General features: G+C 44.9%; 3 protein-coding genes across 5 annotated transcripts; all 3 read left to right on the plus strand.

Moving 5' to 3' along the window:
- Positions 1 to 12,131: 12,131 nt before the first annotated feature.
- Positions 12,132 to 54,363, plus strand: LOC130272844 (uncharacterized). Its single transcript, XM_056518800.1, has 5 exons — positions 12,132 to 12,635; positions 42,840 to 42,960; positions 46,063 to 46,188; positions 48,012 to 48,479; positions 51,718 to 54,363. Exons 1-5 carry the CDS (start codon positions 12,600 to 12,602, stop codon positions 54,327 to 54,329), a joined length of 3,363 nt encoding a protein of 1,120 aa, XP_056374775.1. The 5' UTR covers positions 12,132 to 12,599; the 3' UTR covers positions 54,330 to 54,363.
- A 21,031-nt stretch (positions 54,364 to 75,394) lies between these two features.
- Positions 75,395 to 100,257, plus strand: LOC130272846 (zinc finger protein 391-like). 2 transcript variants are annotated; one of them, XM_056518804.1, is made up of 5 exons: positions 75,395 to 75,569; positions 96,856 to 96,985; positions 97,273 to 97,353; positions 98,734 to 99,386; positions 99,417 to 100,257. In XM_056518804.1, exons 1-5 carry the CDS (start codon positions 75,546 to 75,548, stop codon positions 100,191 to 100,193), a joined length of 1,665 nt encoding a protein of 554 aa, XP_056374779.1. In that variant the 5' UTR covers positions 75,395 to 75,545; the 3' UTR covers positions 100,194 to 100,257. The 2 variants fall into 2 exon arrangements, with proteins under 2 accessions (XP_056374779.1, XP_056374778.1); XM_056518803.1 differs by having other exon boundaries at positions 98,734 to 100,257.
- Positions 100,258 to 121,937: 21,680 nt separating this feature from the next.
- Positions 121,938 to 131,398, plus strand: LOC130272848 (zinc finger protein 271-like). Of its 2 annotated transcripts, none has more exons than XM_056518806.1 (3): positions 121,938 to 122,083; positions 125,908 to 125,967; positions 129,288 to 131,398. In XM_056518806.1, exon 3 carries the CDS (start codon positions 129,335 to 129,337, stop codon positions 130,520 to 130,522), a length of 1,188 nt encoding a protein of 395 aa, XP_056374781.1. In that variant the 5' UTR covers positions 121,938 to 122,083; positions 125,908 to 125,967; positions 129,288 to 129,334; the 3' UTR covers positions 130,523 to 131,398. The 2 variants fall into 2 exon arrangements, with proteins under 2 accessions (XP_056374781.1, XP_056374782.1); XM_056518807.1 differs by lacking the exon at positions 121,938 to 122,083 and adding an exon at positions 124,608 to 124,999.
- Positions 131,399 to 144,179: the final 12,781 nt, after the last annotated feature.

Consider the following 144,179-nt stretch of genomic DNA (forward strand, 5'->3'; position numbering starts at 1 on the left):
TGGTGAGATCAGACACCAGGTCACAATGTCTGCGGAGCCACACCACAATGTCCTGGGGAGGAACAGCTTCATTCCAGAAGATGATGTTGATGATGACGGTATTTGGCTTGGATATGGGGATAAAACTGAATTTATTCCAACCCTCTGTGTCTCTGAACCTGGGGAAGTTGGACCAGAACCTATCCAGATTAGACATGAGCTTAAAGCTGACATCATAGCCCTGTCTATCTGGAAAGTTATTACCGCCAAGATGTCCGCTGGCACAAACCCCATCTGGTGGCACAGGAGCTCCCTCACCACAAACCTCCTATCCGGAAGGTCCTCCTTGGCACCTCTGTGCCGGAATCTCACCACATTCCTCCTTTTAAATGCCTGGCCAGTGTAATTGGCGCTGGAGGTGAAAGATGGAGCACCACGGCTCCAGGCATTTCTAGGAGGAACCTGGCGGGTACCTGCGTCCTGTCTTACAGGGTTGGGGTCTACTCTAGGGGGCCCTGCCACAGCTGCTGTGCTTGTCGGTAAAGGGGGGTAATCCTGCACATTATTATGTACAACAACACCTGCCCCATCCACCTCTATATCATCATGAGATATTACACCCCACACAGATTGTGCACCCCCTCCAGCCACCGACCCCTCAGGAACATCACAGTCCGCACCCCCAGTCCGTGCCCCAACATTATCACAGTCCGCACACCCAGTCCGTGCCCCAACATTAGAGCTCTGCTCCATCACCCCATCACCTTCATACACCGGCAAATGTCCACTGTCCTCCTGATGTACTTGGCTCTCTGGGACTTGCGGTGCCTCTGCAGGTACTGGAATTGCAGGCTCTTGTTTAGGAACAGCTGCAGGTCTCTGAGATTGCTGTTCTCCATACTTATGCTGATCCGTGAAGCTTGGTGGTTTTATTAGGTGTCTTTTCACCTCCTGGGGCTCCTCTGCGGTGATGTCAGGTATTACATCGGATCTGGGCTCTGCGTCAAAATTTAGCTGGTACTGGGAAAAGCACTCCTGGTTCCTATAGGACTCCGCCACTGGTCCCATCCTCTCCAGTAAACAGTCCATCTCGCTCACTATGGTGGCCAGCTCTGTACTCAGTGTATACAGTTTGTCGTCATGCATTGACTTGTACTGTGGGTTAGCAGTCTTTAGTTTGTATATACAGTCAATCTGCATTTGTAGCATCTGTTTTTGGTGTTTCAGCTCCTCCATCCTCCTCACCAGTGCTGGGATCTCCTCCGCCAGCTGTAGCTCTGGTGCCGGGTGGTCTCTTTGCCCTGCTGGAGGGGTCTGGATAGACTCTCAGGCTGGTTGTACACAGTGGAGCCATCGCTGGTTGTATCTGCTGAAGCCAGGTCAGAGTCCGGGGCAGGAACAGTTTTGCAGACACTTTGAGATTTCTCCACAAATTTCCCAGGTGTCACCCCCATAGACCCCTCTGCAGTATTTTGGCTCTTACCTCCAGCCTGGGATCTTGTGCGGCCTGAGCGGGTCATGCTGGAGACCACCACTTGCTGCTGTAGGTTTTCCTGCAGTGTTTGCCTCTCCAGAGATGTCCTCCTCTGCCTCTGTGCTGGAGAGTGGAGCTGCACACCTGCTGCCTGTGATCCCCTCACCTCCTGTGCACCAACATGGCCTTGAATAGCAGACTTTTCTCTTACTGGACTTACTTTCTGGGAGACTTTTGGTTGTTCCCCACACTGAGAGCCGACTGTATAATCACACGTGTCTCACAAACACTTTCTGCTGCTTCTTTCTTTACTTTACAAACATCCATTTCTTTATCTTCCATCCTTGCACTTGTAGTGCTTCCATGCTGAGGACTTTGGTGTACAACATCCACTTTAGGATTTTCATCCCCATCAAAAAGAGTCTGGGAGTTTTCATCCAGTGTAGGCCGAGAAGCCGGGGCCTTGCTTGGGGAGCTTCTCCGCCCAGGGTGGCCCCGCCCTGGGCTTGCTCCAGACATCAGGAGAACTACAGACACACAACCTCACCGCTAGGAGGCAGTATTATAGTAGTTATATTCTTGTATATAGGAGGCAGTATTATAGGGAAAATGTGTACTTACCGTAATTTTGCTTTCCATGAGTCTGAAGGCAGCACAGAAGGGTTAATAGCTCCTTTCAGTTCATCCCAGGACCGCCCACCTAGCAAACAATTAAGCGAATTAACAAGCCTGGCTATAACCATCCATCAGAACCTCATCCACTTGTGTTATTGAATAGACTCAGTTCTGATGCAAAAAGATGACCTATAGTAGGGAGGGTTTGTATGTGCTGCCTTCAGACTCATGGAAAGCAAAATTACGGTAAGTACAAATTTTCCCTTTCCATTTCGTCTTCAGGCAGCACAGAAGGGAGCTGTATAGCAACATAAGGGAGGGATACTTAATTGAACACGGCATAGAGCACCGACACGCCAGAGGCTGGACCCCAGCTTTGGTTGTCTAGAGTGTAGATTGAGCTATGATGGAATCTGGTGGCTCAACTCCTGTGATCCCACTGGCATTCAGAATCGTAGACTTAAGCCATTCCACCAAGGTAGCTTTAGACACCTTTCTTCCCTTTACCACACCGGCAACTGTATGAACAGATACTCTTCCACCCTGAATGTCTTGGTTCTATTGTGGTAGAAGATCAGTGCTGTAGACCCATTCAGATGGTGAAGAACTCTTCCTCCTCAACAGTGGATCCAGTGAGAACTTCAGCAAGCGAATTCCCTGATGATGTCATCTCAGATGACACCTTCAGCAGGACTCCCTCTGGTACAAATCTTATAAAGGGATCTCATGAGGAGAGCGCTTGTATTTTATCCCAACCTGTGTGAGAATGTTATCGCAATCAGGAAAGAACTTGTAGGACAATCACTTCAGGTCGACTTACTCGGGAGAGGCTTAGACACCACCCCCGGGGGAAGACCTACGACTGGTCTGAGGAAGACCTACGACAGGTCTGAGGAAGACCTACGACAGGTCTGAGGAAGACCTACGACTGGTCTGAGGAAGAACTACGACTGGTCTGAGGAAGACCTACGACTGGTCTGAGGAAGACCTACGACTGGTCTGAGGAAGACCTATGACTGGTCTGACCTGCCTTAGTGCTGTGAAGAATCAAGTGATGACTGGATGACCGCCAATCTGCTATCTGTGAAGGAATTTATTGAGACATGGAGCCTCAATGTATTCGCTCACAGGTTTTTTTCAAATCCATTTTGGAGGAAATGCAAAATGACTGCAAAGGGAACCTCTTTTCGATCCTCCTCCAGAACGTGAACTTTCTCTAGAGTGTCGAGTAGAGCGCCTTTAAGGATTCTCTTTCGGCTGAAAAGACTAGTAGATATCACCTCCTCCAATGAGCCCATCATATGGAATCTATCCTTCTCAAACTCCACACAGTCAAAGGCAACAGCTTCGGCTGTGGATGAAGGACCCATTCTGTGTCAGCAGGTCCCTGTGGGGAGGAAATTTCCTTCAACTGTAACAGGAGGGAACACAAACCCTGTCTTGGCCAGTATGGGGCTATTAGGATCATGTCTGGCTTGTCCATCAGGATCTTCCTTATGACTGGAGGCTGAAATAGATAGATGTAGAGGCCTCTCTATGATACTGTCAGTGCATCCAAGATGTCTGGTTGGTTTCTGCAAATTTCAGCAAATTTAGCAACCTTCCAGTTTCCTATGGTAGCCCTCATGTCGTAATCAGGTAGACCTCTCCTGCTGACTATTTGGCAGAGGTATACTTCAGTGAGGGACCTCTGCTTGAACATAGAATAGTTCTGCTCGGATGATCCGCCTGGATATTCAGAGTGCCTGCTGGGACCGCTGGGATACTGGGCACTGGGTTAAAGAGTAGCCAAAATACCCAAGTTCACTGGCCCCATCTTCCTCAGGTTGACATCTGATATTCTTCATGTGTCCAGCTCCTCTGGACTCAAAGATCCAACATGTAAGCTCCTTAATCTGATTCAGAGGCATCTGTTGTGAGCAGGACCACATCCGTAGGTCAAAAGCTACAACCTATTGGGAGATTTTCTTTTGGAAAGCCCCAATCTGAGACTCCTGCATGTGCGACTGACAGCCCAAGCGGGGGGGGGGGGGGGGGGGGGGGAAATATTGGAGATTCCTGTCCAGACAGACTGAACTTTCTCCTGGAAATCTCTCAGACTGTTTGTAGAATGTGACTTCTTCAGTGAAAAAGACAGATATTAGTTGGTGGGCTTGGAAGGTATATACACCTTACACCTGTCCAGTAATAGCAGGTATATACACCTTACACCTGTCCAGAACTGAAGGACAGAAAAAAACACAAGTGGATGAGGTTCTGATGGATATTTATAGCCGGGCTTGGCCTGAGGCTTGTTAATTCTCTTAATTGTTTTCTAGGTGGGTGGTCCTGGGATAAACTGAAAGGAGCTATTAACCCTTCTGTGCTGCCTGAAGACGAAATGGAAAGTAGTAATATTCTTGTATATAGGAGCAGTATTATAGTAGTAATATTCTTGTATATAGGTGCAGTATTATAGTAGTTATATTCTTGTATATAGGAGCAGTATTATAGTAGTTATATTCTTGTATATAGGAGAAGTATTATAGTAGTTATATTCTTGTATATAGGAGCAGTATTATAGAAGTTATATTCTTGTATATAGGAGCAGTATTATAGTAGATATATTCTTGTATGTAGGAGCAGTATTATAGTAGTTATAGTCTTGTATATAGGAGCAGTATTACAGTAGTTATATTCTTGTATATAGGAGCAGTATTATAGTAGTTATATTCTTGTATATAGGAGCAGTATTATAGTAGTTATATTCTTGTATATAGGAGAAGTATTATAGTAGTTATATTCTTGTATATAGGGGACAGTATTATAGTAGTTATATTCTTGTATATAGGAGCAGTATTATAGTAGTTATATTCTTGTATATAGGAGAAGTATTATAGTAGTTATATTCTTGTATATAGGGGACAGTATTATAGTAGTTATATTCTTGTATATAGGAGCAGTATTATTCTTGTATATAGCTAGGAGGCAGTATTAAAGTAGTTATATTATTGTATATAGGAGGCAGTATTATAGTAGTTATATTCTTGTATATAGGAGGCAGTATTATAGTAGTTATATTCTTGTATATAGCTAGGAGGCAGTATTATAGTAGTTATATTCTTGTATATAGGAGAGAAGTATTATAGTAGTTATATTCTTGTATATAGGAGCAGTATTATAGTAGTTATATTCTTGCATATAGGGGGCAGTATTATAGTAGTTATATTCTTGTATATAGGAGCAGTATTATAGTAGTTATATTCTTGTATATAGGAGCAGTATTATAGTAGTTATATTCTTGTATATAGGAGCAGTATTATAGTAGTTATATTCTTGTATATAGGAGCAGTATTATAGTAGTTATATTCTTGTATATAGGAGCAGTATTATAGTAGTTATATTCTTGTATATAGGAGGCAGTATTATAGTAGTTATATTCTTGTATATAGGAGCAGTATTATAGTAGTTATATTCTTGTATATAGGGAGCAGTATTATAGTAGTTATATTCTTGTATATAGGAGGCAGTATTATAGTAGGTATATTCTTGTATATAGGAGCAGTATTATAGTAGTTATATTCTTGTATATAGGAGCAGTATTATAGTAGTTATATTCTTGTATATAGGAGCAGTATTATAGTAGTTATATTCTTGTATATAGGGAGCAGTATTATAGTAGTTATATTCTTGTATATAGGAGGCAGTATTATAGTAGGTATATTCTTGTATATAGGAGCAGTATTATAGTAGTTATATTCTTGTATATAGGAGCAGTATTATAGTAGTTATATTCTTGTATATAGGAGCAGTATTATAGTAGTTATATTCTTGTATATAGGAGCAGTATTATAGTAGTTATATTCTTGTATATAGGAGGCAGTATTATAGTAGTTATATTCTTGTATATAGGAGGCAGTATTATAGTAGGTATATTCTTGTATATAGGAGCAGTATTATAGTAGTTATATTCTTGTATATAGGAGAGAAGTATTATAGTAGTTATATTCTTGTATATAGGAGCAGTATTATAGTAGTTATATTCTTGCATATAGGGGGCAGTATTATAGTAGTTATATTCTTGTATATAGGAGCAGTATTATAGTAGTTATATTCTTGTATATAGGAGCAGTATTATAGTAGTTATATTCTTGTATATAGGAGCAGTATTATAGTAGTTATATTCTTGTATATAGGAGCAGTATTATAGTAGTTATATTCTTGTATATAGGAGCAGTATTATAGTAGTTATATTCTTGTATATAGGAGGCAGTATTATAGTAGTTATATTCTTGTATATAGGAGCAGTATTATAGTAGTTATATTCTTGTATATAGGGAGCAGTATTATAGTAGTTATATTCTTGTATATAGGAGGCAGTATTATAGTAGGTATATTCTTGTATATAGGAGCAGTATTATAGTAGTTATATTCTTGTATATAGGAGCAGTATTATAGTAGTTATATTCTTGTATATAGGAGCAGTATTATAGTAGTTATATTCTTGTATATAGGGAGCAGTATTATAGTAGTTATATTCTTGTATATAGGAGGCAGTATTATAGTAGGTATATTCTTGTATATAGGAGCAGTATTATAGTAGTTATATTCTTGTATATAGGAGCAGTATTATAGTAGTTATATTCTTGTATATAGGAGCAGTATTATAGTAGTTATATTCTTGTATATAGGAGCAGTATTATAGTAGTTATATTCTTGTATATAGGAGGCAGTATTATAGTAGTTATATTCTTGTATATAGGAGGCAGTATTATAGTAGGTATATTCTTGTATATAGGAGCAGTATTATAGTAGTTATATTATTGTATATAGGAGCAGTACTATAGTAGTTATATTCTTGTATATAGGAGCAGTATTATAGTAGTTATATTTTTGTATATAGGAGCTGTATTATAGTAGTTATATTCTTGTATATAGGAGCAGTATTATAGTAGTTATATTCTTGTATATAGGAGCAGTATTATAGTAGTTATATTCTTGTATATAGCTAGGAGGCAGTATTATAGTAGTTATATTCTTGTATATAGGAGCAGTATTATAGTAGTTATATTCTTGTATATAGGAGCAGTATTATAGTAGTTATATTCTTGTATATAGGGAGCAGTATTATAGTAGTTATATTCTTGTATATAGGAGGCAGTATTATAGTAGGTATATTCTTGTATATAGGAGCAGTATTATAGTAGTTATATTCTTGTATATAGGAGCAGTATTATAGTAGTTATATTCTGGTATATAGGAGCAGTATTATAGTAGTTATATTCTTGTATATAGGAGCAGTATTATAGTAGTTATATTCTTGTATATAGGAGCAGTATTATAGTAGTTATATTCTTGTATATAGGAGCAGTATTATAGTAGTTATATTCTTGTATATAGGAGGCAGTATTATAGTAGTTATATTCTTGTATATAGGAGCAGTATTATAGTAGTTATATTCTTGTATATAGGGAGCAGTATTATAGTAGTTATATTCTTGTATATAGGAGGCAGTATTATAGTAGGTATATTCTTGTATATAGGAGCAGTATTATAGTAGTTATATTCTTGTATATAGGAGCAGTATTATAGTAGTTATATTCTTGTATATAGGAGCAGTATTATAGTAGTTATATTCTTGTATATAGGGAGCAGTATTATAGTAGTTATATTCTTGTATATAGGAGGCAGTATTATAGTAGGTATATTCTTGTATATAGGAGCAGTATTATAGTAGTTATATTCTTGTATATAGGAGCAGTATTATAGTAGTTATATTCTTGTATATAGGAGCAGTATTATAGTAGTTATATTCTTGTATATAGGAGCAGTATTATAGTAGTTATATTCTTGTATATAGGAGGCAGTATTATAGTAGTTATATTCTTGTATATAGGAGGCAGTATTATAGTAGGTATATTCTTGTATATAGGAGCAGTATTATAGTAGTTATATTCTTGTATATAGGAGAGAAGTATTATAGTAGTTATATTCTTGTATATAGGAGCAGTATTATAGTAGTTATATTCTTGCATATAGGGGGCAGTATTATAGTAGTTATATTCTTGTATATAGGAGCAGTATTATAGTAGTTATATTCTTGTATATAGGAGCAGTATTATAGTAGTTATATTCTTGTATATAGGAGCAGTATTATAGTAGTTATATTCTTGTATATAGGAGCAGTATTATAGTAGTTATATTCTTGTATATAGGAGCAGTATTATAGTAGTTATATTCTTGTATATAGGAGAAGTATTATAGTAGTTATATTATTGTATATAGGGGCGGTATTATAGTAGTTATATTCTTGTATATAGCTAGGAGGCAGTATTATAGTAGTTATATTCCTGTATATAGGAGGCAGTATTATAGTAGTTATATTCTTGTCTATAGGAGCAGTATTATAGCAGTTATATTCTTGTATATAGGAGCAGTATTATAGTAGTTATATTCTTGTATATAGCTAGGAGGCAGTATTATAGTAGTTATATTCTTGTATATAGGAGCAGTATTATAGTAGTTATATTCTTGTATATAGCTAGTAGGCAGTATTATAGTAGTTATATTCTTGTATATAGCAGCAGTATTATAGTAGTTATATTCTTGTATATAGGAGCAGTATTATAGTAGTTATATTCTTGTATATAGGGAGCAGTATTATAGTAGTTATATTCTTGTATATAGGAGGCAGTATTATAGTAGGTATATTCTTGTATATAGGAGCAGTATTATAGTAGTTATATTCTTGTATATAGGAGCAGTATTATAGTAGTTATATTCTGGTATATAGGAGCAGTATTATAGTAGTTATATTTTTGTATATAGGAGCTGTATTATAGTAGTTATATTCTTGTATATAGGAGCAGTATTATAGTAGTTATATTCTTGTATATAGTGGGCAGTATTATAGTAGTTATATTCTTGTATATAGGAGCAGTATTATAGTAGTTATATTCTTGTATATAGGAGCAGTATTATAGTAGTTATATTCTTGTATATAGGAGCAGTATTATAGTAGTTATATTCTTGTATATAGGAGCAGTATTATAGTAGTTATATTCTTGTATATAGGAGACAGTATTATAGTAGATATATTCTTATACATAGGGAGCAGTATTATAGTAGTTATATTATTGTATATAGGAGGCAGTATTATAGTAGTTATATTCTTGTATATAGGAGCAGTATTATAGTAGTTATATTCTTGTATATAGGAGGCAGTATTATAGTAGTTATATTCTTGTATATAGGAGGCAGTATTATAGTAGTTATATTCTTGTATATAGGAGCAGTATTATAGTAGTTATATTCTTGTATATAGGAGGCAGTATTATAGTAGTTATATTCTTGTATATAGGAGAAGTATTATAGTAGTTATATTATTGTATATAGGGGCGGTATTATAGTAGTTATATTCTTGTATATAGCTAGGAGGCAGTATTATAGTAGTTATATTCCTGTATATAGGAGGCAGTATTATAGTAGTTATATTCTTGTCTATAGGAGCAGTATTATAGCAGTTATATTCTTGTATATAGGAGCAGTATTATAGTAGTTATATTCTTGTATATAGCTAGGAGGCAGTATTATAGTAGTTATATTCTTGTATATAGGAGCAGTATTATAGTAGTTATATTCTTGTATATAGCTAGGAGGCAGTATTATAGTAGTTATATTCTTGTATATAGGAGCAGTATTATAGTAGTTATATTCTTGTATATAGGAGCAGTATTATAGTAGTTATATTCTTGTATATAGGGAGCAGTATTATAGTAGTTATATTCTTGTATATAGGAGGCAGTATTATAGTAGGTATATTCTTGTATATAGGAGCAGTATTATAGTAGTTATATTCTTGTATATAGGAGCAGTATTATAGTAGTTATATTCTGGTATATAGGAGCAGTATTATAGTAGTTATATTTTTGTATATAGGAGCTGTATTATAGTAGTTATATTCTTGTATATAGGAGCAGTATTATAGTAGTTATATTCTTGTATATAGTGGGCAGTATTATAGTAGTTATATTCTTGTATATAGGAGCAGTATTATAGTAGTTATATTCTTGTATATAGGAGCAGTATTATAGTAGTTATGTTCTTGTATATAGGGGCAGTATTATAGTAGTTATATTCTTGTATATAGGAGGCAGTATTATAGTAGGTATATTCTTGTATATAGGAGCAGTATTATAGTAGTTATATTCTTGTATATAGGAGCAGTATTATAGTAGTTATATTCTTGTATATAGGAGCAGTATTATAGTAGTTATATTCTTGTATATAGGAGCAGTATTATAGTAGTTATATTCTTGTATATAGGAGGCAGTATTATAGTAGTTATATTCTTGTATATAGGAGCAGTATTATAGTAGTTATGTTCTTGTATATAGGGGCAGTATTATAGTAGTTATATTCTTGTATATAGGAGGCAGTATTATAGTAGGTATATTCTTGTATATAGGAGCAGTATTATAGTAGTTATATTCTTGTATATAGGAGCAGTATTATAGTAGTTATATTCTTGTATATAGGAGCAGTATTATAGTAGTTATATTCTTGTATATAGGAGCAGTATTATAGTAGTTATATTCTTGTATATAGGAGGCAGTATTATAGTAGTTATATTCTTGTATATAGGAGAAGTATTATAGTAGTTATATTATTGTATATAGGGGCGGTATTATAGTAGTTATATTCTTGTATATAGCTAGGAGGCAGTATTATAGTAGTTATATTCCTGTATATAGGAGGCAGTATTATAGTAGTTATATTCTTGTCTATAGGAGCAGTATTATAGCAGTTATATTCTTGTATATAGGAGCAGTATTATAGTAGTTATATTCTTGTATATAGCTAGGAGGCAGTATTATAGTAGTTATATTCTTGTATATAGGAGCAGTATTATAGTAGTTATATTCTTGTATATAGCTAGGAGGCAGTATTATAGTAGTTATATTCTTGTATATAGCTAGGAGGCAGTATTATAGTAGTTATATTCTTGTATATAGTGGGCAGTATTATAGTAGTTATATTCTTGTATATAGGAGCAGTATTATAGTAGTTATATTCTTGTATATAGGAGCAGTATTATAGTAGTTATATTCTTGTATATAGGAGCAGTATTATAGTAGTTATATTCTTGTATATAGGAGCAGTATTATAGTAGTTATATTCTTGTATATAGGAGACAGTATTATAGTAGATATATTCTTATACATAGGGAGCAGTATTATAGTAGTTATATTATTGTATATAGGAGGCAGTATTATAGTAGTTATATTCTTGTATATAGGAGCAGTATTATAGTAGTTATATTCTTGTATATAGGAGGCAGTATTATAGTAGTTATATTCTTGTATATAGGAGGCAGTATTATAGTAGTTATATTCTTGTATATAGGAGCAGTATTATAGTAGTTATATTCTTGTATATAGGAGGCAGTATTATAGTAGTTATATTCTTGTATATAGGAGAAGTATTATAGTAGTTATATTATTGTATATAGGGGCGGTATTATAGTAGTTATATTCTTGTATATAGCTAGGAGGCAGTATTATAGTAGTTATATTCCTGTATATAGGAGGCAGTATTATAGTAGTTATATTCTTGTATATAGGAGCAGTATTATAGCAGTTATATTCTTGTATATAGGAGCAGTATTATAGTAGTTATATTCTTGTATATAGCTAGGAGGCAGTATTATAGTAGTTATATTCTTGTATATAGGAGCAGTATTATAGTAGTTATATTCTTGTATATAGCTAGGAGGCAGTATTATAGTAGTTATATTCTTGTATATAGCTAGGAGGCAGTATTATAGTAGTTATATTCTTGTATATAGCTAGGAGGCAGTATTATAGTAGTTATATTCTTGTATATAGCTAGGAGGCAGTATTATAGTAGATGGCAGCATTTCAAAGGATTTAGTATAATGTATTTATTATATATTTATCATAATTCGTGTTACTAATATTTGTTATTTATATCACAGTATCATTGTAGTAATATTTAGCACAGTTGTGAAGTAATTTACCCCTCTCATAGCCTCATTATGTTTGTACCTACATTATACATCTCTTTTTTACATCACAGCGTTAAATCACGTGACTGGACTCGTTTACTGATCTCATTCGGGTACTTCCGGCCATTTTACTCGGCTCCGCCCACTGTTTATTGTTTTATTAGACTCCGCCTCTTATCTCATCCAATACGGAGCGCGCTGCCCTTCCCCCTCACTTCACACAATCCGCCTTTTCCTGTGAAAACCATGTGACTCCGCCTCTTAGCTACAACCAATCGCTGGGGACTTCACGCTTATCGGATTAGTCCACGCCTCCGGACTCCGCCTATCACGGTGACCCTATCCCCTGACAGACTTCTTCCTCCCGCCTTAATTAAGCCCCGCCTCTCTCCTGAAGCCAATCGTTTGTGTCCTAATGTCTCCGCCTCCTTCCTGTCTCCTCCTTCACCGTGGCTCCTCCCCTTGCTCCTCCTCCGGTTCTCGCCCAGTTTTCGGGCTGTAGTCGGTGACCGGGAGCGGCGAAACATGGAGCGGCCGTTACTGTCGGAGAGCCTGGCCAAGGTAGGAGGCTCCCGGGCTCCGGTGTAGGCGGAGCGGCGCCGCTTTGTTGTGTGAGGTGGAGCGGGGGCAGTGTTATCTATGGAGAGTGATACATCCCTGTGTATAGCGATACATCCCTGTCTATAGTGATACATCCCTGTCTATAGTGATACCTCCCTGTGTATAGTGATACATCCCTGTGTATAGTGATACATCCCTGTGTATAGCGATACCTCCCTGTGTATAGTGATACATCCCTGTGTATAGCGATACCTCCCTGTCTATAGCGATACCTCCCTGTGTATAGTGATACATCCCTGTCTATAGTGATACATCCCTGTCTATAGTGATACCTCCCTGTGTATAGTGATACATCCCTGTGTATAGTGATACATCCCTGTGTATAGCGATACCTCCCTGTGTATAGTGATACATCCCTGTGTATAGCGATACATCCCTGTGTATAGTGATACCTCCCTGTCTATAGTGATACCTCCCTGTGTATAGTGATACAGCCCTGTCTATAGCGATACATCCCTGTCTATAGTGATACATCCCTGTCTATAGTGATACCTCCCTGTGTATAGTGATACATCCCTGTGTATAGTGATACATCCCTGTGTATAGTGATACATCCCTGTCTATAGCGATACATCCCTGTCTATAGCGATACCTCCCTGTGTATAGCGATACCTCCCTGTCTATAGTGATACATCCCTGTCTATAGTGATACATCCCTGTCTATAGTGATACATCCCTGTCTATAGCGATACCTCCCTGTCTATAGTGATACATCCCTGTCTATAGTGATACATCCCTGTCTATAGTGATACCTCCCTGTGTATAGTGATACATCCCTGTGTATAGTGATACCTCCCTGTGTATAGTGATACCTCCCTGTGTATAGTGATACCTCCCTGTGTATAGTGATACCTCCCTGTGTATAGTGATACCTCCCTGTGTATAGTGATACCTCCCTGTGTATAGTGATACCTCCCTGTGTATAGTGATACCTCCCTGTGTATAGTGATACCTCCCTGTGTATAGCGATACATCCCTGTGTATAGTGATACCTCCCTGTCTATAGTGATACAGCCCTGTCTATAGCGATACATCCCTGTCTATAGTGATACATCCCTGTGTATAGCGATACATCCCTGTGTATAGCGATACCTCCCTGTCTATAGTGATACAGCCCTGTCTATAGTGATACAGCCCTGTCTATAGCGATACATCCCTGTCTATAGTGATACATCCCTGTGTATAGCGATACATCCCTGTGTATAGTGATACCTCCCTGTCTATAGTGATACCTCCCTGTCTATAGTGATACAGCCCTGTCTATAGCGATACCTCCCTGTCTATAGTGATACATCCCTGTCTATAGCGATACCTCCCTGTGTATAGTGATACCTCCCTGTCTATAGTGATACATCCCTGTGTATAGCGATACATCCCTGTGTACATCCCTGTCTATAGTGATACATCCCTGTCTATAGTGATACATCCCTGTCTATAGTGATACATCCCTGTCTATAGCGATACATCCCTGTCTATAGCGATACATCCCTGTGTATAGTGATACATCCCTGTGTATAGTGATACATCCCTGTGTATAGTGATACATCCCTGTGTATAGTGATACATCCCTGTGTATAGTGATACATCCCTGTCTATAGTGATACCTCCCTGTCTATAGTGATACCTCCCTGTCTATAGTGATACCTCCCTGTCTATAGTGATACCTCCCTGTCTATAGTGATACCTCCCTGTCTATAGTGATACATCCCTGTCTATAGTGATACATCCCTTTCTATAGTGATACATCCCTGTCTATAGTGATACATCCCTGTCTATAGCGATACCTCCCTGTGTATAGCGATACATCCCTGTGTACATCCCTGTCTATAGCGATACATCCCTGTCTATAGTGATACATCCCTGTCTATAGCGATACATCCGTGTCTATAGTGATACATCCCTGTCTATAGTGATACATCCCTGTCTATAGCGATACCTCCCTGTGTATAGCGATACATCCCTGTGTACATCCCTGTCTATAGCGATACATCCCTGTCTATAGCGATACATCCCTGTCTATAGCGATACATCCCTGTCTATAGCGATACATCCCTGTCTATAGCGATACATCCGTGTCTATAGTGATACATCCCTGTCTATAGTGATACATCCCTGTCTATAGTGATACATCCCTGTCTATAGTGATACATCCCTGTCTATAGTGATACATCCCTGTCTATAGTGATACATCCCTGTCTATAGCGATACATCCCTGTCTATAGCGATACATCCCTGTGTATAGCGATACATCCCTGTGTATAGCGATACATCCCTGTCTATAGTGATACATCCCTGTCTATAGCGATACAGCCCTGTCTATAGCGATACCTCCCTGTCTATGGCGATACATCCCTGTCTATAGCGACACATCCCTGTCTATAGCGATACATCCCTGTCTATAGCGATACATCCCTGTCTATAGCGATACATCCCTGTCTATAGCGATACATCCCTGTCTATAGCGATACATCCCTGTCTATAGCGATACATCCCTGTCTATAGCGATACATCCCTGTCTATAGCGATACATCCCTGTCTATAGCGATACATCCCTGTCTATAGCGATACATCCCTGTCTATAGCGATACCTCCCTGTCTATAGCGATACCTCCCTGTCTATAGCGATACCTCCCTGTCTATAGCGATACCTCCCTGTCTATAGCGATACCTCCCTGTCTATAGCGATACCTCCCTGTCTATAGCGATACCTCCCTGTCTATAGCGATACCTCCCTGTGTATAGCGATACCTCCCTGTGTATAGCGATACCTCCCTGTCTATAGCGATACCTCCCTGTCTATAGCGATACCTCCCTGTGTATAGCGATACCTCCCTGTGTATAGCGATACCTCCCTGTGTATAGCGATACATCCCTGTGTATAGCGATACATCCCTGTGTATAGCGATACATCCCTGTGTATAGCGATACATCCCTGTGTATAGCGATACATCCCTGTGTATAGCGATACATCCCTGTGTATAGCGATACATCCCTGTGTATAGCGATACATCCCTGTGTATAGCGATACATCCCTGTGTATAGCGATACATCCCTGTGTATAGCGATACATCCCTGTGTATAGCGATACATCCCTGTGTATAGCGATACATCCCTGTGTATAGCGATACATCCCTGTCTATAGCGATACATCCCTGTGTATAGCGATACCTCCCTGTCTATAGCGATACAGCCCTGTCTATAGCGATACATCCCTGTCTATAGCGATACATCCCTGTGTATAGCGATACATCCCTGTGTATAGCGATACATCCCTGTGTATAGCGATACATCCCTGTGTATAGCGATACCTCCCTGTGTATAGCGATACCTCCCTGTCTATAGCGATACCTCCCTGTGTATAGCGATACCTCCCTGTGTATAGCGATACATCCCTGTGTATAGCGATACATCCCTGTGTATAGCGATACATCCCTGTGTATAGCGATACCTCCCTGTCTATAGCGATACAGCCCTGTCTATAGCGATACAGCCCTGTCTATAGCGATACAGCCCTGTGTATAGCGATACATCCCTGTCTATAGCGATACCTCCCTGTCTATAGCGATACCTCCCTGTCTATAGCGATACATCCCTGTGTATAGCGATACATCCCTGTGTATAGCGATACATCCCTGTGTATAGCGATACATCCCTGTGTATAGCGATACATCCCTGTGTATAGCGATACATCCCTGTGTATAGCGATACATCCCTGTGTATAGCGATACATCCCTGTGTATAGCGATACATCCCTGTGTATAGCGATACATCCCTGTCTATAGCGATACATCCCTGTCTATAGCGATACATCCCTGTCTATAGCGATACATCCCTGTCTATAGCGATACATCCCTGTCTATAGCGATACATCCCTGTCTATAGCGATACATCCCTGTCTATAGCGATACATCCCTGTCTATAGCGATACATCCCTGTGTATAGCGATACCTCCCTGTGTATAGCGATACCTCCCTGTGTATAGCGATACCTCCCTGTGTATAGCGATACCTCCCTGTGTATAGCGATACCTCCCTGTGTATAGCGATACCTCCCTGTGTATAGCGATACCTCCCTGTGTATAGCGATACCTCCCTGTGTATAGCGATACCTCCCTGTGTATAGCGATACCTCCCTGTGTATAGCGATACCTCCCTGTGTATAGCGATACCTCCCTGTGTATAGCGATACCTCCCTGTGTATAGCGATACCTCCCTGTGTATAGCGATACCTCCCTGTGTATAGCGATACCTCCCTGTGTATAGCGATACCTCCCTGTGTATAGCGATACCTCCCTGTGTATGGCGATACCTCCCTGTGTATGGCGATACCTCCCTGTGTATGGCGATACCTCCCTGTGTATAGCGATACATCCCTGTGTATAGCGATACCTCCCTGTGTATGGCGATACCTCCCTGTGTATGGCGATACCTCCCTGTGTCTGGCGATACCTCCCGGTGTATCTAGAGTCGGTGTATGGAGTGTGTGATACATTCATGCATATCTATAGTCGGTGTATAGAGTGTGATACATTCGTGCGTATCTAGAGTCGGTGTGTGATACATTCGTGTGTATCTAGAGTCGGTGTATGGAGTGTGATACATTCGTGTGTATCTAGAGTCGGCGTGTGATACATTCGTGTGTATCTAGAGTCGGCGTGTGATACATTCGTGTGTATCTAGAGTCGGCGTGTGATACATTCGTGTGTATCTAGAGTCGGCGTGTGATACATTCGTGTGTATCTAGAGTCGGCGTGTGATACATTCGTGTGTATCTAGAGTCGGCGTGTGATACATTCGTGTGTATCTAGAGTCGGCGTGTGATACATTCGTGTGTATCTAGAGTCGGCGTGTGATACATTCGTGTGTATCTAGAGTCGGCGTGTGATACATTCGTGTGTATCTAGAGTCGGCGTGTGATACATTCGTGTGTATCTAGAGTCGGCGTGTGATACATTCGTGTGTATCTAGAGTCGGCGTGTGATACATTTGTGTGTATCTAGAGTCGGTGGGTGATACATTCGTGTGTATCTAGAGTCGGTGGGTGATACATTCGTGTGTATCTAGAGTCGGTGGGTGATACATTCGTGTGTATCTAGAGTCGGCGTGTGATACATTTGTGTGTATCTAGAGTCGGTGGGTGATACATTCGTGTGTATCTAGAGTCGGTGGGTGATACATTCGTGTGTATCTAGAGTCGGTGGGTGATACATTCGTGTGTATCTAGAGTCGGTGTATGGAGCCTATATAGTGTGATTCGCCCCTGTAGTCGGTGTCTGGAGCCCCTGTATATAGCTTTATACATCCCTGGCAGCTGTATACATTATAGGGTCACCTATGGGATCTATAGATATAGCGTCTGTACACTGTTACATTGTTAATGCATATATATTGTATATATTACAACATTAGGAAAATGGGAAGGGGGAGTGATTAGCATTTATATTAGAGGTGTGTGTATATACTGGGGATCGACCGATATCGCTTTTTTAGGGCCGATAGCCGATAACTTATACTGATATTCCGGTATAAGTTATCGGCTATTTATCCCCCCGCGACACCGCTGCAGAGCATTGATTTCCAGCGGGCGCTTTAAATCAATGCACTGCAGTGGCTTTTGCGGTGCCATAGGCCGCCGCCGCCACCACCCGCTTCTCTCCCCCTGCCGGTCCGGGGGTCCTGAGTCCTATCACCGCCACCGCGCCCCCTACCGCCGCACCCCCCACCGCACCACCCCCATTGCCTCCCCCATCCCCGGTTGTATAATTACCTATTCCCAGGGTCCACTCTACATCTGGCTCCGGTGGCGTCCTCCTGAGCTGTCACACTGATGGTCACGTCACGTCACTCGTCATTGCGCACAGCATAACGCAGGACGCAGCCGGAGCCAGAAGTAGTGTGGGCCCCGGGAACAGGTAATTATAAAACCCGGTGATGGGGGAGGTGAGACGCGGGGGGCGGGGCATTATCGGCTTTTCGGCAAGGTAATTGCCGATACCGATAATGCCCAGAATCGTGATTATCGGCCGATAATATCGGCCAAACCGATAATCGGTCGATCTCTAATATATATATATATAATTAAAAAACTTTCTAATTGGTTAATTGCTTATACAGATCAATATAAGACTTATGCAGCCTATTAAGGCCTTGGGCTACTGCATCACCCGGCATGATTTTTGTTAATATGCAAATGAGGCTTTAGAGTCCAGGGGGCGTTCCCCAGCACAGCAGGAGTCCAGATAAGTCAAACACATGTCGTCTTTATTACTGCCCGCCTGCATTCACTGTGCTGATATTTGTTACTGTGTACAAGGACGGTGACCTCCCTGAGATGTAACCAGGTAGAGGATTAAAGGGGTACTCCGGTGCTCCTGTGTTCTGAACGCTCAGAGCCGGAGGCCGTGATTGTGATGTCACACCCCCTCCATTCATGTCTATGGGCCGACACGCCCCCTCCCTTAGACACGAATGTAGGGGGTGTGACATCACGAGGGGCGTGGCCATGACATCACAATCACTGACTCTGATTGTTCTGTGGCTGTGACGTCATGACCACTGCCGCAGGAATCCGGCGTTTGTTTAGAGCTGCTGCTGGGGCCCCCTGCGATCAGACCCTGCATGTCTAGCAGCGGAGTACCCCATTAAACAGTGCTGTGGAGTTGGAGGAAATTTTGGGTACCTGGAGTCGGAATCGGCAAACAATGCACCTTCTCCGACTCCTACTAAATAGTTAATACAATGCCGCCCACCCAAATCAGTGTCGAAAGGTTTTCAGCCCTAAAAATAATAACGTCTGAGTTAAGAGCCTCTATGACAGTGGATCTGGCAGAGGCCATTCTCTTCCTTAGAACTCTACATTGAATTGATTTGCCTATAACTACATTTCATGGTGAATATAAACCATTTCTAGGTTTTACAGATTTTGTTTTTGGTTCATATAGATCAGCTTTGTTTTTGTTCTAAAACAACCAAAAGTCTCTATGACAAGGCGCCATTGCTCTCAGACACGGCCGCCACGACCTTACCGACGCTTCCTTAGAGACAACTACTTCCGCCCACGGTCCGGATGCACCTCGGAGGTCCCCGGCTACCAATAACCTGTCCAACACTTTTCTACTACATGTCATTCCTGCATGTCACCACCTCCATTGTATTCTCGTCTGGATTCTACTTGTCTTTATTCAGTCTAATGTCAATTATGTTTTTTCTGCAAGTGATGCTTCATTCACTGCATTGTAGTTTCGCCCCTCCCCCTTTTATTTTGGCGACAAATGTAACAGTTTTTAAACCCTGTATGTACTGTATAGCACTATCACTGATCTGAGGAAGGGGGCGTTGTCTCCCGAAACGCGTTATCCTGTTTACTTTGCTTTATTCTCAATAAAGCGGTCCAGCTTTGTTCCACATCACTTCTCTTGTCCGTTCCTTCTTTTCCACACTGGAAACCACAGGATTTTTTTTGCATCATTCCATGGTGCTTCCTCCAGGTTTGGCAAGCCCCTTCCTGAACCCTTGGCTCGGCAGCGGTCTCCAGCATTGTTACCCCGGTTGGTGGGTTGATGCATGAGTTTTCCACTCCCTCCAGGTGAGCACCCATTACCTACAAGCAACCTGTGCCCACCTGCCTCTACTTCATCATTCCTTCTTTATTTGCGGTAACACACTAGGCGCCCCCTGCTGGTCTTTACTTTTCTCTTCAAATACATATTCTACAGACATGATGGGAGTTTTAGCTTTACAATAGCTGGAGAACCAAGACCTCCACCCAAAAAATTGGCTGCTTATTCTAGAATGCCCGGGCCTATTTTTGATTCCAGTCCGGCCCTGCCTGTAAGTCTCTTATATCATTGTGTATTCTCTTGACTGTCCCATCAGTGCTGTAGTCACTGATATCTTTGTGACATGTATGTTGCCTTTCTTTCCTTCAAGGAATGTATAAAATACATTTGCATATTAATACAGAGGAGTCGGAAGTACAAAAAACGGAGGAGTCGGAACATTTATCTACCGACCCCCAGAACCCTGCCATTAAATGACGGATACACTGTAGCAGCCTCAGAGATAGCAGCAGGTTACAACGTTTCCATGTGACTTCACCCATTCCGATGTTACATCACGTCATCTACCCTAGTCACACCCAGAGCTGCAATCGCAATTCTGCAGATGGTCTGCTATCACTTAAAGGGTACCTTTCATCAAAAAAACTTTTGATATATTATAGATTAATGTATGCAGAATAACTTTCCAATTGCATGTTATTAAAAAATATGCTTATTTTTATTTAATTTTCCACTTTGAAAAAAATTACCACTAGGGGTCTCCCTACCAGTCTTGGCCGCAAGCCCCTTTTTTTTTTTTTTTCTTTCCTATTTATAGATTTCAGACTCATGCTGGAGTCCTAAATCTCAGACTGCAGCCGGGACACAGACAAACTCAGCACTGCTCCCTGGTCTGTTGCAAATGGGGCGTGAACTAGCCAAAAAGGGGCGTGGTTTCACAACCCGACTTATTTACTATTGAATTCACAGAAAATTCTGTAAATAAATGGCTGGAAATTTCCACCTAGAAAAAGCTGCTCAGAAAATTTCCCCGACTTGTAAATCTGTGAATCCCCAAAGGGGAATCCTAAAAGTCAGAACCAACATTTCACACTTGTAAAAACCCGACACTCTTAGTAAATGAGGCCCAATATCTCCCAGTTTTATAGTTTGTATTCTTGTCTGGTTGGTTTCTTTTGCATAGATTTCACGGTTACGAGGGAGGGGGCAGTAAAAGTTGGAGACCCCCATACCCTGTCATAAAGCTGTTCTGCCCACTATAGAAGAAGCTATCCTTCCCATGATGCACAGCTGCAGTCCCTGCTGATTCGGCGTCTGTACCCAGTATGTTCTTCAGTTGTAACAGCTGCGATAACAGGTCTGGTGATCCAGCATTTCATTCTATGGCGTGCGCACGGGTGCGACACATTTAACTCTAGGGTGGACACCTGAACGTGTGAACGATCATTTACATCGTGGAAAGACTATTCAAGTATTGCGTCGATTCATGCAAAGCCTGAAAAGAAATCATAAGGAATAGAAGGATCAATATGACGTCGCATCCTCCACAAACTCCACAGCTACGCAAGTCTACGGATCGGCATGTCCGATAATTTCCAGCATTTATTGGTCTCTTGTCCATCAGAAGATCCGGTCCACTTTGTCCGGCCCTTTCTCCCTCTTTTATGATTCTTCTTGTTCACAGCTCGGACTTAGTATAAGCTTTGACCAGGAATGCTAAGAATGCGCCCGTCGTTGGCTCAGGCTGATGGATAAATTTGGGGCATCTGTAGACTGTCTAGTCTAGGTTTAGACCAAATATTAGTTGGCTTAGGCTGGAAAGAAACGCATACAAAAAAAATAAAAAAAATAATAAAGGGGAACATTTTTTAATTGATTTTTCAAGCCAAAAAAAACTCCCTGGCACTCGGCGACCCCCGTCCTCTTTTATGGACCGGCCCCATATACTTTGGATTAGGACGAACAGTGAACTCTGAGCACCAGAGAGTGAATGTCGATAATGTACACTCAGGGATGTGGAAATCCTATCGTCCGGGACAAGTAGTTTTGGGTGCCGGGCAGGTGAATTGTTTATAGATTTAGCCCTGTATCGGGCGAGCAGGGACAGATCGACTTCCCCCGCATTTTTCTTTAATGCCGGTGTGAGGCGCAGGAGCGGATGCAAGTCTGCACCTCACCCCGGCGCTCAGGGTGTATGTAGGGGGCGGTGGCCCCCAGCTGACCGCAGAGCCCGATGTTTGCATGACATAATTTAGCCACGCCCCCTTATCTCCCCTCCCGGAGGATGGAGGACGCAGCTACACATTACACAAGAAGCACAGCTCCACCCCCGCACACAGCTCCTCCCCTCCCCCTGCTCTGTCTCCACAGGACCTAATCCACCATGGGGAGGTTAAAAGTTTGCACGGGGAAAACACGAGGGACGGGGGGGGGGGGAGAGAGGACGTCCGGTGTGAGGTGAGATTTTCAAACCCATGCAACCTCACACCGGCGGTGACTACAGCTCTGATGTCCACTCATGGCGGCTCAGGTGAGGAGGCCGAGAATGCAGGCGGCGGCAGGAAGGGTGGTTGTATATGTATTGGTGTGAGTGTATGTGTGATGTGTGTGTGTGGTGTATGTAATTTATGATGTGGGGGGGGCAGCGGCGGGTGTATGTATGATGTCTGAGTGTATCTGTGTGTATGTAATGTATGATGTGGGGGAGCAGTGGCGGGTGTGTGTGTGTATGTATGATATGGGGGCAGTGGCCAGTGTATGTATATGTGCATGCATGAATGTTTTGTACAGGGGAGGACTGACACGTCGGGCATTAGGGCAGTGCCCAAGGACCCGTGTCTTTATTTTCAGTGGTTTCTGGTCACTCGCACTAAATTGCACCCCCAGAATCCCACCCCCTTCGTACTCACCCGCCAACCAAGAGCCCCACGGATATATGCAAACACGCCCGAACCAAAACTACAACTTCCAGCATGTTACACCATAACCTAAACTGTAGAACTATAAAGTGTAACATGCTGGGAGTTGTAGTTTTGGTTTGTGTCAGCTGCAGAGCCATAGGATGTGTCAGGGAATACAGGGAATTACAGTTAGTAACTACAACACCCAGCATGCCCTGATGCAGCCTATGGCTCTGCAGCTGACCCAAACCAAAACTACAACTCCCAGCATGTTACACCATAACCTAAACTATAGAACTATAAAGTGTAACATGCTGGGAGTTGTAGTTTTGGTTTGGGTCAGCTGCAGAGCCATAGGCTGCATCAGGGCATGCTGGGTGTTGTAGTTACTAACTGTAATTCCCTGTATTCCCTGACACATCCTATGGCTCTGTAGCTGACACAAACCAAAACTACAACTCCCAGCATGTTACACAACAACCTTAACTGTACTACTATACAGTGCAACATGCTGCAACACCCACACAACCATTGACTGTATCAGGGCATGCTGGGAGTTGTAGTTATCTAGTAACTAAATGCAACTTCCAGCAATTTTCTGACACATAAATTAGAGTAAATAAAATGCAGCACATAAACTGCAGTAACACAGCGGCGTTCAGTGTTTTCCAACCAAAAGACTCCATATATAAGTCCCTATGAAGACTGAAACAATAGTGATTAAAATATTTTAAAAAGTGCGTATACATGTGAATAAGCCCCTTTACTAATAAGTGTCCAATTTTCTTTAAAGGAGTACTCTGGTGCAGAGTATTCCTGCTCCGTCCTGCAAAAAAAAAAATAAACCATCTCTCACCTTCCTGGGTTCCCACGGAGCGCCAGTACAGCTGATCGGTCCTCCGGTCCATCCTCTTCATACTTCCGGGTGTAATGAAGCGTCACATGGCGCTCAGCCTATTGCCGGCCGCCGCGATGTTCTGCCTCGGCCCATAATAGGCTGAGCGCCATGTGACGCTTCGTTCACACGGAAGTATGAAGAGGATGGACCGGAGGACTGATCAGCTGTACTGGCGCTCCGCTGTGTGATGTGGAGGTGGTGCGCTGTATAGGACAGGGGGGCAGCTAGGTGTTAGTGTGAACATTAACTTATCTAAGACATTATTTACAGGAGACAACATCCTGTGTATTTGAGCCCTCCGCTCCCAATGTGACCTTTCCTGCCCGTTCCCGCAATGTCTACCCATTCCCAAAACGCGTGTCCAGTCCCGCCCCTTAAGGCAACAATTGCCTAATCCTGCCTGTTCCCGCAACGTGTTCCCAATTCTGCCTGTTCACGCAAAAATTCTGAAAGGTGCCTTCTACCTAGTTATAAAATATTATAGGTGCAGGCAGCTTAACACTATCCCCCAGCTTTTCCAGACTCCTAAATGGCACATCTGCTTAGTACTGCAACAAACATGGCTTCTAGCATTTTACAGGGACTATTGAGTTAAAGGAAAACTGTCAGCTTGCTCCCCCTGCACTAACCAGCAGTACTGGCTGATAGTGCGGGGGACGCTGATCAGTTTGATGCCTACTGTGCCCGGATCTGCCCCGCCGTTCATCCGAAATCTTTGCTTTACTGTATATGCTAATTGAGTGCTAACTGGCACAGGTGGAATTACTGGCACGTCGGCAACGCTCGTCCGCAGCACCGCTCAGCTCATCGATATTCCTCCCGCCGCCTCTCCCTCTTCATTACAGAGCGAGAAGAGGGAGGAATATTAATGAGCTGGGCGGTGCTGCGTACGAGCGGCGCTGACGTCAGAGTGCCAGTAACCCCGTCTGTGCCAGTTAGCACCTAATTAGCATATACAGAAAGACAAAGATTTCGGCCGAACGGGGTGGATCCGGGCACAGTAGGCATCAAACTGATCAGCGTCCCCTGCACTACCAGCCAGTACCACTGGTTAGTGTGGGGGGGAGCAAGCTGACAGGTGATTTTAGTATGTACCTGGCAGACAGTAATGGACATGCTTAGGAAGGATCTGCGCTTGTCTTGGGATAAATGGCTATGTTGTGAGATTACCATAACACTGTGGCTAGCTTTTTGTGAACTGGTATTTCCTGTTTGACTTTTCTTTTTTTGGCTACAAATCCCACAATTCCATTCTCCTCTCTTCCACACATCAGCCACCCCACCCATTGAAACATAAATGAGCTGCATCCATTCAAAAGACCTGTGGTTTTCCCTCAGGGTGCCTGCAGCTGTTGCATTAGTTGTGGATTGATCTCTCTCCCACCAAGCGATCGCTCCACCCATTGAAGCAGGCAGGCTCCCTGTCATCAGCTGACTAGTGATGTCAGGTCTCGGCTGCATTGCAACCTGGGAAAAATCTGAGACAAGTCATTTTGTATGCTGGTAAAAATAAATATTGGGGGGAAAATCACAGAAGAATTGTGAGAAAATCGTCACACACAGGTACAGACACTATATTATGGACTACACTAACTTTACAGCCCCTGTAGCATAGTCAAATAAAACAAAAAATCCTGGAATACCCCTTTAAGTGTTTCTTTGCATAAACGGATACAGCTATAAGCAGAAATGGCATTCATGAGCATAAAAAAAATAAAAGCTAGGTGAGAATATCCAACCTAGCTTTTTCATGCTCCTGAATGGCATTTCTGCTTATAGCTGTATCAAATTATGCACAGGCACACTTCACAGCTCATATAATAGTCCTTGTAATGGTGCTGGGGCTAGTAATGTAGTAATGGTGGCCAGCTGTCCATGTGGTTGTTGTACTAAGCAGATATGTCATTCAGGAGCCTGGGAAAGCTGTGTGTGACTTTCAGACCCTGTAATGACTCATGAGCACTAATGAATCCTCAGGAGAAGACCATTAATTATGGTTAGAAGATCAATGGAGACAACCACTGAGGTCATGAAGACCAAACCAGAAGACGGGCGTTCTGGAGAATATAAATCCTAGGGGAACCAGAAGGGAAAAACTGGGGGGCCATCTAGAACCTGATATTATGACTGGAGTAGATGACATTTGGTGTCTCGGTTTCGAGAAGAGCAATGAGGAACCGGAGAATGTTAATATACATATAAAGATTGGTCGTAAACGGGTACTCCTATGGAAAACTTAATTTATTTAAATTTTTTTTTTTAAATCAACTGGTGCCAGAAAGTTAAACAGATTGGTAAATTACTTCTATTAAAAAAATCTTAATCTTGCTGGCGTTGTGGTAATGGTGAGGGTTCGATGTCGCACATCTGGTGGAGTTGCCCCAAACTCCTACCCTTCTGGCAGACGAGCTTAGGCTGGGTTCACACCACGTTTTGTTAAATACGGTTCCCGTATATGGCTGGGGGGGAGGGGGCGGGGCTTAATCGCGGCGCCCGCACTCAGCCGTATTCGGGAACCGTATTTAATGCATGTCTATGAGCCGACCGGAGTGAACCGCAGCCTCTGGTCGGCTTTGTTTTCGGCCGTATGCTGTTTCCCAACCGTAGGCAAAAACGCGGTTGACCACATTTTTGCCTGCGGTCGGGAAACCGCGATTAAGCCCCGCCCCCCTCCTCCCAGCCGTATACTGGAACCGTATTTAACAAAACGTGGTGTGAACCCAGCCTTACAGGTCATCAGTGAGGTGTGTGGGATACAGGTCCCTTTTAGCCCAGATGCCGATTTACTCTACATGTTTCCCATGGCGCAGGCGAAATCGAAGAAATCCCTCACGAGACATCTACTTCAGGTCGCAAAAACGAATCCCCAGGAAAGATCCTGCCCCCCCCCCTCCCCCCCTCTAGAGGAATGGTTCGCTGAAGTGGCCCATATTAAACACATGGAGGAGCTTCTGGTGGTCCAACCCTGTGGATGCTTCTAGATGGGCCGCAACTTGGCTCCCATGGTCTTCCTTTTGCTCTTCCCGCAGATACCGGCTTCTCAGCTAATCCTTGTATAATCGCTTCCCCTCTGTCTTCCCCTCTGTCTTCCCCTCTGTCTTCCCCTCTGTCTTCCCCTCTGTCTTCCCCTCTGTCTTCCCCTCTGTCTTCCCCTCTGTCTTCCCCTCTGTCTTCCCCTCTGTCTTCCCCTCTGTCTTCCCCTCTGTCTTCCCCTCTGTCTTCCCCTCTGTCTTCCCCTCTGTCTTCCCCTCTGTCTTCCCCTCTGTCTTCCCCTCTGTCTTCCCCTCTGTCTTCCCCTCTGTCTTCCCCTCTGTCTTCCCCTCTGTCTTCCCCTCTGTCTTCCCCCTCTGTCTTCCCCCTCTGTCTTCCCCCTCTGTCTTCCCCCTCTGTCTTCCCCCTCTGTCTTCCCCCTCTGTCTTCCCCCTCTGTCTTCCCCCTCTGTCTTCCCCCTCTGTCTTCCCCCTCTGTCTTCCCCCTCTGTCTTCCCCCTCTGTCTTCCCCCTCTGTCTTCCCCCTCTGTCTTCCCCCTCTGTCTTCCCCCTCTGTCTTCCCCCTCTGTCTTCCCCCTCTGTCTTCCCCCTCTGTCTTCCCCCTCTGTCTTCCCCCTCTGTCTTCCCCCTCTGTCTTCCCCCTCTGTCTTCCCCCTCTGTCTTCCCCCTCTGTCTTCCCCCTCTGTCTTCCCCCTCTGTCTTCCCCCTCTGTCTTCCCCCTCTGTCTTCCCCCTCTGTCTTCCCCCTCTGTCTTCCCCCTCTGTCTTCCCCCTCTGTCTCCCCCTCTGTCTCCCCCCTCTGTCTTCCCCCTCTGTCTTCCCCCTCTGTCTTCCCCCTCTGTCTTCCCCCTCTGTCTTCCCCCTCTGTCTTCCCCCTCTGTCTTCCCCCTCTGTCTTCCCCCTCTGTCTTCCCCCTCTGTCTCCCCCTCTGTCTCCCCCTCTGTCTCCCCCTCTGTCTCCCCCTCTGTCTCCCCCTCTGTCTCCCCCTCTGTCTCCCCCTCTGTCTCCCCCTCTGTCTCCCCCTCTGTCTTCCCCTCTGTCTTCCCCTCTGTCTTCCCCCTCTGTCTTCCCCCTCTGTCTTCCCCCTCTGTCTTCCCCCTCTGTCTTCCCCCTCTGTCTTCCCCCTCTGTCTTCCCCCTCTGTCTTCCCCCTCTGTCTTCCCCCTCTGTCTTCCCCCTCTGTCTTCCCCCTCTGTCTTCCCCCTCTGTCTTCCCCCTCTGTCTTCCCCCTCTGTCTTCCCCCTCTGTCTTCCCCCTCTGTCTTCCCCCTCTGTCTTCCCCCTCTGTCTTCCCCCTCTGTCTTCCCCCTCTGTCTTCCCCCTCTGTCTTCCCCCTCTGTCTTCCCCCTCTGTCTTCCCCCTCTGTCTTCCCCCTCTGTCTTCCCCCTCTGTCTTCCCCCTCTGTCTTCCCCCTCTGTCTTCCCCCTCTGTCTTCCCCCTCTGTCTTCCCCCTCTGTCTTCCCCCTCTGTCTTCCCCCTCTGTCTTCCCCCTCTGTCTTCCCCGCTGCCTATGGGGTCTGTTGCTGGTCGGTCGCCGCCCCGGACGGATTCTTTTGATCTGTGTTTTCTTGTCTAATCTCTCTATTATTTCTTTTTTTCTTTGTTGTCTATGTTTTTCCCGCTCTCTCAACGTTTTCTCTATACCGTATTTTTCACCGTATAAGACGCAAGTCGGTGCGTCTTATACGGCGAATACACCCCTATTGCGGCGGTCCCTGCGGCCATCAACGGCCGGGACCCGCGGCTAATACAGGACATCACCGATCGTGGTGATGCCCTGTATTAACCCTTCAGACGCTGCGATCAAAGCTGACCGCCGCGTCTGAAGGGAAAGTGACACTAACCCGGCTGTTCAGCGATTTCACCGCGGCGTCCCGAACAGCCTGACTGACTAGCCGGGTTAGTGCTTACAGGACACCGGGGGGGACCTTACCTGCCTCCTCGGTGTCTTCTCCGTTCAGGGATCCCCTGTATGGCCGGCGCTCTCCTTCCTCGTCATCACGTCTTCGCGTACGTGCGTCGGCGTGCGTAACGACGTGATGGCGGCGACGGAGAGCGAGGATACCCGGCCGGCAGCAGAGACGTTCCGGAGCGACGGGGACGCGGCGACAGCGATGGAGCGACATCCAGGGCAGCGTTGACTGGTCCGGAGCGGCGGGGACACGTGAATATTACCTCCTATGCAGTGGTCTTCAATCTGCGGACCTCCAGATGTTGCAAAACTACAACTCCCAGCATGCCCGGACAGCCAACGGCTGTCCGGGCATGCTGGGAGTTGTAGTTTTGCAACATCTGGAGGTCCGCAGGTTGAAGACCACTATTGGGTTCAAAATCTTTATTTTTTTAGATTTTGCACCTATAAATTGGGTGCGTCTTATACGCCGGTGCGTCCTATAGGGCGAAAAATACGGTATGCCTTTTCATTCGCACTTCTACGTCTGTTATACCGTCTTGGTCTTGTATTTCTTGTTCTTTTTTTTCTGTCCCTGTCGGCCCACTATCCCAGGCCACCTCTTCTTACTGATTCTATACCCCTGCCCTGGTGTTTGGACGGTTTTCTTAATTTCTTTTACCTTAATATCTCTTGGTGCTTTCGCGTATTTGTTCCAATATTTTATTTCTTTACCTCTATGTTTTGATCTGTTCTATTTCGGCCCGTCAGGCCGTTGTTACTGTACATTACTTGCTTTATTGAGTTTTTGTCATTACTGATTTGTTCAATATTTTCTGAATTTGAAAAAAAAAAAAAAAAAAAAAAAAAAAAAATCGTAATCTTTCCAGCACTTTTTAGGGTCTGAATACTACAGAGGAAATGGGTTTTCTTTTTGGAACACAGAGCTCTCTGCTGACATCACGAGCACAGTGCTCTCTGCTGACATCTCTGTCCATTTTAGGAACTGTCCAGAGAAGCATATGTTTGCTATGGGGATTTTCTCCTACTCTGGACAGTTCTTAAAATGGACAGAGATGTCAGCAGAGAGCACTGTGCTCGTGATGTCAGCAGAGAGCTCTGTGTTCCAACAAGAAAACCATTTCCTCGGTAGTATTCAGCAGCTAATAAGTACTGGAGGGATTATGATTTTTTTTAATAGATTTTTTAATAGAAGTAATTTACAAATTTGGTTTACTTTCTGTCACCAGTTGATTTAAAAAAATAAATAAATAAAAATAAAAAAGTTTTCCATGGGAGTACCCCTTTAAGGTGGAATCACACACTAGACTTAATACAGTTGATGGTGTGCCGGGCCCGATTGACCATCTGGTGTGTTGGATGATAGAAGGATTCGGTGGGTTGAACTTTAGGGTCCGTTCCCACCTGGCGTATTTTGCTGCGTATTTTCTGCGTATTTTATTTCCCATTTGAAGTCAATGGTTGGGAAAATACGCAGCAAAATACGCCAGGTGGGAACGCACCCTAAGGGTACGTTCCCACACGGCGTATTTTGCTGCGTATTTGCTGTGTATTTGGTGCTGCATATTTTCCTACCCATTGACTTCAACAGAGAAAATAAAATACGCAGCAGCAAATACGCAGCAAATACGCCGTGTGGGAATGTACCCTAAATGTTCCTGACCCTTTCTTCCTCACGGAGAGGTGTCTGGCAGCTTACTCCCCCCTATCCTCATTGACAACTATTAGAGACTCTGCTGTCTTGAGCGTTTTGGGTACGTGTCGTCTCTGTATATTTATATGGCTGGCTTTATATAGGTAATGATAGTGTAGACTGTAGAGACTATTTATGTGTAGATATAGACATGCAGAGAATTCGACTGAACGTCTGCCTCCATTATAAGACACCTGTCGCCATAAGTCACCAGGACGGTCCCTGACTTAGAAATCTCTCTCCCTGTTTGGGTTTAGGGCATGATCTGTCAATCAAGTCCAGCAGAAGCCTCACAGCCATGCCCCCTTGTGATGTCAGGCACCCCCCCCCCCCCCCATGCTAGTCTATGATATCATGAGGGGGCGGGGCTGTGATGTCACAAGCCTTCAGCCCCTGCATCGCCAGTCATAAGGCTTAAGGCTCCGTGCACCAGATGGCACGGGGGGGGGATGGGGGTGTTCCCAGTGGCAGGACCCCTGCGATCAGACATCTGATCCCCTATAGGGGGATAATATATCTAGGGGCAGAGTACCCCTTTAAGGGGTCTTCCTGCTAGATTTTTTCTACTTCTCCGTGCAAAAACCATGGCACACGAGTAATTTTAAGCAGAATTTCCATGTGATCGAAGCCTCATTGATGTCAATAGAAGGTCCTGACCTGTCCAAACAATCCTCATTAGGACCTTCTATTGACATCAATGAGGCTTCGATCACATGGAAATTCTGCTTCAAATTACTCGTGTGCCATGGTTTTTGCACGGAGCAGTAGAGTAAATCCAGCAGTGTGGATGACCCCTTAAAGGGGTACCCCGCCCCGTAGATATCTTATCCCCTAACCAAAGGAGAGGTAAAGTGGAGAAAATATAAGAAAAGTAGTGAAAATCCAGCAGTGTGAACGAGCCCTAAAGGGATCCAAAGTTACCACCAATCCATAGGATAGATAAATGACTGATCGCTTGGGTGCCAGTGGTTGAACCCCGCCAAGCATGGAGGGTCACAGTCCTATGGTTTAATGTAGCGGTAGTGTCCATACATGACCTCCTCTCTATATACTGCTGCGCTGTATGGTGTATCCTCTAGTTATCTGTACTGTGCCGCGTCTACACCAAGGAAACATGAGATCATCTGCGTGGAAACAATTCTATACCATGGGAGGAGACGTGATGGTTGGGGACTGTCTGGGCGTTGGGTGTGACCGCACACCATGATGTCACAACATTAATAAAATAATTAAAGCTTTGGTTATTGCTCCGCCCTTCGGGAGGTGACCGCCCATTCCCACGTGCAAAGTGTAAGGTCCCATATTAAGGTGACGGCCTCGTCTATAGAAGGTTCTGTTTAATCCCCGTATAGGAAAGTTCTTATAATTCTTCTTATCAGGATCTGTTCACTAATAGGATTATGTTTGGCTCGGAGTCTCCGCTTTTACCTCCCCCTTTGAACTGTTCATCATTACGACTGACAAAGGTTTATGATGAGGGTTGTAGTTGAAGAGACACAGGTTGTGGAGCGCTGATTCAATGTGTAAACTTAAAGAAGCACTCCAGGAATTATTTCCTTATATAGTGCAGCGTAGGCTATGATTACATTATAATGTAGAGGTTCTTGTGTATGCCTTGTGATTACCTGTTTTAGCTTATGTGGCATGTAGAGATGAGCGAACTTACAGTAAATTCGATTCGTCACGAACTTCTCGGCTCGGCAGTTGATGACTTATCCTGCGTAAATTAGTTCAGCTTTCAGGTGCTCCGGTGGGCTGGAAAAGGTGGATACATTCCTAGGAAAGAGTCTCCTAGGACTGCATCCAACTTTTCCAGCCCACCGGAGCACCTGAAAGCTGAACTAATTTATGCAGGAAAAGTCATCAACTGCCGAGCCGAGAAGTCCATGACGAATCGAATTTACTGTAAGTTCGCTCATCTCTGGTGGCATGCATGGAGTTTTCAGCCATACTGATTGCAGTTCCATCACTGAAATGATTTCTCTAGTGCTGCCCACATTTCCCATGAATAATCTGGCTTTGCAGAGAGAGTAGGTAGAGTCTCATCACTGCGCCTGGTCATCTAATTAGGCTGCTGGGGCTTTAGGTCACCCAGGAGAAATGAGACTCCTAATTGGATTGAGGTCAGTTCACACTATGTGCAGTTTTGATGTTTTCTTATTTAAAGTACAATTCAGTTGTGCTGTTTTATTTTTATTTTATTTATTTTTTTAACTTGAAATGCTTTTTGGCTGTTCTTGCTGCGATTTTCCAAAATTATTGGGATAACTACTTTTTTTATTTTTTACTGTGACTTCAGTAAAATGGCACAATTTCAGAGGAAGTCAACTGACCCGGGACTGACCACTTCCTCTGACACATTAAACGCTGATTTTCTGAGGGTCAGACTGGTGATCACATGACCCAGTTACAGTAATAAACCACACAGGTGTAGCTGGGCTGGAATGAAACAGATGGTGCTGTAGGATAAGTGATGGTGAGTGTGCAGGATATGGGCAAAAAATATACATACCTGGAGTGACGCTTTAACTCCCATTTATTTTGCCTACCATAAAGCGTGCACACCTCCCCCCCCCCCCCCCACGGTTCGGTTTGTCGCCCCCTGCTGATGATATCAGAATACGGACACATGACGGTGATGGCAATATTCAGGATTCCATACACACCTGTGATGCAGGACCTAAATATAATATATATATACAGCTGATATTTGTAGGCGGCTAGGGGGGGGGGGGGGGGTCTGCTACTCATTACCACTTTAGGGTTCGGATATGGGGGGATGGATTTTGTGTTGCACAGCTTGGAGATCAGTGAACACAATAGGCAGACTCCAATAGGTTCCTTGTCTATAGCCCCAGTTACACAGATAGTGGAGGATGGGCTCTATTTTTGGCTGGGTCTGTGTCCATTGTTCCCCAACATGTGGCTCGGCAGCTATTGTAAAACTACAATTCCCAGCATGCCCTGACAGCCTTCGGCTGTCAGGGCATGCTGGGAGTTGTAGTTTTACAACAGCTAGAAAGCTGCTCATTGACTGCTCTAATGCAGTGCCCTAGCTGATTTGTAAGATTTCCCAGATAGAACACTATTGCAGCAAACCCTCAGCTGTGACGAGTATTAGATCTGTGCAAGTTTTCAGCATTTCGGTTTCTTGTTCTCCACTGTTAAGAATGCTGGGAGTTGTAGTGCCTGTATCCCTGTCATGTTGTGTCTGTGCATCTGCTACACGGTGCCTCTGTGCTTTGGGATGCTGGGAGTTGTAGTGCCTGTATCCCTGTCGTGTTGTGACTGGAGGATGCTGGGAGTTGTAGTGCCTGTATCCCTGTCGTGTTCTGACTGGAGGATGCTGGGAGTTGTAGTGCCTGTATCCCTGTCATGTTGTGTCTGTGCATCTGCTACACGGCGCCTCTGTGCTTGGGGATGCTGGTAGTTGTAGTGCCCGTATCCCTATCATGTTGTGATTGTTCTCCTGGTACAAGGTGCCTCTGTGCCTGAGGATGCTGGGAGTTGTAGTGCCTGTATCCCTGTAATGTTGTGACTGGAGGATGCTGGGAGTTGTAGTGCCTGTATCCCGGTCGTGTTGTGACCTGAGGATGCTGAGAGTTGTAGTGCCTGTATCCCTGTCGTGTTGTGTCTGTGCATCTGCTACACGGTGCCTCTGTGCTTGGGGATGCTGGGAGTTGTAGTGCCCGTATCCATGTCATGTTGTGATTGTTCTCCTGGTACAAGGTGCCTCTGTGCTTGAGGATGCTGGGAGTTGTAGTGCCTGTATCGCTGTCGTGTTGTGACTGGAGGATGCTGGGAGTTGTAGTGTCTGTATCCCTGTCATGTTGTGTCTGTGCATCTGCTACACGGTGCCTCTGTGCTTGGGGATGCTGGGAGTTGTAGTGCCTGTATCCCTGTCATGTTGTGACTGGAGGATGCTGGGAGTTGTAGTGCCTGTATCCCTGTCGTGTTGTGACTGTGCATCTGCTACACGGTGCCTCTGCCTGGGGATGCTGGGAGTTGTAGTGCCTGTATCCCTGTCGTATTGTGACTGGAGGATTCTGGGATTTGTAGTGCCTGTATCCCTGTCCGTGCATCTGCTACACGGTGCCTCTGTGCCTGGGGATGCTGGGAGTTGCAGTGCTCTGCGTATCCCACCTCTTACCTGCGGAGTCCCGGCACGGTGTATTAGTCGTGCGGTGCGAATCATTTACACTCAATATTTCTCTTTATTTGTTCATTATCTGCTCTAATTGGCGCTCTGCGAGGTTATTAGCCGCTGTGTGAAGATCGCTAATTGCTGTGTGATTATTCTCTGTGAGCGGCGGCTCTGCGCGCGACGGGACTGGGGAAAAAATACAAGACTCAGTCTATAGACTGCCGGGAGAATCGCTGGGAACTACAAGTCTCAGCAAGGGCAGATTGGAAAGAGCGTAAGTGGTGCGACCAAGTGCAGCTCAGTCTGAACTACGGCGCTTATTCCCATTGAAAACAATGGGACACAGATCGCATATTGGCAAATATGACCCATATACTGATGATCCTTAGCTGTGCTCAGACAGGACGACACCTCCCTATATATTAAGTTAAAGGGGTACTCCACCCCTAGACATCTTATCCCCTATCCAAAGCATAAGGGACAAGATGTCTGATCATGGGGGTCCTACCTCTGGGACCCCCGCGATTTTCATGCAGCACCTGGCATTCTAAACAGTATGTTCAGATAATTGGTTTCCCGCAGCGGGGGTCATGAGGGCACGCCGCGCCCCCCTCGTGACTTCGCCCCCTTTTCTCATTTCTATAATAAAATACTGTAAACAAAAATCTATATTTAGTATTGCTGTGTGTGTGGAAGTCTCTCAACTATTAAAGGGGTAGTCCAGTGGTGAAAACTCTCTCTGTACTCTCTCTGTACGGGGCCCCGGCTCTCTGCCGAGATAGCGGGTGTCGACCCCCGCACGAGGCGGCGGCCGACACGCCCCCTCAATACATCTCAATGGCAGAGCCGGAGATTGCCGAAGGCAGCGCTTCGGCTCTGCCATAGAGTTGTATGGAGGGGGCGTGTCGGCCGCCGCTTCGTGCGGAGGTCGACACGCCCCCTTCCCGCAGGCTGTCGGGGCTCCGTACAGGAGATCGCGGGGGGGCCCCAGGGGTTGGACCCCCCGCGATCTGCAACTTATCCCCTATCCTTAAGATAGGGGATAAGTTGTAAACCACTGAGTCACCACTGGACTACTCCTTTAAAATAAAAACCTCAATGAAACTGCACGGTGAATGGCGTAAATGTAAAAATTAAGTCTAGAATTTCATATAGTCACTTCATATACTGGAAAAAAATACAGTGATCCCTCAACTTATAATGGCCTCAACATACAATAGTTTCAACATACAATGGTCTTTTCTGGACCATTGTAACTTGAAACCAGACTCAACATACAATGCTATGGAATCTGCAAAACGTGTCAATGGCCAGAAGAACCGATATTTCAGAATGGACATTTCACTGGTAAAACCCCTGTATTCCTTAAGTGCATGCACTGACTGGTGTCTGGTAGCGCCCCCTACAGTACAGGGAGGTATTACATGTTCTGTACTCTTTACCTGTATTACTGAAGTGTATGCACTGACTGGTGTCTGGTAGCGCCCCCTACAGTACAGGGAGGTATTACATGTTCTGTACTCTTTACCTGTATTACTGAAGTGTATGCACTGACTGGTGTCTGGTAGCGCCCCCTACAGTACAGGGAGGTATTACATGTTCTGTACTCTTTACCTGTATTACTGAAGTGTATGCACTGACTGGTGTCTGGTAGCGCCCCCTACAGTACAGGGAGGTATTACATGTTCTGTACTCTTTACCTGTATTACTGAAGTGTATGCACTGACTGGTGTCTGGTAGCGCCCCCTACAGTACAGGGAGGTATTACATGTTCTGTACTCTTTACCTGTATTACTGAAGTGTATGCACTGACTGGTGTCTGGTAGTGCCCCCTACAGTACAGAGAGGTATTACATGTTCTGTACTCTTTACCTGTATTACTGAAGTGTATGCACTGACTGGTGTCTGGTAGCGCCCCCTACAGTACAGGGAGGTATTACATGTTCTGTACTCTTTACCTGTATTACTGAAGTGTATGCACTGACTGGTGTCTGGTAGTGCCCCCTACAGTACAGAGAGGTATTACATGTTCTGTACTCTTTACCTGGGTCAGAGTTAGCTGCTCCTTTGGACACCAGGTTTGGGAGCCTCCATGTTAATTTTTTTAGGACGTTGTGTGTTCTGTACAGGATCCTGAAGAAGCTTCTGTCCTCTACATAGGCCAGTGTTTCCCAAAGAGGGTGCCTCCAGCTGTTGCAAAACTACAACTCCCAGCATGCCCGGACAGCCGAAGGCTGTCCGGGCATGCTGGGAGTTGTAGTTTTGCAACAGCTGGAGGCACCCTCTTAGGGAAACACTGAAATAGACAGTGATTACAGCTCCCAGCAGATCTTTCTTACTTTTATATGTAAGGACTTGTTATATCTCTTAGTTATCTACTTATTTTTCTTTAATCCTCATGTTTTTCCTATTTTTGGATGACATTTTGGGGCTTCAGAACCAATTACCAGGTTTTCCATAGAGTTATGGTCTCAACATACGATGGTTTCAACATACAATGGCCGTCCTGGAACCAATTAATATTGTAACTTGAGGGATCCCTGTACTAAAAGATGATCAGAAAGTCACATCGAAACCAAAATTGTAACAATGAAAACTGTAAATCGTGGCACAAAAAAAATGACCCTCCTAGATTCTCATTAACTGAAAAGGGGTTAAAGGGGTCAGAAGAGGACAATTTTATGCACACTCATTTTCTTAGTTATACAATTATAGATAAGGGTCACATAAGAGTGGGGATCCGCAGTGTATTTGATGCTGCGGATGCACCTGACGGCAGTCACAAGGGACTGCACAGCGAGCTCTCTACTGCAGCCCGGTAGCTCTGTGTCCACTCTTATGGGCAGATTTCTTTAGCGTGAAACCAGTCGCTACAAGCGGACAGACAGCGCTACCTGGCTTGCTGTGCAGTCCCGCGCCTCTGACTGCCGTCAGGCGCATCCGCAGCATCAAATACGATTGCAGATCTGCCTCCAGTGCGACCCTGCCCTTAAAGGGGTACTCTGGTGGAAAACAAATATATATTTTTTTTTTAAATCAACTTGTGCCAAAAAGTTATACAGATTTGTAAATTACATCATCATAATAATCTTAACCCTTCCAGTACTTATCAGCTGCTGTATGTTGCACAGGAAACTGTGTAGTTCTTAGCTGTCTGACCACTGTGCTCTTTGCTGACACCTCTGTCCATGTCAGGAACTGTCCAGAGCAGGAACAAATCCCCATAGAAAAACTCTCCTGCTTCGGACAGTTCCTGACACGGACAGAGGTGGCAGCAGAGAGCACTGTGGTCAGACTGGAAAGAACTACACAACTTCCTGTGGAGCGTACAGCAGCTAGTTACTGGAAGGGTTAAGATTTTTATATAGAAATAATTTACATATCTGTATAACTTTCTGGCACCAGTTGATTAGAAAAAAAATTGTTTTCCACCAGAGGACCCCTTTACGGTCATTTTGACTGTAACGTGGACTGCGTAGAAATGAAACACAAACCCTTATTAATATGCAAAAGAAGCAATATTTTTTTCAGTTTCGCCCCATCAATATATATTTTTTTTGAGCTTTACTGTAGATTCTGTGGTGTCATTTATAAAGTACAATTGGTCCCACAAAAAACAAGCCTCATATGGTGGGAGAATTCAGACTTTATGGCTAGTAAAAGGCGAGAGGAAGAAAATATGAAAACCCCAAAATCGCTGCGTCCTCAAGGGGTTAAGTCCAATATCAGCAATGTTATTAAGAGTCTAATATATACTAATGGGACCCAAACTATAAATTAAAGTAATAAAAATGAAAATTTCCCTATATCAATGTGACTGGGTGTTAAAGGGGTACTCTCCCTTTTTTTTTTTTTTTTATAATTTGTTTTTTAGCAACTGGTGCCAGAAAGTTAAACAGATTTGTAAATCACTTCTATTAAAAAAATCTTAATCCTTCCAGTACTTCTTAGCTGTTGAATACTACAGAGGAAATTCTTTTCTTTTTGGAACACAGAGCTCTCTGCTGACATCATGACCACAGTGCTCTCTGCTGACACCTCTGTCCATTTTAGGAACTGTCCAGAGTAGGAGAAAATCCCCATAGAAAACATATGCTGCTCTGGACAGTTCCTAAAATGGACAGAGATGTCAGCAGAGAGCACTGTGCTCGTGATGTCAGCAGAGAGCACTGTGTTCCAAAAAGAAAATAATTTAATCTGTAGTATTCAGCAGCTAATAAGTACTGGAAGGATTAAGAATCTTTAATAGAAGTGATTTACAAATCTGTTTACATTTCTGGCACCAGTTGATTAAAAATGAAAAATAAAAGTTTTTTCCACCGGAGTACCCCTTTAAGCATGAGTAATTTTGGTCCTGTCCCTATGATATCCAGCAGCTCGTCCTCCGGGGTCAGGTTTCAAGGGGGGGGAGGGTCATCTTATTACTTAGGCTTCACCAGACGTGACTGCGGATTTGCTGCTGGGGGAGGGTAAAGGGCGCAGAACCTGTATTGTTTTTGTTAGTCTTTTGTTCTTAGTGAAGCTTATTTTAGGCCGGGTTCACACAGGGCTTTTTTGTCCATATTTTACTTTTTGTATAGAAAAACGGAGTCGGCTAAGGCCGCATTCACATCACGATTTTATCCTTGAAAACCATTGACTTCTATTGATCGTATCCATCGCGTGCAACCGTTCTCCGAATTTTTTTTGTCTGATACAAAGTTGTTTGACTACAATTTTTCATTCTGATTCAAAAACTGATTTTATTCGCATCGATTTTTTTTTTTTAACATTACCATCTTTGTAAATCGTACTGAATCGTATTGCTGTAAATCTTAATCCGCATAATACACATTTTTGTGCGACAGCTTCAGAATGGACTCGATTGAGAAACATAAAAACAGATATAAAATATATGTATCCAAAAATGTTTAAAAACTGACTACAATATGTCTGCCGTGCGACTTTTAGACTCCTCCAATTAGATTTTTATTTTATAATAACATTTTAGGACATCAATACATCTCCCTTCATCATCACCGCCTGTCATCATCCCACAACCCCCCTTCATCATCACCGCCTGTCATCATCCCACAACCCCCCTTCATCATCACCGCCTGTCATCATCCCACAACCCCCCTTCATCATCACCGCCTGTCATCATCCCACAACCCCCCTTCATCATCACCGCCTGTCATCATCCCACAACCCCCCTTCATCATCACCGCCTGTCATCATACCACAACCCCCTCCCCCTTCATCATCACCGCCTGTCATCATCCCACAACCCCCTCCTCCTTCATCATCACCGCCTGTCATCATCCCACAACCCCCCTTCATCATCACCGCCTGTCATCATCCCACAACCCCCCTTCATCATCACCGCCTGTCATCATCCCACAACCCCCTCCTCCTTCATCATCACCGCCTGTCATCATCCCACAACCCTCCCTTCATCATCACCGCCTGTCATCATCCCACAACCCTCCCTTCATCATCATCACCGCCTGTCAATGTCGCAGTGGTCTTCAACCTGCGGACCTCCAGATGTTTCAAAACTACAACTCCCAGCATGCCGATAACTGTCCGGCATGCTGGGAGTTGTAGTTTTGAAACATCTGGAGGTCCGCAGGTTGAAGACCACTGCCGGGCCTTCGTCATCATCCAGACCCCCCCCCCCCCCTTTTAGTTTTGTACTCCACTCTCCTCGGTGGGAAGGAAGGGTGAGCTGGTCGCCCGGATCTGTGTTGCAGGGACCGTCCGGTGGGGAGGGGTAGTCGTTCCGGGCTGTCCATCTTCACCAGGGGGGGGGCCTCTTCTCTGCGCTTCGGGCCCAGAATAATGACGTTGCCTTGACGATGACGCACAGGGACGTTGCGCATGAACGTCCCTGTGCGTCGTCGTCAAGGCAACGTAACTATTCCGAGGCTGTGCCTGAAGCGCGGAGAAGAGGGCCCCCCGGTGAAGATTGACAGCCCGGAACGACTATCCCTCCCCACCGGACGGTCCCTGCAGCACAGATGGCCTGGACCAGCTCACCCTAACGTCCCGCCTAGGGAAGGGGAGTGCAAAACAAAAGAGGGGGGGGGGGGGGCTGGATGATGACTAAGGCCCGGCAGTGGTCTTCAACCTGCGGACCTCCAGATGCTTCAAAACTACAACTCCCAGTATGCCCGGACAGCCGATGGCTGTCCGGGCATGCTGGGAGTTGTAGTTTTGAAACATCTGGAGGTCCGCAGGTTGAAGACCACTGAGGGCGGAGAGTTCACTCGAGTATAAGCCGAGGGGGGTATGGCATACAGCAGCATCCATATTTAGCATCTAAATGTTTACTGCCCCCATTTGCAACTGTATAAAATGTATATGTTAAAGGAATGGCGAAAGGCTCTAGAATTAAAGGGGTACTCCACTGCTTAGCGTTTGGAGAAGAATGTTCTGAGCATATATAAAGCCGACGCCGGGGGCTCGTGACATCACGGCCCTGCCCCCTCGTGATGTCACGCCCCACCCTCCCAATTGACTTGCATTTTGGGGGGGTGGAGGGTGATGTCACGAGCTCCCGACTCGAAGTGTTCGCAACATTTTGTTCCAATCACTGACTCGGAGTACCCCTTTAAGTTCTGCCCAACAAAAGGATAAACTTTTCTAGATCAGTATTTCTCCTCCAACCTTTTTTTTTTTTTTTTTTAGCTCTTCAGTTGTTTCAAAACTACACCTCCCGTCATTCCCTGACTGCCCTCCTCTGTTGGGGATGATGAGAGTTGTAGTTGGGCATCTGCCGTATAGAGCCACAGAGTAAGGCCCCCCCGTTCACACTGAGGAATTGGCTATGAATTCTCGTTTAAAAATTCCACTGTGGAATTTGCGCAGAATTGACACGGAAATATAGAAATATAGAAAACTTTTTTAATTTTTTATCTGGCCGAAAAATCACCAATTAGAATTTCCCTTTTCGAAAATTCTGGGCGGAAAACATTTTTACAATTGAGTTTTAAGGGATTCTGCTTAAAGAATGAACATGCTCTTTCTTCAAGCGGAGAGGAATTCTGCCTCGGCGCGAGCGCAATTTCCGCAGTGTGAACGAGAGAGAAAAATACATTAAGGTCTATGGGAAGAAGAGATGTTTTTTTATTTTTTCAAGCGGAGAATTCACGAGGAATTATTAGAGTAAATTCCTTGTGAATTCCTCAGTGTGAATGGTCCCTTAAAGGGGTATTCCAGGAATTTTTGTTATTTGACTATTTTACAGGGGCTGTAAAGTTAGTGTAGTCCATAATATAGTGTCTGTACCTGAGTGTGATGGTTTTCTCACAATTCTTCTGTGATTTTCACCCCAATATTTATTTTTACCAGCATACAAAATTACTGTTGTCTCAGATTTTTCCCAGGTTGCAATGCGGCCGAGACCTGACATCACTAGTCAGCTGATGACAGGGAGCCTGTCTGCTCCAATGGGTGGAGCGATCACTTGGTGGGAGAGAGATCAATCTGCAACTAATGCAACAGCTGTAGGCACCCTGATTGAAAACCCCAGGTCTTTTGAATGGATGCAGCTCATTTATGTTTCAATGGGTGGGGTGGCTGATGTGTGGTAGGGAGAAAATGGAATTATGGTATTTGTAGTCAAAAAAAGAAAACTCATACCAGTTTACAAAAATCTAGCCACAGTGTTATGGTGGACTCACAACATAGTCATTTAGCCCCAAGACAAGCGCAGATCCTTCCTAAGCATGTCCGTTACTGTCTGCCAGGTACGTACTAAAATCACCTTATGGTGGAGAACCCCTTTAAGGTTATCCAGGCTTAGCAGAGTTTAGCTTTTTTATTTTTTTTATTTTATATTTTCTCATTTTTAAGAAATTGCGCCACTCGTGCCCTTAGTTTTGTGTGCCCCATTGCAGCTCTTTTAATTTGAAATGCAATACCACACACAACCTGAGGACAAGGGGTGGCACTATTTATGAGAGAAATCAGCATTTTTTTGTTTGTTTTTTGGACAATCTCCTCTCTCCATATCCTAAAGCCATATATTTTTGTGAGCTAACCTTCCACCATCTTGTCTCTTCCTCCCAGGTGACATTTGATGATGCTGCAGTTTACTTCTCAGAGGAACAATGGCAGAACCTAGAGGAGTTTCAGAAGAAAATCTACAAAGAGCTCATTAAAGAAATCTATGAGACGATGCTGGCCCTGGGTAGGTATGATGGGCACCGGCTGCTGACAGGGAGATATATCCAGTACTACCTACTATATATCCTGATACCATAGAGAGAGCTGGAGGGGAGGAGTAAAACTACCATATATCATGATCCCATAGAGAGAGCAGTATACAGATAGAGCTGGAGGGGAGGTGTATAACTACTATATATCATGATCCCATAGAGATAGCAGCAGTATACAGGTAGAGCTGGAGGGGAGGTGTATAACTACTATATATCATGATCCCATAGAGAGAGCAGCAGTATACAGGTAGAGCTGGAGGGGAGGAGTATAACTACTATATATCCTGATCCCATAGAGATAGCAGCAGTATACAGATAGAGCTGGAGGGGAGGTGTATAACTACTATATATCATGATCCCATAGAGATAGCAGCAGTATACAGGTAGAGCTGGAGGGGAGGTGTATAACTACTATATATCATGATCCCATAGAGAGAGCAGCAGTATACAGGTAGAGCTGGAGGGGAGGAGTATAACTACTATATATCCTGATCCCATAGAGATAGCAGCAGTATACAGATAGAGCTGGAGGGGAGGTGTATAACTACTATATATCATGATCCCATAGAGATAGCAGCAGTATACAGATAGAGCTGGAGGGGAGGTGTATAACTACTATATATCATGATCCCATAGAGATAGCAGCAGTATACAGATAGAGCTGGAGGGGAGGTGTATAACTACTATATATCATGATCCCATAGAGAAAGCAGCAGTATACAGATAGAGCTGGAGGGGAGAGGTATAACTACCATATATCCTGATCCCATAGAGATAGCAGCAGTATACAGATAGAGCTGGAGAGGTGTATAACTACTATATACCCTGATCCCATAGAGCGCCAGACGGGAGGTGTATAACTACTAGGGATCGACCGATTATCGGTTTGGCCAATATTATCGTCCGATATTCACGATTTGGGGGACCTTGGGGGGGGGGGGGGGGGTGTTAGGACTCAGGAGGACCCCAGGACAGGCAGGGGAGAGAAGCGGGTGGCGGCGGCGGTCTCTGGCACCGCAAAAGCCGCTACAGTTCATTGATTTAAAGCGCCCGCTTTTAAATTAATGATCTGCAGCTGTGGGGGGGGGTTAAATAGCCGATAACTTATACCAATATTCCGGTATAAGTTATCGGCTATCAGCCCTAAAAAACGATATCGGTCGATCCCAATAACTACTATATATCCTGATCCCGTAGAAATAGCAGCAGCAGTATACAGACAGAGCTGAAGGGGAAATGTATAACTACTATATATCCTGAGCCCATATAGATAGCAGCAGTATACAGATAGAGCCTGAGGGGGGATCTTATAGGTAATGATTTTATCCTGTAGTTCACAGGAAGTCAGCTGACTCAGGACTGACCACTTGCTTTGATACATTAAGCACTGTGATTTTCTGTGGTTCAGACTGGTGATCACATGTCCCAGTTACAGTAACGAAACACATGGATTCAGCTGTGCTGGAATAAAACGGAAAGCTCTATAGGACTAGTAAGGGTGAGCGTGCGTCATATGGGGCAAAAAACAAACCTGGAGGCTTCTTTAACCGTGTTTTTGTTGGCATACTATAAAGAAACCCACAATGGAGCTAAAATTTGTGCTGACATCACGTGGTCTCCACCCTTATACTATTACAGGGAGATGGCGGCAGAACCCCGCCGCCCATTCTGCTGTATAATATCTCTTCTGTGGGTTTTAGTATTACAATCAGACAATGGCTTTTACTACCTCTCGATTTCTTGTCCTCTGATTTGCGTTGACGTCGAGGATCGGTAATTCATGTTTCACGCTAGGTAAATGAATGCAACCAAATCCGGGAATCTTGGCACCAGGGTCACAAAATACAAACCTCATCTTTATTTTCATATAAACAAAGCGGCGCCCCGTTTGCCAACAGGCAGCTTCTGCTGGTGCCAAGAAAACTCAAATAAAAAAATAAAAAAACTTTTATTTTTAGGTTATTAGGTTACACTGGCAAGGGTACGGCAGAGCTAGCCAGAGTCATATGGCGTATATACAGTATTGGGGTGTGCAAAACTACAACTCCCAGCATGCAAAACTACAACTCCCAGCATGCCCGGACAGCCTTCGGCTGTCCGGGCATGCTGAAAGTTGTAGTTTTGCAACAGCTGGAGGCACACAGTTTTTAGAAAATGCTGGCCTAGTCTGATGAGGTGCCAAGACACCCAGAAACCCATCAAGCATCTGTTCAAGCCACTCTGACATAGTCTGATGAGGTGCCAACACACCCAGAAACCCGTCAAGCAGCTGTTGGGCAATGGACAAGGTCGGAAGCAGATGACTCTGTGTGTAGTGGTGGTGCCTTGTTACAGCAGCACAATTGCCATTAAAAGGGGTACTCCAGTGGAAAAAAAAATTTTTATTTAATTTTTTTTAAATCAACTGGTGCCAGAAAGTTAAACAGATTTTTAAATGTATTCTATTAAAAAAAATCTTAATCCTTCCTCTGCTGTATGCTCCACAGGAAGTTCATTTCTTTTTGAATTTCCTTTCTGTCTGACCACAGTTCTCTCTGCTGACACCTCTGTCCATTTCAGGAACAGTCCATAGCAGGAGAGGTTTGCTATGGGGGATGGTTCCTGCTCTGGACAGTTCCTGACATGGACAGAGGTGTCAGCAGAGAGCAACGTGGACAGACAGAAAAAAAAAATAACTAACTTCATCTGTGTTATACAGCAGCTGATAAGTACTGGAAGGATTAAGATTTTTAAATAGAAGTAATTTGCAAATCTGTTTAACTTTCTGGCACCAGTTGATTACCTGGTGTCAACGCTGCACAATAAACGGGGAACCCTCTGCTTCCGGCTTGGTTGAATGTGCAGAGTTGCGTTTCTGCCAGTGCTAGATGTCAACACCTAACCCATCAGACATTGGTTTTCTAGCTGAAGGATACAAAGTCCTGGAAAACCACTTTATAATGGATATCGTGTTCTATACTTGAGACTGGTGCCCAAAAATTGCAAATTTTGCAGATAATCACTTTAAACAAACAGATTGGTGCCATTGGGGTATGTGATTAAGGTTTGCTTATTTGTTCTACTTTGTTACACAGGATACCGCATCCCAAAACCAGAAATTGTGTCCCGAATCGAGCGCGGGGAAGAGCCATGTGTTGACCCATGCAAGAAGCCAAAACAGCAAGAAACTCAGCCACAAGGCGCTCCAGATGGCAGTAAAGGTACATGGTGTCTTATATTGTTTCCTGTATACAAGAATATTACTCCTTTAATACTGCCATTATGGTCAAGAATATCACTACTATAATACCGCTCCTATATACAAGAATATATCTACTATAATACTGCTCCTGTATACAAGAATATAACTACTATAATACTGCTCCTATATACAAGAATATAACTACTATAATACTGCTCCTATATACAAGAATATAACTACTATAATACTGTTCCTATATACAAGAATATAACTACTATAATACTGCTCCTATATACAAGAATATAACTACTATAATACTGCTCCTATATACAAGACTATAACTACTATAATACTGCTCCTATATATACAAGAATATAACTACTATAATACTGCTCCTATATACAAGAATATAACTACTATAATACTGCTCCTATATATACAAGAATATAACTACTATAATACTGCTCCTATATATACAAGAATATAACTACTATAATACTGCTCCTATATACAAGAATATAACTACTATAATACTGTTCCTATATACAAGAATATAACTACTATAATACTGCCCCCTATATACAAGAATATAACTACTATAATACTGCCCCCTATATACAAGAATATATCTACTATAATACTGCTCCTATATACAAGAATATAACTACTATAATACTGCTCCTATATACAAGAATATAACTACTATAATACTGCTCCTATATACAAGAATATAACTACTATAATACTGCTCCTATATACAAGAATATATCTACTATAATACTGCCTCCTATATACAAGAATATAACTACTATAATACTGCCTTCTATATACAAGAATATAACTACTATAATACTGCTCCTATATACAAGAATATAACTACTATAATACTGCTCCTATATACAAGAATATAACTACTATAATACTGCTCCTATATACAAGAATATAACTACTATAATACTGCTCCTATATACAAGAATATAACTACTATAATACTGCTCTTATATACAAGAATATAACTACTATAATACTGCTCCTATATACAAGAATATAACTACTATAATACTGCCTCCTATATACAAGAATATAACTACTATAATACTGCTCCTATATACAAGAATATAACTACTATAATACTGCTCCTATATACAAGAATATAACTACTATAATACTGCTCCTATATACAAGAATATAACTACTATAATACTGCTCCTATATACAAGAATATAACTACTATAATACTCAGTGACGGAACGCGTGGAGGCTTTTGGACCTGGGCGCATGGGTGATATTTGCTCTAACCTGTTTGCAGGCTTTGCCTCATACCGGACCTTACAATTTGCTGGTATCTCCTGTCTGTATTTGCTGACTGTTTGGCACTTTATTTACTGCATGTCATTTTTTGATGTTCACCGTGATACCAATCTATATACCCTTTACATTTGATGCATATGTCACTTTATGATGAGCCTTAGTGATATTGGTCAGACGGGGGCTTAGTGTACCTGCTAGATTTTCATTGTTGGTTAGAACGCCATACCTTTTTTTTGCCCTGGTCCAGTTGAGACATACACCATGTCTCATCTGTGTGGTGTGGCCCAGTATGGGCCTTTTTTAAATGTTTTTAAATTTTCGGTGTCTGTTAATATTTATATACTTTTTGTCTTTTGCTGTGTAAACTACGTGCTCCAAATAAAGATTGTTATTTTTGTTTAAAATGGAATATTTTGGTGTGCTTCCATTTGTACATTATTTCTGTTTATCTTTGTTCCTATATCAGTTCTGACTAAATCTTCTTAGTCTGTTTCCTAATTTCTTACCAGTCTCGTACTTTCTCCTCTACAGACTCTGAGCCGGTGATAAAGATCGAGCGAGAGTCTCCAGAAGCTTCCGCACCAGTCACTCCCAATGAGATCTCGTCTTCTCAGGAGCGCGGTGGGGCTCAGTGCTCGCGCTGTGGGACGTGCTGCAACAACCAATGCGGTAGAATGGCATTTCAGTGGAGCGGTCAAGGGATGTATCCCGGATCTCCTATGGACACAAATCATGGGAAGCCATATATGACTCCTCCGCCCTCTTACTTCAATGGGAGCCCAATATCGTATAATAATAGGGGTGAAGGAATGTCCCACCCCACCTCCCCGATGGCTTCTTATGGGAATGCAGGAATGGTCCCACTGTCTCCACACTATGCCGGTCCTGGCTACAGAAATGCTGCTGAACCCAGCTCCCCATTTCAGATGCCTGAGAGGCCAACAAATCCAGTGTTTGCTTTCGAGCAAATGCCCATGGGTCCCCCTGCTAGTCATGTGGGTAAGTATCCGGCAAAAAAGCTGAACATTGTTTCCTTCGCAGGAAACTAATTGTGTGTGTGTGTGTGTATATGTATGTATGTATGTGTGTGTGTATATATAGATAGATAGAGATATATATATATATATATATATATATATGTATGTATGTATGTATATATGTATATATATATATATATATATATATATATATATATATATATATATATATATATATATATAAATAATATAATATAGATCCATAGAAGAAGAGGCTGCACTCCAATCAAATTGTGATAATGTGAATTTATTCACCCATCAAGCTACAAGGGTGCTACTTTTCGGTCTACACAATGAGACCTTTCTCATTGTGTAGACCAAAACATAGCACCTTTGTTACTTGATGGGTGAATAAATTCACATTATCACAATTTGATTGGAGTGCCGCTTCTTCTTCTATGGATCTTCAATTCGTGGGATATTGAATCACATCCCTAGGAGCAGAGCACCCACTTGGACCTAGAGTCCCTATCACAGTGCCGGTTCCTTCCCAGAAGTTGATTATATATATATATATATATATATATATATATATATATATATATATATATATAGTGTGTGTGTACACAATGGTACCTTCCATGTATCTGCCTATGCTTCCATAAAATTATTTTATACTTCAACTAAAGAGTCAGAGGCGTTGCCAAAACGCTGAAGACCAGAACGGCTCCTCTCTCCTCTTACCATCCCTGTCCCTGCTTGATTGACAGTTGGCTGGAAGCAACGCCCTGTTTTGTGTAAGAGTTGGAAACAGGGCTCGGATTCCAACTGACTCTCAATGAAGCAGACACAGTGATGGAAGGAGGAGAGAGTAGGTGTTCTAGTCCTCAGCATTTCAGGGTCATGGGAACGGCTCAGCACTGACAGATATACAGAGGTACCATGCGTCTCCTTGTACAAACAGTTTCAGCAGTGTGCAACGTGAATGGCAGCTGGCAGATCCCTCTTTAGGATACGGTCACACATGACGCATCCGCAGTGTATTTCTCGCTGCGGATGCGCTGACAGCTGTCACCGGGGAATGGCAGAGCAAGCTCTCTGCTACAGCGGGGTAGCTCTGTGTGTCCGCTCGTGACTGTCACAAGCAGATACACAGAGCTGCCTGGCCGCAGCATGAAATATGTTGCGGATGTGCTGTGTGTGACCCTACCCTTAAAGTTAATGTCTGCTCTTCATCGCCATTTTGAATTTTAATCTGTATCAGTCCAAAATTCTGTACCAATTAATTTCTTAATATGTCCTGGGGTACACATGTATCTACAGAGGACATATGAAACTTTGGGCCCCAGTGATAAAGCCTGATCCATTCCTGGAACACTTCCAGCTGTATTTTGGCGGTACAGCTCACCCCCCTCTAAAAGTAAGCCCTCCCACAGCTCCATAAATGAAGAGAAAAAAATGAACTTTACAAAAACAATATAAATTTGTTATTGCTGTACTTAATTACCCACAAAATAAAGTTTTGCTCCACAGGAAGTTGTGTAGTCCTTTCCAGTCTGACCACAGTGCTCTCTGCTGCCACCTCTGTCAGTGTCAGGAACTGTACAGAGTAGGAGCAAATCCCCATAGCAAACTTCTCCTGCGCTGGACAGTTCCTGACACGGACAGAGGTGTCAGCAGAGAGCACTGTGGTCAGACTGGAAAGAACTACACAACTTCCTGTGGACCATACAGCAGCTAAGTACTGGAAGGGTTAAGATTTTTATATAGAAGTAATTTACAAATCTGTATAACTTTCTGGCACTCTGATTTGAGAAAAGAAAAATTCCAGGGTACCCCTTTAACATGCAGAATTGCAAATTTTTCTATTTTCTTCACTTTTCTTCAACTTGTAAACTATAATACAGCGCTGATACAGAGCACCAAATGCTCTGCATAGATAAAGTTAAATGATATCTTCATAACTGACCATATACAACAATTACAAATGATTTATGCTGCCCCTAGTGGTGAGTGCAGACAAAGTGTAATCTCTACAGCTATAAAGGGATGGTGTTACAGTGAATATTCTCGAAGGTTAAAGGAGTTATCCCAGATTTAAAAACACAGCTGATTTATTCCAAAAACAGCGCCACACCTGTCCTCAAGAAATCTACCAACACTCTTCAGCAGGGCCCTCCAAAATGTGGACCTCCAGCTGTTGCGAAACTACAGCCCCCAGCATACCCGGACAGCCGTTGGCTGTCCGGACATGCTGGGAGATGTAGTTTTGCAACAGCTGGAGGTCCACATTTTGGAGAGCACTGCTCTATAGTCCTATATTGTCCCAAATCTCTTTCCTCTCCTGGCCCGGGTCCAGTTGCCAAACTTTACAATGAATGGGCCTGGTTCTTGGTGCCAAGATATTTTTTATTGGTAAGTGGAGCCAACCTGAGTACAGGGGTGGCGCTGTGTGCTGTCAGGAAATAAGCTCTGTTTTCTATTCCTAGACAACCCTTTCAAGGGTGGAGTCACGTGTAATGGATCTGCAGCGTATTTTACGCTGTGGATCCACCGGTGACCCGACCCATTTTGTGCCTCCAGCTGTTGCCATCCCCATTCTGCCGCCTCTCCCCCTGGCCTGCTCACAGCGAGCAGCCACACAAAGGGGCCTGTGAGTCGTCGAGTCCACTCAAAATTGCAGAGCAGCCGTGATGTCTGAGTACACTGCATATGTGCAGTGGCTGCTCCTCGATGTCGGCGTGCAATCGGCGACACGCAGGCCCTCTGTGTGGCTGCTCGTAGTGGCGGATTGCTGCTGCGAGCAGGAAGGGGGTGGCAACAGCTGGAGGCACAAAATGGGTCTGGTCACCGGCGGATTTGCCATGTAAAATACACTGCGGATCCGTTATGTATGAACCTACCCTAAAGCAGTGTTCCCCAGGGCTGTGGGATCCAATAAAAAAAATAATAAATTGCGGGTCCTGCAAAATCCTGTGCAGTCCTGCAAACCTATGAAATTGTACAAGCGGTGATAAAATTCCAACAGGGGTACTATTTCTAAAAGTTGTGATAAAGTGTTTGCGGGAGCAGGTGGGAGTGGATGATGATGGTCCGAAATCGGGCAGAAGCGGGATTGAGTAAACAGTCCCGTGCAGGACTCTACTTTCTGGCCCTGTGCTCTCTAGATGTGCTCGCCCATAGAGCAGCTTCTGTGGATGCCTCAACAGGTAAAAATCAATTGACCTAACATTTATATCCAATTTCTTGTACCGTTTCAGATCTAGACAACAGAAATCGAAACCCTCACATGCAAAATGCCATGTTCCACGATAGAAGAAATCCTGTGCCCCCCTGTCCGGGCTGCGGAGCGTACTGCAATAATCAATGTGGAATGAACGTTCACTGGGAACAAAGAAGATTGCATCATCAGGTTCCTGGGCCGGTGGATGTAGCTCAGGGGCACCGATACACTTCTCCCCCCAACCCATACTTTAGCGGCGGAGCGAACCCTGCCTCTTTCTCCAATATACGCCCTCCTGTCAGACACGGAACACCGCCAGTAAATGTTCAAGGGAATTCGGGGATGATACAGATGTCGGCACCTTATCCAGGATATCGCAGGCCCGGTGATAAGTCTCCAAATGTTTTTCCCAACAAACCCGAGCACCATGGAAACAATACAGGAGCTGCTTCACCTCATCATGGGCCCAACCAGGGTGTCAAGTATGGAATGGTCCCTGCAAACAATAGTGGGAATTACAGGAAGTCGCAATCTATATCTCCATTGGCAGCTATCGAAACCATGCCAGTGTTTTCTTCCAATAACAGTCCAGGTGCTGTTGGTGACCAGAGAAATAGACCTCTTCCCCAAACAGTGACCAGCAGTGATAATAACAGAGACCGGAACACAATGAACTCCTATACCAACGGACGACAAAACCAACTTAATTTCTCCAACCACGGTGCCAAAATCACCAGAGTACAGCCGGCAACATCGGCAACAGGCAATACTGCTGGCCAACTAAAGTCTGGGGATACGGCTGGAAATAAGAGTTCCATGCCATCAGATGGAGGGGGCACGGCTTCCAAAAACACTTTCCCCTCATCCTCCAGCTTTATTGGTCAAGTGGTGGAGCAGGTTATACTCAATGAAAGTCATGCCGCAAAAAGGTCTGCTGTCCAGACAGCCTCGGAAAGTGGGATTCCTACAAAGAGAGCCAGCCCTACGGTGATCATCGTCGACTGCGATGAAGAGAAGTGCACACAGACTCAAAAAGCCACTGGCAATAATAACCCAGGTTCTGCTTGTGTTACTCTTTCAACCACTAAATCCAGTCTTCCTTCAGCTCCAGTTGCAGGTGGAAGTCATGATTCTAAGAAAACTCCACCACCCGAAAATAAGCGCCCAGAGACTCCACCCATTACGATCAGTAACGTGCGGAGTGGTGGCCTTTTCCTTACTCCGCCTTCCAAGGGAATAAAAGAAACAATGAAGGACTCTGGTCCAATTATAATTATTGACGACAAAGATGGAGAAGGAGCGGCACCACCTCGTGCTTCACCTGCCAGTAGCTCAAATAAAGCTGTGACCCCACCAGTACCCAACACCAAGGTTAACAAGGAGCCTTCTCCTGCCCCGCCTCCTGCTTCCTCAACCAACACCACCATGCAACCTCAAGGCGGCCAACAGGGAGCTGCAGTTTTGGTCAATAAAGTTCAGATGCAACAGCCTTCGCCTATTATTGTCACTGGAGGTGCCGGTCTTGGCAACCAGCCATTATCTGTCCCTGTAAATGGCAACCAAAGTATCATGCTTACCTTCCCTGTCACAGTTGGTAGTTCAGGAATCATGCTCGCAACACCCATGACCAACAGAGTGCCAATAAGTAAAAACACTAGACTCGTGCCAACAAACACAGTCACTGCTTCCAGGAACGTCAACCCTAAATTCAGCTCTGTAGCGGTGACCCCAGTAATTGGTCAAACAAATACGCTTCCTGTGGCTGTGCCTCCCGGACATGCAAAACCTGTGGCCATCAATGTCAACCAATCCAGCAATCTTACCGGTGCTATTAATATAAAGAACACTAATGTCAACGGTGGGACACTCAAGGCTGTGCCAGTATCTGCTGCGGGGAATCAAACAATTCCGCTCTTTGTAGATGCCAATTCTGGTCTTATTCTAACCGGGTCAGCCGTTCCTTCCAAGGATAATGTCCCCTCCAGTATTGGCAACGCCACCGTGGTTGCTGTTAATAGGGGTGTTGTTGCTGGGAATGTTGCTCCCGTAACTTTGGGTGGAAAACTGGCATTTGGCAATATCGCCCCCGTAAATGGACTTTACATTGGTGGCAATTCTCCCGTTGCACTTGCAGGAAATGCCAACAAAGGAACATTAAGTATCAACAATCCCACGATCCTTACCTTAAATGGTGGCTTGGGCATTGGCAATTCACGGTCTGTCACGGCACCCATAGCGAATATTGCTTCTGTCAATGCAAATAGGACTTTGCAGGTGGCCCAAGCCACAGCTTCTAGTGTGGTAGGTGGAGCCAGTCAGCAGAATAATACCGTTATTTTACGGAAGATCGATGAGAAGAGCGGTGTATCCAACCAGGCCGGCACTGAGCAGCAGCCAGCTGTTGTAGTGGAAAGACTGTTTAAGTGCAGCGAATGTGACGAGAAGTTTAATTCTCTCGAGAACTTGACTTCCCATCGAGCCATTCACAAGCCGAGAGAGGTCCCGGCGGGCGGCCATGTTGGCCAGTCAGCCTCCAAAGACTCTGGTGATAATGAAGCTCTTCCAAGAACAGGAGACAATGATGCTCCAACCATTTTGTACACTACACAAGGAGATGACGGCAGCACTGTGTATGTGGTGACCGTGTAGGTGCGGCAGCATAAAGATGTTACATTGTCCTCGAGGTTTTGTAGTGTGTGTTTTTTATTGTTTTGTTTTAGTCTCAGGTTTATTTTTATTTTTTTTTGGGGGGGGGGGGTAGTGGTTATCAAAACTTTCTATTTGTGTAAAAAAAAATTAATACCTATTAGAAAATTAGATTTTCAGTGTGTAGTCTCAGATTTCAAGCATTAGTCTAGAACATGGGCATGTTTGTTGTTGCGGGTGACCCGCCTTTTATTTTGCCACTGGCTGTTGCATTTGATCAGAAAGGGAAAGTTAAATTGTAGTTTTTAGAAATGTAAAATATGTAAATAATACGGCTTAGATTTAGTAAAAGACGCACTCTTCGTAAAGGGAATCAGTTTAGCTGTTCCCGCTATATACACGAACTTCTGTGAGGTCAGTGAATCAGGAGCAGCCTGGCTTAGAGGGCGACATTTACATATTACATCTTCTCTGGTATGTTAGCGCAACATGGTGAAAGTAACATACGGCTGTATTCACACTCCGGCTTAAGGTAAAAAAAAAACTACTACATGTTGTTGTTCCAGCCTTATAAAAGTGACAAATTCTCCTTAGAATAGGCCAACAATATTACATCAGTCGGTGGGGTCTGACTCTTGGCATCTACTGATCGGCTGCGTGAAGGTGGGGAAGTGACGTGGTGGGTGCTGAAGCCTCTTCAGTGTTCACCAGCGCTCATAACCACATTGTTTTATGATTAGTAATGGCAGTGTTAAGGGGTTGTCCTGGATTAGAGAAACACTGCTCCTTACTTCCCAAAACAGCATTCTCCTGTCCCGTGCTCGACTCTATTGAAGTAAATAAAGCCGAGTTGTAATACCACACCCAACCTGAGGAGAGGTGTGGTGCTGTTTTTGTAAGAAATCAGCTTGCTTTCCTAATCCTGGATGAGGCGGCATTCAGAGCACGAATTTTGCATCTGTCAAACATAATACGGCGTAAAATTTAACAAAAACACATGCTAAAAATTAAAATCGGATGTGTCTAAAATCGTATCTTTAAAGGGTACCTTTCATCAAAAAAAAACTTTTGATTATATTATAGATTAATGTATGCAGAATAACTTTCTAATTGCATGTTATTAAAAAATATGCTTCTTTCTATTTCATTTTCCACTTTGAAAAAATGACCACTAGGGGTCTCCCTACCAGTCCTGGCTGCAAGCCTTTTAAATTTTTTTTTTTATATAGATTTCAGACTTATGCTGGAGTCCTAAATCTCAGACTGCAGCCGGGACACAGACAAGCCCAGCACTGCTCCCTGCCAGTAAGCAGTGCTGAGCTTGTCTGTGTCCCGGCTGCACTTTGAGATTTAGGACTCCAGCATGAGTCTGAAATCTATTTAAAAAAAAAAGAAAAAAAAAAGCTTGTGGCCAGGATTGGTAGGGAGACTCAAAGTGGAAAATTAAATAGAAAGAAGCATATTTTTTAATAACATGCTATTGGAAAGTTATTTTGCTTACATTAATCTAGAATATATAAAGTTTTTTTGATGAAAGGTACCCTTTAAGACATAGTACATAGTCATGTTTTTTGTCTGTAAAATAAAACATTTAAAAAAAAAAATCATATCCATTTTAAAGGAATAGTGTAGCAGTCATTATGATCCCATTGTGCCCGGGCTGCAAAAAGTAAAAAAACAAACTTTAACTCCCCTTCCGTTGCAGCGGTGTTCTTCCTGCTTCCATTTGCACGGATCGTCACTTTGCGATCAGCGTATCGCCGGCTGCAGCTATGTCTCACCTCGGCCGGTGATACGCTGAGTGCAGTGTCCTGTAATAGGCTCGGGCAGCAGGGAGAAGGCGGGGCCCAGGCTCCTTACATGATACTGCTTTCAGCCGATCCCCGCCAAAGGCGGGACATCTCTGTGGCCAGCAATACACTGATCAGTGTGATTATCTGTGCACATGGAAATAGGAAGAACCCTGGGATGTGAGGACTGAAGAGCAATAGCGACGCGATGGAAGGTGAGTTTTTTTATTTTATTTATTTTTTTACTTTTTGCAGCTTGGGCAGCACAGTGGCATCAGAACAATAACCACTACACTATTACTTTTGTGTCTTTTGAACTTTCTAGACTGCAAATCTGTTTTTATAAAAACTAAAGAAATTGTAAGGCTTCTTTCACACTGCCGTTATGTCCCGGCAATACTCCAGCCATCGTAAAATGACAGGCCTATAGTGGGAGAAAAATGAATGCATGCACATTCATTGGGATCCAGTGGGGCCCATTGTGACCTGTCCTGTTAACGGCCGTTAAAGGCCCCAAAAATAAAATAAATGTAAAAAAAAAGGAGCCAAACGGACCCGTTACGGGCGGGTCACAACGGCAGTCTGAAAGTAGCCTAAATAATAAGAAAAATGGTTACGGTTTTCAATCCATATTTGACAAAAACCGGACAAAAATGTAAACGGACCTAATGGTCACGTGTGCTGGATACGATAAGTCAATGGAGACGTGTAGATAGAGATATAGATACCGTATTTATCGGGGTATACCACGCATCGGCCTATAACACGCACCCTCATTTTACCAAGGATATTTGGGTAAAAAAAGTTTTTTACCCAAATATCCATGGTAAAATGAGGGTGCGTGTGTGCGCGTGTATACCCCGATATACCCCCAGGAAAGGCAGAGGGAGAGAGGCCGTCGCTGCCCGCTTCTCTCCCCCTGCCTTTCCTGGGGTCTAGAGCGCTGCTGTCGGCCCTTTTCACCCCCTGGTTATCGGCGCCGCTGCCCGTTCTGTCCCCCTGACTATCGGTGTCGGCGCCGATAGCCAGGGAGAGAGAAGCGGCGCCGACAGCCAGGGGGAGAGAAGGGGCAGCGGCACCCATTGCCGGCGCCGCTGCCCCGTTGCCTCCCCCCATCCCCGGTGGCATAATTACCTGAGTCGGGTCCGCGCTGCTCCAGGCCTCCGTCGTGCGTCCCCAGCGTCGTTGCTATGCACGGCGCGGCGCTCTGACGTCAGCGCCGTTCAGCGCATAGCAACGACGCCGGGGACGCACGCCGGAGGCCTGGAGCAGCGCGGACCCGACTCGGGTAATTATGCCACCGGGGATGGGGGGAGGCAACGGGGCAGCGGCGCCGGCAATGGGTGCACCTGCCCCTTCTCTCCCCCTGGCTGTCGGCGCCGCTTCTCTCTCCCTGGCTATCGGCGCCGGCACCGATAGTCAGGGGGACAGAACGGGCAGCGGCACCGATAACCAGGGGGTGAAAAGGGCCGACAGCAGCGCTCTAGACCCCAGGAAAGGCAGGGGGAGAGAAGCGGGCAGCGACGGCCTCTCTCCCCCTGCCTTTCCTGGGGGTGTATCGGCGTATAACACGCACACAGACTTTAGGCTAAAAATTTTAGCCTAAAAAGTGCGTGTTATACGCCGATAAATACGGTATATATATATATATATAAAATCATATAAACTAGACAGATGTAAAAATCGCGATGTGAATGCTTCCTAAGCCCGTGGATGAGGCAATGCAGTATTATCTAATATATAGTGTTTTTTCTTCCCATAGACTTCTATAGGGCCGAACAAAACCCCATGCACACATATGTATGTTATTTTTTTTCTGGCACCCCTCCCCAATTGATTCACAAGATCAAAGAATAACTCGAAAGGGATAAAAGGACAAATAAAAATGCCTATATTAATACACTACACTTTATTTTTAATAAAAACCCCAAACAAAGACTTTTCTGTCTGTAGACATATAGATAAGCCTGGGTCAATGACCATGCATCCTCACAATAGGAAAGAAATGACAGTCTATACTCTGCCCCCTATTGGTAGAAAGGGGGTACTCCAGAGAAGAAAAAAATGGTTTTCGGATCAACTGGGGTCAGAAAGTTAAACAGATGTGTAAATTACTTCTAGATAAAAAAATAAAATCTTAACCCTTCCAGTACTTATCAGATGCTGTATGCTCTATAGGAAGTTTTTTAGTTCTTTCCAGTCTGATCACAGTGCTCTCTGCTGACACCTCTGTCCGTGTCAGGAGCTGTCCAGAGCAGGAGAGGATTTGCTCCTACTCTGGACAGTTCCTGACATGGACAGAGGTGTCAGCAGAGAGCACTGTGGTCAGACTGGAAAGAACTAAACAACTACACAACTTCATTTGGAGTATACAGCAGTTAAGTACTGGAAGGGTTAAGATTCTGGCACCAGTTGATCCAAAAACCATTTTTTCTTAAGCACCTCTTTTAGACTATAGGACGGTGTGTCTCCAGTGGTTGCAAAACTACAACTCCCAGCATGCCCGGACAGCCAACGGCTGTCCGGGCATGCTGGGAGTTGTAGTTTTGCAACAGCTGAAGATCCGCAGTGATGGGAAATTCTTGCCATTGCCCCTTTCTGGACAGAAAATATATATTTTTGAATTGACAACGATACAGTATTTAGAGTTATTTGTCATATTCAGATCTCCGGTAGCTGACTTGCCGATAGGTAATGGCGTCAATAGTGTCTACAATGGAGAAATCCATCGGAATCGGCAGGTAGGGGGGAGGTGCTCATCACTACAGGCCTCCAGGGGGCGCTCCCACACTTTTTGGTTACTGGCCCAGACACTGTGTATGGCTTAAGCTGTTCACCTCAATGGAGATTAGGCGTTAGTAATGTCACGGCAGGGTAGTAGAGTATTAGGCGGTGCTGCCGTTTATAGTGAATTCTCAGAGTATTTGTGCCACTGCCTGGACGCAGAGGTGACCCATGGTGTTCCCAAAAATCCTTACACACTGGGTAACACTAGAACCCATATGGAACTAAATGCACTTTTATTCTGTATATAGCAATTAAGTTCTCTTTCGTACCTGACCCCAGCCGATGTTGGAGCCATTGGTGTCCCTGACCAGGACTCTACTGGCCCTTCCTGGTCGTTGCCGGTGTCGCCCTCCTTACTGCACTCAGCCACTTCGCGTTCCGGTTGCTGCCAACGTATGAACCTGTAAATATTTTTTTATCAGTGTTTTATTACCCAATGTAGTGTTACGTACCTGACCTGTCACTTCTACCTCAACATACGGTCCCGGGGTACACAACCTTTTCTGTTCTCGATTTTTCACATAACTTTGTACTCAATAAATATTTTAAAGTCTGACCTCGACTCCTTGATTCTGGTATCTTACAAAAAAAAAAAAGTGAGGGGAGTGGGAAATTGGGAACTATTTAAGATGAAGGGCGGAACGGGTTGCAAAAAATTCTTATATTTATTAATACTGTTGTTATTATAATATATTTAATTCATTATTATTATTTTTATTAGTATATGATAACTTTGAATATTAATAGTACATTATTAAATAATGTTAATACTTTATTAGTAATTATTAGAGATGAGCGAACTTGCAGTAAATTTGATTCGTCACGAACTTCTCGGCTCGGCAGTTGATGACTTTTCCTGCATAAATTAGTTCAGCTTTCCGGTGCTCCCGTGGGCTGGAAAAGGTGGATACAGTCCTAGGAGACTCTTTTCTAGGAATGTATCCACCTTTTCCAGCCCACCGGAGCACCGGAAAGCTGAACTAATTTATGCAGGAAAAGTCATCAACTGCTGAGCCGAGAAGTTCGTGACGAATCAAATTTACTGTAAGTTCGCTCATCTCTAGTAATTATGTATTTAAGTGTACGATAAATTATATTAAGTTTTAAATTATTTATAATTTTTTAGTAGTATATGATAAATTATAATAATTTTAGTTTTTACCTCCATCTTTTAAGAGACCTAACTTTTATTTTTAAATCCAAATAGCCCTATGAGGGCTTGTTTTCAATAAAATATATGGTGGAGGGAAAGTGAAAATAAAAAACAAATATAGTGCCTCCTATGGTAAAACTGACATGTTCTCTTTATTCTGTAGGTCAATACGATTACGATACCCATGTTCACATTGTTTTTTTTTTTTGTTTTTTTTTACTATTTAAATAGTCGTGTGTTTTTTTATTTTTAACAAAAGTATGCTTAAATGGGCGCTGTCGGATTCAAAAACTTTTAATATGTTGTACATCTTGGCAAAACATTAAAGGAGATGTCCGGTGCAGACTTTTTCCATTCCATCCTACCCGGGCTGCAGAAAGACAAATCAAACTTTCACTTGCCTTCCTACGTTTCCCCGGAGTCTACAACAGCTGATCGTTCGGCCGTGCTGTCTACTTACTACTTCCTTTAGCCTGGTATGTCACACGGCACTTCAGCCTATCACCGGCCACAGCGATGTCCTTTTTCTGCAGCCCGGGCAGGATGAAATGGAAAAAGTCTGCACCGGACATCTTATTTAACTTCTATAGGACAGGAGAGAGCACAGAGGAGTGCTATCAGACGGGAGAGAGCACAGAGGAGTTCTGGCCCACCCTCACTTACTGGACTTTGCAAAAGTAAAGAGAGACAGAGGCCGCACTCACCAGTCAGGTCTTTTATTCTCCAGCCAGCATAGCGATATTACAGGCGGGGGAGCGGGTGGGAGGCGGGGAACTCCGGGACAAGTTGTTTTGTGCAGCTTGGGCCACTTCCTTTAGCCGTATTGACAACTATCGGTGCCGCCTTCCTATTCATAGGGTCGGCACCGTGCGGTCGCCTAGTAACCTGGCCGGCAACTGAGTCATGTGACTGCAGAAACAGTCACATGACGATCATGTGATGTAAACACAAGAGAAATCGGAACAGGTTCAGGGAACATGTCTGTTCCATCCGGACCGGCCTTGGGGCTCCTAGATTTATTGCCCACATGAACCAAACCCATGACTGCAACCACAGCAGCCTGAAGTATATGGGGCTAGAAAGAATCCCACCTTTGAGAAATGGAGGCGATAGAGGGAAACTCCTCCAACGAGAAGCTTGTTCGATAATATGTCTTGATGCCACTGAAAATTCCGGCCTTAATGACCGGAATGAGTTTAGCTCATTTTTGTAAGTGATTGATTTTTTGCTATGTATGTTTGGCTCAACTGTTTATACCTGTTAACTTGTCTCTGTTGTTCCGATTTCTCTTGTGTTTACATCACATGACGGTCATGTGACTGTATTTGCAGTCACATGACTCAGTTGCCGGCCGTCTCGGTGCCGCCCCTATGAATAGGAAGGAGGCACCGATGGACGTCAATCCGGCTAGAGGAAGTGTGCCAAGCTGCACGAAACAACTTGTCCCGGAGTACCCCGCCTCCCACCCCGCTCCCCCGCCTGTAATATCGCTATGCTGGCTGGAGAAGAATAAAAGACCTGACTGGTGAGTGCGGCCTCTGTCTTTCTTTGCTTTTGCATTGTGCTTCTCACCTCGGCTACGCACCTCCGCTGCAGGCTTTAAGTGGATCCCGTCCTGTGTGTACTGTCCGCTTGCAGTGTCGCTTAGTTCCGTATGTGCCGGCGTCTGTTCCTTCCTGCTTACTACTTACTGGACTTTGTCCATCCATGCCTGTGCGTTAGGATTTCTATAAAAAGGAAATAACATTTTCTTATAAAGTATATTAGAAAAGTTAATGTTTTGCCAAGATGTAAAACATATCAAAAGTTTTTGAATCTGACAGCGCTCATTTATATTGACCCTATTCTGACCCCTATAACTACCTCAGGCTGGGTAGAGTGCTGATTAGTGGTAAGTTATTGCTCAGCACTAAACACTACAAGTAATGGAATGATTGCTTTTAAGTCGCCTATAGGGGGACCTAAAGAGGGTAAATAAAATGAAAGAAATTCTACAAATAAAAAAAAGTAAACAAAAATAAACATATCGCTGCATGTGAAAATGTCCACAATTTTTAAAATGTAGATGATACCGGCCAAGCATCAGAATTGATTTATTTATTTTTGTCACTTCATATATCGGGAGAATTTTATTAACCAAAAAATGGTACCAATAAAAAACTAAAATGTCCCTCATACATCCCTGTATATGGAAAAGAAAGTGTTAGGGGCCTGAGAAGGACAATTTTAACCCCTTGGACGGAGTTTTTTTTTTTTCCATTTTTGCACTTTCGTTTTTTCCTCCTCACCTTTTAAAAATCATAACCCTTTCAATTTTGCACCTAAAAATCCATATGATGGCTTATTTTTTGTGCCACTAATTCTATTTTATAATTACATCTGTCATTTTACCCAAAAATCTACGGCGAAACGGAAAACAAAATCATTGTGCGACAAAATTGAAGAAAAACACCATTTTGTAACTTTTGGGGGCTTCCGTTTCTATGTAGTACATTTTTCAGTAAAAATTTCACCTTTTTATTCTGTATTCGGTTCATACGATTAAAATGATCCCCTACTTATATAGGTTTGATTTTGTCGCACTTCTGGAAAAAATCCTAACTACATGCAGGAAAATGTATACGTTTAAAATTGTCATCTTGTGACCCCTATAACTTTATTGTTTTTCCGCGTATGGGGCGGTATGAGGGCTCATTTTTTTTGCACCGTGATCTGAAGTTTTTAGCGGTACCATTTATGTATTGATCTGACTTTTTTTTGATCACTTTTTATTCATTTTTTCATTATATAAAAAGTGACCATAAATACGCTATTTTGGACTTAGGAATTTGTTTGCGCATACGCCAGTGACCGTGCATATTTTTATAATTCGGACATTTCCACACGTGGCGATACCACATGTTTTTATTTTTATTTACACTTTTTTTTAAATGGGAAAAGAGGGGTGATTCAAACTTTTATTAGGGAAGGGGTTAAATGATCTTCACTTATTTATTTATTTTTTGCAATGTTATAGCTCCCATAGGGGGCTATAACAATGCACACACTGATCTTTTACATTGATCAATGGTTTCTCATAGGAAACCATGGAACCATGATTCTGCCGCTTAACTGCTCAAGCCTGGTGAGCAGTCATTCGGCGATCAGACAGTGAGGAGGCAGATAGGGACCCTCCTGCTGTCCTGTAAGCTGTTCGGGATGGCGCAATTTCACCGCGGCAATCCCGAACAGCCCCCTGAGCTAACCAGCAATGGTTTACTTTCATTTTAGAAGTTTATTAACCTAAAAAGGTTAATAGCACGCGGCAGCGCGATCAGTGCCGCGCGCTATTAGCCACGGGTCCTGGCCGTTGCTAAGTGCCGGGCCCGACCTACTAGGACGCGGGGCCCTGCGTTATAGACAGCGAGTGGGCTGAGGGTGTACAGGTACGCCCTCCGTCCCCAACAGGTTAAGCATAATTATTTACTTAAAAAAAATTAAATAATAATTCAAAGTAGTAAACTTAAACAAAAACCTATAGAAATAAAGTATTGTAGTCGTACTGACCCACAGAATACATGTGATTTTTACCTTAGAGTGCGCTGTATAAAAATGAATGCCCCAACATTTGTAAAATTTTATTTTTTGAAAATTTTCCACCATAAAAATATTTTTTGCTTTATCATACAAATTTTTGGTCATTGCAAAGTACAATTGGTTGTGCAAAAAACAAAACAAGCCTCATATGCGTCTGTAAATGCAAAATAAGAGTTAGGTCTCTAAAAAGGTGAGGAGGAAAAATTAAAACGCAAAAATAATAGCCTGTATCCACAAGGCCAAAACATTTTGTCCTTGAACGGTTACTCTGATGGAACATTTTTTTTTATAAAAAAAAAATAAAAAATCAACTGGCACCATAAAGTTAAAGATTTGTAAATTACTTCTATTTAAAAATCTTAATCCTTCCAGTACGTATCAGCTGCTGTATGTTCCAGAGGCAGTTCTTTTCTCTTTTGAATTTCTTTTCTGTCTGCCCACAGTGTGCTCTGCTAACACCTCTGTCCATGTCAGGAACTGTCCAGAGTAGGAACAATTCCCCTTAGCAAACCTCTCCTGCTCTGGGCAGCTCCTGCCATGGACAAAAGTGTCGTCAGAGAGTACTGTGGTCAGACAGAAAGGAAATTGAAAAAGAAGAAAACTTTGATACTGGAAGGATTAAGATTTTTAATAGAAGTTATTTACAAATCTGTTTAACTTTCTGGCACCAGTTGATTTAAAAATCAGTAAGGTTTGGCCGCCTCCAAACCTTACTGCGCACCACACAGGGCTGTGGCGGGGAAAGCCCTGTGTGTCTGCTCATAGCAAAATGTGCAGCATATTCCTCTGTGTGAATTATGTTTGTGTATGTGCGACCTTACCCTTAAACATCTGTTTCCTATGTACAACACAATAATCAAGTGCATAAAAAGAGAAAATGTCTCGACCTGTGGCCAAACAAAGGGAACGGAGGCCCTTGAAATGTCGTCATCACAGCCGTCACACAAGCCCCCCCCCCCCCCCCCCCCCGGAGCCTCTGTAATAAAAGCACAATAGGAGTGACCGCCATGTCTGTTAGTAAACTGTGTGTGAGCGGCAACTTGCAGTTCCCTGTGTGTCTACTCATAGCGGCAGATTGTTGCCACAAGCAGGCACAGCAGGAGGCACACTGTAGGGTCAGACATCGGTGGATCTGCACAGTAAAATACGCTGTGGATCCGTTATGTGTGACCCTACCCTAAGGCTAGGTTTATACGGCAAAATCTCCAACCAGAAAAATTCCGTCCGGATATTCCGAAGGCGGCTAATGGTAGGACTGCACTAAAATTGTGGATTCCATGGACATCAATGTATATTGTGCAGATTCTGCCAAAACAATGAGCTGAAATGCCGTAGTGTGCACTGTTCAAAACTGACTTGTCTGTAAATTCCATAGGGTGCAGGGCTGGAGCTACTATAAGGCAGTTAAGGCAGCTGCCTTAGGGCGCTGAGCGGGTAGGGGCTGAAAATCTGAATCCTCAACCACTCTCTGGCAGTAGAATTGGACGCTTTATTTGGCGGAGGTCTGTACGCTCATTTCACCCAAGTGCAAGTGTTCACACAAAAAATCGTGCACAAGGATGCGGTCCATCGCAAGCCCTTCCCCCAACAGGAGAGTGCCCCACCCCCCTAACAAACAAAGCCCTTCACCTCCGGGCCACAAGGCACCTGGAAGGCTCCAGGTACAATTTCTCTTTTTGCTGAAGCTACTCGGGGACTGAAAAGTGCTCCTGGCAAACAACTAGGCATTAACAAAGTTGCCGCAAAGGGGCCAGTAAAACCAGTTCGAGATCCCTACCAAAGCAGGAATGCCCGGAGAATTGGATGCTTTACTGTGAGTGGGCATTGGGGGTTTTGGACCAGTGGCAGGGCTATGCATCATGGCTGTATCTGTCATGTATGGGCAGGGAAGGAGTTCAGTTCTTATCTAAACCACTCCCTCTGTCCTTGCCTATCCGCCCTTAATAACGGATCGACAACCACTGTGACAATCCCTCCCTAAATAGGTGATGGAAATCACTGTCAACAAAATAAACAATACAGACACAGGTCAGGATACAGTAAGGGAGCACACAGAGTAGAGATGAGCAAAGTTACAGTGATTCGATTTGTCACAAACTTCTTGACTGTATCCACCTTTTCCAGCCCACCGGAGCACCTGAAATTTGAACTAATTTATGCGGGCTAAAGTCAGCAACTGCCGAGCCGAGAAGTTAGTGACAAATCAAATCACTGCAACTTTGCTCATCTCTAACACAGACTAACAGAAATAATATCTAAACAAACACACGATAAGTCACAGTCTACTAGCCGAGTCAATACCAGGAGTTATCAGAAGTGCAAAGTCGCAAAATAAGGAGAAAGGCCAGAATGCCAAGCCAATAAGTCAGAAATGCCAGAAGATCAGGTATACAACATAGAAACAACGCTAGCTATTAGAGAAACCTCTTTCGCAGACAAGGTATGAAAGCACATTGCAGAGATAAATACAAGCTGGACAGGTGAAAAGCTAACGTGGTCAGCTGAGCATCCCAGAGGCTAGGCGTAAAAACAGTAACCAGAATAAACAAAAGCTCTCAGTGCAGTTTAACCCTTCGGGTTCTTAGAGTATCGAGTTGGTAGGGGAAAGGCTGTAGATTGCGGTGGGGGCACCAAAATACTTCCTTGCCTGTGAAGTAAAAAATCCTTGCATCAGCCCTGGTAGTGTGAACCCGGCCTAAGGCCTCTGTAAGTGTGAAATAGTGCCTGCCTCCTGAAAAAAAGGAAGTGTCAAAATCCACGCGGTGCTTTATCATGTCTCAGGCCTGAAAGTCAGGAGGTACTCTATAGGGTGCCAGTACATCAAGAGACATGGAGGAGGGCAACAACCCAGCAGCAGGACTGCTACCTCTGCCTTTGTGCAAGGAGGAGCCCTGCCAGAGCCCTGCAAAGTGACCTCCAGCAGGCCACAAATGTGCATGTGTCCACTCAAACGGTCAGAAACAGACTCCATGAGGGTGGTATGAGGGCCCGACAGCCACAGGTGGGGGTTGTGCTTACAGCCCAACACTGTGCAGGACTTTTGGCATTTGCCAGAGAACAACAAGATTGGCAAATTCGCCACTGGTGCCCTATGCTCTTCACAGATGAAAGCAGGTTCACACTGAGCAGTGACAGAGTCTGAAGACGCCATGGAGAACGTTGTGCTGCCTGCAACATCCTCCAGCATGACCGGTTTGGCGGTGGATCAGTAATGGTGTGGGGTGGCATTTCATTGGGGGGTGGGGGGCACACAGCCCTCCATGTGCTTGCCAGAGGTAGCCTGACTGCCATTAGGTACCCAGATGAGATCCTCAGACCCCTTGTGAGACCATATGCTGGTGCGGTTGGCCCTGGGTTCCTCCTAATGCAAGACAATGTTGGCCTCATGTGGCTGGAGTGTGTTAGCAGTTCCTGCAAGAGGAAGGCATTGATGCAATGGACTGGCCCGCCCGTTCCCCAGACCTGAATCCGATTGAGCACATCTGGGACATCATGTCTCGCTCCATCCACCAATGCCACGTTGCACCACAGACTGTCCAGGAGTTGGCGGATGCTTTAGTCCAGGTCTGGGAGCACATCTCTCAGGAGACCATCCGCCACCTCATCAGGAGCATGCTCAGGCATTGTAGGGAGGTCATGTGGAGGCCACACACCCTACTGAGCCTCATTTTGAGTTGTTTTAAGGACATTACATCAAAGTTGGATCAGCCTGTAGTGTGGGTTTCCACTTTGATTTTGAGTGTGACTCCATATCCAGACCTCCATGAGGAGACCATATAGTGGCTGAATGGCACAGCCTGTAGTTGGCTGAAGCATGAGGAGACCATTTAGTAACTGAATGGCACAGCCTGGAGGCGGCTGAAGCATGAGGAGACACTATAGTGGCTGAATGGCACAGCCTGGAGTTGGCTGAAGCATGAGGAGACCATATAGTAGCTGAATGGCACAGCCTGGAGTTGGCTGAAGAATGAGGAGACCATATAGTGGCTGAATGGCACAGCCTGGAGTTGGCAGAAGAATGAGGAGACCATATAGTAGCTGAATGGCACAGCCTGGAGTTGGCTGAAGCATGAGGAGACCATTTATTGGCTGAATGGCACAGCCTGGAGTTGGCAGAAGCATGAGGAGACCATATAGTGGCTGAATGGCACAGCCTGGAGTTGGCATAAGAATGAGGAGACCATATAGTAGCTGAATGGCACAGCCTGGAGTTGGCTGAAGAATGAGGAGACCATATAGTGGCTGAATGGCACAGCCTGGAGTTGGCAGAAGCATGAGGAGACGATTTAATGGCTGAATGAGACAGCCTAGAGGTGGCAGCAGCAGCAGGAGTCCTGAAAATGAGCCGGTGACAGAGTGGTGCGGTGGGTGGCAATACCAGTACCCGGTGACGAAGGTGGGTGAAAAAAGGTTTGATGCGGAGGAATGTTTGCAACTGGGGAGCAGTGCCTTAAATCTGTTTGGCACTATCCATATTTGTGAAGTGTTGGTGTGACACCATGGTCAATCTACTCTGATGCATCAGGCATTGGTGGGTGGAAATCCTGGCTGATCCATGCCTGATTCATCTTCACAGAGGTCAGTCTCTCCACATTTTTTGTGGACAGACGAGTTCTCCTTGGGGTGACTATGGCCCCCACCGCACTAAACACCCACTCTGATGGCAAACTGCCGGGCAGGACAGCTTTTCCAGGGCAAACTCTGCTAGTTGCAACCACAAATCAAGTTTGGCTCCCCAGAAGTCCAGCAGATCTTCAAGGTGTGTTGGCATGGGCATGTCAAGGTATGCCACCACCTGCTGGTTCAGGTCCTGCTCCAGGTCTACCTGCTGCTGATGAGTTGCTTCACTATGTGGGTGAAGAAAGGTACTCATCAGCAGCTGTAGACTGTAGGCTGATGGAGCTGGTACTGCTCCTGCCACCCCACTCCTCCCCAGCAGGCATGGCAGTGGAAGGTGAGAGCAGAGGGCCCCCCGAGTCAGACCTGTGAGAGGATGGACGATGGTGCCGATAGGCATCGGCCAACTGACTACGTAGGATGTCTCTGTAGTAGGTAAGTTTGTCCTCCCTCTAAGTGGGTGTAAAAAAGGCCCCCATTTTGTGGCGGTAGAGAGGGTCCAATAAGGTGGAGAGCCAGAAGTCATCCCGCTGCCGAATGGTGACAATTCGGCGGACACTACGCAAACAAGTGAGCACGCATCGTGCCATTTGTGCAAGTGACTTGGAGGGACTCCCTTCCTCCATCTCCATTGCATACTGCCACGGTGTGTCTGGGTCCTCTGCCTCGCCTTCCTCATAACCCTCTAGCTCCACTTGCTGCTCCTCCACTCCTGTCAAATGACTAGAAAACCGCCCATTTGCGAAAACTAAACTGCCCCTGTTAAGAATGGATCGAGTGGGGGCTTTCAAATGTGATTGACCGGGCTGCTATACACTTTGCCAAGTGTCAACACAAAAAGATATACACCACACAGGATATGTTGATATACACTCTTTCTTGGCAGTAAGCTCTGCTGCTCCCAAGAGTTCTCTTTAATTCAGGAAGAAACAGCTTGTTTTAACATTGTGCAAAGTAGGAGGGTAAATTAGGACATCACAATTAGCATATTACATTCTGATTGGTTGTTCAAATATTTTGTCCGTATATTTTAGCATATCTAGTGTCCATTAATTTCTTGAAAAAAGGTCTCTGCTTATCAGATGTTTAGTCTTTATACTCTGGAATGGCGCCATGACAAGGTCTCGGTCCAGAGTCACAAACAGATAATATTCTGAGTATAGGGTTGAAGGATTAAACTATGCGTCATCCTATATGCTGATAAGTCATTTGTGGCGTAGCATAAGTCTTTATCTTGCAAGACTTCTAGCTTGAGATTTCTTCATCTTTCCACGAAGTCCAATGTTTAAACGTTCTGTATTCAGTCTCCATCTCAAGGTTCTAGTCTTAGTTACAGGCAAAGCGATAAGATGAAATGTTTTGAATTAAGGAAAGCAAGCTTTTCTGTAATATTCAGCAATAGCATTTAGCATTCGGATGTATCTGGGTTAAAGTGTAAGGGAACAGATATTTTTCCAGCAGCAATGGCATTTTAATATTAATATATATTGATCAGTCATTAGAAAAATAAGGGTCATCCCTATCACCCCTTCCCCTCCTCCTTCACTTCAGCCCCCACAGAGCTCATGTGGCCTTAAGATGTAGGTGCCACTTCTTCATTGCCCTGACCAGCCATTGTTTTCAACACGTGTTGTAGGAAATGAAGCAGTGGAATTACATTGTTCATCCCGTAATCCTGGCGATTTACTAATAATGTGGCTTCCTCAAAGGGCCTGAGCAAACGGCAGGTGTCACGTATGAGCTGCCACTGGTTGACATTGAAGTTACACAGGGGAGTACCCCTATCCGCTTGGATCATCAAGAAATTGGTGATTGCTTTTCTCTGTTCGTATAGTCGGTCCAACATATGGAGCATGGAATTCCAACATGTGGCAACGTTGCAAATCAGACTATGTTGGGGGATACCGCTCTGATGCTGCAGCTCAAGGAGGGTGTGCTTTGCGGTGTACGAGTTGCTGAAGTGTATGCAAAGTTTCCTTCCCATTGTTAGGATGTCTTGCAAATGGGGGGAACACTTCAGGAACTGCTTGACAACCAAATTGAACATGTGTGCCATGCAGGGCGCATGTTGCAGATGTGGAAGGTTGGAATCCTGGCACGGGTTTCCTAAACCTTCCCATGGATGACGACTTTGGTGCTGAAGCGATACACGGGCGGGGTTAAACAGCAGTCGGAGAGGGTGCAGAGATATAGTGATAACTTTTTATTAAATTCATAAAAAGTATTGGTGCTCAGTTGGACAACGTGTTTCGGAGGGGCTCCCTCCTATCTCAGGGCGCATGGATCAGCCTTCCCTGTCGCAGCTCAGACAAGATGTTCTACCTGTTGTCAGTCACCATGGTTCCCATTTCCAGTTTTCGTGGAATAAGCCATGCTCCGATTTCTTCATGAATTACTTTTAGCAGTTCCTCCCCTGTGTGACTCCGTTCACCATGGCAAACCATGTGAAGAACAGCGTGACACAGCCATGCCCTGCACACATGGTATGCTGAAGGGGCACTGAAACTTGTCTGGGCAGTGAAGACTGAGGACACGGTGGAGGATGAGGCGGAGTAGCACACTGTCACAGGACCAACAGCCTGAGAGCATGGAGGAGGAAGCGGCGTGACCTGTCCAAGTTGGTGTTGTGGCTGTGCAGGAAACACATTCACCCAGTGAGCCGTAAATGACACATATTGTCCCTGACCATAGTTACAGCTCCAGATGTCGGCACTGCCGTGCACTTTGGTACACACCGACAGCCTCAAGGACTGGCCCACCTTCTATTCCACAGAGAAAGGATGGCTTGGGACTCTCCACCTCGGCTCGGCACAAGCCATCAGTTCTCTGAAAGGTGCAGAATCCACCACTTGAAAAGGGAGGGACTGCAACACCAGCAACTTGGACAGGAGCACATTCAGCTTCTGCGCCGTAGGATGAGTGGGCGCATACTATTGTCTCTTGGACATGGCTTCGCCGATGGATTGTAAAAGTAGAAGGAGCAGGAGCATCTGGAGTGACAGAAGGATGGTATGACTCTCAGCTCCCTTCAGCTGAGGTGGTGGAGCCTTGGCTGGCTGAAAGAGGGAGCGGTGTGCCACTCTGTGATACAGCAAGTTGGACCACTACATTGGAACCACAGTTATCCCAGGCCGCTTTATGGTGGCGAAGCATGTGTTGACGCAGGGCCGTGGTGCCGACATTGGGACCCTGGCCTCGCTTCACCTTCTGCCGACACATCTTGCATGTGGCTATATTAACCTCCTCCGAATGATTGATTAAAAAACTGCCACACTGCCGAGTAGCTGATTTTCCCACCAACAGTCTGCACTAATTGACTGCTACTGGCGCCGTCTCCAGGAACCCCTGTTCCACTACCTCCCAGGAAGGTAAGCTGCTGCAAAGCGGGTGGTCTACCCCAGGCACGTTTGGCTCCAGAAATTCCACTTCTGCCACCATGCTGACTGTCAACCATGCTACCACCTTGCTGGCTCAGCTGCTGCCTCACAGGGAACCTGCAACCCTCTTCTCCTGATGATGAAGCCCCTTCTGCACCCGGCTCCCAATTGCGATTTGCTTCGTCATCATCACGTCACTGATGTCCTCCTGAGGTTCCTCAACAGTGTCTGCTTCAGGACCCTGAACCCTGGCAACACCGCCTCCCACGTCACTCTCCTCATCACTACTTGCCCGCCTAGCGGAGAAAGCAGCAGATGTCTCTGCTGACTGTCCTCTATTAGATCGTCCTCACTGAATAGTAGAGCTGAACCCACAGCATAAGATAATTCTTTAGGGGCGGGAACAGCATAGGACAGAGGCAATGGGAGGACAGGGACTGCTCCAGGGTCATGCCAACTGAGGGCTGTGTCTGAGGAACCCACCGACTGTTGACTGGGGGTATCAGATGTCACTTGTGATGAAGTGGATGACCATATTAACCAATCAATGATGGCAGATGGGTTGCTGGTCGAGACACGACCGCTAGCTGATACCGGGAGCTCAGGCCTCTCTCTGCAACTCTGCTGCCACTCGCCCCTAGTCTGCTGCGACCTCTTCCTGATGAATTTAGACCTCTGCCACTCCTCTGTGCATGTCCTGGCACTTCTCTGCCTGAGATACTTCTCTACCTGAGTGCTGTTAAGGACCCAGGGCATACCTGTACGCCCTGAGTCCGCTCCCGATCTATAACGCGTGGCCCCGTGTCATAGCGGGTCGGGCCCGGCCTCTAACAATGGCCGGGACCCGTGGCTAATAGCGCGTGGCATTGATCGCGCGGCCGCACGCTATTAACCCTTTAGACACGGCGTTCAAAGTTGAACGCCGCGTCTAAAATGAAAGTGAAACCATGCCGGTTAGCTCAGGGAGCTGTTCGGGATAGCTGCTGTAAAATCGCGGCATCCCGAACAGCTTACAGGACAGCTGGAGGGTCCCTACCTGCCTCCTCGCTGTCCGATCGCCGAATGACTGTTCAGTCCCTGAGATCCAGGCATGAGCAGTCAAGCGGCAGAATAATCGATCAGTGGTTTCCTATGAGTAACCAGTGATCAATGTGAAAGATCAGTGTTTGCAGTGTTATAGGTCCCTATGGGAGCTATAGCACTGCGAAAAAAAAGTGAATAAAGATCATTTAACCCCTTCCCTATTAAAAGTTTGAATCACCCCCCTTTTCCCATAAAAAAAAGTGTAAATAAAAATAAACATCTGATCTCGCCGTATTTACTCAGCATCCGCCTATAAAAAAAAACCCTGATGCTGATGATTATTAAATTATTAACCTCTCTACACATACTCTATATGATCTAGAAATTTCCCTCCTCAAAAAGGGTTTATCATTCCTTCCGACAAATAGACCACAAATGGCTCAAAGACCTACATCTTTTTGGTAGATCCCTGAAATGGAAGAAGTTGTTCCATTTTCAAAACACCAGAACTGTGCTTGACCTGGGCATCGACCCAAGCTATCTAGACAATGTAAACAATCTGGGTCCCCCTCATCTATCTATACAAGGGCCCCATTATTCCAGGTCCCCCTCATCTATATATATATATATATACAGAGGGCCTGTTATTCCGGGGTCCCCCTCATCTATATATATATATATATATATATATATACAGAGGGCCTGATATTCCGGGGTCCCTCTCAGCAATCTATACAGGGGCCCTGTTATTCCGGGGTCCCCCTCATCTCTCTATATAGGGTCCCGTTATTCCAGGGTCCCCCTCATCTATCTATATAGGGGCCCCGTAATTCTGGGTTCCCCCCTCATCTATCTATACAGGGGCCCCGTTATTCCAGGGTCCTCATCTATCTATACAGGGGCCCCGTTATTCCGGGGTCCTCATCATCTATCTATACAGGGGCCCCGTTATTCCGGGGTCCTCATCTATCTATACAGGGGCCCCGTTATTCCGGGGTCCTCATCTATTTATACAGGGGCCCCGTTCTTCCGGGGTCTCCCTCAGCTATCTATACAGGGGCCCCGTTATTCTGGGGTCACCCTCATCTATCTATACAGGGGCCTCGCTATTCTGGGGTCCCCCTCATCTATCTATACCGGGGCCCCGTTATTCCGGGGTCCCCTTCATCTATCTATACAAGGGCCCAGTTATTCCTGGGTCCCCTTCATCTATCTATACAAGGGCCCCGTTATTCCAGGTCCCCCTCATCTATCTATACAGGGGCCCCGTTATTCTGGGGTCCCCTTCATCTATCTATACAAGGGTCCTGTTACTCCAGGTTCCCCTGATCTATCTATACAGGGGCCCCATTATTCCGGGGTCCTCATCTATCTATACAGGGGCCCCGTTATTCCGGGGTCCCCCTCATCTCTCTATAGAGGGGCCCCGTTATTCCGGGGTCCTCATCATCTATCTATACAAGGGCCCCGTTATTCCGGGGTCCTCATCATTATCTATACAGGGGCCCAGTTATTCCGGGGACCTCATCTCTCTATACAGGAGCCCCATTATTCCGGGGTCCCCCTCATCTATCTATACAGGGGCCCAGTTATTCCGTGGTCCCCCTCATCTCTCTATACAGGAGCCCCATTATTCCGGGGTCCTCATCTATCTATACAGGGGCCCCGTTATTCCGGGGTCCCCCGCATCTCTCTATAGAGGGGCCCCATTATTCCGTGGTCCCCCTCATCTCTCTATAGATGGGCCCCATTATTCCGGGATCCCCCTCATCTCTCTATAGATGGGCCCCATTATTCCGGGATCCCCCTCATCTATCTATACAGGAGCTCCGTTATTCCGGGGTCCTCATCATCTATCTATACAGGGGCCCAGTTATTCCGGGGTCCCTCTCATCTATCTATACAGGAGCCTCGTTATTCCGGGGTCCCTCTCATCTATCTATACAGGAGCCTCGTTATTCCGGGGTCCCTCTCATCTATCTATACAGGGGCCCCGTTATTCCGGGGTCCCTCTCATCTATCTATACAGGGGCCCCATTATTCCGGGGTCCTCATCTATCTATACAGGAGCCCCGTTATTCCGGGGTCCCTCTCATCTATCTATAGAGGGGCCCCATTATTCCGGGGTCCCCCTCATCTCTCTATAGATGGGCCCCATTTTTCCGGGGTCCCCCTCATCTCTCTATAGATTGGCCCCATTATTCCGGGGTCCCCCTCATTTCTCTATAGATGGGCCCCATTATTCCGGGGTCCCCCTCATCTCTCTATAGATGGGCCCCATTTTTCCGGGGTCCCCCTCATCTCTCTATAGATTGGCCCCATTATTCCGGGGTCCCCCTCATTTCTCTATAGATGGGCCCCATTATTCCGGGGTCCCCCTCATTTCTCTATAGATGGGCCCCATTATTCCGGGGTCCCCCTCATTTATCTATACAGGGGCCCAGTTATTCCGGGGTCCCTCTCATCTATCTATACAGGGGCCCCATTATTCCGGGGTCCCCCTCATCTCTCTATAGATGGGCCCCATTATTCCGGGGTCCCCCTCATCTCTCTATAGATGGGCCCCATTATTCCGGGGTCCCCCTCATTTATCTATACAGGGGCCCCGTTATTTCGGGATCCCCCTCATCTCGCTGTCAGTTGCGCGCCTCCTCTAAGGGGCGGGGCTCAGACCTATCGCGCGCCGGATCACGTGTCCCCCGCTCATGCGCTCTAGGCAAAGCACCTTACAGTAACGCGCTTTACGGCCAATCCTCTGAGTCGGGGGCGCGTACGGCGAAAACCGTACGTCTCCGGATTGTTCCCGTTAGTTGCACGTCTCTCCTCCCCCCTGTAATTTACACCAGTTCTCGCAGGGTGTCACCCGTGTGGGGCCCCTCAGTGCTCCGCCAGAGCCATGACCGGGACCCCGCCCGTCCAGGTGAGTGAAGGGCCCGATCCCCACAAGTGCAGCAACACGTGACCCCTGTAAACACTCAATACAATGTATGGAATATACTATGTGACACGTCTGCAGCTGTATATAATGTATCTTATAGTGTATAATGTGTACGGTGCATATGGTGACCTGTGTATAATGTGTACGGTGCATATGGTGTCCTGTATATAATGTATACCGCCCCATGTGATCTGTATATAATGTATACCGCCCCACGGTGTCCTGTATATAATGTATACCGCCCCACGGTGTCCTGTATATAATGTATACCGCCCCACGGTGTCCTGTGTATAATGTATACGCCCCATGGTGTCCTGTGTATAATGTATACTGCCCCATGTGATCTGTATATAATGTATACCGCCCCATGTGATCTGTATATATTGTATACCGCCCCATGTGATCTGTATATAATGTATACCGCCCCATGGTGACCTGTATATAATGTATACCGCCCCACGGTGACCTGTGTATAATGTATACGCCCCACGGTGACCTGTATATAATGTATACGCCCCACGGTGACCTGTATATAATGTATACCGCCCCACGGTGATCTGTATATAATGTATACCGCCCCACGGTGTCCTGTATATAATGTATACCGCCCCACGGTGTCCTGTATATAATGTATACCGCCCCACGGTGTCCTGTATATAATGTATACCGCCCCACGGTGTCCTGTATATAATGTATACCGCCCCATGTGATCTGTGTATAATGTATACCGCCCCATGTGATCTGTATATAATGTATACCGCCCCACGGTGTCCTGTATATAATGTATACCGCCCCACGGTGTCCTGTATATAATGTATACCGCCCCACGGTGTCCTGTATATAATGTATACGCCCCACGGTGTCCTGTATATAATGTATAAGCCCCATGGTGTCCTGTATATAATGTATACCGCCCCATGTGATCTGTATATAATGTATACCGCCCCATGGTGATCTGTATATAATGTATACCGCCCCATGTGATCTGTGTATAATGTATACCGCCCCATGTGATCTGTGTATAATGTATACCGCCCCATGGTGACCTGTGTATAATGTATACGCCCCATGGTGACCTGTATATAATGTATACCGCCCCATGTGATCTGTGTATAATGTATACCGCCCCATGTGATCTGTGTATAATGTATACCGCCCCATGTGATCTGTATATAATGTATACCGCCCCATGGTGACCTGTATATAATGTATACCGCCCCATGGTGACCTGTGTATAATGTATACCGCCCCATGTGATCTGTGTATAATGTATACCGCCCCATGGTGACCTGTGTATAATGTATACCGCCCCATGTGATCTGTATATAATGTATACCGCCCCATGGTGACCTGTATATAATGTATACTGCCCCATGGTGACCTGTGTATAATGTATACCGCCCCATGTGATCTGTGTATAATGTATACCGCCCCATGGTGACCTGTGTATAATGTATACCGCCCCATGTGATCTGTATATAATGTATACCGCCCCATGGTGACCTGTATATAATGTATACCGCCCCATGGTGACCTGTGTATAATGTATACCGCCCCATGTGATCTGTGTATAATGTATACCGCCCCATGGTGACCTGTATATAATGTATACCGCCCCATGTGATCTGTATATAATGTATACCGCCCAATGGTGACCTGTATATAATGTATACCGCCCCATGGTGACCTGTATATAATGTATACCGCCCCATGTGATCTGTATATAATGTATACCGCCCAATGGTGACCTGTATATAATGTATACCGCCCCATGGTGACCTGTATATAATGTATACCGCCCCATGTGATCTGTATATAATGTATACCGCCCCATGGTGACCTGTATATAATGTATACCGCCCCATGGTGACCTGTGTATAATGTATACCACCCCATGTGATCTGTGTATAATGTATACCGCCCCATGGTGACCTGTGTATAATGTATACCGCCCCATGTGATCTGTATATAATGTATACCGCCCCATGGTGACCTGTATATAATGTATACCGCCCCATGGTGACCTGTGTATAATGTATACCGCCCCATGTGATCTGTGTATAATGTATACCGCCCCATGTGATCTGTATATAATGTATACCGCCCCATGGTGACCTGTATATAATGTATACCGCCCCATGTGATCTGTATATAATGTATACCGCCCAATGGTGACCTGTATATAATGTATACCGCCCCATGTGATCTGTGTATAATGTATACCGCCCCATGGTGACCTGTGTATAATGTATACCGCCCCATGGTGACCTGTATATAATGTATACCGCCCCATGGTGACCTGTATATAATGTATACCGCCCCATGTGATCTGTATATAATGTATACCGCCCAATGGTGACCTGTATATAATGTATACCGCCCCATGGTGACCTGTATATAATGTATACCGCCCCATGTGATCTGTATATAATGTATACCGCCCCATGTGATCTGTATATAATGTATACCGCCCCATGTGATCTGTATATAATGTATACCGCCCCATGGTGACCTGATCAAAAAAGGAGGAAAAAAAGCAAATTGGACATAATGTCACCAAACTCCAAAAATGGTCTGGACACAATTATTGGCACCTTTCCAAAATTGTGGGAAAATAAGATTGTTTCAAGCATGTGATGCTCCGCTAACCCCTTAAGGACCCAGCCCATTTTCACCTTAAAGGGGTACTCCGGTGAAAAACTTTGTTCTTCAGACCAAGCGGGCTGAGACCCGTGAAACAGCTGTCACTCCTCATGGAACGCTCCTGAGAGTCCTAGCCGACCTGTAACCACTGTGTTCCATGGACTTTTCTGCCACTTTCGTGAAATAAATTGTATCCTGCACGAAGATATACGGTGAGTGCGGTTTTTCTCATACTTTCAGATTTGTAAATTACTTCTATTAAAAAATCTTAATCCTTCCTGTACTTATTAGCTGCTGAATACTACAGTGGAAATTCTTTGCCGTTTGAAACACAGAGCTCTCTGCTGACATCACGAGCACAGTGCTCTCTGCTGACATCTCTGTCCATTTTAGGAACTGTCCAGAACAGCATATGTTTCCTATGGGGATTTCCTTTTACTCTGTACAGTTCCTAAAATGGACAGAGATGTCAGCAGAGAGCTCTGTGTTTCAAACGGAAAAGAATTTCCACTGTAGTATTCAGCAGCTAATAAGTACAGGAAGGATTAAGATTTTTTAATAGAAGTAATTTACAAATCTGTTTAACTTTCTGCCACCAATTGATTTAAAACAAAAAAAAATTTCACCGGAGTGCCCCTTTAACCCCTTAAGGACACATGACGTACTGGAACGTCATGTGTCCGCTCCCGATCTATAATGCGGGGCCACGCGGGTCGGGACCCGTGGCTAATAGCGCGCGGCATTGATCGGGGTGCCGCATGCTATTAACCCTTTAGACGCGTTGTCTAAAGTGAAAGTATGCCGGTTATCTCAGTGGGCTGTACGGGATATCCACGGCGAAATCGCGGCATCCCGAACAGCTTAAGTGCCTGAGATCCAGACATGAGCAGTCAAGCGGCAGAATCATCGATCACTGGTTTCCTATGAGAAACCAGTGATCAATGTAAAAGATCAGTGTGTGCAGTGTTATAGGTCCCTATGGGATAACAATGATCAGTATAAGAGATCAGCGTGTGCAGTGTTATAGGTCCCTATGGGATAACAATTATCAGTATAGGAGATCAGTGTGTGCAGTGTTATAGGTCCCTATGGGATAACAATGATCAGTATAGGAGATCAGTGTGTGTAGTGTTCAGGTCCCTATGGCATAACAATGATCAGTATAGGAGATCAGTGTGTGCAGTGTTATAGGTCCCTATGGGATAACAATGATCAGTATAGGAGATCAGTGTGTGCAGTGTTATAGGTCCCTGTGGGATAACAATGATCAGTATAAGAGATCAGTGTGTGCAGTGTTATAGGTCCCTATGGGATAACAATGATCAGTATAAGAGATCAGTGTGTGCAGTTCTATAGGTCCCCTATGGGATAACAATGATCAGTATAAGATCAGTGTGTGCAGTGTTATAGGTCCCTATGGGATAAGAACGATCAGTATAAGAGATCAGTGTGTGCAGTGTTATAGGTCCCTATGGGATAACAACAATCAGTATAAGAGATCAGTGTGTGCAGTGTTATAGGTCCCTATGGGATAACAACAATCAGTATAAGAGATCAGTGTGTGCAGTGTTATAGGTCCCTATGGGATAACAACAATCAGTATAAGAGATCAGTGTGTGCAGTGTTATAGGTCCCTATGGGATAACAATGATCAGTATAAGAGATCAGTGTGTGCAGTGTTATAGGTTCCTATGGGATAACAATGATCAGTATAAGAGATCAGTGTGTGCAGTGTTATAGGTTCCTATGGGATAACAATGATCAGTATAAGAGATCAGTGTGTGCAGTGTTATAGGTCCCTATGGGATAACAATGATCAGTATAAGAGATCAGTGTGTGCAGTGCTATAGGTTCCTATGGGAGCTATAACACTGCAAAAAAAGTGAATAAAGATCATTTAACCCCTTCCCTATTAAAAATTTGAATCACCCCCCTTTTCCCATAAAAAAAAAACCCAGTGTAAATAAAAATAAACATATATGGTATCGCCGCGTGCGGAAATGTCCGAATTATAAAAATATATAGTTAATTAATCCGCACGGTCAATGGGGTACGCGCAAAAAAATTCCAAAGTCCAAAATAGTGAATTTTTGGCCACTTTTTATATCATGAAAAAATGAATAAAAAGCGATCAATAAGTCCTATCAATGCAAAAATGGTACCGCTAAAAACTTCAGAGCACGGCACAAAAAATGAGCCCTCATACCGCCCCATAAGCGGTAAAATAAAAGTTATAGGGGTCAGAAGATGCCAATTTTAAACGTATTAATTTTCCTGCATGTAGTTATGATTTTTTTTCCAGAAGTGCGATAAAATCCAACCTATATAAGTAGGGTATCATTTTAATCGTATGCAGGGATGTGGAATTCCTATTGCTAGAGATGAGCGAACTTACAGTAAATTCGATTTGTCACGAACTTCTCGGCTCGGCAGTTGATGACTTTTCCTGCATAAATTAGTTCAGCTTTCCGGTGCTCCCGTGGGCTTTAAAAGGTGGATACAGTCCTAGGAGACTCTTTCCTAGGAATGTATCCACCTTTTCCAGCCACCGGAGCACCTGAAAGCTGAACTAATTTACGCAGGATAAGTCATCAACTGCCGAGCCGAGAAGTTTGTGACGAATCGAATTTACTGTAAGTTCGCTCATCTCTACCTATCGCCCAGGACAAGCAGTTTTGGGCGCCGGGCAGGTGAATTTGTCCGGCCCTTAGCCCGGCTTCGGGCAAGCAGGGCTGGACCTGACAAGTCGCCCGGACCTTTGTAGTCTGTATGGAGCGGGCACCCGACTCCTGCCCGCTCCATACTCTGCAGCCCCCGGCTGTTCTCAGTAGCCGGGGGCCGCCGCTAATAGCCAGCATGCGGCGATCGCCACTGCTGGCTATTAACCCTTTAGATCGCTGCTGTCAAAGCTGACAGCGACGTCTAAAGGGACATGTGAATGCTCCCTGGTGGGCTAGTGGGTCGACCCCCCCCCCCCCCCCCCCGTTGGCTGTCTGGGCATGCTGGGAGTTGTAGTTTTGCAACATCTGGAGGGCCACAGTTTGAAGACCACTGCATTAACCCCTTCCATGTTAAAAGTTCAAATCACCCCCTTTTCCTATATAAAAACTTGCAAACATAATAAAAATAAACATATTTGTTATCGCTTGGTGCGTAATTGTACAACCTATTATAATATAACATTATGTATCCTGTACGGTAAATGTAAAAAAATACCAAACTACAGAATTGCAATTTTTATAATATCCCAGAAAAAAAAGTTAAAAAGCGATTAAAAAGTCAGATCAATACCAAAATGTTACCGATACAAAAAACAGATTATGGCGCAAAAAATGATCCCTCATACAGCCTGGTATGCGGAAAAAAAATAAAGCTACAGGGGTTTAAAAAATGGCAATTAAAAAAATGTCCAGAATTAGTAAAACATGACGTAAACTATACAAATCTGGTATCGCTGTAACAGGGGGGTGGAAATTTTATAAAAAACTACTTGTCCACGGGACAAAAATGGAGCAAAATCTACTTGTCCCTCATGACGATCCACTTGTCCGCGCCAATTTTCGCTTTTACGCTCTAATTTTTTCCTTCTCGCCCTATAATAGCCATAACAACCTACTATAATGACACCTTTTAATTTTTCAATAACATTCTCTGAACCAAAAATATATATATATTAAGGGAAGTGAAATTGAAATAGTAAAAGATAATTTTGCAGATTTGGTGGTTTTTCTTTTCTGCGCCATTTACCTTGTGGTTGAGGTAACATGTTAGTTTTATACTTTAGGCGCCTGATTACAGCGATACCAGATTTGTATCGTTTACGTCATGTTTTACTAATTCTGAACTTTTTCTAATTTTTTTTAATTGCCATTTTTTAACCCCTGTAGCTTTATTTTTTTTCGCATACCAGGCAAATTTTTTGCACCATAATCTGTTTTTTGTATCGGTAACATTTTGGTATTGATCTGACTTTTTAATCGCTTTTTAACTTTTTTTTTTTTTTCTGGAATTTTATAAAAATTGCAGATCTGTGGTTTGGTATTTTTTTTACATTTACCGTATGGGATACAGAATGTTATATTTTCATAGGTTGTACAATTACGCACGAAGCGATAACAAATATGTTTATTTTTATTATGTTTACATGTTTTTATATAGGAAAGGGGGGTGATTTGAACTTTTAACATGGAAGGGGTTAATGCAGCGGTCTTCAAACTGTGGCCCTCCAGATGTTGCAAAACTACAACTCCCAACATGCCAGGACAGCCAACGGCATGCTGGGAATTGTAGTTTTGTAACATCTGGAGGGGCACAGTTTGAAGACCACTGGGTTAATGTGTCTTTCAAACTTTAATTAAAACTTTAATTTTTTTACACTTTATTAGACTTATAGGAGGAATCATTAGATTCCTCAGACAGATGAATAGATTCTATTGAACTCCATTGATCTGTGAGCTCTGTGATCCATTGATAGAGCCTGGTCCAGCCAGGATCTATCAATGACAGAGCCGGGACAGCAGGGAACAGAGGTAAGTCCTCCGGCTACCTCTATAGTGGATCTCCCCCCTGCGATCGTGCTGCGGGGGGGGGGGCGATCCACCCCACTAGCCCACCAGGGAGCATTCACATGTCCCTTTAGACGCCGCTGTCAGCTTTGACAGCGGCGATCTAAAGGGTTAATAGCCAGCCGTGGCGATCACCGCATGCTGGCTATTAGCGGCGGCCCTTGGCTACTGAGAACAGCCGGGGGCTGCAGAGTATGGAGCGGGCAGGAATCCCGAGCCCGCTCCATACATACTGCAGAGCGCCGCATGCATCTCCCCGTGCAGACGCGTCTCCTCCCCTCAGCTCTCTGAAGCTACAGCTGGGGGGGAGTGAAGCCAGAGGACGCAGGTCTGCACGAGGAGAAGTAAGCCACGCCCCCTCATCTCCCCCGCACATCTGCAGAGCAAGAAGCCACGCCCCCTCATCTCCCCCCGCACATCTGCAGAGCAAGAAGCCACGCCCCCTCATCTCCCCCCCCGCACATCTGCAGAGCAAGAAGCCACGCCCCCTCATCTCCCCCGCACGTCTGCAGAGCAAGAAGCCACGCCCCCTCATCTCCCCCCCCGCACGTCTGCAGAGCAAGAAGCCACGCCCCCTCATCTCCCCCGCACGTCTGCAGAGCAGGGGAGAGAAGACCAATCCACAGCTTCTCATCTCCCCTGCTCTGCTTCGGAGGACACAGGCTGCAGAATATGGAGCGGGCAGGAGTCGGCAGCCCGCTCCATACAGACTGCAGATCGCGCCGCACTTGTCAGGTCCGGCCCTGCTTGCCCAAAGCCGGGCTAGATTTTGCTCCATTTTAGTCCCGTGGACAAGTAGTTTTTTATAAAATTTCCACACCCCTGCAGGAGGGACCTTACCTGCCTCCTCGGTGTCTTCTCTGTTCAGGGATCCCCTGTATGGCCGGCGCTCTCCTTCCTCGTACGTGCGTCGGCATGCGTAACGACGTGATGGCGGCGACGGAGAGCGAGGATACCCGGCCGGCAGCAGAGACGTTCCGGAGCGATGGAGCGACATCCAGGGCAGCTGTAGTTTTTTTTATAAAATTTCCACACCCCTGGTATGGACCTACAAAAAAAATGTACTACGTAGAAACGGAAGCCCCCAAAAGTTACTAAACAGCGTTTACTTTTTTTCAATTTTGTCGCACAATGATTTTTTTTTTTTCCGTTTCACCGTAGATTTTTGGGCAAAAGGACTGACGTCATTACAAAGTAGAATTGGTGGCGCAAAAAATAAGCATCATATGGATTTTTAGGGTCAAAATTGAAAGTTATGATTTTTTAAAGGCAAGGAGGAAAGAACAAAAATGCAAAAACGGAAAAACCCTCGGTCCTTAAGGGGTTAAGGCTAGGACTCCACTGAGATTTTTGCCCTGCGATTTTTGTGGCATAAAAACGCCAGAAAAACTGCCACAGTTTTTCCCTGCGTGTTGGCGTTTTTTCTTGCGTTTTTACCTTTGTGTGGAATTTGCCGTTTTTGGCCCCTTTGGTGTTTTTTTTATTTTTTTTACAAAATAGGTGGGTACCAGAAATAAAAAAGGATGCAGTAGGGATGTAAAAATTTATTTAACTAAATGTTTATTTTTTATAACAACATTTTTATACATGTTTAAACTTTTTTTTTTTTATGTAGTACTACTACGCCCAGCATGGAACACACTGATCCATGCTGGGAGTAGTAGTGCCTGTACTATAGACATATCGCCCGGGGTGTCAGCCTGATAATAATATAGCAGAGATGCACCTCTATACAGCGCTCGCACCTCTGCTCTGTACTCTGAGTGATGTTCTATTCACATCACTGTCCGTTCATATTTTCCGCCCAGAGCTGTGATTGGCCGGATTGTTGCAGCCAATCACAGCTCTGAGGAAAATATGAACGAATGAGCGGCCGGCCGGAGTACAGTGCAGAGCAGGGATGTGAGCGCTGTATACAGTCGCTCCATCTCTGCTATAGACAGGTCGATCGCAGCGGGTGTCAGTAGTGATACCCGCTGTGATGTGTCCTTAACTGCAGGTACTCCTACTCCCAACATGGAGCACACTCTCAGGGGTGTGGAAATTTAAAAAAAAACTACTTGTCCAAGGGACTAAAGCGGAACACAATCTACTTGTCCCTCAAGAAAATCCACTTGTCCTGGTTGATGAAATAATTTCAACCAAAATAGTCTGATCCCCCCCCCCACTAGACCACCAGGGATGGATATAAGATCCTTTAGACACTGCTGACAGCGGAGATCTAATGGGTTAATAGGTGATCGCAGTATGCCAGTCTATTAGCGGGTGAGAGCTCTATCTCCTCTTACACCCCAGACAAGCCCAGAAAAGTCTAGATATAACTTTTTGATCACTTTATAAAATATTTCTCATATGAAGTGACCAAAAATTAGCAATTCTGGACAATTATTTACATTTCCACCGTTCACCGTGCGGTTTAATTAACATAATATTTTAATAGTCTGGACATTTCCACATGCAGCGATACCACTTATGTTTATTTTTGTACATTATTTTTATTTAAAGAAAATTGGAAACTTTTATTAGGAAAGGGGCTTATTCACATATATACGCACTTTTTACAATATTTTAATCACTAGTTTTCAGTCTCAATAGGGACTTATGTGTTACTGGGGGGAGGGGGGGGGGGTTCTGCTTCTCCAGTTTATATGGTGCATTTTGTGTCAGAAAATGCTGGAAGTTGCATTTAGTTACTAGATAACTACAACTCCCAGCATGCCCTGATACAGCCTATGGTTGTGTGGGTGTTGCAGCAGGTTGCACTGTATAGTAGTACAGTTAAGGTTATTGTGTAACATGCTGGGAGTTGTAGTTTTGGTTTGTGTCAGCGGCAGAGCCATAGGATGTGTCAAGGAATACAGGGAATTACAGTTAGTAACTACAACACCCAGCATGCCCTGATGCAGCCTATGGCTCTGCAGCTGACCCGAACCAAAACTACAACTCCCAGCATGTTGCACTTTATAGTTCTACAGTTTAGGTTATGGTCCAACATGCTGGGAGTTGTAGTTTTGGTTCGGGCGTGTTTGTCTGCATCCGTGGGGCTCTTGGTTGGTGGGTGAGTATGAAGGGGGGGGGGATTCTGGGGGTGCAATTCAGTGCGGGGGCCACTAAAAATAAATAAAATTAGATGGCACAACTGCCCTAATGCCCGTCTGCTCCTATACAAAACATTCATACATACACATCATACATACACCAGCCACTGCCCCCATATCATACATACACACACCCCCGCCACTGCCCCCCCCCACATCATACATTACATACACACACCCGCCACTGCCCCCCCCACATCATACATTACATACATACACCCGCCACTGCCCCCCCACATCATACATTACATACACACATCACACATACATCATACACACATACACTCACACCATACATATACACACATCATACATACACCCGCCGCTGCCCCCCCCACATCATACATCACATACACATCACACATAGACATCATACACACATCATACATTACATACACATCACACTTAGACATCATACACACATCATACATCACATACACACACACATCACACTTCGACGTTATACACACATCATACATTACATACACATCACACATAGACATCATACACACACATACACTCACACCATACATATCCACCAGTGTTTCCCAACCAGGGTGCCTCCAGTTGTTGCAAAACTAAAACTCCCAGCATGCCCAGGGCATGCTGGGAGTTGTAGTTTTGCAACAGCTGGAGGCACCCTGGTTGGGAAACACTGATATACACCATACATATGCACACACCATACATACACCTGCCGCTGCTCCCCCATCATACATTACACACACACATCACACATACACTCACACCATACATATACAACCACCCTTCCTGCCGCCGTCTGTATTCTCGGTCTCCTCACCTGAGCCGCCATGAGTGGACATCAGAGCTGTAGTCCCGGCCGGTGTGAGGTGAGATTTCCGTCCTCTCTCCCCCTCCCCCCCCCTGCTCTGTGTTTTCCTCGGGCAAACAAGCAACCGCCCCGTGGTGGATTAGGTCCTGTGGAGACAGAGCAGGGGAGGGGGAGGGATGGAGCTGTGTGCGGGGGATGGAGCTGTGTGCGGGGGATGGAGCTGTGCACGGAGCTGTCTACATCCTCTCTCTCACCCTGCTGTGTCTTCTGAGCTCCGTCCATCCTCCGGGAGGGGAGATAAGGGGGGTCTCTGCAGTCAGCTGGAGGCCGCCGCCCCCTCCATACACTCTGAGGCCGGGGTGAGGTGCAGACTTGCATCCGCTCCTGCGCCTCACACCGACATTAAAGAAAAATAAGGGGGAAGTCTGTCTGTCCGGCCCGATACAGGGCTAAATCTATGAACAATTCACCTGCCCGGCACCCAAAACTACTTGTCCCGGGCGTCGGGCTATAGGATTTCCACATCCCTGCACTCTGCTCCATGCTGGGAGTTGTAGTACCTCCATTAATATACAGATCGCAGCGAGTGTAATTTCTGACACCTGCTGCGATCTGTATTAATGCAGGTACTACAGCTCCCAGCATGAGGCAGAGTGTGCTCCATGTTGGGAATAGTGGTAGGAAAGATCACAGCGGGTATCACTCCTGACACCCGCTGTGATCCTCCTGTATAATGTATAGATGCGGGCGGCCTCTCTTCTCTGGTCCCCTGCACTGCCGTATATATACACATATTCCTAGAGCTGTGATTGGCTGGAACCATCTGGCCAATGACAACTCTCTATGGGAAATATGAATATGTGTGTATATATATGGCAGTGCAGGGGACCATAGAAGAGCGGCCGCAGCATCTATGCATTATACAGGATCGCAACAGGTGATCTATTAGTACAGGTACTACTACTCCCATCATGGAACAGTGTGTTCCATGCTGGGAGTAGTACTACCTAAAAAATGTAAAAAAAAATAAGTGAATAACACACACTCTACATTTTTATTATTGCCGGCTACATTTTTAGTGCTTTACCCGCTCACATAAGTTGATCCCTGTTTAAAAATTAATAAACATTTCATAATAAAAAATATAAATGTCGTTGGGTACAATTTTTCCATCACTACTGTATCTTTTTTATTTTTTTAATGGTACCCTACGAAATTTTAATTAAAAAAAGGTACAGTGGTCCCTCAACATACGATGGTAATTCGTTCCAAACGACCCATCATTTGTCGAATCCATCGTATGTTGAGGGATCCGTGCAATGTAAAGTATAGGAAGCTGTACTTATCTGTCCCCGTCGCTCCGCACCATCACTGCTCCCGATGCTGTCCCAGGGGCTCCCGATGCTGTCCCGCTGCTCCGGCGTCTTCTTCGCGATCCTCCGGCTTCTTCTGCATCTTCTCCGGGGTCCGGGCCTCGCTTTCTGGTGACGTTATTACGCTGCTGCGCCGGCGCGGCGTGCGTAGTGACATAATAACGACGCCGGAAAGCAAGGCCCGGACCCTGGAGAAGATGCGCAAGACACCGGAGGATCGCGAAGTGGACCCGGAGCAGCGGGGATAGGTAAGTGAACCTGCCAGGGATGCTTAAACTGCTATCCGACAGTAGCTTAAGCATTTTGCGCTGTCGGATAGCAGTTAATGCGATGGCCCCGACATATAAAAGCATCGTATGTCGATTTGATCATATGTCGGGGCCATCGTAGGTCGGGGGGTTACTGTATCTTCATGACTTTTTGGATCACTAAAGTCCAAAAAAGAATAAAAACGCCACGATTTCAGGGCAAAAACCGTCAAACTAGGTTTTGTCGGGCGTTTTGAAAATCCAGCCTCTGAGCCCGAAATTGCTGAAAAACGCCAAAAGGATAAAAAAAAACAAAAACCGCCAAACTGAAAAACGCCAAGAGAATCTGGCATTTTGCAGTTTACTATTGACTTGATGCTAACATCTGGACGCAGCGTTTTTTCACTGAAAAAACGCTGTGTCGGAAAATTGGCGTTTTTGCAAAAAAAAAAACCTCAGTGGAGTTCCAGCCTAAGGACCAGAGGGTTTTTTTTCACATCTGGCCACTGTCACTTTGAGCATTAAAGGAGAACTCCGGAATAGGAAAATGATCATCCATACTTCTGGCAATAAAAAAAATAGGTACATACCTTCCTTCACTTCCACGTTGCCTCCGGCTCCAGCCTCCGCCGCGATCCTCTTCCTGGTTGCCGGTGGTTGGCGAGTCAAACTGCACTCAGCCAATCACCGGCCGCAGCAAAGTCTCAACTCGACCGGGGATAGGCTGAGCGGCAGTGTGAGAAAGCTTCAAGACACAAAATTCTTCACTACACCGGCACCGAAAACGTCACACTGCCGCTCAGCCTATCGCCGGCCGAGTCGAGACTTTGCTGCAGCCGGTGATTGGCTGAGTGCAATTTGACTTGCCAACCACAGCAACCAGGAAGAGGATCGCGGCAGAGACCGGAGCAGGTTACCGGAGGCCCCGGGGGAGCGGAAAAAGTTAGGTACATCTTAATTTTTTTTACTGCCGGCAGTATGGACGATAATTTTCATTTTCCGGCGTTCTCCTTTAATAACTCTGATGCTTTTAATTTTCATTCTGATTCCGAGATTGTTTTTTTCGTGACATATTCTACTTTGTTAGTGGTAAAATTTTTGCCGATACTTGAATCATTTCTTGGTGAAAAATTCCAAAATGTTATGAAAAAATAGAAAATGTTGCATTTTTCTAGCTTTGAAGCTCTCTGCTTGTAAGGAAAATAGACATCCCAAATAAATGATATTTTGATTCACATATACAATATGTCTACTTAATGTTTGCATCATAAAGTTAAGATGTTTTTACTTTTGGAAGACACCAGAGGGTTCAAAGTTCAGCAGCAATTTTCCAATTTTTCACAGTTTAGATACCACTGCACAGTGATCTCCAAACTGTGACCCTCCAGCTGTTGCAAAACTACAAATCCCAGCATGTTCAAACAGCTGTCTTGGCATGCTGGGAGTTGTAGATGCGTACCTCCAGCTGTTGCATAACTACATCTCCCAGAATTCCCTTCGGCGATCAGTACATGCCGGGAGTCGTAGTTTTGCAACAGCTGGAGGCACACTGGTTGGAAAATACTGAGTTAGGTAACAGAACCTAACTGAAGGTTTTCCAACCAGTGTGCCTCCAGCTGTTGCAAAAGTACAACTCCCAGCATGCACAGTCTGTCAGTATGCTGGGAGTTGTAGTTTTGAAACAGCTGGAGGTTTGTCCCCCCCTGCCCCCATGTGAACGTACATGGTACATTCACACGAGCAGCTTTACAAGAAGTTTCCTGTTTCAAGTTTGAGCTACGGCAAACTCCTAGTGGGAAACTCACCGCAAACCCGCCAGTGCAAATGTACCCTAAAAACACTACACTACACTAACACAAAATAAAGGGTAAAACACTACATATACACCAGCAGATGAGAGATAATGCAGAGAAAATCGGCACTCACCAGGGATTAAGTTCTTCATGCTTTATTGCATATGTAACATACTCGCATATAAAGGAAGGGAGTTGCTGGGAGTTGTAGTTATGCAAAATCTGTAGGGCTACAGTTTAGAGACCACTGTATAGTGGTCTCTAAACTGTAGCCCTCCAGATGTTGCTAGGCAACTCACCGGCTTCTGTAGGATCCAGGGAGCCGCATCGCCGTCCTCTTCTGCCGCCGCCGATAGGTAAGTGGACTTCGGCGCCGGTCCTCGTCGGTTTCCCCGTTCTGCCCCGCCTATCGTGGGTGGGGAGAACAGGGAAACCGAAAGTTAAACCCCCCCCCCCCCCAGAGGAGACCAAGATAGAGCTTTTTGGTAAAGCCCATCATTCTGCTGTTTACCGAAAACGTAATGAGGCCTACAAAGAAAAGAGCACAGTACCTACAGTGACATATGGTGGAGGTCAGTGATGTTTTGGGTTGTTTTGCTGCCTCTGGCACTGGGGGCCTTGAGTGTGTACAAGACATCATGAAATATCAGGATTACCAATGGATTTTGGGTCGCACTGTACAGCCCAATGTCAGAAAGCTGGGTTTGTGTCCGAGATCTTGGGTCTTCCAGCAGGACAATGGGGGAGATTTATCAAAACCTGTCCAGAGGAAAAGTTGCCCATAGCAACCAATCAGCTCGCTTCTTTCATTTTTAACAAGGCCTCTGCAAAAGGAAAGAAGCGATCTGATTGGTTGCTATGGGCAACTGGGCAACTTTTCCTCTGGACAGGTTTTGATAAATCTCCCCCAATGACCCCAAACATACGTCACAAAGCCCCAGAAATGGATGACCACAAAGTGCTGGAGAGTTCTGAAGTGTCAGCAATGAGTCCAGATCTAAATCCCATTGATCACCTGTGGAGAGATCTTATAATTACTGTTGGGAAAAGGCGCCGTCCAATAAGAGACCTGGAGCAGTTTGTAAAGGAAGAGGGGTCCAACATTCCGGCTGAGAGGTGTAAGAAGCTTATTGATGGTTATAGGAAGAGTGGTCCAACATTCCGGCTGAGAGGTGTAAGAAGCTTATTGATGGTTATAGGAAGAGTGCTCCAACATTCCGGCTGAGAGGTGTAAGAAGCTTATTGATGGTTATAGGAAGAGTGGTCCAACATTCCGGCTGAGAGGTGTAAGAAGCTTATTGATGGTTATAGGAAGCTGATGATTTCACTTATTTTTTTCCAACCAAATATTAAGTTAAGGGTGCCAATAATTTTGTCCAGACCATTTTTGGAGTTTGGCGACATTGGGGGAGATTTATCAAAACCTGTGCAGAGGAAAAGTTGCCCATAGCAAAATTCTTTTATTTAAAAAAAAGCCTGTGCAAAATCAAAGAAGCGATCTGATTGGTGGCTATGGGCAACTTTCCCTCTGCACAGGTTTTGATAAATCTCCCCCATTATGTCCAATTTGCTTTTTTTCCTCCTTTTTTTGTTTAGTTCCAATTCACATAGAGAATAATCATGTGTATAGCAAACATGTGTTACTGCAATCCTTTTCTGTGAGAAATACTTCATTTTTTTGAAAAATTTCAGGGGTGCCAACATTTACAGCCATGGCTGTATGATGTACACGGCCCCCGTAGCCCCTTATATGATGTACACGGCCCCCGTAGCCCCTTATATGATGTACACGGCCCCCGTAGCCCCTTATATGATGTACACGGCCCCCGTAGCCCCTTATATGATGTGCACGGCCCCCGTAGCCCCTTATATGATGTGCACGGCCCCCGTAGCCCCTTATATGATGTGCACGGCCCCCGTAGCCCCTTATATGATGTGCACGGCCCCCGTAGCCCCTTATATGATGTACACTGCCCCCGTAGCCTCTTATATGATGTACACGGCCCCCGTAGCCCCTTATATGATGTACACGGCCCCCGTAGCCCCTTATATGATGTACTCTGCCCCCGTAGGCTCTTATATGATGTACACTGCCCCCGTAGCCTCTTATATGATGTACACGGCCCCCGTAGCCCCTTATATGATGTACACGGCCCCCGTAGCCTCTTATATGATGTACACGGCCCCCGTAGCCTCTTATATGATGTACACGGCCCCCGTAGCCTCTTATATGATGTACACGGCCCCCGTAGCCCCTTATATGATGTACACGGCCCCCGTAGCCCCTTATATGATGTACACGGCCCCCGTAGCCCCTTATATGATGTACACGGCCCCCGTAGCCCCTTATATGATGTACACGGCCCCCGTAGCCCCTTATATGATGTACACGGCCCCCGTAGCCCCTTATATGATGTACACGGCCCCCGTAGCCCCTTATATGATGTACACGGCCCCCGTAGCCCCTTATATGATGTACACGGCCCCCGTAGCCCCTTATATGATGTACACGGCCCCCGTAGCCCCTTATATGATGTACACGGCCCCCGTAGCCCCTTATATGATGTGCACGGCCCCCGTAGCCCCTTATATGATGTGCACGGCCCCCGTAGCCCCTTATATGATGTGCACGGCCCCCGTAGCCCCTTATATGATGTGCACGGCCCCCGTAGCCCCTTATATGATGTGCACGGCCCCCGTAGCCCCTTATATGATGTGCACTGCCCCCGTAGCCTCTTATATGATGTACACGGCCCCCGTAGCCCCTTATATGATGTACACGGCCCCCGTAGCCCCTTATATGATGTACTCTGCCCCCGTAGGCTCTTATATGATGTACACGGCCCCCGTAGCCCCTTATATGATGTACACGGCCCCCGTAGCCCCTTATATGATGTACACGGCCCCCGTAGCCCCTTATATGATGTACACGGCCCCCGTAGCCTCTTATATGATGTACACGGCCCCCGTAGCCTCTTATATGATGTACACGGCCCCCGTAGCCTCTTATATGATGTACACGGCCCCCGTAGCCCCTTATATGATGTACACGGCCCCCGTAGCCCCTTATATGATGTACACGGCCCCCGTAGCCCCTTATATGATGTACACGGCCCCCGTAGCCCCTTATATGATGTACACGGCCCCCGTAGCCCCTTATATGATGTACACGGCCCCCGTAGCCCCTTATATGATGTACACGGCCCCCGTAGCCCCTTATATGATGTACACGGCCCCCGTAGCCCCTTATATGATGTACACGGCCCCCGTAGCCCCTTATATGATGTACACGGCCCCCGTAGCCCCTTATATGATGTACACGGCCCCCGTAGCCCCTTATATGATGTACACGGCCCCCGTAGCCCCTTATATGATGTACACGGCCCCCGTAGCCCCTTATATGATGTACACGGCCCCCGTAGCCCCTTATATGATGTACACGGCCCCCGTAGCCCCTTATATGATGTACACGGCCCCCGTAGCCCCTTATATGATGTACACGGCCCCCGTAGCCCCTTATATGATGTACACGGCCCCCGTAGCCCCTTATATGATGTACACGGCCCCCGTAGCCCCTTATATGATGTACACGGCCCCCGTAGCCCCTTATATGATGTACACGGCCCCCGTAGCCCCTTATATGATGTACACGGCCCCCGTAGCCCCTTATATGATGTACACGGCCCCCGTAGCCCCTTATATGATGTACACGGCCCCCGTAGCCCCTTATATGATGTACACGGCCCCCGTAGCCCCTTATATGATGTACACGGCCCCCGTAGCCCCTTATATGATGTACACGGCCCCCGTAGCCCCTTATATGATGTACACGGCCCCCGTAGCCCCTTATATGATGTACACGGCCCCCGTAGCCCCTTATATGATGTACACGGCCCCCGTAGCCCCTTATATGATGTACACGGCCCCCGTAGCCCCTTATATGATGTACACGGCCCCCGTAGCCCCTTATATGATGTACACGGCCCCCGTAGCCCCTTATATGATGTACACGGCCCCCGTAGCCCCATATATGATGTACACGGCCCCCGTAGCCCCATATATGATGTACACGGCCCCCGTAGCCCCATATATGATGTACACGGCCCCCGTAGCCCCTTATATGATGTGCACGGCCCCCGTAGCCCCTTATATGATGTGCACGGCCCCCGTAGCCCCTTATATGATGTGCACGGCCCCCGTAGCCCCTTATATGATGTGCACGGCCCCCGTAGCCCCTTATATGATGTGCACGGCCCCCGTAGCCCCTTATATGATGTGCACTGCCCCCGTAGCCTCTTATATGATGTACACGGCCCCCGTAGCCCCTTATATGATGTACACGGCCCCCGTAGCCCCTTATATGATGTACTCTGCCCCCGTAGGCTCTTATATGATGTACACTGCCCCCGTAGCCTCTTATATGATGTACACGGCCCCCGTAGCCCCTTATATGATGTACACGGCCCCCGTAGCCTCTTATATGATGTACACGGCCCCCGTAGCCTCTTATATGATGTACACGGCCCCCGTAGCCTCTTATATGATGTACACGGCCCCCGTAGCCCCTTATATGATGTACACGGCCCCCGTAGCCCCTTATATGATGTACACGGCCCCCGTAGCCCCTTATATGATGTACACGGCCCCCGTAGCCCCTTATATGATGTACACGGCCCCCGTAGCCCCTTATATGATGTACACGGCCCCCGTAGCCCCTTATATGATGTACACGGCCCCCGTAGCCCCTTATATGATGTACACGGCCCCCGTAGCCCCTTATATGATGTACACGGCCCCCGTAGCCCCTTATATGATGTACACGGCCCCCGTAGCCCCTTATATGATGTACACGGCCCCCGTAGCCCCTTATATGATGTGCACGGCCCCCGTAGCCCCTTATATGATGTGCACGGCCCCCGTAGCCCCTTATATGATGTGCACGGCCCCCGTAGCCCCTTATATGATGTGCACGGCCCCCGTAGCCCCTTATATGATGTGCACGGCCCCCGTAGCCCCTTATATGATGTGCACTGCCCCCGTAGCCTCTTATATGATGTACACGGCCCCCGTAGCCCCTTATATGATGTACACGGCCCCCGTAGCCCCTTATATGATGTACTCTGCCCCCGTAGGCTCTTATATGATGTACACGGCCCCCGTAGCCCCTTATATGATGTACACGGCCCCCGTAGCCCCTTATATGATGTACACGGCCCCCGTAGCCCCTTATATGATGTACACGGCCCCCGTAGCCTCTTATATGATGTACACGGCCCCCGTAGCCTCTTATATGATGTACACGGCCCCCGTAGCCTCTTATATGATGTACACGGCCCCCGTAGCCCCTTATATGATGTACACGGCCCCCGTAGCCCCTTATATGATGTACACGGCCCCCGTAGCCCCTTATATGATGTACACGGCCCCCGTAGCCCCTTATATGATGTACACGGCCCCCGTAGCCCCTTATATGATGTACACGGCCCCCGTAGCCCCTTATATGATGTACACGGCCCCCGTAGCCCCTTATATGATGTACACGGCCCCCGTAGCCCCTTATATGATGTACACGGCCCCCGTAGCCCCTTATATGATGTACACGGCCCCCGTAGCCCCTTATATGATGTACACGGCCCCCGTAGCCCCTTATATGATGTACACGGCCCCCGTAGCCCCTTATATGATGTACACGGCCCCCGTAGCCCCTTATATGATGTACACGGCCCCCGTAGCCCCTTATATGATGTACACGGCCCCCGTAGCCCCTTATATGATGTACACGGCCCCCGTAGCCCCTTATATGATGTACACGGCCCCCGTAGCCCCTTATATGATGTACACGGCCCCCGTAGCCCCTTATATGATGTACACGGCCCCCGTAGCCCCTTATATGATGTACACGGCCCCCGTAGCCCCTTATATGATGTACACGGCCCCCGTAGCCCCTTATATGATGTACACGGCCCCCGTAGCCCCTTATATGATGTACACGGCCCCCGGTAGCCCCTTATATGATGTACACGGCCCCCGTAGCCCCTTATATGATGTACACGCCCCTGCCCTTCCCCGTAGCCCTTATATGATGTACACGGCCCCCTTAGCCCCTTATATGATGTACACGGCCCCCGTAATGATGTACACGGCCCCCGTAGCCCCTTATATGATGTACACGGCCCCCGTAGCCCCTTATATGATGTACACGGCCCCCGTAGCCCCTTATATGATGTACACGGCCCCCGTAGCCCCTTATATGATGTACACGGCCCCCGTAGCCCCTTATATGATGTACACGGCCCCCGTAGCCCCTTATATGATGTACACGGCCCCCGTAGCCCCATATATGATGTACACGGCCCCCGTAGCCCCATATATGATGTACACGGCCCCCGTAGCCCCTTATATGATGTACACGGCCCCCGTAGCCCCTTATATGATGTACACGGCCCCCGTAGCCCCTTATATGATGTACACGGCCCCCGTAGCCCCTTATATGATGTACACGGCCCCCGTAGCCCCTTATATATATGATGCACATCCCCATTCCCCTGTGGCCTCTAAATGTACTCAGCGCCCATGTAACCCAATTATATTTTAAAGGGGTCGTCCAGCCTTGTTCTGACACTGAGGACCCCCTTATACACTCGTCCTCGGGCCCCCTCAGGTTTGGGGCTCACTAGTTCGGCCGCCATCAGATGTCGCATCCTTTTGGTTTTACAATCCGGTGTCAGAAGGCGATTTCTCTGTTTTTCCCCCAGAATCCTCCTGTCACCTTTGATGATGTTACAGTCGTCTTCTCGGGGGAAGAATGGGAGACGCTGAACGACCAGCAGAGGGCGCTCTATATGGAAGTGATGAGAGAAAACTATGAACATTTCATCTTTTTGGGTGAGTTTTTTTTCTTTCTTTTTGTAAATTATTACCGGTCAGTGATATTTTAAATTAACCTTTGGAATCCAGAGCTGGGGTCCTTTTTACTGAGGACCTCCAGCTGTTGCAAAACTACAACTCCCAGCCTGCTCGGACAGCCAACTTAATTTTCTCCGAAAGCTTATTACAAAGTGACAAAACAATAACATTTCATGATACAGTAAATATATTTTTATCCGGATAAATGAAATAAGTTGTTTTATTACTGTTGGTCCAACATAACTTTTGGTTGTCGTATGTTTTAGGGTTTAAGATCCCGATTATATTATCCTGGTTACAGAGCAGACCCCCAGCGACCGTATCGTCCACCTCAGCTGGTGCACAAGGTATGGAAGACTTCTCAGAATTTTTTTTGTTGTTTTTGCTTTTTTGGCGTATGTTCTTTCTATATTCCCTCTTAATCTGTGTGTAACACAATAATTATCTGACACATTAAGACAATTTTATGACCATGTTCAAGTGGGTTATGATCCATGGCGCCGCTACTACTGCTCCTACAGGGCGTCCCATCGAGTTTTTCTATGTTGAGATTTGTTGTGTGTATCATCACATAACTGGGATATTGGCCCTACTCCCTATGCCAGTGTTGCCCAACCAGGGTGCCTCCAGGTGTTGCAAAACTACAACTCCCAGAATGCCTGGACAGCCAAAGGCTGTCCAGGCATGCTGGGAGTTGTAGTTTTGCAACACCTGGAGGCACCCTGGTTGGGAAACACTGCCCTATGCAGCTGTCATAGCAGTCAGATTGGTTAATAGGGCTGCACCTTCCAGGGAAAATGTAAAAATTTGATTTATGGAGGTAAAATATAGCGCATTCGATAATAAACGGATGGTAACATTTCCTAAATTTATTGTCCAATCTCCCCCATTACATATTTTACCCCCTAATTTCACCCCCCCCCCCCACTTCACGTCTATCCCCCATTTCACATTCCCCCCATTTCAATTTTGCGCCCTCATTTCATGTCCACACCCCCCATGTCACACATCCTTTCCCATGTGACATCATCCCCCCCCATTTCATGTCCCCACCCCCATGTCACATATCCTCTCCCATGTGACATCTCCACACCCCCATGTCACATATCCTCTCCCATGTGACATCCCCCCATTTCATGTCCTCACCCCCATGTCACATATCCTCTCCCATGTGACCTCACCCCCCCATTTCATGTCCTCACCCCCATGTCACACATCCTCTCCCATGTGACATCCCCCCCCATTTCATGTCCACACCCCCATGTCACATTTCCTGATGCTTACGTAGCCCCCCGTCCCCCATAGTCCTTCTGCAGATGCCATTCTCCTCCCTGCAGTCTGGTGTCTTGTGGGTCTTACAGGACCTTCCTGCTGTGACAATCACTGGCAAGACACATGACATCGCTGCAGCCAGGGTGCCTCCAACTACAACTCCCAGCATGCACGGACAACCAAAGGCAGTCTAGGCATGCTGGGAGTTGTAGTTTTGCAACAGCTAGAGGCGCCCTAGTTGGGAAACACTGACTTAGCATTTATATTTCGTGATATGGTGCTGGGCCCACGCCACAGGTAATCAAAATTTTCCAGAGGGCTTTATCGCTATTCACAAAAAACGCGGTTTGATTGCGACATATCATGCAGACCTGTTGGTTATCACCTAGGATGCCGTCTCATATTTAATATTTGGGTTACCTTGGAATCTGATTTTTCTTATTTGCTTTCCATAGGGACAAAAATCAGTGAGAAGCCTGCCACCAGGGCAAGGACTCTTCGGTCACAGAAGGCTCCGCTACCTGAAATACCAACAAAAGCTCCTCCCAAGAGGCCCCGACAGGATGACCAGGAAGATAGCCAGAACGAGAACCAATACGATCCCGTCTCTTCTTCTCCCAGAAATCCCAAAAAGCATAAAAAACTGTGCTGCCCGCATTGCGATAAAAGCTTCAAATACAGCTCTGCTCTGGATGCCCACCTCCGGGTCCACAGCGGAGACAAACCTCACAAGTGTGACCTCTGTAATGAGAGCTTCAGTTATAAGTCGGGGCTGATCGTCCATCGACGGAAACATTCCCGAGCCTTGGCTGTTGTACCGCAGGGTATGGAAAATATGGTTCCAGTCGAGACTGGCGGTAAACCAACATCCAGAGGCACGAGAAAGGGCGGAAGAAGGAAGAGGAGAGGAAGGAAAAAGAATAGCAAGACGGCCTCGAAAAAAAGCTCAGTGGATGACAAAGTCTCGAAAAGAAGCTCGACAAATAGCAAGTCCGCGACAGGAAACACAACGCTTAGCAAGGCCCCGACGGGAAATGCAACGCCTAGCGAGACCTCGACAAGAAGCTCGATAAATGGTGAGACTTTGAAAAGCACAAAGAATAAGGAGGTCCCGAATGCAAGTGTGATGGATAAGGAGGCCCCGCATACAAGTGCGATGGATAAGGAGGCCCCGCATACAAGTACGATGGATAAGGAGGCCCCGAAAACAAGTTCAACGGATAGCGAGTCCTCAAGTACGGTGGCGTCTTCAAGGACCAATTCTAATCGAACAGTTGCGCAAACTGAGGGCGAGAAGCCGCTCAAATGTAATTACTGTGAAAAGAGGTTTAACAGCCGGACGATCCTGGAAGCCCACCACCGGATCCACACCGGCAAACTGGCCTACCCCTGCAAATATTGCGATGAAAGTTTTTCAAAGGCGTCTCTTCTCGCCTCTCATACCAACAAGCACAGGGAGTGCAAACCGCACCAGTGCGACCAGTGCGACAAAACCTTCAACGACCAGGCGCTTCTCTTGGCTCACAAGAGGACGCACACCGGGGAGAAACCTTTCCAGTGCGGCGAATGCAACAGCTGGTTCCCGAGCCATAATAGCCTAACGGCACACGAGCAAAGCCATCTGAAGCCCAAGCCTTACAAGTGCCGGCACTGCGAGAAGAGCTTCAACGACAAGACCCTGCTCACCACTCACGAGGGAGTGCACACGGACACCAAGCCCTTCAAGTGCACAGAGTGCAAGGAGAGCTTCTTCCTGAAAGCCCAACTGCAGGAGCACCAGTCCAAGCACGCCCCCGACAAACCCTATCCCTGCGGCCAGTGCGACAAGAGCTTCTATAAGAAAGCGACTCTCGTGGCCCATATTCGGGTTCACAACACACAGAGCATGCAGCTACAGAAAGTTAATGGGCAGTGAGATGGTGACTAGTGCCCTGGTGGCTTTAGATACTCGTGGTCTTTTATCCCTACAGAGGGCCCCCCCCCCCCCCCCCCCCCCCCCGTACTTCTGCCCTTGTATGCATATATGTATATGATGGCAATAGTGGGGCTCCAAGGGGGCAGGGGGGGCTAGTAAAGCTTCAGTCACAGTACCGGAGCAATACCGAACTAACCCGCCCCCGTTGCGAGCTGCTTTGTGTTTTCTGGATGGACGCAAGATGTAGATAAAACGATCCGTAATTGGATCTTCAATGCCGAACATTGTCTAGAACCATGTTTCCCAACCCGGGTGCCTCCAGGTGTTGCAAAACTACAACTCCCAGCATGCACGGACAGCCGTTGGCTGTCCGTGCATGCTGGGAGTTGTAGTTTTGCAACACCTGGAGGTGCTCTGGTTGGTAAACATTGGTCTAGAAGAAGAAGATTGGGTCTACAATCTCATTTTATGGTCACCAAAATCTTAGTAGGGCCGTCTAGCCTTCCTGCTGCATTGGAGAATTGACGGTCAGGTGATTGGGGGGGGGGGGGGGGGGGTTGGATTATCCGAATTAAACTGCGCGGTGGTTGGTAAAATCAATTGGATTGGTGTCACGCTGCCAGTAGAATGGCTTGGAAGTAGTCTGCAGAAGCCATTGACAGTCTGCAGTATTAATTGTAAGTTGTTTTGTTTTTTTCTCTTTTAAAGGGGTGTCCCCGTCAGCCGCGAATCGTGCAGCTTGCGTAACACCAGTTAACTCCTATAGACCCACGGAAGTTACATGAACAGCGCAGCTAGAAGAGCCACGCAGTTTGTGGAAATCCCAACGTCTCTGATGGCCTCGAACAGGCCAGGAAACCATTAGAGGAGCTGGGTATACCCCTTTTTAAAGGAGTTGTCCAGGAATAGCAAAACAGAGACAATTTCTTCAAAAAAAAACAGCGCCACCCCAGTCGTCCGGTTATGTTGTGGTATTGCACCTGCTCAGTTCCATTGAAGTGAATGGAGCAGAGTTGTAATACCACACACAACCTGAGAACAGGGGGTGGCGCTGTTTTTGAAGAAATCGTTTTTTCTATATTTGGGTGACCCCTTTTTAATAAAAACTAGTTATAGCAAAGTGACTTACATAAAAGGGACCGGTCATAGGACAGTAAATACTGCATAAGTGATCTGCCCAGGGGTTAATCCAGGATCAGAGAAACCTAACCTCTCCCCCCAATAAATAAAAAAGCACCCCCACTTAGTTGGTGTGCGGTATTGCAGCTCCGTTCCCTTTTAAGTTGTAATACCACACATGACCTAAGGACAGGTGTGGCGCTGTGTTTTAAAGAAGTCGGCTCTGTTTTTCTAGTTTTTGGATAAACCTCTTTTAACCGAGCCGGCCTTCTCCTGCCAAGGCCAAACGGGCGTGAACGTGAGCCCCTCTACTGCGGTCTGTGCTGATCGGCGTCGCACCCAAGCCCCGCCCCCCCTCCCCGACTAGGACTAGCGACATTTCTAAAGCTGGTTTAATAGCATTAAAAATATTTCTATTCTTCAGATCACAATACGTAAGGGTTAGGCCTCCGATTTTTTATGGCGGACACGACAGGTCCTCTCTTAGTTCCTTTTGGCATAAGGGCGGGGACGTTGAAAGTTTTTTTTTTTTTACGGAAAGTGAAGCCATGATTAAAATTTTGCAGGCGTGACTGTAGCTTTTAGATTTCTCAGTATTAATGTTCAAAGTAAGTGAAAAGGAGTGACCAGGGTCATGTGACCCATCAGGACCCCCCAAATTATTTTACTTTGGCCTTCTAAATGCATCGCTACGTTCACACGGCAGAAATTCTGCTATTCCGCTCAAATTCCATGCAGAAAATCTGAATTTCGCCAAAGCGGAATGAAGCGCAATTTTAACCGAATTTCTGTGTTTTCGAAACACAGTTTCCGCTCCAATTCAGAGTCTGAACGCAATTCCGCAAAGTCTAAAGACACGTCTTATAATTTTGCTGATTCCTGAATTTCCGCTGCGGGAATTCCGCTGTGTGGACGGGACGTAACGCACAAAATGTGCTGTAAATTTTGCGGAAATTCAGAGCGGAATATTCCCGCTGGAAAATTAGCCTTAGGCTTATATGCTCACATGGCGGAATTCCGACCAAAGACTTTTGCAAAATTCAGTGCACGTTATATGTAACGGGATTCCGCTGTCCCATTCATGTCCGCCGCGGAAATGAATGGGAAAGTTTTTTTTTTATAATTTTGCAGAATTCCGAAGTTAACGGGACCCTGAATTCGAACGGAATCTGCTTTCGAAAATTGCGCCCGATTTCCGTTCAAATTTAGCAAATCTGCAGAAAATCGGCTGCTTTTCTGCATGGAATTTGAGCGGAAAAGAACTTCCGCCGTGTGAATTTAGCCTTAGGTGTCCATTCTGCGGCCCTCCAGCTGTTGCAAAACTACAACATCCAGCATGCCCGGACAGCCGTTGGCTGTCCGGGCATGCTGGAAGTTGTAGTTTTGCAACAGCTGCTTGGACAATATAAATCACCGACAAGAACTACCGCAGTATGTTACTGGACTGCACGACGGCGCCCCCTGGCTGCATTTCAGGCTTCTCCTCAACCATTGCATATGCTCTACACTTATTCCTGATAGTGCCTATAGGGCACAGAGATTGCCGTTGTCGGTATTACCAGTCTTGGGGTCCGTGCATGCTACAGAATTTCTGCTCTGAGCAGAGATTCCGGTGCAGCAGCCTCCACTTCTTCAATGTCACTGCTGAATAATTCCGCACGAAAGACGACGAAACGAAAGAGAAAACACCGGAATAACGCGTGGAACTGCATTACCGTCAACGGTCATTGGACTGAACTATTACAGCAGATTCCAGGCGGATAGTCCGTAGCGTGCATGGACCCATGGGCTATGTTCACAAAGCTTGGAATGTTCGCCCGGAAAACACACGGATATTCCGCACATTTGCTTGTTTCGGTGGCACTAGGACCACTCGGGAATGCGGCGTGAGCACAGTGCGGCAGAATTCCGTTGAAATCGGTCTCGCGGAATTCTGCCGCACGAACATGGCCTCGGGGATATGTTCACACTGAGGGAATTCCGCGCTAAATTTCCACAAGGAATGCAGCAGCCCCCTATTGCTTTCAGTGGGAGGCCGCTGTCCAGTTCACGCGGCGGAATTTCCGCTGCGGATCAGAACGTGTTCATTCTTTCGGACAAATTTATTTAAATAACGCGGATCCAGTAAGGAAATCCCTTGCCGAATATGCTCAGTGAGCAAACATACCCTTTCGAATTTAGCAAATTTTTAATATTCAGGTCTTATAATTTGGCGGAATCCTGGAAAGCAGAAATTTCCGCAGCGGAAGCCCCATTCAATTTCAACGTCCATTTTGTGGAATTTCCAAGCAGAATTTTCCAGCAAAATTTTGCACGGAAATTCCACCGTGTTTACAAAGTGCCTGCAGAGGCAGGAAGTGATGTCACTGTTTTTGCAACTTCTGCTGTAGTTTTTGGACCTTTCTTAAAGGGTTATCCAGGCAAAAACTTTTTATATAGATCAACTGGCTCCAGAAAGTTTAACAGATTTGTAAATTACTTCTATAAAAAAATCTTAATCCTTTCAGTACTTATGAGCTTCTGAAGTTGAGTTGTTCTTTTCTGTCTAAGTGCTCTCTGATGACACCTGTCTCGGGAACCGCCCAGTTTAGAAGAGGTTTGCTATGGGGATTTGCTTCTAAACTGGGCGTTTCCCGAGACACGTGTCATCAGAGAGCACTTAGACAGAAAAGAATAACCTTAACTTCAGAAGCTCATAAGTACTGAAAGGATTAAGCTTTTTTTAATAGAAGTAATTTACAAATCTGTTTAAATCCTCTCTGATGACACCTGTCTCGGGAAACGCCCAGTTTAGAAGCAAATCCTCATAGCAAACCTCTTCTAAACTGGGTGGTTCCCGAGACAGGTGTCATCAGAGAGCACTTAGACAGAAAAGAACAACTCAACTTCAGAAGCTCATAAGTACTGAAAGGATTAAGATTTTTTTATAGAAGTAATTTACAAATCTGTTTAACTTTCTGGAGCCAGTTGATCTATATAAAAAAAGTTTTTGCCTGGAATACCCCTTTAAGGCAATGTTCACACGGTGGAATTTCCGTGCAAAATTTTGCTGGAAAATTCAGCTTGGAAATTCCACAAAATGGACTGCGCGTTGAAATTGAATGGGGCTTCCGCTGCGGAAATTTCTGCTTTCCAGGATTCCGCCAAATTATAAGACCTGAATGTTAAAAAATTTTCTTAATTCGAAAGCTGCGAAAAAAATCTGCAGTCTGCTTTTCCGAGGGGAATAGAAGAAATTCCTCCGTGTGAACACAGCCTGAATTGTGCGCACAGAGTGGCGCCGGTATTGTCACATGACCATAGTCGCCCCCCATTTTATTGTCAACATTTGCCCCTACCCCTCCTCAGTGTTAGAACTATAGATGTGGCCAAAATATTGTGGAAAATCCAAATAAAATAAAAATAAATAAAAATTTCACAGAGCAAACTATGAATTTTATCCCGTTACAGTGTATCCGCAAAAAAATTCGGAATTGCGGTGAGATTGCCCCATAATGCACTTTATTGCTTTTTTTTTTTTCTAAGGGGGGGGGGGGGGGGTGGGGGGCTGGAGAGGTGCCAAAGGCTGTCTGGGCATGCTGGGGGTTGTAGTTTTGCAACAGATTGTAAGTCTACATCTCCATAGAACAGTGGTCTCCAAAATGTGTACCTCCAGCTGTTGCCAAACTACAACTCCCAGCATGCCCGGACAGCCGTTGGCTGTCCGGGCATGCTGGGAGTTGTAGTTTTGCAGCATATTGGCAAACACTTTGGCCAATCTGATATAATTTAGTCTAACACGAATATGAGACGTAAGAACGCGTGCGCCGCGCCAATTACTGAAGACTTAATAAAGCCTATGTTTATTATACCGAGATGCCTGTGCGTTTTTTTTTTTTTTTAATTTGTCAATATGATTCCTATAAGGCTATGTTCACATGGCGGAAGTTCTGCCTTTCCGCACAAAGAAAGTAGACTGCAGATTTTTTTCAAGTTTTTTAAGAAATTTTTGTAGAATTTGGACGGAATTTCTGTTCGCTCAAAACACAGAAATTCCGCTGAAATTCAATGCCCCGTTGACTTTGATGGGATTACGCAAAATTAACCCCTTAGGGACATTGGACGTAAATATACGTCCTGACGTGCAGGGACTTGGTGCACTGTAGCTGCGCTCGCGTCATGCACGGCAGGTCCCAGTTGCTATCAGCAGCCAGGGACATGGCGGACATAAGCGATCGCGCTTATGTTCGCCAATAAAGGGGTATTCCGTCAAAAAACAATTTTTTTCATATCAACTGGCTCCAGAAAGTTAAACAACTTAGTTAAAAAAAAAATCTTAATTCTACCAGTACTTATCAGCTGCTGAAGTTGTTATTTTCTGTTTGACAACAGTGCTCTCTGCTCAGGAACTGTCCAGAGCAGGAGAGGTTTGCTATAGGGGATTTGCTCCTACTCTGGACAGTACCGGACATGGACAGAGATGTCAGCAGAGAGCACTGTGGCCACACAGAAAAGAACTCCACTTCAGCAGCTGATAAGTACTGGTAGGATTACAATTTTTTTTTTTTTTTTAATAGAAGTAATTTACAAATCTGTTTAACTTTCTGGAGCCAGTTGATATGAGAGAATTTTTTTTTTTCACCAGACTACCAATACAGATCATGGCATCTGTGGCAATGAGGCACTTGTAATGGCTGATCCCGTGGGGATCCGATCATCCAAGATGGCGGTTGGAGGTCCCCTCACCTGCCTCTGCCGCTCTCCCGGGGTCTTCTCTTCTGATCTGCCTTCCAGCAGACCAGAGCAGAAGATCGCCGATAATACTGATCAGTACTATGCCTATGCATAGCATTGAACAGTATTAGCAATCAAATGATTGCTGTAAATAGTCCCCTATGGGGACATAAAGTTTAAAATAAATGTGAAAAAAAAAAAAAGTTTAAAAGCTCCTCCCCCAATTAAAATTTAAATGGCCCCTTTTCCCTATTTAACTCATAAAAAATTTTTTTTTTAAATTGATAAACCTATTCTGTATTGCCGCATACGTAAATGTCCGAGCTATCAAAATAAAATGTAAATGATCCCGTACGGTGAAGGGCGCAAAATTAAAAAATTACGGACTACAAAAACAGCCCAAAATTGCTGTCTTTTGGTCACATCACAGTCCCAAAAAAAATATATATATATATGCGATCAAATAGTCACATATACAAGTTTACAAAAAAAAATAAACTACAAATACAAATGTATCAATAAAAAACTACAAATAACGGCGCCAAAAAAATGAGCCCCAAAAAATGTTTTTTTACCGCAGATTTTATGGTAAAATAAGTAATGTCATGACAAAGTACACTTGGTTGCGCAAGCCCTCATATGGGTCTGTGTATGGAAATATAAATTGTTATGGTTCTTAGAAGGCGAGGTAAAAACGGAAACGCAAAAATAAAATTGGCTGTTTCCTTAAAGGGGTATTCCAGGAAAAAAAATTTTTATATATCAACTGGCTCCAGAAAGTTAAACAGATTTGTAACTTCTTTAAAAAAAAAAAAAAATCTTAATCCTTTCAGTACTTCTGAGCTGCTGAAGTTGAGTTGTTCTTTTCTGTCTAAGTGCTCTCTGATGACACCTGTCTCGGGAACTGTCCAGAGTAGAAGCAAATCCCCATAGCAAATCTCTTCTACTCTGTGCAGTTCCCGAGACAAGCAGAGATGTCAGCAGAGAGCACTATTGCCAGACAGAAAAGAAAAACTCAACTTCAGCAGCTGATAATTATTGGAGTAATTAAGATTTTTTTAATTGAAGTAATTTACAAATCTGTTTAACTTTCTGGAGCCAGTTGATAAAAAAAAATAAAAAACATTTCTGGAATACCCCTTTAAGGGGTTAAAGACAGTTCCATGCTGGGAGTTGTGGTTTTCTAACAGGTTGTGAGTCTCTCCATAGAACAGTGGTCTCCAAACTGTGGACCTCCAGCTGTTGCAAAACTACAACTTCCAGCATGCCCGGACAGCCGTTGGCTGTCCGGGTATGCTGGGAGTTGTAGTTTTGCAACAGCTGGAGGTACACAGTTTGGAGACCACTGTTCTATAGACAAAGTTCTGATCTGTCGGGGACCGAGTGTTTAGACACCGACCGATCGCTAGAACGAGCGTGCAGAGAAGCGTATGACTGAGCTCTCTCTGCACTGGCAACTGAGTCGATCCCACAGTGTGCAGCAGCTCGTTCTAGCGATTGGTCGCCGTCTGAACAATCAGACCCCGACGGATCAGAACTTTTGAAGTGTCTCTACGACATCAAAAGTTTTAAAGGGACAGCGCCTATTTAAGCAACTTTGCAAACCGTTTTGGATTTGAATTGTCTTTTGCGTATACAGCGCCCATGCTGGTTTATGTGTTACCGTGGTTACAGACCACAAACCCCAACCTGGCCTGTATAGTCGTCTGCAGTCACGTTACTGAGCTACACGAATGTGGATTTAAAAACCACACCAGGCTTTTGTTTGCACATAAGTCTACATCGGACCCGTATACACTTTTAACCTCTAAATGACCGCCAATACTCCTTTTAACGGGGGGTCATTAGAAATAGAAAAGCAGATATAATTTCCTCCAAAAAACAGTGCCACCTCTGTCCTCAGGTTGTGTGTGGTATTGCAACTCAGTTCCATTAAAGGGGGAACTCCACTGGAAAAATTTTATTTTAAATCAACTAGTGCCAGAAAGTTATACAGATTTGTAAATTACTTCTATTAAAAAATCTTAATCCTTCCGGTACTTATCAGCTGCTGTATGCTCCATAGGAAGTTCTTTTCTTTTTGAATTTCCTTTGTCTCACCACGGTGCTCTCTGCTGACACCTCTGTCCATGTCAGGAACTGTCCAGAGCAGGAGAAAATCCCCATAACTAACCTCTCCTGCTCTGGACAGTTCCTGACACGGACAGAGGTGTCAGTAGAGAGCACTGTGGTCAGGCAGAAAGGAAATACAAAAAGAAAAGAACTTCCTGTGCATCATACAGCAGCTGATAAGTAATGGAAGGATTAAGATTTTTTTTAATAGAAGTAATTTACAAATCTGTATAACTTTCTGGCACCAGTTGATTTAAAAAAAAACTCCTTTAAAGTGAATGGAGACAGGTTGTAATACCACACAAAACCTGAACACAGTGGTGGCGCTGGTTTTGAAAGAAATTGGCTTTGGTTTTCTATTCCTGGGCAACCCCTTTAAGTGTCCTCCTTTTGTAGCCTCTGGTGTTTTCACAACAGGGCTAGAATAAGCGTGTGCAAGGATTGTGGGAGTTCAGGTGTCAATTTGATGGCTGAATTTAAAGGGGTACTCCGGTGGAAAACTTTTTTTTTTTTTTTTTTTGTAATGAACTGGTGCCAGAAAGTTAAACAGATTTGTAAATTACTATTTCTATTAAAAAATCTTAATCCTTCCAGTACTACTTAGCTGCTGAATCTCTGTCCATTTTAAGAACTGTCCAGTGTAGGAGAAATTCACCATAGAAAACATATGCTGCTCTGGTCAGTTCCTAAAATGGACAGAGGTGTCAGCAGAGAGCACTGTGTTCCAAAAAGAAAAGAATTTCCTGTGTAGTATTCAGCAGCTAATAATTCATGGAAGTATTAAGATTTTTTAATAGAAGTAATTTCCAAATCTGTTTAACTTTCTGGCACCAGTAGATTAAAAAAAAAATAGATAAAAAAATTCCACCGGAGTACCCCTTTAACCCTTCATATACTTCAGTCAAATCATGACCAAAACATGTGAAGGGCGCTGCTTACTTCCAGCATCGGCCCCGGCATCTGCAATCCCAGATCTGGTTTCATGGCATTCAGGGATTCTTGTGAATGCCCAAAACTTAGCCATGGGCGTCTGTGTACCCGGCCGGCCCTGCTGTACAACATGGCGGGGTACAGTGCACAATACAATAAACTAATTTACACTGAGCTAATGTATTATACCGGGGATCTGGTGATCGCTGTCAGTCCCCTTGTGAAAATAGATAAGTTAATAAATGCAGTAAATAGTAAAGTTAATAAATAAATACAATAAAGTATATATAAAAAAAATCCCCTAAAATAAAAAATGATTATCCCTTTATATCCCTTCTTATGCATAAAACATAAAAAAATAAAATACACCTATTTCGTATTGTAACGTCCGGAGCAATGAAATTATTTTATTATTTATCCCGCATGTTGAACACTGTATTAAAAAATAAAATAAAAAAGCAATATTTGTAGCATTCCGTTAATCTACCTCCCCCCAAAAAACTGAAAACTATTAAAAAGTCATGTATTCCAAAATTGTACCAATAAAAAAATAAAAAAAAATAATTGTGATATTGCTGTAATCCTACTGAACCACAGAATAAAGCAAACAGTTAGCAATCAGAACCCCCACCTATCTGTTACCTTTATCCTGCAGGGTTGGCACGCGCCCTCCATGCATTTCTATGGGAAAGCCATCGGACCCCAAGAAAGCCATCGGACCCCCGAGATCAGACGCTTTTCCCCTATCCTTTAGATAGCAGATACATTTTCCTACACTGGAGTACCTCTTTAAGGGGTTAATGAGCTTGTTTTTACTCCACATTTCAGCAGCCATAATTTTTTGCATTGATGTATATGGCCTTTATGCGGTAGAAAATTAATATTTTTTTTATTTTTCAGTTTTAGGGTCTATTCACACGTACAGTATCCTGCGTAGGATTTGAAGCTGTATTCAGTTTAGTTTACATTGAAATCTGTGCAGAATACTGTATGTGTGAATGCACCATAAGGGTACAACAAAATTACTATGACATTTCTGTATTTTAATTTTTTTTGCATTTTCTGCAATTTTTCTTTCTCTCATATCTTTATACTGCTGACGTTTTACGTTAAATATCCTTATCGTTATGTAGATACCTAATAAGTGTAGTTTATTTTGTTTAAATGCATAAAAACAATAAAATGAATTTTATACTAAATAGTTTTTATGTAGACTAATTCATTGTTTATTTACATTACAGGTTTGGCAGGTGAAATAGATTTTTAAATGTTTTAAGCCCCGTTCATGTTTTTGCAGTACTTTTAGTGGTACCTGTCTGCGTCTCCAACAAAAAAGGTATGCCGACGTATACTGTTGTTTACTGCAGCGGGCCCCATTAATTTCTATTGTGTCCCGTAAAATTTGCGTATAATAGCGGGAAGCAGCTCAAATGAAGTCTTAGTAACTTTGTTCAGGCCCGTGAAATAAATGGAGGCCTGCTGTAATTCCCTACAATATACGCCCAATCCTAAAAGGGAGCACAAGCATGGTAAGTTGTTAATTGCATCAGGTCTTCTGCAGCAATTGTGAGTTATTAGACTTGTATACAGAGAAAAGGGTCAGCCGACTTCCTGTGAACTACAGGATGACATTATCACCTCTTAGATCCCCTTCTGCTAGTTCCCAGATCCCTCCCCTGCAGCTCTATCTGTATACTGCTGCTATCTCTATGGGATCAGGATATATAGTAGGTATACACCTCCCTTCCAGCTCTATCTGTATACTGCTCCTATCTCTATGGCATCAGGATATATAGTAGTTATACACCTCCCTCCAGCTCTAGCTGTATACTGCTATCTCTGATAGTTGATTGCTATAGAAAGTAAATAATTGTCTAAAAAGTAAAAAAAAAAAAAGAACCCCAAAATATTCTTAGCCTACATAAATAATAATAAATTTAAATGTTGGCTCCTTAAGAAATATGGGTGTAATGGTGGAGGAGGATGAGGAAAAGGCCGATCTACTAAATGCCTTCAAAGGAAAATCCAATGTCAGATAACATGGAAACGTAGAACCCAATAAATTCTCATGTAAGACTAACCAATAAGAAAGTGGATAATAAGGCCGCAATGTTTATTAACCAATAAATAAATATCAGTATTTAATGTAATAGCAATATAGATAACAATATAATAAAGAATAAATAAAACAATAAAATAAAATGTTGAGCGACTAACCCCCAAAAGACCATTAAATGGCTCCCCCAAACATCGCAATGCCTCTCTCCACCACATTGTTAAAATCAATGTTTAGAACATCAAAACCAATACAAGAAAGAGAAAAATACTCCGGACTGAAGATACCAGTACAAGAATCCTCGAGATCCTCACGTCTATAAGAGGAAAAACCTAAAGAAGGAAGGAATTGACTCAAACTTCAATTTACGCTTTTATGAATCTTATTAACCCCTTAAGGACCAGAGCATATTTGTTTTTTCACATCTGACCACTGTCACTTTAAGCATTAATAACTCTGCGATGCTTTTACTTATGAATTTGATTCCGAGATTGTTTTTTCGTGACATATTCTACTTTAACATAGTATTCGTCGATACTTATATAATTTCTTGGTGAAAAATTCAACAGCTGGAGGCTCCGTTTTGGAAACACTGCTGTATGAGACTTTTTTCATTTTTATTGGGGGGAGGTAACGGTGTAGGGGTATGTGTATATGTATACAACAACAAAGATGTGGTCTTAAATGGCTGGAGGTGCTCAACCCCAAATGCAGTTGTGAATTCATGCTGGGGGAGCAGATCCTGCCCTTGTAGTCCGTTGCTAGCGGCGATCCCCAGCAAAAAAATCCATACAATGGAGGATGCCTGCAGTGGACTACAAGTGCCACAATAGGATCCTACACCAGATAGACTGTGTGGATGTTTAACAATTAGAATACAGGAATATGGGTGCACTACTGTGGTAGATGTAAACAACGACATTGGCTAACCCTCAAGGCCTGAGGCCCGCAACTATATCAGCCTACTTGGGTGGGGCTTATAGTCTGCCTCCCTCCTCCCACTGTATGTGTGCTCAGCCACTCTGGAGGGTACCTTGGAGGAGGCTGGGAGTCAGCCTAATGCTGCTGTAATTGCCCACTGGCCCCTGGTTTTGCTTATCACGCACAGGTAGGTTAGTGTTAGGTCTCATGCCACTTGAGAAACCTTGGCGTTGGTATGGGTGCTCAGGTATGTCCTTCATATAAGGATATACTGGCTAATGTCTTAATTTTAACATCAGTGTTGAGGGATAGCCAATGTCATTGTTTACATCTACCACAGTAGTGCACCTACATTCCTGTATTATGTGTATATATATATATATATATATATATATATATATATATAGTGTTTTACTTTTTATTTTGTGTAGGTGTAGTGTTTTTAGGGTACAGTCACACGGTCGAGAGAGTCTCCAAGGACTGTATCCATCTTTTCCAGCCACCGGAGCGCCTGAAAGCTGAACTAATTTATGCAGGAAAAGTCATCAACTGCCGAGCCGCGAGGTTCGTATCGAATCACTGTAACTTCGCTAATCTCTACTCACCAAGATGGAGAGCAACAAAAAAGGCTAAGGATAAAAAAAAAAAAAAAAACTGAATAATTGAACCTCATAAGATGAGAAACGCACATTATCAAGGGCACTAACCAGGCGACCTAGCAGTTCCATAGAGATGGGATGTCTGGAATCCAAAGAAGTATTACTCTTACCATAACCTTATAATAACTGTCAAACAAAATAATGTGGAAAAGTCCAACCTAGAGAAAAAATTACCTGAAATAACTTTATAAATATAAGAAACAGAAAAATGCTTGCAAATAATCACGTGAAAAGGATACAGCTAAATTAACATCAGGAGAAAAATGATCCATACTGATACTTGAACAGAAACCCTTTCAATTATCCCATGTGGATGCATATGCAACCCATGTTGGGCGAGATAAAGAATGATGCAAGGATTCTTAAATAATTCGAAGATTGAGCTCCATTGGGCAAAGGAGACACCTACCAGGTCCACATGAGGGTTCAATATATGAAACTGTGAAAAATGTTATCTAGATAAAGCAGCAGCAGAAACCTTTTTACATCCTTAAACAAAAGTGGCTTTTAACCAAATATAACGTAAGCAAAGAAAAACTATCTTAAAAAGAATGTTAACAACAAAAACTAAAAACTTAGCTGACTGACAATTAATATAAAAAAATTACACCCTTATTGTCAGAATGTAAAAGAATCCTACGATAAGGAACCCCAGATGGAAAGGGCTACCAAAACTGAGAAAAGTTCCTACAGCATAATGTTCTTAGTGGCTCCACAAAGATGACAACTCTCAGGCCAAGAATTAGCAGAACATTTGTGTCACGATGCCGGCTGGCAGGAGGTGGATCCTCTGTGCCAGAGAGGGATTGGCGTGGACCGTGCTAGTGGACCGGTTCTAAGTCACTACTGGTTTTCACCAGAGCCCGCCGCAAAGCGGGATGGTCTTGCTGCGGCGGTAGTGACCAGGTCGTATCCACTAGCAACGGCTCAACCTCTCTGGCTGCTGAAGATAGGCGCGGTACAAGGGAGTAGACAGAAGCAAGGTCGGACGTAGCAGAAGGTCGGGGCAGGCAGCAAGGATCGTAGTCAGGGGCAACGGCAGGAGGTCTGGAACACAGGCTAGGAACACACAAGGAAACGCTTTCACTGGCACAATGGCAACAAGATCCGGCGAGGGAGTGCAGGGGAAGTGAGGTATAAATAGGGAGTGCACAGGTGAACACACTAATTGGAACCACTGCGCCAATCAGCGGCGCAGTGGCCCTTTAAATCGCAGAGACCCGGCGCGCGCGCGCCCTAGGGAGCGGGGCCGCGCGCGCCGGGACAGGACAGACGGAGAGCGAGTCAGGTACGGGAGCCGGGATGCGCATCGCGAACGGGCGCCACCCGCATCGCGAATCGCATCCCGGCTGGAGACGGTATCGCAGCGCACCGGGTCAGTGGAGCTGACCGGAGCGCTGCGGTAGCGAGAGTGAAGCGAGCGCTCCGGGGAGGAGCGGGGACCCGGAGCGCTCGGCGTAACAATTTGTCACCAAAAATGACGACATAACCTGCGTAACTGGCAGCATCCATAAAAAGGTGTTAAGATTCACTACTTACAAAATCAGATTGCCAGACGTTACATCAATTAAAAGACAAAAAATAAGACCAAATACGAAGATCCGCTTTAAGGGTGGACCAAATCCTAATATGAGAGGAAGGAGATTTAAAATCTCGCGTGGGGGCATACATGCGTTTAGAGAATACACTGGCCATAGGGATGACTCTAGAAGCAAAATTTTAAATTCCCGCAAAGTAGCCTTGTCCTTGGCAAGCATGGAATTAATAACGTGGGGACAAAAGAATTGTATCCCTAGAAAGGCTAAATTACATGAACAAATAATATGAATGCCAAGGAAATCAATAGAAGTAGTGGCCTTGACTGTTTTTCGACAGCCAGAGGGACACCAAATAATTTACATTAAAAAAAAGATAATAAACAAGAGAAAATCAGTGAGAGGTCCCATTGAAAAGGAAGTCATCTAAATAATGTACGAGCGAATAGCAACCCGAAAAATAAGAGACCAGACCAGTGAAGAAAAGGACTTGACGTAGTTACAGGACAAAGCAAAGCCCATAGGTAGACACTTAAAATAAATTAAAGAAAAAAAACAAGAGAATTAAAACTCCAAGGATTGACAGGAAGAAGACGAAAAGCTGACTTAATGTCAGCCTTAGAAAGATGAGCACCCTTCCCAACTGAACGCAAGATTTCCAAGGTGTCGTCAAACAACGAGTAATGAACAGATGCTATTGCCCTGTATATCTCATCATTAAAGAGGTACTCCGGTAAAACCTTTTTTCTTTTAAATCAACTGGTGGCAGAAAGTTAAACATTTGTAAATTACTTCTATTAAAAAATCTTAATCCTTCCTGTACTTATTAGCTTCTGAATACTACAGAGTAAATTCTTTTCTTTTTGGAATGCTCTCTGATGACATCACGAGCACAGTGCTCTTTGCTGACGTCATTATAATAGTAATAATAACTCTTTATTTATTGTTGTCCTTAGTGGGATTTGAACCCAAGTCCCCAACACTGCAAGGCAGCAGTGCTAACCACTGAGCCACCATGCTGCCCTTAGCATACATCTGCTATGCATGGTTGCTAAAATGGACAGAGATGTCAGCAGAGAGCACTGTGCTCGTGATGTCATCAGTGTTCCAAAAAGAAAGGAATTTCCTCTGTAGCATTCAGCAGCTAATAAGTACTGGAAGGATTAAGAATTTTTAATAGAAGTAATTTACAAATATCTTTAACTTTCTAACACCAGTTGATTTAAAAGAAAAAAGGTTTTCACCGGAGTACCCCTTTAAGGTAAAGATGGTCAGGAAAAGAAAGATGATGAATTAAACTAAAAGAATTAGAATACTTTTTAGGAACAACACCTAAAGGAGAAATACGAAAGGAAGAAAAAAGGAGGTGAAACAAAAGGACCAGAAACTCTACCATGAGAGACCTCTAACTCAATTTTTTGCTGGACAACATGAGGAAACTTACAAACTGAAACCAAATTATGAATAAGACAAGAATCTTCAAGAAAAGGTGGAACATAAAAATCATTCTTAAATCCAAAGAAAAGGAAGCTAGCTATCTCCTGATATGGGAAGCAATTTAGGACTGGGACCAGATTTTCACTGGTGTTGGTGCTTTTCTAAGCATAATCTCTGGAACCAATGGACTGCAACTTCCGAAAGCACCGAGATAAGGAGTGTGTTCCGCCACAAAAGGCACATTCGTGCTTGCATTTACAACAATTTGGCCACTTGCATGAACCCTCATTGAAGATAAAGCACAAACCTTTACGGATGACCTGTTAAGATGATGAAATTTGGGAGAAAGGTGACCTTATGGGTTCAGGTTTCCATTTTCCCCTATTTCAATGTATTGGGGTCCATACAGGGGAGGGGACAACGTAAATTCTCCTGCAATTCCCACCTTTATAAACCAAGAAAAAGTGCAGTGCCGCCTTAGTAACATAAAAACACGCAAATCACCGAGCCCAGATGGTATCCATCCCAGGGATTTGCAAGAATTAAGTACTGTGCTAGACAGACCCTTATTCCTAATATTTAAAGGTTCTATAATGACAGGGATTGTTCCACAGGACTGGAGCTTAGCAAATGTGGTACCGATATTCAAAATTGGGTCAAAATGGATCCTGGGAACTATAGGCCGGTAAGTCTCAGAGATACTATTCTGGAATATCTTAGAGAGTACCTGTCATCAAACCGTATTTTCTAAATTAACTCAGATTATATTCCCTAACTACTCCTAACACCCCTCCTGCCCTTTTTCCCGAGCGTTAAAAAGCTGTGTATCTTACCTTTCCCTTGCTCACCTTGTGTGAGCTCTCGGCAGGAGAAAGTGGGTGTTCCCCAGCAGGCATGACATCACCACTAAAGCCTGCGAGAGCTGTGCCCCGCCATGCGCTGCACCCACTTCCTGAGTTAGGTCTCCTCTTGGCCTGGCAGGAGACCAAACTGTTTGACTTGTGGCAAGGAAAAGAACAGAGCCACCTAGTGGCCTTTTTTTTCCCCCAGTCATATTAAAAACATATAAAGGTTGATAATTTTAACAGCAAGTAAATCTTATAATTACATTGCAACAGTATAATAAAAGTTTAGCTTGGGGACAAGTACTGAAAATAACCTTCTAACACAGCGTCAACATAGGTTTATACAGGATCGGTCCTGTCAGACTAATCTGTGAGGAGGTCAGGTATAGATTGGACCGGGGTGAGGTGTGTGTATATGGGATCAGTCAGACTAATCTGATCATCTATGAGGAGGTCAGGTATAGATTGGACCGGGGTGAGGTGTGTGTATATGGGATCAGTCAGACTAATCTGATCATCTATGAGGAGGTCAGGTATAGATTGGATGGGGGCGAGGCTGTGGATGTTGTATATCTGGACTTTTATAAGGCATTTGATACTGGGCCACACAAAAGGTTAGCACAAAAAACGAGGAGCTGGTACTAGGGGAGGATATATGTAAATGGGTTATAACTGGCTTAGTGACAGGAAGCAGAAGGTGGAGATCAATGGAACTTACTCTGGTTGGGTGACAGTTACTAGTGGGAACCACAGGGGGCAGTACTGGGTCCACTTCTTTTTAATATCTTTATTAATGACCTTGTAGATGGATTACAGAGGATAATTTCTATATTTGCAGATGACACTAAACTGGGTAGGGTGATTACCACAAAGGAGGATAACATAATATTACAGAGGGATCTGGAGAAGCTGGAGGCTTAGGCACAGACATGGCAAATTAAGTTTAATGTGGATAAATGTAAAGTTATGCACTTGGGCCATAAAAACAAAGTGTACAATTATGTTCTAAATAATAAAATATTAGGTAAAAGGACTTGGGGATACTGGTGGACAAAAAGCTCAACTTTAGGGATCAGTGCCAGGCAGCAGCTGCCAAGGCTAACAAAGTCATGATGTAAAGAGAGGAATAGAGGCTCAGGACAAGGACATAGTTACCTCTGTATAAATCACTAGTCAGACCACAGAGTATTGTCCAATTCTAGGCACCTGTATATAAGGACAAGGCTAGACTGGAGAGGGTGCAGAAGAGGGTGACAAAAATAATAATGGTATGGGAGGATTACAGGACCAAGACAGGTTATCACTTGGGGTTATTTAGGGAAGGAATCCCCCCCCCCCCAATGAAGAGGGGGGGGGGGGGGTATCAACTGAGGAGATAGCCAGAGGGCTTAGCGCTCCTTCCCTGGCTGCAGTGGATCTGTATTTGATTGAGCCTGCCTAGAGAAGGCTCCATCAAATGAGCACAGATGGCACAGATCAATGGAGTTCAATAGAACTGCATTGATCTGTATGTGGAATCTGATTCCTCCTAAAAGTCCGCTAAGGGACTAAAAAATAGTGTAATAAAAGATTAAAAAACACACATTAACCTCCCATATAAAAAAAATTCACATCACCCTTCCCCCTTTTTCGCTTTTCCATACAAAAAGAATGTAAACATAATAAGAATAAACGTATTTGGTATTGACGTAATTGCCCCAACTATTAAAATAACATTATCCCGTACGGTCAATGGTGTTAACATAAAAAAATACCAAACACAGAATTGCGTTTTTTATAACATCATATCCAGAAAAAGTAAAGTAAAAAGCAATCTAAAAGTCAGATCAATACCAAAATTGTACAGATTATGGCGCAAAAAATGAGCCCTCATACAGCCCAGTATGCGGGGAAAAAAAATGTTATAGAGGTCAGAAAATGGCATTTTAAGTAACAAAAATTTTTTTAAGTTTTGACTTTTAGTGAAACATGACAGAAACTAAACAAATTTGGTATTGCTGTAATCAGGGTGATCCAAAGTATCAAAATACCTTGTAAATCAGACCAAGTGAATGGCGTAAAAAAATAAAAATCCCAAATTTGCTATTTCACCTTACAAATAATTTTTTCTTTGTTTCGGAGCATATGTTGTAGAAAAATAAAAGGTGTCCTTACAAAGTACAATTGGTCCCGCAAAAAACAAGCCTCATCTGGATCTGTAGATTGAAAAATAGGAGTTGTGACTATTAAAGGGCGAGGAGGAATATGGAAAGTGCGAAAACTAAACTAATAAAGACCTTTTTTTTTCTTTTTTTTTTTTACAGACTGAGGAGGGGCAAGTAGATTGTGCTCCGTTTTCTACTTGGACAAGTAGCTTTTTTATTAAATTCCCCCCCCCCCAAGAGTTATACACCTATCCTTCAGCTCTATCTGTATACTGCTGCTATCTCTATGGGACCAGGATATATAGTAGTTATACACCTTTCCTCCAGCTCTATCTGTATACTACTGCTGCTACAGTGGGGCAAAAAAAAAGTATTTAGTCAGCCACCAATTGTGCAGGTTTTCCCACTTATAAAGATGAGAAGCTGTAATTTCCATCATAGGTTATAACCTCAACTATGAGACAGAATGAGAGAAAATCCATAAAATCACATTGTCCGATTTATAAAGAATTTATTTGCAAATTATGGTGGAAAATAAGTATTTGGTCAATAAGAAAAGTTCATCTCAAAACTTTGTTATATCCCCTTTGTTGGCAATGACAGAGGTCACATGTTTTCTGTCTTCACAAGGTTCTCACACACTGTTGCTGGTATTTTGGCCCATTCCTCCATGCATATCTCCTCTAGAGCAGTGATGTTTTGGGGCTGTCGCTGGGCAACACAGACTTTCAACTCCCTCCAAAGGTTTTCTATGGGGTTGAGATCTGGAGACTGGCTAGGCCACTCCAGGACCTTGAGATGCTTCTTACGAAGCCACTCCTTCATTTCCCGGGCGGTGTGTTTGGGGTCATTGTCATGCTGAAAGACCCAGCCACGTTTCATCTTCAATGCCCTTGCTGATAGAAGGAGGTTTTCACTCATAATCTCACGATACATGGCCCCATTCATTCTTTCCTTTACATGGATCAGTCGTCCTGGTCCCTTTGCTAAAAAACAGCCCCAAAGCCTGATGTTTCCACCCCCCATGCTTCACAGTAGGTATGGTGTTCTTTGGCTGCAACTCAACATTCTTCCTCCTCCAAACACGACGAGTGGAGTTTTTACCAAAAAAGTTCTACTTTGGTTTCTTCTGGATCATCAAAATGCTCTCTAGCAAACTTCAGACAGGCCCGGACATGTACTGGCTTAAGCAGGGGGACACGTCTGGCACTGCATGATTTGAGTCCCTGTCGGTGTAGTGTGTTACTGATGGTAGCCTTTGTTACTTTGGTCCCAGCTCTCTGCAGGTCATTCACTAGGTGCCCCCCCCCCCCCCCGTGTGGTTCTGGGATTTTTTGCTCACCGTTCTTGTGATCATTTTGACACCAGGGGGTGAGATCTTGTGTGGAGCCCCAGATGGAGGGAAATTATCAGTGGTCTTGTATGTCTTCCATTTTCTTATAATTGCTCCCACAGTTGATTTCTTCACACCAAGCTGCTTGCCTGTTGCAGATTCAGTCTTCCCAACCTGGTGCAGGTCTAAAATTTTGTTTCTGGTGACCTTCGACAGCTCTTTGGTCTTGGCCATAGTGGAGTTTGGAGTGTGACTGTTTGAGGTTGTGGACAGGTGTCTTTTATACTGATAACAAGTTCACACAGGAGCCATTAATACAGGTAACGAGTGGAGGACAGAGGAGACTCTTAGGGTATGTTCACACTGCGGAATTCCGTGAGCGTAATGCCACACAGTGATCGTTAGCATCAGTGTGAATGGGTCTTCCGCGAGACCCGTTCACACTGCGGAATTTCGGCGGTGGACAATTCTGCCGCTGAAATTGTTCCGGGCAAAGAAAGAACATGTTCATTCTTTGCACGGAAGTCCGCGAGTACTGCATAGCCATCAATGGTGACAGCGCAGTGCGAAGTGGTCCTACCGCCGCAGGCTGCCAGGCTGACTCTACTCACTGAATTCCGCGAGTGGAGATTCAGCGACATATACGTTGTGTGAACATACCCTTAAAGAAGACGTTACAGGTCTGTGAGAGCCAGAAATCTTACTTGTTGGTAGGTGACCAAATACTTATTTTCCACCATAATTTGCAAATTCTTTATAAATCAGACAATGTGATTTTATGGATTTTCTCTTATTCTGTCTCATAGTTGAGGTTATAACCTATGATGGAAATTACAGCCTCTCATCTTTATAAGGGGGAGAACTTACACAATTGGGGGCTGACTAAATACTTTTTGGCCCATTGTATCTCTGTGGGATTAGGATATATAGTAGCTATACACCTCTCCTCCTGCTCTATCTGTATACTGCTGCTATCTCCATAGGATCAGGATATATAGTAGTTATACACCTCTCCTCCTGCTCTATCTGTATACTGCTGCTATCTCTATGGGATCAGGATATATAGTAGTTATACACCTTTCCTCCAGCTCTATCTGTATACTGCTGCTATCTCTATGGGATCAGGATATATAGTAGTTATACACCTCTCCTCCAGCTCTATCTGTATACTGCTGCTATCTCTATGGGATCAGGATATATAGTAGTTATACACCTTTCCTCCAGCTCTATCTGTATACTGCTGCTATCTTTTATAGGATCAGTATATACAGCAGTTATACACCTCCCCTCCAGCTCTATCTGTATACTGCTGCTATCTCTGGAATCGGGATATATAGTAGTTATATACCTCCCCTCCAGCTCTCTCTGTATACTACTGCTGCTATCGCTATGGGATCAGAATATATAGTAGTTATACACCTCCCCTCCAGCTCTATCTGTATACTGCTGCTGCTATCTCAATGGGATCAGTATAGATGGTGGTTATACTCCTCCCCTCCATCTCTATCTGTAAACTGCTGCTATCTCTATGGGATCAGTGGCCCAGATTTATCAAACTGTGTGAGAGAAAAAATTGAGAGATTTTCCCACAGCAACCAATCACAGCTCAGCTTTCACTTTACCTCAGCTCGTCAGCTGAGCTGTGATTGGTTGCTGGGGGAAAATCACTCTATATTTTCTCTCACACAGTTTGATAAATCTGGGCCAGTGTGTGTGTGTATATATATATATATATATATAGTAGTTATACCACTGCCCATATGACAAGGGGTCCTGTAATACTATATAGCTATAATGACTGTATTGTTATGTATTAGGGGCTGTCCCCCATCTTCTGGCACTATCACGACATTTTAATCAGTATTGTACAGTATAATCGCGATACTCCTCCTATCCCTCCTTTGTGAGGCCCCGGGCCGCCGCCTCAGTCTCCTCACTCACAGAGCGGCGGTGGGCGGGGCCTGAGGTGACGTCACGCCGCTGGTAACGTACCGTGTCGTCACATCCGGGACCTTTCTCTCGCCGCCGTTCTCTTTGGCGCTTCATCTGCATCGCCCGTGTGTTCGGAGGACGCTGCTGCCGCCGGGTGGGTGACCGGGAGGGGCTGCCCGGGCCGCCTGGTTCCTCTGCCGCCGCGGTGCCGGGTGACGGGGCGGTATATCACCATGAACAGGGCGCTCCGACCCCGGCCACTGCGTGCGGCCGCATAAAGAGCGGGGAGCCAGGCCGGACGTGCGGCGGGGGGATGGGGTGAGGAGGCCGGGCCCCGGGAGGAGAGAGAGACGGGTGGATGGAGACTGCTGAGGGGGGATGAGGCTGCAGCTGGAGGCCGGGGGGAGGTAGCGGGAAAAAGCCTTGTGTGTGACGGGCGGCGGAGCCGGGAACCCCCAGTACTGAGAACACCAATGTGTGCATCACGGGAACCCCCCCTGTACTGAGGAGGACCCCAATGTGTGCATCACGGGAACCCCCCCTGTACTGAGGAGAACCCCAATGTGTGCATCATGGGACCCCCCAATACTGAGGAGGACCCCAATGTGTGCATCATGGGACCCCCCAGTACTGAGGAGGACCCCAATGTGTGCATCAAGGGAACCCCCCAGTACTGAGGAGGACCCCAATGTGTGCATCAAGGGAACCCCCCCAGTACTGAGGAGGACCCCAATGTGTGCATCATGGGACCCCCCAATACTGAGGAGGACCCCAATGTGTGCATCATGGGACCCCCCAATACTGAGGAGGACCCCAATGTGTGCATCACGGGGACCCCCTGTACTGAGGAGGACCCCAATGTGTGCATCAAGGGAACCCCCCCCAGTACTGAGGAGGACCCCAATACTGAGGAGGACCCCAATACTGAGGAGGACCCTAATGTGTGCATCATGGGACCCCCCAATACTGAGGAGGACCCCAATGTGTGCATCATGGGACCCCCCAGTACTGAGGAGGACCCCAATGTGTGCATCACGGGGACCCCCTGTACTGAGGAGGACCCCAATGTGTGCATCACGGGGACCCCCTGTACTGAGGAGGACCCCAATGTGTGCATCAAGGGAACCCCCTGTACTGAGGAATACCCCAATGTGTGCATCAAGGGAACCCCCCCAGTACTGAGGACCCCAATGTGTGCATCAAGGGAACCCCCAGTACTGAGGAGGACACCAATGTGTGCATCAAGGGAACCCCCCCCAGTACTGAGGAGGACCCCAATGTGTGCATCAAGGGAACCCCCCAGTACTGAGGAGGACCCCAATGTGTGCATCAAGGGAACCCCCCAGTACTGAGGAGGACCCCAATGTGTGCATCAAGGGAACCCCCCAGTACTGAGGAGGACCCCAATGTGTGCATCAAGGGAACCCCCTGTACTGAGGAGGACCCCAATGTGTGCATCAAGGGAACCCACCCCCCAGTACTGAGGAGAACCCCAATATGTGCATCACGGGAACCCCCTGTGCTGAGGAGAACCCCAATGTGTGCATCAAGGGAACCCCCTATACTGTGGAGGACCCCAATGTGTGCATCAAGGGAACCCCCCCCCCAGTACTGAGGAGAACCCCAATGTGTGCATCACGGGAACCCCCTGTACTGAGAACCCCAATGTGTACATCATGGGACCCCCCTGTACCGAGGAGGACCCCAATGTGTGAATCATGGGAACCCCCCCCCCCCCGTACTGAGGACCCCAATGTGTGCATCATGTAACCCCCAATACTGAGGACCCCTATGTGTGCATCACGGGACCCCCTGTACTGAGGACCCCAATGTGTGCATCATGTAACCCCCCAATACTGAGGAGGACCCCAATGTGTGCATCATGGGAATCCCCTGCACGGAGGAGGACCCCAATGTGTACATCATGGGAACCCCCCTCTTACTGAGGAGGACCCCCAATGTGTGCATTGTGGAACCCCCTTTACTGAGGACCCCAATGTGTGCATCATGGGAACCCCCTTTACTGAGGACCCCAATGTGTGCATCACGGGACCCCCTTTACTGAGGACCCCAATGTGTGCATCACAGGACCCCCTGTACTGAGGACCCCAATGTGTGCATCACGGGACCCCCTGTACTAAGGAGGACCCCAATGTGTGTGTCATGGGACCCCCCCTGTACTGAGGACCCCAATGTGTGCATCATGGGACCCCCCCTGTACTGAGGAGGACCCCAATACTGAGGACCCCAATGTGTGCATCACGGGACCCCCCTGTACTGAGGAGGACCCCAATGTGTGCATCATGGGACCCCAATGTGTGCATCATGGGACCCCCCCTGTACCGAGGAGGACCCCAATGTGTGCATCACGGGAACCCCCCCCTGTACTGATGAAGACCTCAATGTGTGCATCATGGGAACCCCCCCCCCCCCGTACGGAGGACCCAAATGTGTGCATCTTGTAACCCCCCCAATACTGAGGACCCCAATGTGTGCATCATGGGACCCCCTGTACTGAGGACCCCAATGTGTGCATCATGTAACCCCCAATACTGAGGAGGACCCCAATGTGTGCATCATGGGAACCCCCCCCCTGTACGGAGGACCCAAATGTGTACATCATGGGAAACCCCCCCCCCCCCTCTTACTGAGGAGGACCCCAATGTGTACATCATGGGAACCCCCTTTACTGAGGACCCCAATGTGTGCATCTTGGGAACCCCCTTTACTGAGGACCCCAATGTGTGCATCTTGGGAACCCCCTTTACTGAGGACCCCAATGTGTGCATCGTGGGAACCCCCCAATACTGAGCCCCAATGTGTGCCTCCTGAGAAACCCCCCTGTAGTGAGGAAGACCCCCAATGTGTATCCTGGAAACTCCCTGTACTTCGGTGGGTACCCCCAGTACTTACGGGACCCTAATTCCTTTCATACCAAAAGCTCCCAGGACTAAGTAGGACTAGCAGGACTAAGTTTCTGAGGTTCCCATAGCAACCAGTCCAATGTGATGGGGAAAGACTCCAACCTCTCACCTGGTGCCTCTCTACATACAGAACTGTACCGCAGAGGGTAACTACAATATACACCCCCTAAAAATATTGATATCCCCCCCACATCATAGTGATGGTAGAAATGGTGCAAAAGTGCCTGCCCTAAATTACTGCATCACTGATCCCATACTGATCATGAATTATGGGACGATTCTTGGGACACCAACAGTGCTCTCCAAACCGTGGACCCCCATCCGTGCAAAACTACAATGCCCAGCATGGTTGGCTGTCGGGGCATGCTTGGCGCTGTAGTTCTACAGCACCTGAAGGTCCTTGGTTTGGAGAGCACCGTTCTAACACATAATTGCAAATTAAGGCTAATATGTATAGATACCATATTGCTTTATGTTCTTAAAGGGGTACTCCGGCCCTAATACATCTTATCCCCTATCCAGAGGATAAGATGTCTGATCGCGGGGGTCCTGCTGCTGGGGTCCCCCACAATCTGTCATTCAGCACTCACCTTTGGAGGCTCCAAGTGTGCAGCGTGACGTCACCACTCCGTCCCCATGTGACATCCCGACTCCGCCCCCTGTGTGATGTCACATCCCACCCCCTCAATGCATGTCTATGGGAGGGGGCGTTTCACGCCCCCTCCCATAGACTTGCATTGAGGGGGCGGGGCTTGACTGCACACACAGGGGGCGGAGTCGGGATGTCACATGGGGACGGAGTGGTGACGTCACGCTGCACTCTTGGAGCCTCCAAAGGTGAGTGCTCAATGACAGATTGTGGGGGACCCTAGCGACGGGACCCCCGCGATCAGACATCTTGTCCCCTATCCTTTGGATAGGGGATAAGCTGTACTAGGGCCGGAGTACCCCTTTAAAGGCACTATTCAAAATTCGAGGATTGCTCTGTGTAGATATGTTTTTATATTTATACCTATTACGTGTTTTCTTATCACGGTTTTTTGTATTTCCGCAGGTAGCTTCCTGTTCAGTGCTGTGATCCCCGTCGATCGCTCTGGTCGATAGTGATTACCTGGTAAGTACGCTACTTTATGGAACTGCGTCCTCTCTATATAAAGGATTATACAACAAAATTCCTTGGGGAAATAAATCCCCTCAGGGATAACCCTGACTAGAGGCACCCAAAATAATTAATAAAACTTCACTTTAATTTATAACAGAATTAATAAAGAAAATTGTGCTCGGTGGCCACTAGGTGGCAGTGACGTATTAAAATTACAGCGCTGGGCATGGACGTTCTTTTTCGAAAAAGCCAGTCAATGGCGAAACGTCGGGCAGGAGGGATCTAAATTTTAGCTCAGCACTGTGTCATAGGATTTAAGAGTTGTATAGGGGATGCTGCACAGCTAGCGGCTGTAGAATTAAATAATTAGCCAGCTAAGACACACCAATGCTGGATGCATGCTACAATAAAAGTGTAAACGTTGGCTTTTTAGCCAGCTAGCTGATTAAAGGGGTTATCCAGGAAAAATTTTTTTTTTTTTTTTTTTTTTTTTTTTTTTATATATCAACTGGCTCCAGAAAGTTAAACAGATTTGTAAATTACTTCTATTAAAAAAAATCTTAATCCTTTCAGTACTTATGAGCTTCTGAATTTCAAGGTTGTTGTTTTCTGTCTAAGTGCTCTCTGATGACACGTGTCTCGGGAACCGCCCAGTTTAGAAGCAAATCCCCATAGCAAACCTCTTCTCTTCTAAACTGGGCGTTTCCTGAAACAGGTGTCAGCAGAGAGCACTTAGACAGAAAAGAACAACCTTAACTTTAGAAGCTCATAAGTACTGAAAGGATTAAGATTTTTTAATAGAAGTAATACAAATCTGTTTAACTTTCTGGAGCCAGTTGATATATATAAAAAAGTTTTTTTTTTTTTCTGGAATACCCCTTTAAAATAAAATCAGAATAAAGTCAGCTAATGAACCTATACATGCTATATAGTGTTATTAATATACATAATGTCCATGCTCAGTGCTGTAATTTTAATACGTCACTGCCACCTAGTGGCCACCGAGCACAATTTTCTTTATTAATTCTGTTATAAATTAAAGTGAAGTTTTATTAATTATTTTGGGTGCCTCTAGTCAGGGTTATCCCTGAGGGGATTTATTTCCCCAAGGAATTTTGTTGTATAATATTAGTTGCCCAGAGACCACCAAGGGTTACCTTTTTGGCAGTGTTGCTCTCTGTATAAAGGAGGCGCTATACATGTAGTTTTCTCATACAGGGGTCCCTCCACATAAAATATATATATTTTTTGGACCATTATAAGTTGAAGCCATACTCGCCATACAATGGTGCGGACAGTCCAGATCTTTGATACCTGTCAATTGTTGGAAGATCAGACCAATCAGAATGGGCATTCACTGGTAAAACCCCTGTATTACTGAAGTGTATGCACTGACTGGTGTCTAGTAGCGCCCCCTACAGTACAGGGAGGTATTACATGTTCTGTACTCTGTACCAGGGTTAGCTGCTCCTTTGGACACCAGGTGAGGGTGGCTCCATGTTACTTTTTTAGGACACTGTGTACTGTACAGGATGCGGCGATCAACGTTGATTGCCGTGTCTGAAGTGAAAGCTTCCGACAGCTCAGTTGGGCTGATCGGGACCATCGCGGTAAAATCGCGATGTCCCAATCTGCTAAGACACATCAGGAGGGTGCCTTACCTGCCTCCTGCGCGTCCGATTGGCGATTGATTGCAATGGCAGTGATCAGGGTAATGAATCAATGTCCTGCATGGTATAGTCCCCTATGGAGGCTATAACATTGCAAAAAAAGTGGGGTGGAAAAGTTAATAAAGCTGATTTAACCCCTTCCCTAATAAGTTTGAATTACCCGGTTTTCCCATTAAAAAAGTGTAAATAAAAAAAACCATGAGGTATCACCCCGTGCGTAAATGTCCGAACTACGTATGGCGTATGCGCAAAGAAATTCCAAAGTCCAAAATAGCTTATTTTTCGTCACTTGTTATACCATAAAAAAGGCGATCAAAAAGTCTGATCAAAACAAAATGGTACCGATAAAAACTTCAGACCACGGCGCAAAAAAATGAGCCCTCATACCGCCCCATGTGTGGAAAAATAAAGTTACAGGGGTCAGAAGATGACATTTTAAACGTATAAATTTTTGTGCATGTAGTTATGATTTTTTCCAGAAATAATACAAAATCACCTATATAAGTAGGGGATCATTTTAATCGTATGGACCTACAGAATTAAGATAAGGGGTAATTTTTACCGGAAAATGTACTGGGTAGAAACAGAAGCCCCCAAAATTTACAAAATGGCGTTTTTTCTTCTATTTTGTTGCACAATGATTTTTTTTTTCTGTTTCGCTGTAGAATTTTAGTTAAAATGACTGGTGTCATTACAAAGTAGAATTGGTGGTGCAAAAAAGAAGCCATAATATGGATTTTTAGGTGGAAAATTGAAAGGGTTATGATTTTTAAAAGGTAAGGAGGAAAAAACTAAAGTGGGAAAACACTATGTCCTTAAGGGGTTAATTACTTTTCTATGTAAGGACTTGTTTTATCTCTATTAGTTATCTACTTATTTTTCTTAAATCCTCATTTCTTCCTATTTTTGGGTGACATTTTGGTAGCTTTAGAGCAAATTGCCAGGTTTCCCTAGAGTTCTGGTCTCCACATACAATGATCATCCTGGAACCAATTAATATTGTAACTTGAAGGACCACTGTATTTACTTTTTATATTGTGCTGACTAAATTAAATTACTTTTTAAACATATAGTTATAAAAAGAAATAAAAAAATCTATTTTACCTTTAAAAAAAATTATTAAAAATTGCCACCACTGGGGGTCAATCATCTTCCTCCACACCAATGGTTCTGTATTTTACAACACTTTGGATACCAGCCATAAAGCAAGGCAGTATAGGAGATCTGTGCTGTTCAGGCTCCCTCGAACAGACTGCTCCTCAGTGTGTGATTGGCTGAGGCTGCACAGACCTCTCTCATCTATCTCTAAGGAGGGTTACAGAGCAGCGATTGGATGAAGACCCAGCACTGCAGACTCAGGGAGGAAGATGAGTCATGTAGAGTGAGGGCCTGCCCCCTCCACAAAGGAAGATGAAAACAGGGAGCAAGAAATATAGGGTATTTGAGAGAGAAGTATAGGTGTTAGACACATACAAATTATATATACAATGTGTATGATCAGGGTAAGTTATTGAGTAAAATAACTTTGTTTTTTGTGGGATATGACAGGTGCTCTATAAGTCTCTGTTACACAAGTAAAGCCCCAGAACAATGGCTGATTTAACCATGAAGCTTTACTTCCCGCCTCCCTCCAGAGTTACTGTCTTGTTTTCCTTTTGACAGATTATATAGAAGCAACTGTCGGGAAGCAAGTCTGAAGTCCAAAGAAAATGATGGATGACAGTCCTACCCATGTAGAGACCATTGATGTTTACATTGAGCCTGATCCAGAAGAAGAGGAGGAGGAGGAGCTGCATAGAAGGCCAGTGAAAAAGTCACGTAGGGACGAGGACTTCGTTCCTCTGGATGAAGAACTGGAAGACGAAAGCCTTCAAGATGACGACCAAGACAGCGACTACTCTCCCCCTACCCACGGAAGAAACCTGCGAAGACGTAGACAGTATTACTGCCCGGAATGTGAAAAGTGCTTCAAGCACAGTGCCTCTCTGGAAGCCCACCGCAAAATGCACAAAAACGAGAACAACAACGTGTGCGACGTCTGCAACGCCCGTTTCCTCACAAAGTCTGACATGATGATTCACCGCCGGGGTCACCAACCTACCATAATGCCTCATCCTACCATAATGCCTCATCCTACCATAATGCCCCATCCTACCATAATTCCCCAACCTACTATTCATCGTATTGACATTTCCATTCCAATGCCGAGCAGGACCATAAATCCAAATGAGAGCTCCAACTCGAGCGGCAGCAGCAGCCCCCTCCTCCTCCCGGATGAAAAGCCTCACCAGTGCAACTTCTGCGAGAAACGCTTCCGAGATAAGTCCATTCTGGAAGCCCATCAAAGGATCCATACCGGAAAGTTGGCCTATCCCTGCCCGCTGTGCGAAGAGAGCTTCTCCAAGCCAGCTCTGCTGGCGGCTCACAGCAACATCCATCGAGAAGGGAAACCTTACCACTGTGATCAGTGCGAGAAGAAGTTCAATGACCAGACTCTTCTTGTTGCCCACAAGAGAACCCACACCGGGGAGAAGCCTCAGAAGTGCAACCATTGCAACAAATGGTTCCCCAACCGTAGCAGCCTGGAAGCTCACGGAGAGTGCCACCTTAAACCCAAGCCCTACAAGTGCCGGCACTGCGAGAAGAGCTTCAACGACAAGTCCTTGCTCATCACCCACGAGGGAGTGCACACAGACACTAAGCCCTTCAAGTGCACCCAGTGCAACGAGAGCTTCTTCCTGAAAACCCAACTGGTGACCCACCAGGCCACTCATGCCCCCGACAAGCCGTTCCCATGCAGCCAGTGCGAGAGGAGCTTCAACAAAGAGGAGACACTGCTTGCACACATCCGGGTGCACAACATGCAAAATGCTGAAAGGCCAAAACCCTTCAATTGATCGCTTTAACACTCACTTTTTATTATCTCCGAGTCGACTCCCTGTAACTCTTCCAGCAAGCCTTCTGACGGTCTTCATTGGCAATATCCAAAAACTTTGTAAGTCCAACATGTCCTTCTGACGAAAGGACGTCAAACGCATTGAATGTTGTGAATCTAGTCACTCATGTATATAGTCACAAGAGATAACGTCGGCAGGGAGGATCTTGTGGGACACAGTGGGGGGGGTCTTGGACTTAGCTGCATGCCAAGTGGTGAACATACCGGACTTCCCCCTGTTGTAGATAGTAGTAGAATATTGGGGTGGGGAGGGGGTTACTTCTCTGGAAACAAGTCAGGAAGCAAAAACCTGAAACTTCTGGGGAAGGAAAGAATTGGACAATAACCAAGTGCTTATGAAATGTTCTCTATGGCCTAAAGTATGGATTCGCATTGGGTGAAGGAGCAGCATGAACTTGTGATACTAATATTTCTACAACCCGAAATCGTATTCACCGACACTATAAGCTCGTCCTTGATCACTACCGCTGTTGCCTCCATTTCTTCCTCCATTCTGCAGCAGAGCTTTGATGCCTGGAGCTGATCGCCGCCCCCCACTGGAATTTTACACTCATAGCAGTTAGTTGTTCTCGTTACTTAATATTCTGGGGGTGGAAGCGATTCCTTCCCATTTTGTTTTTTTTAAAGGTTCAGGAAGAGGAAATTTAAATAAGTAATTTGTCCGTACACAACGAGACAAAACGTTTGTTCTGTTAAATCATTTCAGCTTTTAAAGAATCTCCATTTTGATCTGTATTCTGTATAAAACATTCTGCAAAAAAGTATAAAACACTGCTGGGTATGTGTTATAGGCTACAATAAAGTTGCTCTAGTTGTTTTTTTTTTTTTTTCCTTACAATTCTTGTTTTTATTTTTTCAAATTATGCACTAAACCTTTAGCTGTGTGAATGTAGTCTACAGCTCCTAGAGATATCAGTTATCTGACAGCCATCTCTTCTTATGTCTTCTCCATACACAACAAAGCTTGTTTGTCTGCCTTTAAAGGGGTACGGCATTGTAAGACAACGTATCCGCTATTTAAAGTATGAGATAAGTGTCTGATTGTGGGGGTCCGACTGCTGGGACACTCTGCAATCTCCTGCATGGCGCCTTGCCTCTCCCACATGCCCCCTCCATGCATTCGTGTATCTCTAGCACTTAAAGATACATGGAGGGGGATTGTCGACTACTACTTTGTGAGGGTTTACAGTCTCCTTGCACAGAGTGGAAATCATTGTGCACGAAGGGAGCAGAGCGCAGTACAGGAAGGGGGGGGGGGGGGCGGTTTCAGCAGTTGGACCCCCCGCGTTCTGACACTTGTCTCCTATCCTGCGGATTAAGTTGCCCAACTCTGCAGTATCCCTTTAATTTTTTCATCCACCCCACAAAAAAACAGAAACACCTGTTATGCCAACATCTCTCTCTCCCTATACCCCTCCCATATACACAGGGGTCTTAAACTGGTATTGTCTGGGCATGTCCAGGCATGCTGGGAGTTGAAGTTTTGCAACATCTGGAGGGCTGCCAGTTTGAGACCCCTGCATGAATGCTTGACTGACACTATATTTACTAATCTCCCACCATACACATGAAAACTTGGCTAGCTAAATGTTGGTAACCAGCTATCAATGCTGATCCCACCACCCGTGCACAACGTTATTTATTAAGCCCACGTCTCTCTTACCTGACCCCCTGACAAGTTTGATGTGTAGGGTCTGCTTAGGCCGGGTTCACACCACGTTTTTGCAATACAGTTCCCGTATATGTTTTCAATTTGAAAACCATATGGAAACACATTGAAAACCGTATGCCAAATGATGCATCTGGTTGTGTCCGTTTTGCACCTTGTACGATTTTGTCTGTTTTATTTATTTATTTTTTCTCCCGCACCTAAAACCGTAGCCTACCACTGTTTTTGGTCCGGGTGAAAAATGTATTGAAAATGTTTACAGTTTTATTTTTATTTTTTTACCTGGGAGTCAATGGGAACCGTATGTGCGTACGATTCCATCCAGTTTGCACCTTACGTTTTTTTACTTTGCACATGTGCAGTGCACGCTGAAAGTTTTTTTTTTTCTTGGGATTTCAATCAAACAAGTGAAACTTTATTCATAATGGAGTGAAAAGTTAAAGGATAACGGTCACATGTTCACTCCCGCACTAACCACAGGTGCTTACGGTTAGTACGGGGGACGCTGATTCATATGATTCCTAACTTGCCCATATCCATCCGACCATTCGCCCGCAATCTTAGTTTTTCTGTATATGAAAATATGGCTGTAACTGGCACGGGTGGGGTTTTCAGGAGCCTAGTGGCACTGTGACGTCAGCGCTGCCCGTCCGCAGCACCGCCCGCTTATGAATATTCATCCCGCCGCTCCTAACACTACTTCGCGTTTCAGGAAGTGTAGAGGCAGTGAAGACCAGTTAGGAGCGGCGGGGAGAGCCGGAGGGATGAATATTCATAAGCGGGTGGCGCTGACTTCACAGTGACACTAGGCTCCTGAAAACCCCACCCGTGCCAGTTACAGCCACATTTGCATATATAGAAAAACGTAAGATTGCGGGTGAATGGTTGGACTGATCTGGGCAAGGTAGGGATCATATGAATCGGCATCCCCCGCACTATCCGTCAGTACCTGTGGTTAGTGCAGGAGTGAACATGTGACAGTTTTCCTTTAGGGTGCATTCCCACGTGGCGTATTTTGCAGCGTATTTGGTGCTGCATATTTTCCTACCCATTGACTTCAACAGGGAAAATAAAATACGCAGCAGCAAATACGCCGTGTGGGAACGTACCCTTAAAGACATTTACGTTTTTTTTCTTAAACAGATGCAACCAGTCAGCATTTTTCAAACCGTATGCGGGTTCAAATTTGTACACCCGTTTTAATACAGTTAAGGGTTTTGAGGAATCCGTTTTTCATCAAATACCTGATACGGCAAATGTATTGCAAAAAAGTGGTGTGAATCCAGGGTTATCATGTGGATAGGGTATCGGCTGTTGCAAAACAACAACTCCCAGCATATTGGGAGGCGAGGGTCAGATTGCTAGCACCCATATTGATCAACTGTTTGGAGCATTGAAGCTTTAGGGTGGGGGTCACACACAGCGCATCCACAGTGTATTTGGCGCTGCCGTCCATCACAGAGCAAGCTCCCAGCTGCAGTCGAGAAATCTGCAGGGAGCCACAGTCATGGCTGTAAATGTTGGCACCCCTGAAATAAAAAAAATAAAAAATGAAGTATTTCTCACAGGAAAGGATTGCAGTAACACATGTTTATTCCCTTTGTGTGTATTGGAACTAAACCAAAAAAAGGAGGAAAAAACCTAATTGGACATAATATCACCATACTCCAAAAATGGGCTGGACAAAATTAAGAAAAAATTGGGAGCTCTGCATAAAACAGAGGATACTGTGATACATGTGCCCAGGACAAAAGAAAAAAAAAATGGATTAATAAACAGTCCTGCTAGGTTAAGGATATGAAAATTGAAGAAATAACAAGGGGAAATATGTCCAATAGATTAAATTACAATTTATTTAAAATATATAAAATGGATACAATTATTGGCACCCTTACCTTAATATTAGGTTGCACACCCTTTGGAAAACCTAACTGAAATCAGTGTCTTCCTATAACCATCAATAAGCTTCTTACACCTCTCAGCCGGAATGTTGGACCACTCTTCCTTTACAAACTGCTCCAGGTCTCTTATTGGACGGCGCCTTTTCCCAACAGTAATTATAAGATCTCTCCACAGGTGATCAATGGGATTTAGATCTGGACTCATTGCTGCCACTTCAGAACTCTCCAGTGCTTTGTTGCCATCCATTCCTGGGGGCTTTTTTACGTATGTTTGGGGTCATTGTCCTGCTGGAAGACCCAAGATCTCGGACACAAACCCAGCTTTCTGACACTGGGCTGTACAGTGCGACCCAAAATCCATTGGTAATCCTCAGATTTCATGATGTCTTGTACACATTCAAGGCCCCCAGTGCCAGAGGCAGCAAAACATCATTGACCCTCCACCATATGTCACTGTAGGTACTGTGTTCTTTTCTTTGTAGGCCTCATTCCGTTTTCGGTAAACAGTAGAATGATGTGCTTTACCAAAAAGCTCTATCTTGGTCTCATCTGTCCACAAGACGTTTTCCCAGAAGGATTTTGGCTTACTGAAGTTCATTTTGGCAAAATGTAGTCTTGCTTTATGTCTCTGTGTCAGCAGTGGGGTCCTCCCTGGGTCTCCTCCATAGTGGGGTCCTCCTGGGTCTCCTCCATAGCGTTTTATTTCATTTAAATGTCTTTGGATAGTTTGCGCTGACACTGATGCTCCCTGAGCCTGCAGGACAGCTTGAATATCTTTGGAACTTGTTTGGGGCTGCTTATCCACCATCTGGACTATCCTGCGTTTACACCTTACTTAAATTTTTATTTTCCGTCCACACCCAGGGAGATTATCTACAGGTCCATGGGTTGCAAACTTCTTGATAATGTTGCGCACTGTGGACAAAGGCAAATCTAGATCTCTGGAGATGGACTTGTAACCTTGAGATTGTTGATCTTTTTCCACAATTTTTGGTTCTCACGTCCTCAGACAGTTCTCTTCTCCTCTTTCTGTTGTCCATGCTTTGTGTGGTACACACAGACAAACAATGCAAAGACTAAGTGAACTTCTCTCATTTTTATTTTTTATATTTCCCCCACCTGTTACTTGCCCCAGGTGAGTATAAAGGAGCATCACGTGCTTCAAACAATCTTGTTTTTCCACAATTTTCAAAGGGTGCCAATAATTGTGTCCAGTCCATTTTTGGAGTTTGGTGACATTATGTCCAATTTGCTTTTTTTTTCCTCCTTTTTTGGTTTAGTTCCAATACACACAAAGGGAATAAACATGTGTATAGCAAAACATGTGTTACTGCAATCCTTTTCTGTGAGAAATACTTCATTTTATAGAAAAATTTCAGGGGTGCCAACATTTACAGCCATGACTGTACTGTGACTGACTGCCGGCAGCGCACCCAGCCTCATCAAATAAGCTGTGTTCATGACTTTACCTCTAAAAGTGTACAGGACAAAGAATGTTGCAGTAACTTGCGGGAGGGTCCCAGTGCTCTGACCCCCCCTCTTGTCCTTTCCTCTTACACACTTTTAGCAGCAGTGGTGGGTGCGAGCGCTGGGATCCCCCGCGATCACGCGGATGGTACCCGGAGCTCAGTGAGGAGTACCTGCTGCAGACGGCATGCACTCCGTACGTTTCTATGGAAGCGCTGAAAATACACGAGTACTTGAGAATCATCGGCGCTCTCTTAGAAATGGAGGGGGTGCTGTCTGTGTCGTCTACACGCGCTGCTTTCTACGAGAGCCGGGGTCCCTTCCCTGAATCATGGGGAGGTACAAGAGCTCGGACCCCTGCAATCAGCTACTTTATCCCCTATCCTGTAGATATGGGGTAAGTTTTGTTTTGCCAGAGTTCTCCTTTATCTTTGAAGATGCTGTGGCCCATTTAAGCACAGCGGAGTCTAAAGCCACCACTCCAGAGGATAGCCCATAAAGTTTGAGAACCGGTAAGTCCTTAAAATGCTTCTTTCTCCTGTTATCAAGCTTCTTCCCTCTGCTCCCCCAGTCTAGACTGCTTATTATTGTGTCTTCATTGCTACTGATGCACATTAGGCTGTGCACAGAGACAAGTACAGGATCTCCTCCTCCTGTGTACTGTGTATAGAGATATAGAAGTACAGGATGTCCTCCTCTGTGTATAGAGACATAGAAGTGCAGGATCTCCTCCTCTGTGTATACAGTGTATAGAGATATAGAAGTGCAGGATCTCCTCCTCTGTGTACAGTGTATAGAGACATAGAAGTGCAGGATCTCCTCCTCTGTGTGTACAGTGTATAGAGATATAGAAGTACAGGATCTCCTCCTCTGTGTACAGTGTATAGAGACATAGAAGTGCAGGATCTCCTCCTCTGTGTGTACAGTGTATAGAGATATAGAAGTGCAAGATCTCCTCCTCTGTGTGTACAGTGTATAGAGATATAGAAGTGCAGGATCTCCTCCTCTGTGTGTACAGTGTATAGAGATATAGAAGTGCAAGATCTCCTCCTCTGTGTGTATAGAGTTATAGAAGTACAGAATCTTCTCCTCTGTGTGCAGTGTATAGAGATCTAGATGTACAGGATATCCTCTGTGTACAGTGTATAGAGACAGAAGTGCAGGATCTCCTCCTCTGTGTACAGTGTATAGAGATATAGAAGTACAGAATCTTCTCCTCTGTGTGCAGTATATAGAGACATAGAAGTGCAGCATCTCCTCCTTTGTGTACAGTGTATAGAGATATAGACGTACAGTCTCTCCTCCTCCACACCTGTCCACAACCTCAAACAGTCACACTCCAAACTCCACTATGGCCAAGACCAGAGAGTTGTCGAAGGACACCAGAAACAAAATTGTAGACATGCACCAGGCAAGCAGCTTTGTGTGAAGAAATCAACTGTGGGAGCAATTATTAGAAAATGGAAGACCTACAAGACCACTGATAATCTCCCTCGATCTGTGGCTCCACACAAGATCTCACCCCGTGTTGTCAAAATGATCACAAGAACGGTGAGCAAAAAATCCCAGAACCACACGGCGGGGCTAGTGAATGACCTGCAGAGAGCTGGGACCAAAGTAACAAAGGCTACCATAACTGCACAAGGCGGTGCTCATTGGTGAAAACTTCAGAAGAATACAGAAAAACATAGTGACTGCTAGGAAGAATGAATGAATTCGCACTTACCCGAGTTGTTCCTCAGCAAATCATGGAATTTTTATTCCTATAATGTAGCAGAGAAACAGATAAAAAAACAATGTTCCATAGCAGGAGGCGAGAGTCAGCAAGCTCTTGGGAGCGAGGAACACCAAAAAGAGGCAACTAGTTTCACGCCACCTGTTGACGCTTCCGGCCTTGTCCTCAGGTGACGTGAAAATAGTTGCCCCTTTTTGAGCTCAACTAGTAAACGTGAAACTAGTTGCCTCTTTTTGATCCCAACTAGTTGACGTGAAACTAGTTGCCTCTCTTTAATCCCAACTAGTTGACGTGAAACTAGTTGCCCCTTTTTGAGCCCAACTAGTAAACGTGAAACTAGTTGCCTCTTTTTGAGCCCAACTAGTTGATGTTAAACTAGTTGCCTCTTTTTGAGCCCAACTAGTTGACGTGAAACCAGTTGCCTCTTTTTGAGCCCAACTAGTTGACGTGAAACTAGTTGCCTCTGTTTGAGCCCAACTCGTATAAGGGAAACTAGTTGCCTCTTTTTGAGCCCAACTAGTTGACGTAAAACTAGTTGCCTCTTTTCGAGCCCAACTAGTTGACCTGAATCTAGTTGCCTCTTTTTGATCCCAGCTCTCGGCAGGCCTTGGCCGGAATAAGCGTCTGCAGGTGACATGCAACTAGTTTCCAATGTTCCATAGCAGGGAGCGAGAGTCGGCAAGTTCTTGGGAGCGGGGCAACACCAAAAAGAGGCAACTAGTTTCACGCCACCTGCTGACGCTTCTTACGGCCTTGTCCGGAAGAAGCATCCACAGGTGACGTGAAACTAGTTGCCTCTTTTTGATCCCAACTAGTTCACGTGAAACTAGTTGCCTCTTTTTGATCCCAACTAGTATACGTGAAACTAGTTGCCTATTTTTGATCCCAACTAGTTGAGGTGAAACTAGTTGCCTCTTTTTGAGCCCAACTAGTATACGTGAAACTAGTTGCCTCTTTTTGAGCTCAGCTCTCGGCAGGCCTTGGCCAGAATATGCGTCTGCAGGTGACGTGCAACTAGTTGCCACTTTTTGATGTGCCCCACTCCTGAGAGCTTGCCGGCTCTCGCTCCCCGCTAGGGAACATTGTTTTTTATCTGTTTCACTGCTACGTTATTGGAATAAAGATTCCACGATTTGCTGAAGAACAACTCAGGTGAGTGCGACTACATTCATTCTTCCGAACAGTCACTATTGTGGACATTTATCACCATTGCTTTGGTAAGCGAGTTCTGTAGGCATTTTTTTCTTGCTTTTGGTTTTGCTTATGTATGGCATTTATTATACTATCACCGTGGGTTGATAAATTTGGCTTACATAAGCAAAAACCAATAAATGACTTCAGAACACAAATTTGCAGCTTTGAAAAAAAAAATGTGTGATATATATATATATATATATATATATATGTGTGTTTTTAAAACATTTTTACCACTTTTTTTCCCCTAAATGTACTAACCCATTTTTTTCTTCTCATTTCAGATCCGCGTATCTTGTGGATTACTTTAGATTCAGGGGAGTACAGTGATTAGTATTTTTTTGGTTTAATGTTAATAAAATGATTAATGAAGACTTTTGGGGGAGTGTTTTTTTTTATAAAAAATGTTTTAAACGTGTTTTTTTATTTTATTTATTTGACAGGCTTAGTAGTGGAAGCTGTATTATAGACAGAGTCCATTACTAAGCTGAAGCTTAGCGTTAGCCCCCAAAACAGCTAGCGCTAACCCCCAATTATTACCCCGGTACCCAAGAGCCGGTACCAACAGGCCCAGAGCGTCAAATATGGCGCTCCTGGGCCTATGCAGTAACAGGCTAGATTTATTTAGGCTGGGCAGGGCCAGTAACAATGGTCCTCGCCCACCCTGGTAACGTCAGGCTGTTGCTGATTGGTTGGTATTTGGCTAAAAATAGGGGGAATCTTATCTTTTTTTTTTTTTGCATAAATAATTATTAAAAAAATAACGCATAGGGTTCCCCTATTTTTATTTTCAGCCAAATACCAACCAGTATCCGAAAAGAAAAAGAAACACGCAAAACAGCGCACACCCGTAAATATCAAAATGTTCTCTTTATTAATACATAGATCAAAAGGACAGGCAAGATTTTTAAAAACATTTAAAACAGGCCTAAAGCAGCCAAAGCACAAAACAGGGTGAGCCCCCTCAACAAGGGAACCCCACCGAGGGCACCTGCCTATTACAATACATCAATAACGTCACTATGATATACACATAAGCTACCGCATAACACTATATTCATCTCAACAGCCCATATACAACCTGTATTCTCATGTAGCAAAGATATGATGAAATGACACAGGACGGTTAATGGAGGCGTTACCAGGCAAGTGCCCCCCTAAAAATCCCACGCGTTCCGTTCCGTTTCCCCATCGGCAACACCCCTGAGGAAGTTGCCGACGGGCAACGCAACGCGTGGGCTCTTTAGGGGGGCACCTGCCTGGTAACTCCTCCATTAACCGTCCTGTGTCATTTCATCATATCTTTGCTACATGAGAATACAGGTTGTATATGGGCTGTTGAGATGAATATAGTGTTATGCGGTAGTTATGAGATGTCTGTCCTTTTGATCTATGTATTAATAAAGAGAACATTTTGATATTTACGGGTGTGCGCTGTTTTGCGTGTTTCTTTTTCTTTTTGGATACTGTGTTACATTTGATACGTTTAGCAGCACCCCTCTTCTAATTGATGTTGCTGAGCCCGCTCATACTGTAGTGGTTGTACCAAATACCAACCAAGCAACAACAGCCTGACGTAACCAGGGTGGGCGAGGACCATTGTTACTGGCCCTCCCCAGCCTAAATAACGCCAGCCTGTTACCGCCTAGGCCCAGGAGCACCATATTTGATGCTCCGGGCCTGTTGGTAACAGCTCTTCCTGGCTCCCCTATGGCGGTGGGTTCCGGGGTAATAATTGGGGGTTAGCGCTAGCTGTTTTGGGGGCTAATACTAAGCCCTGGCTTAGTAATGGATTCCGTCTATTAGACAGCTTTCACTACTAAGCCTGTCAGGTAAATAAATAAAAAAACACAACACGTTTGGAAAAAATTTATTAGAAAAAAACACTCCCCCACAAACCCTCGTTAACCATTTTATTAACATTGAACAGATTTTAAAAAACGCTGATCATCGACGCAGTCCACCGAATCCGAAGTAGTCCACAGGATACATGGATCTGAAATGAGAAAAAAAAAAAAAGAAAAATAGGTTAATACATTTATTGTCACCCGCCCGCGCATGACTACAACTGCTAACATGCCCTTACAGTAAGGATATTATGGGAGTTGTAGGGGGGCAGATGACAAGCCTACAGTAAGGGCATGCTGGGAGTTTGTAAGGGGGGGATGACAATCTTACTGTAAGGACATGCTGGGAGTTGTAGTCGTGCCAGCCAGGGAAGTGGGTGGTAATGTGCTCCGCTCCCTGGCTGCAGTGATCAGAGAATCACTGTAATTTCAAATTTCCCACCGGGACACGGGACCCATCAGGAAATTTGAAATTACACTAAACTCTGCGGCGCTGTGGTAAGGAACCCGGGCTGACGTGAAACTAGTTGCCTCTTTTTGATACCAACTAATTGACGTGAAACTAGTTGCCTCTTTTTGAGCCCAACTAGTTGACGTGAAACTAGTTGCCTCTTTTTGATACCAACTAATTGACGTGAAACTAGTTGCCTCTTTTTGAGCCTAACTGTTGACGTGAAACTAGTTGCCTCTTTTTGATCCTGGCTCTCGGCAGGCCTTGGCCGGAATAAGCGTCTGCAGGTGACGTGCAACTAGTTGCCTCTTTTTGATGTGCCCCACTCCCGAGAACATTGTTTTTTATCTGTTTCACTGCTACATTATAGGAATAAAGATTCCATGATTTGCTGAAGAACATCTCGGGTGAGTGCGACTTCATTCATTCTTCCGAACAGTCACAATATGTTTTTAAAATTAGATAAATGAAATTGTTATATAAAATAAGTTTAGTTAATTTGTCTTTTTGGTGTATATTTTATTTATTTGACATTTTATTCATCTTTGAGATTTGCCCAGGGGGCTGCCATTACCTAGAACATCTGTAATGACGTCACTTAACGACATCATCACAGATGCTCTACAGCAGTGTTTCCCAACCAGGGTGCATCCAGCTGTTGCAAAACTACAACTCCCAGCATGTTCAGTCTCACTAGACACAAGGCACTAGGAAACACACACAGAATGCTGGAAGCTGCACTCACTATTCTGCTGTTATATAACGTCTTATCCTCCAGTCACCTCCAAAGCTGTACTCACTATTCTGCTGTAATATAACGTCTTACCCTCCAGTCACCTCCAAAGCTGCACTCTCTATTCTGCTGTTGCATCACATCTTATCCTCTAGTCACCTCCAAAGCTGCACTCACTATTCTGCTGTTATATAACGTCTTATCCTCCAGTCACCTCCAAAGCTGCACTCACTATTCTGCTGTTATATAACATCTTACCCTCCAGTCACCTCCAAAGCTGCACTCACTATTCTGCTGTTATATAACGTCTTATCCTCCAGTCACCTCCAAAGCTGTACTCACTATTCTGCTGTAATATAACGTCTTATCCTCCAGTCACCTCCAAACCTGCACTCACTTTTCTGCTGTTATATAACATCTTATCCTCCAGTCACCTCCAAAGCTGCACTCACTATTCTGCTGTTATATAACATCTTACCCTCCAGTCATCTCCAAACCTGCACTCACTATTCTGCTGTTATATAACGTCTTATCCTCCAGTCACCTCCAAAGCTGTACTCACTATTCTGCTGTTATATAACGTCTTATCCTCCAGTCACCTCCAAAGCTGTACTCACTATTCTGCTGTTATATAACGTCTTATCCTCCAGTCACCTCCAAACCTGCACTCACTATTCTGCTGTTATAAAACGTCTTATCCTCCAGTCACCTCCAAAGCTGCACTCACTATTCTGCTGTTATAAAACGTCTTATCCTCCAGTCACCTCCAAAGCTGCACTCACTATTCTGCTGTTATATAACATCTTATTTGTATTATGCATTTGAAAATGAATGGATAAAAGCTTTGGATAGACGCAGTCCCTGTCATCTGTGTTCTTCACTGAATCTGAATATGGTCCTGAACTAGGTTGTTGAGCACCTAGATTAAACACCCAGCTGGTTAAAGGGGAACTCGGGTGGAAAACAATTATATATACCGTATATATAAATATATTTTTTCATTTAAATCAACTGGTGCCAGAAAGTTATACAGATTTGTAAATTACTTCTAATCCTTCCAGTACTTATCAGCTGCTGTATACTACAGAGGAAGTTGTATTTTTTTCTAGAGTTCTTTCCAGTCTGACCACAGTGCTCTCTGCTGACACCTCTGTCCGTATCAGGAACTGTAGGAGTAGGAGCAAATCCCCATAGAAAACCTCTCCTGCTCCGGACAGTTCCTGACATGGACAGAGGTGTCAGCAGAGAGCACTGTGGTCAGACAGAAAAGACCTACAGAAAGAAATATAACTTCCACTGTAGTATACAGCAGCTGTTAAGTACTGGAAGGATTAGGATTTTTTAATAGAAGTAATTTACAAATCTGTTTAACTTTCTGGATTTAGTTGATTTGAAAAAAGAAACCTTTCCACCAGAGTTCCCCGTTAAATAGGTACTGCGGTGCTCCAGCATTCTGAACATTTTGTTCAGAACATTGGGAGGATGGTGGGGGCGTGGCGTCACAAGGGGGTTTGGCCGTGATGACCACTGCCACAGGAGCCCGGCATTTGTTTAGAACGCCGGGTGCAGCGGGAGATCGCGGGGGCCCCAGCAGTGGGACCCCCCCATGATTAGACATCTTATACCCTAGGATAGGGGATAAGATGTCTAGCAGCGGAGTACCCCTTTAAGATTCCAGTGATCTGAAAGTTTGTGGGATAGTGGATAATAATTTTCCGCTTCTTGCCGCACTGCAGGTGCACACCATGGTAAGTAGAGAACCTACCTGGAACACGGAACAGGAACAGGTAAAGCATAGTCTCCGTGGGGTCTTCATACTTGATAGTTGAGGAGGAGAGCTAGTCACGAAGAGCAATGATGTGGCACTTTACACCTGAGTGGTAGAAATTGTGACGTGACCAGCAATGCGCTGCAGCACCTGTAGGTGGGGCTAAAGTACATCCATATAGCTGTATGTTTTAGGCCCCTCAGGGCAGTGTGAGTGCAGCAAGTGAGTCAGTGAGACCTGCTGCCATACGGAGTGGAGATCTAGTCCTAAGAAGCCACCATGGAGCACGTTGGCGTTCTGCAAGAGAAAGAAAAGACCAAAAGGAGTGGAGCCTGGGAAGCTACCATCTGAGGACAGTGTACACTGGAGCGCGAGATTAGTCCTGGAGATAGCAGGCCTCAGATAGTGTCGCTCAGAGACTGTAAGGCTAGGTTCAGATTTTGAAATTGTGGGCGGAAAGTCCGCTTACTAAAATGTATAGTGTAGTGAATGGGTTTCAGTTCCCAAATTCACACTTCGGAATTTGTGAACGGAAAATACGCTTGGAAATTTCCGCCTGAAGAATGGCGTTACTCTTTCTTCAGGCAGAAATACTCGCAGAACACATTGCAGTCTATTGGAGACTGCAGTGTCCGCACGGTCCTAGCGCCGACTGATTCAGTCGGCACTGGCCGCACTCGGAATCTCCGGGCGGAAATTTTCTGCCTGGAGATTCCATAGTCTGAACCTAGCCTTAGAGAGTCGCCAAGGCTGGTGAGTCTGAGAAGTTGCATGAGAGCCAGGGGCAGAATGTTGTCCATAGCATCATTGAAGTGGACTGGTGTAATGGATAG

Source organism: Hyla sarda, chromosome 5 (assembly GCF_029499605.1).
Source record: "Hyla sarda isolate aHylSar1 chromosome 5, aHylSar1.hap1, whole genome shotgun sequence".
Taxonomy (NCBI): domain Eukaryota; kingdom Metazoa; phylum Chordata; class Amphibia; order Anura; family Hylidae; genus Hyla; species Hyla sarda.

What these genes read in the sequence shown, in the direction of transcription:
- LOC130272846 (XM_056518803.1), top strand. Translation starts at nt 75,546, where the DNA reads ATGACCGGGACCCCGCCCGTCCAG. An exon ending in CCGGGACCCCGCCCGTCCAG is followed by an intron (nt 75,570 to 96,855) that starts GTGAGTGAAGGG and finishes TTTTTCCCCCAG; the next exon opens with AATCCTCCTGTCACCTTTGA. An exon ending in TGAACATTTCATCTTTTTGG is followed by an intron (nt 96,986 to 97,272) that starts GTGAGTTTTTTT and finishes CGTATGTTTTAG; the next exon opens with GGTTTAAGATCCCGATTATA.
- LOC130272844 (XM_056518800.1), top strand. Translation starts at nt 12,600, where the DNA reads ATGGAGCGGCCGTTACTGTCGGAGAGCCTGGCCAAG. An exon ending in TGAGACGATGCTGGCCCTGG is followed by an intron (nt 42,961 to 46,062) that starts GTAGGTATGATG and finishes TTTGTTACACAG; the next exon opens with GATACCGCATCCCAAAACCA. An exon ending in TCCCCCTGCTAGTCATGTGG is followed by an intron (nt 48,480 to 51,717) that starts GTAAGTATCCGG and finishes GTACCGTTTCAG; the next exon opens with ATCTAGACAACAGAAATCGA.
- LOC130272848 (XM_056518806.1), top strand. Translation starts at nt 129,335, where the DNA reads ATGATGGATGACAGTCCTACCCATGTAGAGACCATTGATGTTTACATT.